This window comes from Thalassophryne amazonica, chromosome 5, assembly GCF_902500255.1.
Source record: "Thalassophryne amazonica chromosome 5, fThaAma1.1, whole genome shotgun sequence".
Classification (NCBI taxonomy): Eukaryota; Metazoa; Chordata; class Actinopteri; order Batrachoidiformes; family Batrachoididae; genus Thalassophryne; species Thalassophryne amazonica.
The window spans coordinates 21366608-21510786 of NC_047107.1; the positions used below are offsets into that span (position 1 = coordinate 21366608).

The 144179-nt window shown below is 41.2% G+C and overlaps 1 long non-coding RNA gene across 1 annotated transcript; it reads right to left on the reverse strand.

Annotated features, from left to right (window-relative positions):
- Positions 1-21180: 21180 nt before the first annotated feature.
- Positions 21181-88529, reverse strand: LOC117510163. Its single transcript, XR_004560637.1, has 4 exons — positions 88408-88529; positions 78670-78725; positions 68825-68884; positions 21181-21316 (listed from the first exon to the last, which is right to left on the reverse strand). It is a non-coding gene; the product is annotated as an uncharacterized LOC117510163 (long non-coding RNA).
- Between the last annotated feature and the right edge of the window lie 55650 nt (positions 88530-144179).

Sequence of the window (144179 nt, forward strand, 5' to 3'; positions counted from 1 at the left end):
AATAACTGAGTGAATGAATTTGTCCTAAAACAAGAAATGAATATAATAAAAATACAGCATAAAAGGATTGCATGTACCTTTGTTACAAATAGACACTAGAACACGTTTGTATTGTTTAACGCAAATTCTCACTGATCTGTTTGAAATGTTTTTGTTTCTTTTCATGTTTTGCAAGATACAGCAGTATGATTCAACCCAGAAAATTAGCTGTTATGATTAAAAGTTTAAAGTGGCAAAGCTCTGGGGGTTGATGATATCCATCCAGAAATGCTGAAGTCTCTGGGTGTGGAGGGGCTGTCTTGTGGAAATGTGGGTTCAGTCCTGGCCGTGGAACAATCGACCATCTTATCATTCTCACAGGGATCCTAGAGGGTGCCTGGGAGTATGCCCATCCAGTCTACATGTGTTTTGTGGACTTGGAGAAGGGGTCTGATCGGGTACCCTGGGAGATATTTGGGAGGTGCTGTGGGAGTATGGAGTGAGCGGGTTCCTTCTTGGGGTCATCCAATCTCTGTACTCACAAAGCGAGAACTGTGCTCGGGTTCTCGGCAGTACATCGGACTCATTTCTGGTGGGGGTTGGCATCTGCCAGGAGTACGCCTTGTCACCAATCCTGTTTGTGATATTCATGGACAGGACATTGAGGCATAGCCGGGGGAGGAGTTTGGAAGGCTCAGGCATCACTTTTTTTGCAGGTGATGTGGTCCTGTTGGCATCATCGGTCCGTGATCTCCAGCATTTACTGGGTCAGTTCACAGCAGAGTGTAGAATGGCTGGGATGAGGATCAGCACCTCTAACTCTGGGGCCATGGTTCTCAGCAGGAAACTGGTGGACCACCTACTCCAGGTAGGGAATGAGATGTTGCCCCAAGTGAAGGAGTTCAAGTATGTCAGGGTTTTGTTCACAAGTGAGGGGACAATGGAGTGTGAGATTGGCTGGAGAATCGGCGCAGCAGGGGCGGTATTGCATTCACTGTACCGTACTGTTGTGACGAAAAGGGAGTTGAGCCAAAAGGCGAATCCCTCAATCTACTGGTCAAACTTTGTTCCTACTCTCACCTATGGTCATAAGGGTTTGGCCATGACCAAATGAATTAGATCGCGGGTGGAAGCGGCTGAAATGGGTTTCCTCAGGAGGGTGTCTGGTGTCTCCCTTAGATATATGGTGAGAAGCTCAGTCATTCGTGAGGAGCTCAGACTATACCCGCTTCTACTTCATGTTGAAAGGAGCCAGCTGAGGTGGTTTGGGCATCTGGTAAGTATGCCTCCTGGGCGCCTCCCTATGGGTCCGGGCATGTCCAGCTGGGTGGAGACCCCTGGGTAGACCCAGGACTAGGTGGAGAGATTACATCTCCACACTGGCCTGGGAATGCCTTGGGATCCACCAGTCAGATGTGATTAATGTGGCCCAGGAAGTTTGGGGCCCCCTAGTGGAGCTGTTGATCCCGGATACACGGTTGAAGATGAGTAAGTGGTGAGTGATGATTAAAAGGCTGTATCTCTGGTATGCCCAACCAGTTGATTCCGATCTGCGGGTTGAGTTCCCATCAATCGCATAAAAAAAAATGCCACTGGACTTATCAAGGGGATTTAGTCTCTACGGACTGATGCAGAAGGCGGTAGCAATATACCAGTAAGAATGCCGGCTGCTGTTAGACACCATATAAGAAGAAGAAGAGTCAGGGAATGGTACAGTGGTGGAGACTTCAAAAATGGAAAACATCATTTTCATTCAGAGTGGGATATGGATTATTTTTCATTTTTTTCATTATTTTTCATTTATTTGAATGGTAAATGCATCTGTCTCATCTGCAATGCAAACACGGCTTTACAGAAGAAAGGGAAATTGGAGTGCCATTTCAAAACGAGCCACAAGAGCTACAATGCAAACTTCCTGACTAAATCACCTCTGCGTGCCCAGAAAGACCAGGAATTGAAAAGTCGGCTAGCAGCACAACAATCCATAAATATGGAAGACGTGATGATGTGGCTAACAAAATTACATGTTCTGTTTGGTCTAGCAGTCTGCAGAGGTGTTTATTCTGTGCACAGCTGGAGGAGACGTGCAAACACGAGGTAAATTTGTGTAAAGTTTTTTCTGAATTGTTGCCCCAAATTAATTAATTTCTAAAACATTCAAAAACATGCTGAATATGCACAGCTAGAAGACAGTCAGTGGCTCTTGGATTGAGCCTTTCTTACCAGTCTGACAGACAAGCTCAAGGACAAACACATCATCAACGTGATCAGCTCCCTGAACACGTTTAAAAGCAAGTTACAACTGCAATCAAGCAGGATGCAAAAGTGTGACCTGTGGAACTTTCCATGTATGGACACAGAACCTAAGTGTCGGGGCAAAGACTGTGCGGAGCTTGAGAGTGCATGTTATGTTGATCAAGTGCAGAACATCTTGTCAAGATTTGACAGGTGATTTACTGACTTTGCATCCATTGAGCCTGTTGTCAGATTTCTCTGTTTTCCATTTGGGGAAAATCTAGATGTGGATTGTATGAAGTCCAAAGTGGCTTCATTCTTCAACCTGGATAGCTGTGCTACTGAGAACAAGATCTTCACAATGAAAAATGACAGTGAGCTCAAATCCAAAGCAACACCTGGGATGAATGTCCAATTCTGAAATATAATGCAGAAAGAGAAGCACCCCAACCCCAGACAAACTGCACAGAATTTCACACTTTTTGGATCAACATATTTGTGTCAGTCTGCCTTTTCACACATGAAAATCATCAAGTCAGCGTACAGATCCACCATGACTGATGACCACATTGCAGCCTGCTTACAGTTGACACTCAGCTCCTACTGTCCAGACTATGAAAGATTAGCTTCCTCCTCTCTGTGCCAAAAGTCCCACTAAGGTAGGGAACAAGTTTTCCAACTTGAATTAGGCATTGCATTATTTGAGTTGTTTGTTGTTGTGTTTTTATGGGCCAGTCCTAGGCCAACTTGTGCTTATTCTATGCACCATGCACATTTATTTCAATCAATATATATATATATATATATATATATATATATATATATATATATATATATATATATATATATATATATATATATATATATATGTGTGTGTATGTATGTATGTATGTAAAGAGCTGATCACAGAGTCCAATATCAGGGTCAAATTATGGCTTTTTTTTAAAGAAATGGTTACCAAATTCATGAAAAATGAGTCAGTTGGCATCACAGTTTTCAAAAAATTTCAAAAACATATTTATGCTCAGCTTGAAATACAGGGTGTTCCAAAAAAATTTGCACTTTTTTTATTTATTTATTTATTTATTTATTTATTTATTTTTGCAGACATCTATATATATGTGAGGGATTTGAGAGATTGATCCAATGAGGATGCTGCTTGCAAGCGAGCAAAAAGGGAAACTGGTGGAATTCTACTTTGAGACCAGATTGATCGGTGCACATATTGAGCACATCATGTCAATGCCAAAACTCTTATAAACTGAGATGAAATTAGAAACGAACACCAGAGGCAAAATTCCCTGAGATATGCTTGAGGATGACATATGACAGATATCAGTATCCAAAGGATTTTCTGTTTTTTTTTTTTTTAGTACTTGACTTTTTTGAGACACGCTGTGTATGCCTAAGTATATTTTTAACAGATACTGCATCTGATACATTTCTGACTGACCACATGAATGCATGTTAATAACAACAGTGAATACAATTTCTATACAATTTTCATTAAAAAAAGCATAACTATGTAGAGTACTTACCCAAACTAAAAACACAAAAATCAACAAAAACTGTTGAAGAAAAAGCAGCCAGCAACACACATTCAGTGTGGTCTGAAGACCTGCAAAGGATGGACCATAAACAATGTGACAGTGATGTGATGTCACAGATCTGCACCTGGTGTATTTGAGGGATCAGCTGAACTTTTATTTTTTTCAAGGTCAAATGATGCATAATGTCATGATGTCATGGACAGAGTACACACTGGATTGACTTGAATATGTTTGCAGTGTGTCCTGTGCAAGAGTATTCCCCAGAAAAAAATGCCAGCATTGGATGAGGACCTGGTATAAGTTGAAACTCAAATTCAGAGTTTGATGACTGGGGCAAGAAAATCTGATCAACACATTCCTACACCTTACATAAAAAAAAAAATCAGAGTTGTGATGCACTCAAAAAAAAAAAAAAAAAAAAAAAAACCTGACTCATTGGATTGGATTTCCATCGACTAAATATATGTAGTCTCAACTACAATAAATTAAATTATCTTGCATGGATGTGCTTTTTTGAGTTGGGGCTACATATATTTATTAGCAGCTACAGCTACAGCTACAACAACAATATACATATTACAGCTACAACAACCCCCTCTTTACATCCTCTTTGGGTGCATAATGTAAATATTTTGCTGTTTCCATTAAAATACCAATGATTATTATAAATATGAAACATGAAAATTCAGTAAGCTATGTCTTCTATAATATATTCCAATTCTAAGGTAGAACTCTACTAGTGTATACTAAGGTATATCTAAATATCTAAAAAGAAGAAGAAGAGTAGAATAGAAGAGTAGAGCCACTTAGGTGCCTGGCCTTGAGAACCAGGGATGGGAGGTTGAAAAGCTTTTTTATCCCATGTAAACTCTCCCTACCCACCTAAGTGGCTCAAGAATATGAACATCATGTATAAGTGATAATTACACATTAAGGGTAATAAAAACATATACAAGAAATACAGTTACTACATACTATTATAGGTGTTAGCGTCTAAAACCTAAATATTCATACAGGAGAAGATTGTAGTATACGTACGAGGTCTATTAGAAAAGTATCCAACCTTATTATTTTTTTCAAAAACCATATGGATTTGAATCACGTGTGATTGCGTCAGACAAGCTTGAACCCTCGTGCGCATGCGTGAGTTTTTCCATGCCTGTCGGTTGCGTCATTCGCCTGTGAGCAGGCTTTGAGTGAGGAGTGGTCCAGCCCCTCGGCGGATTTTCATTGTCAGGAAATGGCGGAATGATTTGGCCTTTTTTTCCATCAGAATTTTTTCAGAAACTGTTAGAGACTGGCAGCTGGAAACCATTAGAAAAATTTATCTGGCTTTCGGTGAAAATTTTACGGGCTTCACAGAGAATAAGGACTGTTACTACAGCTTTAAGGACGGCTTTCAGGACGCTCGGCGGATCATTTCTAAACGGATGGCTCTGTGGAGCCGGGACCATCGTGTGCACTTTCTCTGGTTATCACAAGAGCTGGACATCAGCCATTTTCCGGCAGATTTCACTTTTAACAAGAGATTTTGTTATGGAAAGTCGAGTGGAGGCTTCGCACATCACGACCGATTTGCTGATGGAGTGAGACAAAGGAACACCTCCGTTTTGGTCTCACAGGACAGCTTTGAGATGGCGTTCAGACAGCTGTCGGTGGTTTTTCCATCGAGTGATTATCCGAGAAATTGTGGAAGTGCCTGGACATGCCAGAACATGTCCCGTGAGGCTTCATCACAGCGTTGCTTTGCGCCATGCGGCACCGCCGCGACGTGCGGAATTCCTCCGCACGTCTGTCTCAATGTGCCGAAAAAGTGCTGATGTCCACGTCTTTTCACAATTCCTATGCTAGTCAGACGACGTCCTGGATAAAACACAGCGTCCAGTTTGGAAATGAACGGCACATTCCACTGTTACAGGAGTTTTTGTCATGGAAAGAGGAGCGGAGGTGTTGCGGTGGTGCCGCATGGCGCACAGCAACGCCGTGATGAAGCCTCACGGGACATGTTCTGGCATGTCCAGGCACATCCACAATTTCTCGAATAATCGCTCGATGGAAAAACCACCGACAGCTGTTTGAACGCCATCTCAAAGCCGTCCTGTGAGACCAAAACGGAGGTGTTCCTTTGTCTCGCTCCATCAGCAAATCGGTCGTGACGCGCAAAGCCTCCGCTCGGCTTTCCATGACAAAATCTCTTGTTAAAAGTGAAATCTGCCGGAAAATGGTTGATGTCCAGCTCTTGTGATAACCAGAGAAAGTGCACAAGACAGTCTCGGATCCACAGAGCCATCCATTTAGAAATGATCCAGTGGTTTGTGGCTCTCGATGGCAGCACGGAGCGCGGCGCACCGAGCGTCCTTAAAGCCGTCCTTAAAGCTGTAGTAACAGTCCTTATTCTCTGTGAAGCCCATAAAATTTTCAACGAAAACCAGATAAATTTTTCTAATGGTTTCCAGCTGCCAGTCTCTAACAGTTTCTGAAAAAATTCTGATGGAAAAAAAAGCCCAAATCATTCCGCCATTTCCTGACAATGAAAATCCGCCGAGGGGGCTGGACCACTCCTCACTCAAAGCCTGCTCACAGGCGAATGACGCAACCGACAGGCGTGGAAAAACTCACGCATGCGCACGAGGGTTCAAGCTTGTCTGACGCAATCACACGTGATTGATTCATATCTATATAGTTTTTGAAAAAATAAAAAGGTCGGTTTCTTTTCTAATAGACCTCGTATACCTCGTCTGTAGACTAGTAGTAAAATTTAATTATAGCTAGTAGGCTAAGCTATAAATATGGTTATTTTATTAACAGAAGCTATGATGTAATATGTTTTAGGTATCTATCTAAATTTCACCCTGATACTTACTATAGGAAGACAAAACACATATTCTATATGCTATCTATGGAAACCCCAAACTTAGATACTACAAGTATAAGTTGATATCTATTAAAGAACCCATAAACTGAAGTATAATTAAAAATCTACACCATGTAAAATAAAAATGTAAATCACAAAAATAAGATAACTATAGCTAGATGAGCTACCATTAAATTAGCCGTTAATAAGCCAAGCGTACCTTGCTAGCCGACAAGGTTAAATAAAGCCGGTAACTAGCGTATAAAGTACAATAGCGTAGTATAACCCTACAATAACAGTATTAACAAATACATATAACAACAAAAGTGTTTATTAATGTTAGCTTCCCAAACAGAACAGAACTGACTATATTGTTAGCTATACCTAATATGTTTTAGGTATCTATCTAAAGTTCACCCTGCTAACTTACTATAGGAATACAAAATACATATTCTATATGCTATCTAATGGAAACCCCAAACTTAGATACTATATGTTGATATCTATTAAAGAACCCATAAAATGAAGAATCATTAAAAGTCTATACCATGTAAAATAAAAATGTAATCATGAAAATAAGCTAACTATAGCTAGATGAGCTGCCGTTAATAAGCCAACCGTACCCTGCTAGCCAACAAGGTTAAACAAACTGGTAACTAGTGTATAAAGTACAATAGCGTAGCAGAACCCTACAATAATGGTATTAACAAATACATATAACAACAAAAGTGTGTATTAACGTTAGCTTCCCAAACAGAACAGAACCGACTATATTGTTAGCTATGTCCTTCTTAATGGTTTTATTTGGCATGTGCTGATTAACAGCGGTACATTAGCTACAGTATGTGAACAGCAATGAGTAACATTCGCTCTCCGCCATACAAGGTTCCCCTCATCAGGGTCACGGCAGGCTGGCTGAGCGTATCCCAGCATGCACCGGGTACAAGGCATCACATCAGAAGCCAGGCGGCTATATTTCTTCTTTATCCTTATTAAGAAAAGTACTCGTCTAGTAAGCGCTCGGTGCGGCTCTACATCTTCTGAAGTAACAGCCCTGTCCATGTGCTCCAGCAGTGATTTGCTGCATCACCTGCCTGGTCTGTGCAACGTGGGTCCAGATCTGTTCTGGATGTGGATCTGACAGGCCTCCTGCCTTCACTCCTTCACCTCTCTCTCTCTCTGGTCGACCCAGCTCGGAGGAAACGGGGCTGTCAGAGGGAGAGTGGCAGGCTAAGCCCGTCTTAACACAGCGCCTCAAACCACCTCATAAATACTGGCTTCCTCTTCCAATTTCCAAGCAGCCCATCCACCTCTGTCTACATGCTTCTACACCGCTGCATGTCATGTGCTGGGGTGTGAGTTTAAAAATGACCACGGGACATCTGGCAGGCTCACAGAGGGTGGGGCTTTGATGTGCTCAGCTCAGCTTTAGCGAACCAGATCATCCAAAAACACGGTGGCAGATAGCAAGGGAGCTAAAAAGACACCTTCAGTCGCATGTGCCACATGTGCAAGGTTTATAAATGCACAAAAAAGAAAGAGCTAAAAACTAGAGGTGGGCGGATCCTAATATCGATACTGACGCTGGTATTGATATTGAACGATCCTTGTGTAAAAAGATCGATACTCAAGCTTTTTTTTCTCTCCTGCATGCACTGACTGCTGCGCATGCAGATTCATCAAAATCTACTCTCTGTAAGAGCACCCTTGTATTGTGGTTTATCAGCCCTCTACCTCAGGAGATTTTAAGTTGTGTTGAGTGATATTTTTTTAAACAAAAATGTTGATTGTGATAATAAAGTATTTGTTGTCACGTACAATGTTTGGCAAAATTCTATCCTTGGTCTTTTGGATCCTTTGGATCTATGAAGCTTAAATATGAAAAAGTATCGGTATCAATATCAGCGATACTGGCCTGTATTTACTTGGTATCGGATCAATACCAAAATTCTCGTTATTGCACACCTCTACTAAAAACCACAGCTTCAGTTTCCCTTTTAAAAGGTTAACTCTAAATGGTAACATTATTGTCCTGTCACATGGAGGAGGCTGTCTGATAGGCAGCAGATTGCTTCGTGCCCATCTGGACGCTTTGTTACATCATTAGTGCAAAAGTCCAACCGGCGAGTCGCTTTGATGCACATTTAAACTGCAGAGCAAACATCACAGTGCTTCTGCAGTCCATCGCTCGTAACACAGTGAGTTCTACAAGAAACTAATATCTAGCTCATGATGCACTTTTACTCTCAATTTATCTCATTTTTGTAAAAATTTGTCTTAAATATTGTGATTTAATTTATATAACTGTTGCATTGGAACATTTCCTTATTATAGATTAGATGAGATTAGATGGAACTTTACTCAACCCTTGGGAAGACTCCCTCAGGGAAACTGAGGTTCCAGCAGCATTGTGTAGCAGCACACAGGGGAAGAAGCACACAGCGCATCAAACATGAAAGTAAAAAAGAAACAGCATATATATATATAGTACCAGTAATTTACACTTCAATCAATAACAGTAAAGTCATCAAGAATATAAATCTGAATAACGAAAGTAGTGCATGATGAAATACGTGGAAAAAAAATGCTTATTTTATTCAGTTTACAAAAGCCAAGGTATGTACCTTGTTAAATGTGGTGAACGAATAGATAAATACATAGATAAACGTGCCCATCACATCCAGCTGATTAAAATGAGAATCTAAATATATAATGAGGATAAACTGGTGAACTTTGTTGCACCACATTAATTCAAAAACTGACTTTCTTTTGCTGATGTATAGAAGGTCGTGACAATGAGCGATTTGATGTCATATACTTTCCAAGTAGATCTATAGAAAATACATTTGAAATTATTTACATAATAAGACTTTTAGCAAACTGTTCAATGCAAAAAGTCTGAAAATCTTGCCAGACTCAGTATGTTTGCTGAAATTATCATTGAAAAATTTAAGTAATTTCACTCATGTTTTAAGATCAATTTGTTCTTCCATGGTTTTTCTTTTAATGATGTTGCTTTTGATTGATTGACTGATTTTGGTTGCCTTCTTTTGTGAGTGTTTTGTAATCCATATTTTGTAAATTATGTATGTATATTTTATATAAAATATTTTATGTGTATATATATATATATATATATATATATATATATATATATATATATATATATATATATATATATAGTGTATATTTTGTAAAAAACAGTATTGATCAGTATGTATGGAATTTATATTTATATTTACAAACTTTCTCTTTTTTTTACTTTCACTTTTGATACTGTGTGCTTCTTACCCTGTGTGCAGTACAGTGGCCCTGAAGTGCAAAACACAACACCAAATCACACAGCACAACAGCAAATCGCACCGTCCAATCATTGATGATTCGTGTTGCCCGAAGGTACCTACCTCTTCCGTTTTGGTTAATGTGGTTGCCGTTTCCTTTTGCTGTTGTGTTGTGAGATTTGCTGTTGTGTTTTTTTGATTTGCTGTTGTGTTTTTTTTTTATTTGCTGTTGTGTTTTTTTGATGTGCTGTTGTGTTGTGTGATTTGCTGTTATGTTTTTTTGATTTGCTGTTGTGCTGTGTGATTTGCTGTTGGGTTTTGCACTGCAGGGCCACCACAGAGTGCTATACAAAGCTGCTGGGACCACAGTTTCCCTGAGGGAGTCTAGCTAATCTAACCTAAAGGGTATTTTTTTGTAAACCCGGTTTGTTTGTTTATTCATCACCTGCTCCTGTCTGCTTATTGAACACTAAAAACTGCATAAAAATACAAATGTTAATATATAAATATTAAATGTTTTTACACAGTTTAGACATTTCAGCGGTCCTTGACTGTGTTTATTGAAGGCCAAATGAGTATTTCATTGCAAAGCTCCACTGATAAACACACACAATCACACATTTTAAATACTTCTATGACAGTTGATTCTATACTACGTCCCTTCGGCTGCTCCCTTGTTGCACTCGGGGTTGCCACAGCAAATCCGAAGTGGATCTGTATGTTGAATTGGCACACGTTTTATGCCAGATGCCATTCCTGAAGCAACTCTACATTACATGGAGAAATGTGGCAGGGGTGGGATTTGAACTGGGAACCTGCAGCACTGAAACCAAGTGCACTAACCACTTGGACACCACCTCTACAAAGAAAGTTAATTCTATAAGAAACATAATTAACAGGAGTTTGACTTACATGTGTAGCCGAGCAACAGGGAGAAAAACTCATTACTGATAAACAGAAAAATATTTGATGTTATTTTAAAACATTTTTTAATCTTTTTTGTTCTGGCCTTGGACTGATGAGATTAATCAAGTTTAATTTTTCATTTATTTTTTATGTTACAGACTCAACAATTAACTCGTCTAAATTTATTTTGATATAATTATCACACAAAATCTTAGGGTATCGGGCCACACACTATGTACAAGTTTGAACATGAACTTTCCTTACAGGGACCTAAACTGGATCTTGTTTTCCATCTTGTTCACTTGATGTTATTTTTCTCCTTTCTGTATTTGCACAAAATCTGTTGCTTCTATATCTGATTTTGGATTGATTTTTGCATCCATATGCACAACATCCCGTCAATCAATCTGAAGAGTACATCCATGCACCCAACAACCCACTGCACTGAGATGTGTGCGCTGTGTAGCAGAGGTGGAAAACCCTGACTTCTGAAAGTAGAAGTGCGACCGTGCATCGCTTCTACAAGTACCTGTGCGCATCAAACAGGTGTTTTCACTAATTAGCTCATCTACCTGCCTGAAGACTTGAATTAATTACAATCAGCTGGTTTAGTGGGGCAGCACAGTGGATTAGTGGTTAGCACTGTTGTCTCACAGTCACAGTAAGAAGGTCATGGGTTCGATTTCCACCTGTGACCTTTCTGTGTGGGGTTTGCATGTTCTCCCCGTGTTTATGGGGGTTCTCTCCGGGTGCTCCGGCTTCCTCCCACATCCAAAGACACGCAGGTTAGCTGGACTGGAATCTTTAAATTGTCCGTAGGTGTGCGCGCGGGTTTGTTTGTCTGTGTGTGGCCCTGTGACAGACTGGCGTCCTGTCCAAGGTGTACCCCGCCTCACGCTCTATGACTGCTGGGATAGGTTCCCCGCAACCCTTAATTGGACTACGCGGTTGAAGATGAGTGTGTGGTTTAGTGGGAGGACAGAACAGCATTTTCGACCTCTGATGTGCAGTGTGATCAAGCCGCGGTAAAACATTTATTGGAAACGATAGGGCGCTGGCACACCTTTGACACCAGTCTGTGTTTAAAGATACTTTTATATACCTTAGTCCTGTCTGCCACCTACTGGTTATGTCTGAGCTTGTAACAGGGAATAATCTTGTATCATTTATGTGATAAAATTTAGGAAAAAGTGGAATGGCAAAAGCATCTTGCTTGACATGACCTTGTCTGCCAAAAGTCGCCAATCACTGCATTTGTATTCTTTTTAATAAAAATGACAACAGGTTCACTATTTATATTTGCTAAGAAATAAAGTTGTTGAATTTCTCCATTGCAGTATTTTATATCAAAATTTAGCTACTTTTAATATGTTTCAAAATTTAATTGTACTGTTAGTTTTTAAGATATTAATAGCATTTTTTATTTTACAACAATCTATAATGTTATTTAGCTTCCTATGACAACATAAATGTGTTACTGTTATTTTATAATAATCTTTAATTTCAGTTTTGCAGTCATTTATTATTCATATATAAATATGATATAATACATGAATGTAGATAAATAATGCTGTGCAAAGAGAATCTAATTTAGTGTGAAAAATGTGCCCACAAATGTATACATTTTTTTCTTTTTATTACACTCATGTTCAACCACTTACTCCAATTAAGGGTGACAGGAGGCTGGAGCCTATCCCAGAAATCATAGGGCGTGAGACAAGGTACACCCTAGACAGGATGCCCGTGTAACGCAGGGCCACATATAGACAAACAAACACATTCACACCTGCACACACACCTATGGACAATGTAAAGCAGTGGTCTGCGAAGTCATTCCAGAAAGGGGCCAAGAAGGTGCAGGCTTTCTTTGCAGCCGCCGACTCCAACAGGTGATTTCACTGACGAACTAATCATCTGCTCAAAGTGATGTTAATGTTATTCTGTCGATATCAAATGTCTGATATTAATGTTGTTTTTTAATAGTTTTTTTTAATGCCACAAATCTAAAAAGAAATTCTGAAATAAATTTCAAATTTCAAATTTATTAATTTATAGAGCGTCAATTCACGATGAAATCATCTCAAGGCGCTTCACACAACATAAAACAACAACAACAAAAAACTGAATTAAAAATTTACAACGCAATAAAAAGACAACCATAAAAGAATACAAGAATAAAAGCACATCATAACACTAATGATAAAACAGGGAAAACAAATGAGTCTTTAAACGTGACTTAAAAGTCTCCACAGTATCCAACTGCCGTATGTGTGCCGGGAGATTGTTCCACAGAGCTGGAGCATGGTAGGAGAAAGTTCTGTGACCGGCAGACTTTTTATTCACCCTGGGAACACATAAAAGTCCTGAACCCTGAAAATGCAGGGCCCAAGCTAGTACACAGGGGCTTACCAGGTCAGCCAGATAGGGAGGTGCACGTCCATGAACAATTTTATAAACTAATAACAGTACTTTAAAATCTGATCTTCCAGCAACTGGAAGCCAGTGCAGGGATGCCAAAACGGGCGTAATGTGGTCAAACTTTCTGCTTTGTGTCAAAAGTCTGGCAGCAGCATTTTGAACCAGTTGAAGACCTCTAATCCTGGACTGCGGTAAACCAGAAAATAGAGCATTACAATAGTCCAATCTAGAAGAGACAAATGCATGAATCAAAGTCTCAGCATCAGCCATAGACAGGATGGAATGAATCTTTGCTATATTTCACAAATGGAAGAAAGCAGTCCTCGTAATGTCTCTAATGTGGAGATCAAAGGACAACGTAGGATCAAAAATTACTCCAAGGTTCCTCACTTTATCTGTATGATGTATAACACATGAACCTAAGCTAAGTGCTAGCTGATCAAATTGATGCCAATACCTCACTGGACCAAGAACCATAACTTCAGTCTTATCAGAATTTAAAAGTAGGAAGTTACTAGACATCCAGCTTCTTACTGAAAGAAGGCAATCTTCCAAAGATTTTATGTGAATGAGATTACCAGCAGTTATTGGCATGTACAATTGAGTGTCATCGGCATAGCAATAAAGGGAATCCCAAAGCGCTGCAGTATATTCCCAAGGGGTGCTACATAAAGGTAAAAAACCAGGGGGCCTAAAACAAATCCCTGTGGAACCCCAAACTTCATGTCCCTATGATCAGAGGAGGTGCCGTTACACAATATATAGTAAGAATGACTGGACAGGTTTGACGTCAACCATGCAAGAGCAGTTCCAGTAATCCCAAAGTGATTCTCCAGCCTATTGAGTAAAATATGATGATCCACAGTATCAAACGCAGCAATACTTAATTTCACAACACTGTATCTATGACATTCAACCACCGGTCACAACTGACTCATGAATGACACATTTTTCATTTTTTCATGCTCTCTAAACCATTGCAATATATATATATATACTCCTTGGTTTCAAATATTTATAATATAAAACGTTACATGAATAATTTTACAATTTTGGTATCTACAGTTGCGGAAACTCATCAAGTTTTTTTTCTCTTTTGCAGATTCTTCTTCAAAATTGTAAAATTATTCATCAAATAAATTCACAATCCATCCAAGTATTGAAGTGTATGTTTTGTTTTGTTTTTGCATTTGTATCCCAATGTGATTGATATTTCTGGTTAATTTCAAATTTAGTTTAATTTCCTGTTGGCAGTAAACAATATTTTCAACTTTCTGGAAATACTACAGAAATAGTGTGCAGTGCTTTGACAAAATCTCATTTGTGTACACACAGTTTGTTTTGAATCCTGGCTTCATGATTACTGTTGCGTGTGTTTTGTGTTTATTTATTTGTTTATTTTCTCCAGCCTCCTCTGTGATGTGGTACAGTACTACTTTGGGTGGGGTTGAACTTCCCAGCTTGCACCACATCACAGCTGGATTTCTGAATTAGTTATCCAGTGTTTGTGTAGCAGTTAATTAACCTTGTTTATGGTTGTGCACATTGGACTTTGTGACATTGCACAGACCTCAAGGTGAATCAAGTCAGAAATCTGGCTGTACATTATGTGAGCAATTGAACTTTTGCTGTGTGGATGCTCTGTCTATATAGACACTCACGATATTGATACATTTATATGTTTAATAGGGCTCATATACATTTTCTTTAAATGCATGTATAAATTGCAGTGTATCATGTAATTTATGCATGCATTTTACATAAACACGTTTTTTTCTTTTTAAATAATCCTCATCCATTCCACTTAGTGCAGAACTGTAGTAAACCTAGTGCAAAGGACTGATTAATCATTTTATCTGTTAAGAGTGTATTCTTTATTATTATTATTGTTATTGTTGTACTATTATTATTATTTAAAAATGTCTAAAATGCCTTCAAAAGTGAACATTTACTTGCAAGGGATGGGGCATGTTTTGTTCACATGCCCCTCTGGCTACACCCCTGCACAGTCTGTGTGAGCAGGAAGAAAAACGTTTGCTTTATTTTGAAAGCACCACCTGATCAATAGATAAGGTTTGTGAGTATTTTAGACTTTGTGAGGATTTCAAAGGAAACAATGAGTAAAAATATGTTTTTAAAACTCACCAAGGGTGTGCTGTAGTTTTTCATTACATTAATACAATGCTATGAAATACAGTACGACAACTTGTACTGTTGGTGGAGTATTTAAAAAACCAACAATCCCCCCTCTCACTTGATCTTATGTCTAAAATGCTTCCTACAGAAACTTCTTGCAGGCTTACAATTGATTTCCTTCAGTTTTTACTCTTTAATTGATAAACCATTCAAAAATGACAAGATATAGTTTGTAAAATAAAATATTTTATGTAAAATTAAAGCACTGTGCTAAATACTGTACAGGTATATTCATTGGTTATGATTTTTATTATTTATGCTAGCAAAGTACCCGTCCTTTGGGCAGTGAAGAAAGAGTGTGCAAATCGTGAGTCACTGACCCGGTAAAGCGTGCAGCAGTATACTGAGACAACGTATTAGCTTCCAAAAGAAAGCTTTCAAAGTATTTTGAACACACCGAGCCCTTATTTAAGAAGGATAAACTTCATCGTTTTTTAAGTCCTAATAATTATGAAATGACTGACTCTGTAATGTAATGAAAATGGATGTAACGTTTATTTTTTTTATTATGTTATGAAGGTGTCAATAAAATTTATCTATCTATCACAACACCAGGTGGCAGTAAAAGATATTTGCAGCAGTAACAGCACCACCTAGTGTATACTGAAGTATAATGGGAATGACAGATTATAATAAATTATTAGAATGCATGAAATTCAAGGCAAGACTGGAAAGAAGGTGTAATAAAAACATGCTGACAAATTTGTTTGCAATAATTAAGAAGCAATACTTTCACTTTTATACTTTTTTGGGGGGAGGGTTCCCGAGCGCTATTTTCGGGGTCAAACCGGTGCCTGTAGCGCCCGAACCATAACAGCTGGTGCAAAAGTGATGGCAGATTTGGAATCTGAGGATGATTTTGCTCCAGAAAACATCTTCAGATAATTTTCAATGACCTACCTTGATGAAATATGGACGGAAAAAAGCAGTGCTCAGTGACAATGCATTGAATGTCATACATGGAATATGGATGGATTCATACTCGCAAAAAGGCCATCTGGTGGAAATTGGCGGTATATCACAGATCGGCGGTTCTAATTGACCGCAAAATGTGGGCAATAAATTTGTCTGATGGTGGTATATCAGAATACAAACTTCCTACGGGCACTGCTCTAGTTTATATAAAATTCTGCACATTGTTGCTTTTCATATTTTTGCAGCACCTCCACTATTGTTTTTGTGCATGTTTGTCTTTGTCATTTTAATAATTCATTTTTCTGTTTCCACACTGCTGACATCTGCGTTGTTGTTACAGATGTAATTTTTGGCATTGTTTGTTGCTGTCACGGTTATTGTCACTGTCATTGTTTGTCTAATGATTTGTTTGAGTGTGTGATCCCCTGAATTTAAAGGGGAAAAATGGGCGTAACAATTCACTGCTGCATTATTCAAACTGTATCTGTTCTTACTGGTTTGAGCCAGTTGGGACTTATACAAGAGTGATACATGCAGAAAGTAAAAATTCCAAGTTAAGATTTCCTTTAAATTTAGAATTTGTGAAGCTGAAAATTATTTAAATCAGTTTGATACAAATGGAATATTTGTTGTGCTTGAGCAACTAATCAGTTTGTAGTATAGAATCTTCAACTGATGTGAACCTGTATGATTGAAAATTTGATGCAAAACCATGATCTTTCATAGAAAGTTAACATTTACTTGTCAAAATCTGTTTACATGCCATCATTTAGAGGTAGGCGATACCGGGAATTTTGGTATTGATCCGATACTGAGTAAATACAGGCCTAGTATCGCCAATACCGATACTTTTTCATATTTAAGCTTCATAGATCCAAAGGATCCAAAAGACCTAGAATAGAATTTCGCCAAACATTGTACGTGACAACAAAATATTTTATTATCACAATCAACATTTTTGTTTAAAAAAATATCACTCAACACAACTTAAAACAAAATCTCCTGAGGTAGAGGGCTGATAAACCACAATACAAGGGTGCGCTGCTCTTACAAACAGAGAATAGACTTTGATGAATCCGCGTGCGCAGCAGTCAGTGCTTGCGGGAGAAAAAAAAAAAGCTTGAGTATCGATCTTTTTACACAAGGATCGTTCAGAATCAATACCAGCGTTGGTATCGATATTATCAATATTAGGATCGACCCGCCCACAGACAGCTGTGGGCAACAGCATCCACAGTATCCACAGCTTATACTGCGATAAAGTTTCCAATTCACCTAACCTGCATGTCTTTAAATATGGGAGGAAACCGGAATGAACTCATGCAAACATGCAAACTCCACAGGTGGGAACTGAACCCATGACCTTCTTACTGTGAGGCAATAGTGCTATCCACTAAGCCACCGTGCTAAAATGGAAGACGACAGACCATTGTTCAGCATGAACGAAGGTGGATAGTGCCTCCTAAAGGAGAGGAAGCCAGTTTTTGTTAGATGTGTAGTTTCTCGCTTGTGCTCTCTAAGTTTTCCCAAATATTGCCATTTTGTAATTTCTTTCTTTTAGAGAGTTAATTGATAATGTTTTAAACAGCTATAGTTGTTGTGTCTGTTGTGCACTGTGTGAAGTTGCAACATTACAATGCCAAATTTCTATTATGTCATGCCCCCCCAAAAAATAAATAAATAAATAAATAAATAAATAAATAATCAAATCACCCCTGGAACTGCTGAGGTCTGAAAATGATTTTTAAAGGATGTGGGTGTTTGTTTGTTTTTTGCATTCAAAGGACTCATGCCAACAATTCATTAGACTGGCTCTTTATCCAGGGGACCAAATGGCACTTGAATAAAGTAGGAATGCAGTAGTGAAACTGCACAGCATCCCATTCTTCCTGTGCAATCTGTGAGGGAATACGGATGCATATGGCAGTATGCACTTAATGCACAGCGGCAAGGAGGGCTGAGGCAGACTGTCACTGCATTCCAGGGCATCGCTGACATGAGGAGTGTCATCTTCCTGCAGGAGCGTCAAAGCTGGTCCCTCTACAGAGGATTCCTCAGGCTGTAGCTGTGATTCCAACAGCAGAACAGAAAACTTAATGCACACGAGGGCTGTCATCTGCTGTACGCTTCATTAAACTCCTGTGAATAGCTAAAGTATTTAGGATTTTTGTTTCGGGGGAAAAAAACCTGCACTGATTTCACAAGCCATAAATTCACAAACAGGAATGCAGTCGAACATACATAATAGACATAATGTGTTCTACACAACAGATGTGGATACTGATGCATTTGCATCCATATTAGAATAGAATAGAATAGAATAGAATCGAATAGAGCCTTTATTGTCTTGTACATATATACAACAAAATTTGTTCTCTGTATTTAACCCATCCAAATTACAGTTAGACACAATCCAACCACTAGGAGCAGTGGGAAGCCACACTCTGGTGCCCGGGGACCAACTCCAGATGTAGAGGTGTTGCCTTGGTCAGGGACAAAGAAAGGAGCAGATCCTAAATAAGCATGTTGACAAGCATGCATATATATATATATATATATATATATATATATATATATATATATATTCTGATTGAAAGCTTTAATCTGCCATGCAAAAAAAATAAGGAAAACTTTTGTTGAATACTTTGGATTAAAAACACTGTTTAAGTTTCAAGTTTATATTCACCGTAATTTTTTGCATATATTTAATGTGAAACAATTAAATAAATCTTCAGTCAGCCCTGTAAGTACGTACATAGTTGCAGTTTGATAAATATTTAAATGTATGTTAGAAAATATAAATTGACACACTTATGTGAATAGTTCATAAAATGTTTATTTAAATACTTGTCACACACACACACACACACACACACACACACACACACACACACACACACACACACACACACACACATATATATATGTGTGTGTGTATGTATATGTATATACTCTTCTGTGACATTCTGATTGAAAGCTTTAATCTGCCATGCTAAAAAAAAATAAATAAGGAAAACTTTTGTTGAATACTTTGGATTAAAAACACTGTTTAAGTTTAAAGTTTATATTCACAGGAATTTTTAACATATATTTAATGTGAAACATTTAAATAAATCTTCAGTCAGCCCTGTAAGTACGTACATAGTTGCAGTTTGATAAATATTTAAATGTATGTTAGAAAATATAAATTGACACACTTATGTAAATAGTTCATAAAATGTTTATTTAAATACTTGTTATATATATATATGTGTGTGTATGTGTGTGTATATAAAATGAATAATTACATTTTTCAACTTAAATATTGTGAAACAGGGATCTTGAATCATTAACTGCCATGTGCACAAAAGTGAACCATTAATTTGAAGGTGTATTTTGTGTGCAAACAGTGCTGTCTAAAGTCATCCATTGATCAAACTGGTATTTGGATGTAAACCTTGATGCAGTGGCAGAAATCACAGTGTTTTATGACTGAGACCTGCAAGAATACACAGTCAAATGTACAAAATTCCCAGGAAAACTCTATATTCACCTTTCCTGTTGCTCTCAGTGTATAATACAGCTCACCCGGGGCCTCATTTATAAACGCTGTCTACCCACATACACCTTTCCTAACACGACCTGGTATTTATAGGAATAACATGTGGTGGGAGTGTGCATACTTCACACATACTTCAGCCCATGTGCACTTTTTTTTTTCAAGTAAAGCCATGTTTGATATGGTGATGACATGGAACAAAAACATAAAATGACACAGGATTTAATGTTAAAGAAAAGCTGCCAAAACCATATAGCCATAAAAAATATTATTTCTGTTTTTGCACAATTACCTATATTAATACATACAATTTATTACTCATACACTCTGCTGTATAATAAACAACTTGATCAGCCCACTTATTAATATTATATAGTCATTGATTTGTTTTGTTGATTGTAAGTGTTAAACAGTTGCAGACGTGTGTGAAAGTTGATCACCACTGTGATTTTATCTCCAATGCATAGCTTTTCTATTCATCAGGATTCCATAACCAAGACCACTTAATGAAACAGATTTTCTTTGCTCTGCCTCTCTGACAGCTGTCTCAAGTTCACATTGCGTGAAACTGCACCTTTTTTCCCCCATTGCAACATGCATCTTTAAAACTTCAGACCAAAAATCATTTGAGGGAGTGTCCACATCCATTCATGGCTAAAGATGGGAGTGGAAAGCAGATTTTTTTTTGTGTGTGTGGACATTTTCACTGTGACTGAGGTTTAAAAAGGAGAACCATATGTTTGAATATGCACAGTTTTAATTGTGATACCACATGACTTTTCCCTCTTTTTCTTCTCTACGAAGGACACATTTTTCTGTGCCTTTAAATAAAAAGGGAAGGTGACATAACAAAGCCAATTTACCCCTTAATTTTGTTTATAGACACGCGGAACTTTGAGGATGTTTGGGAAACACAAAGCTTACATACTGTAAATTTAAATCTGATTTTGCACAGTCTGACCCCTTTAAAGTAGCTCTTTATGACAGCAGAGGAGGCGTCTGGAATAAAGGCCTCCACATCTCATTGATGTCTCCTCCTGTCTGGTGCTTGGGATGAATTTTAGGGAGGAAAAACTCCAGAGGAGTCTGTTACTGTTTGTCGCTTCAAGCTCAAACATTCAATCCAACGTAGTACACTTGTAAAAAAACAATCAGTTTGAGGACATGGATTTATTGCACACTAGAGTATTACAAGCGCACTACATGGAAATCAGAGACATTAAAAAATATATATTGTATATTTGCAGCAATTTTCAGAAAGAACAAAACAAATGGTCCAAACAGTTCAAAATTATGTCTTTCTTTCATTTATATAATGGTTTTTATGTATCCTGAGGTTTTGCTTAATGTTGCATAAATACTTGACAAATGTTGTGTTCAGGGGCATTCTGGTCTGTGCGGCTCACAGGGTGATGCTTCGCTCTGCACTGAAGTTGTACTGAAACTGTTTGGGGGACAAAAGAAGAAACATGAATGAATAAAAAAAATATACTCAAAAAATAAAATACACCCTGTGGTAATGGAAAAAAAAATATCAGACTCATTTTAAATTGACCTTGATATTATAAAACATGCTTTACAACACATCAACATTTTCTTTTTCATTTTCCAGCAGAACATTTAATAGGCCACTAAATATGAACAAATACTGCACTCTAGTGGCAGCAGGGAGGGAATGGCCTTTTCAGAACAACAGACACAAATAAAAAACAAAACAAACAAACAAAAAACAAACATCAAATCCTGCTGAAATATTATGAACAGTAAAAAAAGGCAAGAAAAAAAGGGCAAAAAAGTACATTATCAAGGATTGTTTTTACATGAAATCTTTTTGAAAATATTCACTGACACACACACACACACACACACACACACACACACACACACACACACACACACACACACACACACATATATATATATATATATATATATATATATATATATACAGTTTCACAAATATGACAAATGAGTTGCACCTTTTCTGTTTCCTTTTCTTGTTTTTTTTCTTTAAAAACAAGAAAATAATTTTAAAAATTACTTTCAAGGAGGGGTGGTGGGTAAGTGGTTAATGTGCTTGGTTTCAGTTCAGAAGGTTCCGGGTTCAAATCCCACCCCTGCCACATTTCTCCATGTAATGTGGAGTTGTGTCAGGAAGGGCATCCGGCATAAAACCTGTGCCAATTCAACATGCAGATCCACCTTGGATTTGCTGTGGCGACCCCGAGTACAAACAAGGGAGTAGCCGAAGGGACTTACTACTTTCCAGTAAATGGAATATTTTGATGTTATGGACTGCTGAAGAGACAAAACAAATAATATGCAGCTCAAAGTATGCCAGTTTTCCTTACAGGCACATGAAAAATGCTCCATACCTTTCAAAATAAGGAAAGACTACTAAATATCAAATATCTAGATGAATGTATGTGCAGGCAAAGTGTTAGGTGTTAGGTGACAAAACAGCACTTTAACGTTGTCTCCTGCAAGTTATAAGATGGTGAATTAAATTTATTATTAATTAATTAATTAATTTCTATGGCGTCAACTCACGATGAGATCGCCTCAAGGCGCGTTACACAACACAATACCGAAAACAGAAAAAAAAAAAAATAATAATAAAACACAATAAAAGACAAAACCATAAAAGAGCACAAGAATAAGTACACATAATAACACAATAAAACTAATTAAAAAAACAAGGAAAACAAATGGGTTTTCAGTCTCGATTTAAAAGTCTCCACATTATCCGATTGTTGTATGTGTGCCAGGTGATCGTTCCACAGAGCTGGGGCATGGTAGGAGAAAGCTGTGTGACCGGCAGACTTTTTATTCACTGTGGGAACACATAAAAGTCCTGCACCCTGAGAGCACAAGGCCCGAGCCGGTACGTAGGGCTTTGACCAGGTCAGCCAGATAGGGAGGTGCAAGTCCATGAACAATTTTAAAGGCCAATAACAGAACCTTAAAATCATGAATGTTTGGAGATTTCAAATATAGTTTGCAGTTGAACTGCTAATGTAAAATGAAATAAGTACAAAACACACAAACACATTCCACAGCAACACAAAATCAACATCAAAGTTCCATGATACCTGAAACTTTTGCACAGTAATGTGTATCGATGGAGACAAAAAAAAAAAAAACACTAATTATGGATCAGTGGGAAAGAATGAAAAAAAAATAGAAAATCTGAAATCTGACTCCAAATGCAATGATTCTGACCTCAAACCAATTCACTTTGCAAAATGATATCAACATTACAATGCTACAGTACCATTCTATTTATCTACATACATACTACTAAATGGATTGCATTTACGTAGAACTTTTACATCTGCATCAGATGCTCAAAGAACTTTTCAACTGTGCCTCATTTTCCCAATTCACAGGCACACTCACATGTGGATGTCAGGGTGCTGCCATGCAAGGCAGCAACTAGAGGAGCAACTAGGGGATTAAGGACCTCACCCAAAGGCCTTTAGTGATTTGTTGATCTGGCTGGGTTTTGAACCCAGGATCCTCTGGTCTGAAGCAATGCTTAACCACTAGAAGATCAACTCTCTTCCTCCTCCTACTACTACTATTAATAATAATAGTAAGAAAATTGTTAAAACACTGATATGAATTTAAAATAAAACATAATGCTGACACCTTGCTGCAGGAAATAATAGAAAACACAAACAAACAACAAACCCAAAACTTAAATCTCAGTCCAAATGTTATGATTCTGATCTAAAAAAATTAAAATAAAATAATCTTTCCAAAATTCTATCAAAGTTGTAATGAATAATAAAAATAATAAATAATAAAGCAATTCTTATTCACTCTAAAGAAGGAAATTCATTAAAATGTTTATTTGTAAAATAGTACCATCCTATGTGTCTGTCTGTCTATCCAGGTATCTATACATAGTACTACAACTAGTACAACTAATCATAATAATAATAATAATAATAATAATAATAAAATTGTTTAAATAGTGTGATTAGTTAAAAATAAAACATAATCGTGACACCACGTCTTGCTGCAGGAAATAATGAAAAACAAAACAAAACAAAAAAAAACTTAAATGTCACTCCAAATGTTATGATTCTGATCTCAAAAAATAAATACATAAAAAAAAAAAAAAAAAAAAATCTTTCAACAATACTTATTCACTCTAAAGGAGGAAATTCATTAAAAAGTTTATTGGTAAAAATAGTACCATCCTGTCTGTCTGTCTATCTAGCTATCTATACATAGTACAACAACAACAACAACTACTACTACAACTAATCATAATCAAAATAATAATAATAAAAATAATAAAATGGTCTGTCTATCTATACATACATACTATCACAACTACTACTACTACAACAACAACAACTAATAATAATAATAATAATAATAATAATAATAATAATAATAATAAAATTGTTTAAATAGTGTGATTAGTTAAAAATAAAACATAATAGTGACACCACATCTTGCTGCAGGAAATAATGAAAAACAAAACAAAACAAAACAAAAACCAAAATAAAAAAAAAACAAAATAAAAAAAAAACCTTAAATGTCACTCCAAATTGTCTGATCTCAAAATAAATAATTAAAAAAAAAAAAAAAAAAAAATCTTTTATCAATTCTTATTCACTCTAAAGGAGGAAATTCATTAAAAAGTTTATTGGTAAAAATAGTACCATCCTGTCTGTCTGTCTATCTAGCTATCTATACATAGTACAACAACAACAACAACTACTACTACAACTAATCATAATCAAAATAATAATAATAACAATAATAAAATGGTCTGTCTATCTATACATACATACTACCACAACTACTACTACTACTACAACAACTAATAATAATAATAATAATAATAATAATACAATTGTTTAAACAGTGTCATTAATTAAAAATAAAACAGAATAGCGAGCTCACATCTTGCTGATTTTGAGTGTGAATGAAGGAGCAGCACAATGCAGAGCTCAGTCAGGCTGCATTACTGCAGCACAGCGCTAGGTGGTGCTGTATAATCATTGGAATAAGTTTGCAGACGTAATCCAGAAGCCTGGGAGTCACAGTGGCTTAAGCAGGGCTCATGGAACAAAACAGCACCTACCCTGATTCTCCTCCACTTGAAGGAGGCTGTGAGTTACCCCCAAAACCTGTCACATATCACAAGCCTGTTAGTTGTGAAGAAATTCAGCCCCCCCACCACCACTGCCGCACAAAATTCCAGTCTCAACATCTGGCACGGTAAATAAAAAAAGCTGGCGTGTGCATGCATGTGTGCGTGTGGATGATGGATGGGGGAATGGGGTGTTATCAGGGAGAGCATGTATCAATGTCTGCCAGTTTTACACACGGGCTGACAGGACAGTGACACACTGGAACATGGGCGGCAGTCACCCAGACGAGCCCAGCTTCATTTCCTGTCCCTGCTCCGCTGCCAAAAATATGTGACATGTTGTCTTCATTAATTCCACCTCTATTTAGAGCCCTCGCACCTCTCACGTAGGCCTGTGCACCGCCGGCCCCGTCCGTACGCCGGAGCAACGACGCACGCGGAAAATGCTGAAAAGCCGTCGCACGTATAGGTGCTAATGAAAACCTCGACGTGTGCGCGGCACACGCTTCCAGCGCGCTCCCTGTGAACGCCATTAGCCAGGCGCCGACAACAATTTCTTCAGCAAAGCAAACTACATGAAGACATCACTTTAAATGGCGTACTAATTAACACTTAAAAAGACACAAATTAGATATGCGTGGCTAAAAGCAATTATAATATCCGCAACTTTTGTGAGTCATTTGGGAAATGAAAAGAATGCCTAATTGCTGGAACCAGCATCGTCTGAGATGAGGCTTAAGTGATGCCTGTTAGGAAACGCTCTTTTCGACGACTGCATCTGTGATTGCAACGGCTTGCCACAACGGTGCGCGGATGAGTTGGATGCTAGAAGGTACATCTTCACAAATATGGGGATTGGATGGATTTTGAAGTACTGTGTCCACAATAGCGCAGCAGCTAAGAGAATATTTAGAGCAAAATCGTGCAAAAGGTGATACAAGCACCAAAGTTGGCACAAATACTCCTTAGACATTACTCTTTTGAAAAAAACGACTGGCCACTTGAATTTTCAATAGGCGGCCAGGTAGGGGTCAATTGAAGAATTACACAGGGGTCAAAATTTAAATTGCCTAAATCATTTTGAAAACTACACCATGTTATTTGTCTGATTGTAAAGATTCCAGAAAGGTATAGTTTGGACTACCTATGACTAAATGATCAGGAGTTATGGGGTAAAAACTGCAAAAATGGTGACAAAGTTCAGTTTCAGTTTGTACAGGGGTCAAAAGTTAAAGTTGCTCCAATTTTGGTAAAAAAAAAAAAGAAAAAAAAAGATGCAAGTTATTGGTTGAGTTAATAGCATAAAAAAAGGAATAGTTTGCACCATGTGTCATGCTCAGTTGTCACGTTACAGGGTGACATTTGTCACATGTCATAGAATCCAATGTACGTCAACATTGTTTGACATGTACTTTGCAAACCAAACATTCAACACAGTCAAAACTATTCCATTTATTAATCCGATTACCTCAACCAATAATTTGCATCACTTTTTACCAAAATTGAAGGAACTTTAACTTTTGACCCCTGTACAAACTGAAACTGACCTTTGTCACCATTTTTGCTGTTTTTACCGCATAACTCCATAACATTCAGTCATAGATAGTTCAAACTATACCTTTTAGGAATCTTTACGATCAGACAAATAATGTGGTGTAGTTTTCAAAATGATTTGAGCAATTTAAATTTTGACCCCTGTGTAATTCTTCAATTGACCCCTACGTGGCTACCTAAAATTCAAGTGGCCAGTTGCTTTTTTTTTTCAAAAGAGTAATGTCTAAGGAGTATTTGTGCCAACTTTGGTGCTTGTATCACCATTTGCACAATTGTTTCAGTTATCTGCTGCACTACAAAGAGTCCGTCCACAGAGGAGCACTGTGACAGTGACCTCTTCTGGACAAGATAGGGCAAAAAACTAGCAGATCCTTTTAGATCACCCCCCCCCCCACACACACACACACACACACACACTCCCACTATACTGCACTTGTTAAAAATAGCAAACACGTTTCCAAAGATCATTTTAAAAATGTATAAAACTGTATTATATGGATGCCACGTCTGTCCTTAAAGGTCAAGTTTGCCTTTTATTTTTAATAACCTGATTTATACTTTTAATTCTCCTTTTTCACAGACTGCTGAAAACAATACAAGGATGTCAACGGGGGTGGGAAAAAAAACAAAATTAATTCAAAATTCTAACTTCCAAACCTTAAGAACACACCGCGGATAACACATTCCTGCATTTTACGATCGCCCATATCTGACAGCATTCTGCAGAGATAATACACCGTGCATGATATCAGCCGTAAACCAACTGAGGTGTGGGAGCGTCTGCATGTGCCGTGCATCCCACATCCACCACACTACAGACTCGCCTTGGATCCTGGATGGCAACCATACAAACAGACAAGTGGTCCATGTCCACCTCTCAGAAGTAATCATCTACACTCACTGGCCACTTTATTAGGTACACCTGTTCAATTGCGTGTTAAGACAAATAGCTAATCAGTCAATCACATGGCAGCAAATCAATGCATATAGGCATCTAGATGTGGTGAAGAAGACTTGCTGAAGTTCAAACTGGGCATCAGAATGGGAAAAAAGGGGATTCAAGTGACTTTGAACATGGCATGGTTGTTGGTGCCAGATTTATATTTCAGAAACTGTTGATCAGCTGCGATTTTCATGCACAGCCATCTCTAGGGTTTTCAGAGAATGGTCCAAAAAAGAGAAAATATACAGTCAGAGGCAGTTGTGTGGACAGAAATGCCTTGTTGATATCAGAAGTCAGAGGATAATGAGCAGAGTGGTTGAATGGCTGACTGTGTGATGCTGTCGTGTCAATATAGACCAATATCTCTGAGGAATGTTTCCAACACCTTGTTGAATCTATGCCACAAAGAATAGTTCAGAAGGCAAAAGGGGATCCAACTTGGTACTAACAAGGTGTATCTAATAAAGTGGCCAGCGAGTGTATTTCTATCTGCAGCAGCCACGTGAAATCTGAGCATCCCCTTGGTCTTCTCCAGTTGCTGGAGTCCTCAACACTGAGGCCAAATCAAGCGAAGAGACAAAGATGACATTCCCTCACAATGCAGCAGGTCCACCTCATCTCAGTTTCCCAAAATAACAGTTTGTTTGACAGTCATTCCAGTGGTTCTTAAAGGCTAAAATTTGCCGAGGGTGCCTTATTTGACCTGATGTGACCATTATATTGTATTCACAACATGCTCATGCCCTATTAAATTAAATCTATGCATATATGACAGATTTGAGTAATATCAAAAAATGTCACCACTTGTGTTTTAATGATTTCAGTTTGAAAAGGTGGATTTTCAGATCACATTTAGCCAAGTATTTTTCTATCATTTAAATGAAAACTAAGCAAGTTCATTTTATAATCCATTTATATTATAATGTAGACATATTACAAACATGTGTTTTTGCACATATTACTAGTTGTTACCTTGGTCCTCATGTCAAGTTACCTCATATATGTATAGTTGTATGTAAATGTTTGGGCACCCCTGATGATTTCCATGATTTTTCCTTTATAAATTATTGGTTGTTTGGATCAGCAGTTTCAGTTAAATACATCATATAGCAGACAAACAATTTCAATTTCAATTTTTCAATTCATTTTCATTTATATAGAGCCAAATCACAACAGAGCTGCCTCAAGGCGTTTCACACAAGTAAGGTCTAACCTTACTAACCACCAGAGCAGCAGTGTTAAGGAAAAACTCCCTCTGAGGAAGAAACCTCAAGCAGACCAGACTGTAAGGGGTGACCCTCTGCTTGGGCCATGCTACAGACATAAATTACAGAACAATTCACAAAACAAATATACAGGAAATGCTGTTGGTGCACAGGACAGGAGGGTCTCCAGCACAAATACCACACCCATCTCTGGATGGAGCTGCACCTTAAACAGAGCTAAAAAACAGAATCAGGCATCAGAAAGACAAGAAATACAGTATAATTTGTCAGCATTAAACAACAAGAAAAACAGGAAATACTAAGGTAATCGCTGGCCACTAGCCCTAAGCTTCACTAAAAGACCCAGAATTTAGGTAAAGTTAAAAGAGTAAAAAGCGTAGAACTATACTATGCCAGTATTCTAGCCATACAAAAGGAAAAATAAGTGTCTCTTAAGTCTGGACTTGAAAATCTCTACAGAATCTAACTGTTTTATTGATGCAGGGAGACCATTCCACAGAACAGGGGCACGATAAGAGAAAGCTCTATGACCCGCAGACTTCTTAATCATCCTAGGGACACAAAGTAGTCCTGCACACTGAGAACGCAAAGCCAGGGCCAGTACGTAAGGTTTATTTAGGTCAGCTAGGTAGGGAGGTGCCAGTCCGTGAACAATTTTATAGACTAGTAGCAGAACCTTAAAATCTGATCTCACTTGGACAGAAACCCAGTGGAGAGATGCTAAAATGGGTGTAATGTGGTCACAATTTATGCTTTGTGTCAAACGTCTGGCTGCAGCATGTTGAACCAATTGAAGAGCCCTAATTCTGGACTGCAGTAAACCAGAAAATAGAACACTGTAGTAGTTCAATGTAGAAGAGATAAATGCTTGGATCAGGGTCTCAGCATCAGCCATAGACAGGATGGGATGAATCTTTGCTATATTTCGCAAGTGGAAGAAAGCGCAAGTCCTAATATTTCTAATGTGGAGATCAAAAGACAATGTAGGATCAAAAATTACCCCAAAGTTCTTCACTTTGTCAGTGTGATGTATGACACATGAGCCTAGGCTAAGCAGTAGCTGGTGAAATTGATGCCGATGTCTCACTGGACCAAGAACCATCATTTCAGTCTTATCAGAGTTTAAAAGAAGGACGTTTCTAGACATCCGACTTCTCACTGATGCAAGGCAAACTTCTCAGGATTTTATGTGAATGAGATTACCAGCAGTTATCGGCATGTATAACTGAGTATCATCAGCATAGCAGTGAAAAGTAATCCCAAAGTGCCGCAATATGTGCCCAAGGGGTGCTATTTAAAGGGAGAAAAGCAGGGGGCCTAAGACGGACCCCCGTGGAACCCCAAATTTCATGTCACTAAGGTTAGTGGTAGTGTTACTGTACAAAACACAGTGAGAACGCCTGGTCAAGTATGACATCAACCATGCAAGGGCACTCCCAGTAATCCCAAAATGATTGTCCAGTCTATTGAGTAGAATACGATGATCCACGGTATCAGATGCAGCAATGAGATCTAACAGCACCAGAACCATAGTGGTGTCCGAATCCCTTGCAAGCAGAAGATCATTCACCACTTTAGTTAGAGCCGTCTCTGTGTAATAATATTTTGTAAAAGCAGACTGCAGTGGCTCAAAGAGATTATTCTCAGTAAGATAGTCCATGAGTTGCCGTGACACCACTTTTTCCAGAATTTTAGAGCATAATGATTCAATATTGGCCGATACTTTTTCAATACACTAGGGTCAAGATTGGGTTTCTTAAGTAATGGTTTAATCACTGCAGATTTGAAACATTTAGGAACAGATCCAGAAGTTAAAGAAAGATTAATAATTTCCAGCACAGTTGGCCCAAGAGTGGGCCACAGGTCCTTAAACAGTTTTGTTGGTATAGGATCAAATAAACAGGTTGTGCTTTTTGTTGATGTTACAAGTTTTGTCAGCATCCCCAGAGAGATACTCTCAAATTCTCAAATTCAGTGCTAAATCAACTCTATCACAGTGTAAAATAAACTCTTATTGGAGTAGAAACACTTGATTTGACAAGACAGTAGAGCCTATTTCACTCTATAATAGAGTGTATTTTACCCTGTTTAGGCTGGCACCAAATGTTATCCCGGCAGCGTAAATTTTACACTGCAAAATGTACTGTGCAGTGTTTAGATTTGTTAATCAAAGGCCATAACTCTGCCAATATGTGTCAATCTTGTAGGATATGATATGTGTATTACCAACCTATAACAGGGAATTGTACCACATTTCCTAAAATTCCTACTAAAATAATGCAGGCATACACTCATGAAAGTGATGGAGTCAATATTTGTTAATCAAAGGCATTAACTCCGGTAAAATGGGCCCAACTCGAATGATATGATAATATGCATATTACCAACCTATAACAAGGACTTGTAGCAAGTTTCACAAAATTCCTGCAAAAAAAAACAAACAAAAAAAAACACGAAGAGTTGATATCAGAATACAGGCATCCACTCATGAAATTGATGGAGTGTAGATTTGTTAATGAAGAGCCATAACTCTGGTAAAATGCGCCCAACTTGAACTATAATAACTGATAATATGTCTATTACCAACCTATAACAAGGACGTGTACCACGTTTCATGAAATTCCTCCCAAAAAATGGGAGGAGCTGATTTCAGAATGCAGGCACCCACTCATGAAACTGATGGAGTCTATATTTGTTAATCAAGGGCCATAACTCTGGTAAAATGGCCCAACATGAACAACATAATAATATGTATATTACAAACATGGAACAAAAAAAAAAATGTGTGAGGAGTTGATTTATAATGCTTATACCCTTTTTGGGATGGATGGGTGGACGGATGAACGGACAGACAGGCAGATGGACAGAGGGACAGAAACCACCACAACATCATCCCCCTTTGGGCCTTAGGCCAGCGGGGAATAAAAAAAACTGAAGTGTGATAATGCCTATGTCTGGTTCAGGGTTGATATAAAGAAGAAGAAGAAAAACATGTTTTAGCCACATTTCTTCCGAAGTATTTGTACTACTACCCTGCCATCAGTTACAACTTAGTTTTATTGTTTTTAGTGACAGATGGACTTTTACATCTCTGGGGTCCATAGATATGACAGTGTGTTAGATCTTTTTTTTCAACAAATCAATCTAAATAAACAATAGATTATTCAACAACTTCCTGAAACTCCAACTTTTTAGCTGTAGTTTCCATCTTTGCTTGAGATGATCTATCACTCACAGCCAATCGCAGAGGCCAGAGAATATGACATGGTTTTGCAACATCACTGGCTTTCTGTGTTTACAATTGCTGCAGCATGTGTCAGTCTCGGATGTGTCAGTAAACTAGTTTAGCAATGCAGACATCAGAGTTTCAGTCATTGAGGGATTTCATTTATATGGCAAGAATTTCTATGAAAAGACAAGACATCCAATAGATGCTGGTAAGTGATGTTATTTTTCAACTATGTTCATTTGTAGTGTGCCAGCTCTATGTAGTGCACCTCCCAGTGGACAGCGCTGCTATGCTGCATGAGACATATTGTATTTTTAGAAATTTATTATACATTGATGTACAATCTTCCTGTCTATCTTTTGTCTACAGTCTTTCATATATTACACTACTTTTGTGACCCAAAGATGTTGGTAAATCCATTCCTAATGCTGTTTATCCACATGAATGGTGGTGGTCTTTTGGCTGATCCCAAGTGTTCAGGGTCACCACAGCAGATCCATCACAGATCCACATTGGGATTTTGCACTAGCTTTATACCGGATGCCCTTCCAGGCACTACTTCAGTTTTACCTGGAGATACACACACAACTACTGGCCTTCTGTAGAGTTCTCCACTCTAATTACTAACCAGGACTCTCTTTAGCTCCTGAGATTTGACAGGATCAGGCATACATAGAGCAGTTCATCAACAATTAGGTCACCCAGAGGCTACCAGGTCACCCCTCTGTTCTGTTCTGTCAGTTTGATATGTTATTCCTACGACAAAGTTATGGTGAAATGCCAAATATTAGGTCTGTATCTTGCAAACCTTTCAAGTTACAGCCTTTTGAATTTTTTTGTGAATTGTTTGTGTGTTTTCTACCAATTTGCACGTTAATAATGAGCTCCCTATATGCCTCACAGCTTTGAAACTGCTCATGTCAGGCTAACATTTGGTTTAGAGTTTGGAAATGTTGGCAGTTTTGGTGTATCTAGTGTGTTCTGCCTTCCACAAAAGCCTCAGAATGGTAGAAAACCCAAAGTTTTACGTTGTTCGTATCTTGATTAGTTCAAAAACAAATAAATATTCTAGCTATGGCTATAGAACTTTTTGTATGATGGTTTGTTATATAATGGAGCATATTTACACATTTAAATGATACACCAGGTTGTTTTATCAAAATTTAAGCCCTCGTCACACATAGCAAGAATGTGGAGGAACCATTCCGACATAGCAAATACTGCCATAATCTGACGCAGTCTGGAGAAAAAGAGGCATGGTCAGCAGTGGTCCGCACGCATCCGGACTGTCTCGTACACACCTGCAGAATGCAGCCCAAACATATTCCAGACTACAGTCAGATGACCCAGACTGCTGTCAGACGGCACCGACATTAGAGCTGTCACTCACTCACTCACCCACGCAATCAAATCTGTGCTTGTCCTCCCATTCCCTGCGCTAAACTGACCTCTCATCAGTGTGTGTCTCATATGACGGACTGCGCATGTGTGAGTGATGAGCGTGTGTCCACTCAGCTCCACACGTGTTGACAATGGCTGAACGAGCCGCGTGTGCCTGCATGTGTAGAACAGGTGATCAATGCAATGTGCGAGTGTGTGACTGAAATGTTTGCCCAGCTGCGTGTATATGTGTCCATAAACGCTATACCAGCCACACAGCACAGGAGCTGTCCATCCACAGAGCACACATAAAGGGTCACAGCTGTCAGTGAAAAATCCCTTTAGGTGTTTGATCAGTATATAACTGCATTGCTAGATTTTATTCATCCAGCTGGACTCAGTAATGGCTGCTGAACTGTGCTGGCAGTGCGCCAACTTCCCACATGTGCGCAACATTCAGGTGCAGCCAGTGGACTTTCTTTTTTTCTCTTTTTTAAACTCTTTTTGTGGCCATTTCACTTGATACGCATTTTAACACATTGTTCCCAATATCTCATTCTCTTTGAGGTCCCCATGTTCCTTGCTTATAAATGAGTTTGGTTTAGGAGTGAGAAAATAACTAACATAGGAAGTTGTATTACCTTTCAACAAAAATGTTGAGAATCTTAACACGGCACTTCACATGGGATTTATTCATACCAGAGGTGGATTATGTATTTGTCATCTGATCGACGTTGCTAGCACACAGTGCAGCCAGGTGAAAGGGATTTGACCAGCTGTCTGTGCTGCGCTGTGGAACACGGGGTACCGGAGGTGAGTTACATGTTTATTCATGTCGTCATGTGCTGGGCAACATATCCACCTCATACTTTTTACAGACTTAGGAGGTGAACATGTAATAATATGTGCATTACAGCGGTGACATCCTGTTCAGCTGCGTTGCGGTGCTGCACCGAGCCTCTGATGCGCGTACAGTGCCACATACATGTTATTGCATAACATTTCTATTACCCTCCCTAGCCGGGGTCCAGTGCAACTGAGAAAAAAGATAATGAGAAAAAAAATAATAATTTTGAGAAAGTGTCAACATAAGCCAATCTTTGTCACCCCAGATGCCTGCATGCCGGCAAGTCTGTGGACCCCAGAGGGTTAACGCCAAGCAATGTTGACCCATCCACTGTCATCCATCCATCCATCCATCCATCCATCCATCCATCCATCCATCCATCCATCCATCCATCCATCCATCCATCCATCCATCCATCCATCCATCCATCCATCCATCCATCCATCCTTTTTATAAATGCACATATTCCAGTTAAGGGTCACAGGGGAGCTGGGGGCTATCCCAGCAGTCTTTGGCCAAGAGACGTCATACACCCTGGACAACCACCAGTTTATCATAAGGTTGGCACTCATTTTTTCATTACTGATCAAATTCATTTTTCTATTTTTTTTTTCAAACAAAGCCATAGTCTAATGTGGTGAGAGCACTTATAGGCTTTGTATAATACTTTAATAGAAATATGGTTGCAAATAAGTGAAAACAAACAAAACAGTTTCAGGTCAATAAACTACTGGGCTCTGTGCCAGTTATTTTAAATGGATAGGAATAACTGATGGCCACGACGTATCTCAGCTTTCCCACAGACAGACCATCTGGACATGCCACACAGAACATAGACCACCTCACTGGACATGACTCACAGAGTATCCAAGTGTGCACATATGGAATTCTGTAGCATACGTCACAGAAGTCTAAAGCTAGCAATTTCAGGCCTAAATTCTGGTTATAGGAGGGATAATTGTGGGAGCTGTGGGTCTTTAACATGATCCCTCAACCATAATTGCAAAAGTTAGCTAAAAACAGAATATGAACAATATAAACCCTTGCGGATTGGCTTGTTCTGTAAGATCCTCCTCGCCAGTGGACTTCTAATCACTGAGTGGACAACCGTGCTGACCAGCAGCTATAAGGTAAGCAGCTAATGGCATAATAGGCATCTTAAAATGTTTATTTGCATTTAGTAATAAAAAAAAATGTTAGAACTGCAGGGTCCATGCTGCCAGACAGTTATAATGACATTTTCACTTGCTCATCGGTGTTTTTGATTGTTTGTGTTTTGCAGATAGACCCAATTACAATGAAAGGCATCAGAGGGCTGATGCAAATCCCGTGCATTGTGCACACTGTGATATATCCATGTATGATAGTTCATGTTCATAGTACTTGCGGTTTGCATGTGCACAGTGCTTTGATGACATAAACTGTTGAAAATTTGTTTCTTTGAATTCTTGAAATTTTTGTTGAAAGGTAACACAACTTCCTATGTTAGTTATTTTCTCACTTCTAAACCAAACTCATTTATAAGCAAGGAACATGGGAACCTCAAAGAGAATAAGATATTGGGAACAATGTATATTTGAACAAATCTTAGTTCTTTTTATGACTTCCTTGTGACTTCATCATTATAACCAATCATTGATAAATATTTTGCTGATCAGTATAAACTTTAGGTCATCTCTGCACCCCTATTGGTTGTAGAGATAGACCAGAAAATGTTGTTCACATCAAATTTTTGTTGACCGTGACCTTTGTCCTGCCCTCTCCCAAAGATAACCATCTTGAGATAACTGCCCAAGTAATATTTCCACTAATTTTGGTGGAAATTCGTCAAGCCTTTTTTTGTTCATTGACAGCCACTCACACACACGATCAATTACAATACTTCACAACGCTACAATGCTTCACCACAGTGATTTTATTTATTGTTTCTGGCAATGAAACAGAAGTTTTTTTGTTAAAAAGACAACTTGAAATTTCAGCTATATGCCAGAGAGCACGTAGGAGGCGGAGCCTATATTTGATTGTGTTTAACTTTTTCTCTGTTCCACTCACCCTCGAAGCTAAGTCGTAATGCAACAGACAAACTTTGCACAATGCACAGTTTTTACAATCACATTCACAGAAGCCTATAACTATTTCAAAATATTCGGGTACAAAATGTAGAGTTTTTTTGTTTGTTTATTTTTTTATTGGAATGCTTTTTTAATGCCTTTTTGTCAACAGGTTATAACCTCAAATGAAAAAAAAAAGACCTCTTCACAGCGTTTAACCTGTGTTGTGTTCTGTTGTGTTTTATTGGCTCAAAAATCACAGGTTGTGGGTTTTATTGGAATATATATATATATATATATATATATATATATATATATATATATATATATATATATATATATATATATGTGTGTGTGTGTGCTGACTAGAGACACAAATGATGGCTCAGTACACACGACATGCCACATTACAAACACAGAGACCACAGCCAGGACAGGTATATTAATAAGTACTACAGTACCTACATGCACAATCACAAAACAAATAACTAAAAAATAATGATCAAATAACAGAGAGTGACACAGTGGTGTGTACGCTGCACTGACAGGGAGCGTGTCCGCTGACAGCAGCTGCTTTTGAGATCTGTGGTTCTGGATGTCCCAGCTGGGGAACACGTACCATATTTGGATGGACATGACCTAACAACTGTCCACTGTAACGCGCGTGTGTCTGCTTGCTGTCTTCATGTGGACATACATAAAAACATATAGCTCTGTTGTGACAGGGCTGAAGCAAGCGAGTGCACAGCGCACACATTGACAGGCTGCCACCGCTGAAACAGACTGTCAGATCATAAAATGCAGTGGGTGATCTGAATGTCATGTCACCCACGTCAGGTCTGTTCCACATGACGTGGTGTCTGTCAGACACCACCACAGACACCGCCACAGACACCGCCACATCTGCTGGCCATCTGCTGATCGATAAGGGGGATTCAATAAAATGCATTGTTTTTATGATGTTGTTTTATCTTTTTTAAATACACTGATAAAAGAGAATGTTTGAACCAACTTTAAAAAATGTGTTACAATTTGTGAAAACCTGAATGAATGTTGTTTGAACTTATGTTTATAAGTTAGAGTTGATTTAACTTTCAAACTTAAGTTCAAGCAACTTCATTCATTCATAAGTTAGAGTTGATTTATCTTTCAAACCTAAGTTCAATATATATATATATATATATATATATATATATATATGTGTGTGTGTGTGTATATATATATGTGTGTGTATATATATATATATATATATATATATATATATAGGGAGGACGAGCAACAGGAAGACAGGGACCAGAAAGGAGAGCAGGAACAGATGTAGCCAGTAAAGTAGTAGTGAGTAGTATGTCTAGTATTTATATTTGTGTATTTATATTTGCAAACTGTTTGTTGTTGTTGTTTTTTTTTTACTTTCACTTTTGAATCACTGTGTGCTGCTATACAATGCAACTGGGACCTGCTTCTTTCTATAATCTAATCATGTGTGTGTGTGTATATATATATATATATATATATATATATATATATATATATATATATATATATATATATATATATATATATATATACACACACACTGAAGATTATTGAATAAAATGACCATACGTTAAGTTCAGGCTTGCCAAGAACACTGAGTGGGAATGTAACATGGCATTTTATGGTATATCATGTACAGAATGCAACACACTTTGTTCCCCAGAACACATGTGCACAAAACATTTATTGCACACTAACAACAAATTATAGACAAGGAAAAAAAAAGTTTTTTTTTTTTTAAGGATCTTGCAAACATTCATCATTTCCTGTGATGTCAAGCATGTTTGTGAGAATATCACTGACTGTATTCCCCTGTTGTTCTGCAGATATCATTGTAGGATGATAATAAGAGGAGAAAAATTTTTAAAAAGCACAATGGTGAAGGATGTTTCCACTTGGAAACTAATTATCAAGCTAAGCTGTGACTTCATCCTCATCAGCCTGGCCCCACCATTAATCTTGTGCTGTCGTCCACTTCACTAAATCCTGTGTTACACTATCTCACATTTACTTCATCAGCTCCAGCGCGGCTGTAATTAATGATTTCTCATGCCCTTCCCCAGCTCAGCTCACCATGTGTCCTCCTGCTAATCACACTCTGCAAGGAAAAAAAGGGAGCAGGAGAGGATAGGAGGCAAGGAAAGGAAAGGATTGGCGAGAGAAAGCAGCGTGTACACACCTTTAATACCTGAGCTGACAATGAGCTTCGTTCAGATGACCATGTGACAAGATGGCGACTGTGTGTGTGTGTGTGTGTGCATGTGATTTGGATGGTATGTGACAGAAGACAGAGGCAGAGTGCAGAACAGACACTCGGTTTGATGAGGGAGTGTTTGCTCTGTAACACATCTCAAACCCAACAGCACCTGTTCTTTTTACAGTGGTCTGTCACTTCCTGGCAGTTCTGATACCAAGATACCGTGCTAATGAGAGAGAAGGGGGGGTTGTCACTCTCTTTAAAGCACACACACACACGTTCTTTCTGTTGCTCGCACAAACACATGGACTCCGTTTGCTACAGAAGCAGGCGATGATTTTCATGGACGCCTGCAGGCTACAGTGTTTCATCACAAACAGGAGAACGTGTTTACTGCGGCGACGCAAAGCAGTCTTAGTGATAAAACTTCAACTTTACCAATAGTGCAGCAGATAACTGAAACAATCCTTCACTTGGTGATACAAGCATCAGATTTGGCATGAATGTTCTTCATAAATCAGTGTTATTTAATATGGCGGACAGGTAGGGGTTAATGAAGAATTACACAGGGGTCAAAATTTAAAAATGCTCCAATTATACTGAAAGCTATACCACATTATGTGTCTGATCACAAAGATTCCAAAAAGGTATAGTTTGGACTATCTATGACTGAATGTTATGGAGTTATGGGGTAAAAAGAGCAAAAATGGTGACAAAGGTCAGTTTCAGTTTTTACGGTGGGCAAAAGTTAAAGTTCCTTCAATTTTGGTAAAACGTGATGCAAATTATTGGTTGAGCTAATAGGATTAATAAGTGGAATAGTTTTGACTGTGATAAATGCTTGGTTTGCAAAGTACATGTCAAATAATGTCGACCTACATTGAATTCTATGGCATGTGAAATATGTTACCCTGTAATATAACAACTGAGCATGACACATGGTGCAAACAATTCCTTTTTAAAAAACAATTAACTCAACCAATAATTTGCATCACATTTTACAAAAATTGGAGCAACTTTAACTTTTGACCCCTGTACAAACTGAAATTGACCTTTGTCACCATTCTTGCTGTTTTTATCCCATAACTCCTGATCATTCAGTCATAGATAGGCCAAACTATATATTTTTGGAATCTTTGTGATCAGACACATAATGTGGTATATCTTTCAATATGATTGGAGGATTTTTCAATTTTGATCCCTGTGTAATTTTTCATTGACCCCTACCTGGCCGCCATATTGGATTTTCAAGTGCCCCACACTTTTTCTCAAACATTGATTTATGAAGAACATTCATGCCAAATGTGATGCTTGTATCACAACAATTCTGGCCAAAAATCAAACTTATCTTCTCCACTACAAGTTAAATGTGTAAAATGTAGTCCGGCACTGGAAGAGGCAACCACTGTGGCAGCAAAACTTTGGTTTCATTGCAACAGTGGCCAACAGGGGCCACAACACTCCCAAATGAAAGGGATCAAAAGGCTGTGAGGGAGGTTTAGCATTATTATTATTATTATTATTATTATTATTATTATTATTATTATTATTATTATTATTATTATTATTATTACCATCAATGTCTTCATATATAAATTTCTCCCAAAATTCCAAATATTTTTCTGATCAGTGTAAGCAGTTGATCAAATCTCTGGCCACACTGGTAGTGGAGATATTATGGTCAACATGTTTTGGGTTTGTCTGAAGACACAAACCCAAGCAACATTCCATTTTTGTTGTAGGTACCATATTTGTTACAGAGTGCACGTCGTGTTTTTCTTTTTGTTGTTTTATTCATTTATTTATTTTTTTTTGTAGTTTGGTATTTCCTGTGACTTATACTCTGATGCAGATGACACATTTGTTAATAACAGTGGCGGCTAGTGAAAAAATAATCTTGGTGGGGCTGGTGTGCCAATAGATTTGCCTGCCTAGTCCAGTACAAAAGAACAGTCAGAAAATGACTAGAATTCCACAATATTCAATGGTACAAATATTTCACGAGGTCAAATTAAATTAAATAAAACAAAATAAATATTCATTCCATTGAAAGAATGTAAAAACATTCATTATTTGTTTTACATAATAGCTTGTCATTTGATATTTTAGTAATTTATAAACAACAGAAAAGGGACTTACATTTTGGTGTTCCACTGCTGCTAAAGTTCAAATTATGAAGTCCGTTGATGCTGTGCACTGATTTGGACTTCCATAAAAAAAAAAAAAACTTTGTGTCATTCCTTCGTCCAGCCAAAAATCATATCAGCTTTTCATCTGAACAGCTCTTCATGCATCCAGACGGCTTACACCGGAGTCCCAAGGTTCTTTAACTTACTCCAGCAGAACACACGGAGACAAATAATAAATACAACCCAAACATCGGTGGGGTTTCTGTTTCCACCAAAAACTGTAGCACTTTGATAAAACCACAGGCAACCCAAGCCATTAAATTTGGCAATGCCAATTGGCCAAATATTTATTATCTTCCTTAGCAACATACACAATTGGTCATTTCATGGCACTTCAAGGGGCAGATTAGTGAGCGCCCAAGAAGAGAAATGATATGTTCTGTGCTTCTGTCAGTGGAAATGCACTGTCAAATGAGTGTCACTTGGTGGAAATGTTTTAATAATTTAAAGTCTATGTAGGCACATACTATTATGTGCGGCTTCGCCTCGTTGAATAGTTTGTTCCAGCTTTCGCCTCATGAAATATTTGTACCATTGAAATCATAAAGATTCATTATTTCTATAATGTATATACGAGTATATATATATATAAAGGTCAATCTATGTGTGTATATATGTGACAGACACACACAGTTACCCTTATATATGAGATCATGACTCACTCACTGGAGTCCTTATTTTCACAGTTCACATAGTACTCAGGTCAGGTAACAAGCATCACACTTTACTTACTATGTAGTAGCAGCTGGTGAGGGTGGGCTTTAATTAGGATCCGAACGGGCCAGTGCGCACTGCATACGAGTTAAGGTGTGCATTTTTGACTTAAAATGTACCTGATGTATACAGCATGCAGACTGTCGAGATGCCTCCCAAGAAGCAAGGGGCGTAAAACCCAAGTGCTAAACGGATGAAATGTAATAGAAGTGGGAAACATCTGCAGAGACATTAAAAACATTATATATCTCACAGCATTGCCATGATATGACATGCTATCACCTTTTTATCATTGTTCACTTGAGTCTCATGAATGTCACAAATTGCTCTATGAAAATTAATGATGACAACATACACACAATGCAGTGCAACTTACTACACCTCAACTCTCCCTCTATATATATATATATATATATATATATATATGTCACGGCGGAGCTGCATGGCGCAAAGAAACGCCGTGATGAAGCCTTCCAGGACATGTTTGGGCATGTCCAGCTCATGCACAATCACAATCGGATATTCACACGACTGGAAAGCAACCAGAATCCGTCTGAAATCCCCCTGAAAGCCGTCCTGTGAGACCAACAAGGAGGTGGTTTTGTGCCGCGTAATGAACGGCTCCGTGGCACGTCCCTCTGCTTCTTTTTCAATGAAAAAAACTCTTGTATTGGTGGAATGTGCCGAAAAAGTACTGATGTCCACGTCTTCTGCCTTTTTGTGAAAGTCAGACGAGGTCCCAGATCAACAAAGCCTTCACGTTGAAAATGATCTGGTTGTTTCAGCGGGGTGTCAGCCTGTCGATGGGGGCTGGGAGCGCGCCGCGCTCTCAGGAGTTGTGGGCAGTCCTTAAAGCGGCAGTAACACTCCGTAATCTGTTTAATCCCCATAAAATTGTCCCTGAAAGCCATATTAATTTTTCGAACGGTGTCCACCTGGAAGTCTCTCACAGTTTCTGGAAAAAAATTGATGCAGCAAAGCGCCAAATCGTTCAGACATTTATTCGCAATAAAAAATATATGAGAGGGGTGGACCACACCTCACTCAAAGCCTGCTCACAGGCGAATGACGCAACCGACAGGCATGAAAACTCATGCATGCCACGAGGGTTCAAGCTTGTCTGACGCAATCACACATGATTCAAATCCATATGCTTTTTAAAAAAAATAATAAGGTCGGATACTTTTCTAATAGACCTTGTATATATATATATATATATATATATATATATATATATATATATATATATATATATATATATATATATATATATATAAACAAAAAGTTAGCTTCAATAACAGTCAGCAAACTGAAAAATTATCTTTTATAAAGCTAAAGTGATAAACCACCCAAAAATGATCAGAAGCTACAGCTAACCGATAACTTCTAGCATTGTCTACGACCACTTCTGGTAGCATCAAAGGTGTCCAGAGATCCAAACAATGAGTCAACACTTCAGTCTTTGAGCGACTTGCAAACTACTGGAAGCTCCTGTTTACTACATAGCTTCCAGCAGTGAAGCTCAACTCTCTACTCAGTAACAGTGTTGCCGTGAGGCGGCGGTCTTGGAAAATAAAGCAGTGCTGACTTATGGTTTTGATTTAAAAATAAAATTAATACTGATAGAATAACTCCATTAATGTCAATTCTGTCATTTGTACAAAGTTAAAATATAACATATATCTTTTAATTTTAAATAATTTTTATCTGATTTTGATTTGATTTATAAATAAAATTTGATTTATAAATAAAATTAATACCGATAGAATAACTCCATTAATGTCAATTCTGTCATTTGTACAAAGTTAAAATATAACATATATATCTTTTAATTTTAAATAATGCACTAATTCTGAAGTTCTGTAACAAAACACAGACAGATGCCAAAGGCATTATGGGTAAAATGTGCCTCTTCTAACACTGATTAGTTGACTCATTCATTCTATGTAAAAACAAACACGTTAATGTGAGGTGTGTGTGTTGGTGTTTACATATACGTAAATGTGCTTTTGTAAAATATGCCTTTTTTTGTTTGTGATAAAAAAGCCATTTGTCAAGTTGTTATTTGACAACTGTCTGATATAACCGGGGTCAAAATAAATAGAACACTGCCATCTACTGGCGTCCAGATGCTCATATTGCCGTGAACACTAATGGCAGTAGAGACCGTGAAAACTTGCCAAAACAAAATTCCAGATAATCCGTGTCTGCTACATTTAAAATGTATGGAATTTAATAAATGCAAACTGAATTTCAGACATTTTATATATATTACTCTGGAAAAAAGATGACAGACTGTTTTACATAAGCAGGACTCTAAAGAGCAAACAGGAATCGATTGCAATGATTCCATCCATCCACCCATTTTCTTCCGCTTTATCCGGAGTCGGGTCGCGGGGACAGCAGCTCAAGCAAAGCCGCCCAGACCTCCCGATTCACACACACCTCCTCCAGCTCCTCCGGGGGAACCCCAAGGCGTTCCCAAGCCAGCTGAGAGATGTAGTCCCTCCAGCGTGTCCTGGGTCTTCCCCGGGGCCTCCTCCCAGTGGGACGTGCTCGGAACGCCTCTCCATCGAGGCATCCAGGGGGCATCCGGAAAAGATGCCCGAGCCACCTCAACTGACTCCTTTCGACGTGGAGGAGCAGCGGCTCAACTCCGAGCTCCTCCCGAGTGACCGAGCTCCTCACCCTATCTCTAAGGGAGTGCCCAGCCACCCTGCGGAGGAAACTCACCTCGGCCGCTTGTACTCGCAATCTCGTTCTTTCGGTCATGAGCCAAACCTCATGACCATAGGTGAGGATCGGAACGCAGATCGATCGGTAAATCGAGAGCTTTGCCCCCCCTACTCAGCTCTCTCTTCACCACGACGGTCCGATACAGCGACCGCATCACTGCAGATGCTGCACCAAACCGTCTATCGATCTCACGCCCCATCCGTCCCTCACTCGTGAACAAGACCCCGAGATACTTAAACTCCTCCACTTGAGGCAAGGACACTCCACCGACCTGAAGAGGGCAAAGCACCTTTTTCCGGTCGAGAACCATGGCCTCGGATTTGGAGGTGCTGATTTTCATCCTGGACGCTTCACACTCGGCTGCAAACCGCCCCAGTGCACGCTGAAGGTCCTGATTTGACGAAGCCAACAGAACCACATTGTCCGCAAACAGCAGAGACGAGATTCTGTGGTTCCCAAACCAGACCCCCTCTACACCCTGGCTTTGCCTAGAAATTCTGTCCATAAAAATAATGAACAGAACCGGTGACAAAGGGCAGCCCTGGCGGAGGCCAACGTGCACTGGAAACAGGTTTGGCTTACTACCGGCAATGCGAACCAAGCTCCTGCTGCGGTCGTACAGGGACTGGATAGCCCTTAGCAAAGGACCCCGGACCCTGTACTCCCGGAGCACTCCCCAAAGGGTACGCCGAGGGACACGGTCGAATGCCTTCTCCAGATCCACAAAACACATGTGGACTGGTTGGGCAAACTCCCATGAACCCTCGAGCACCCGATGGAGCGTGTAGAGCTGGTCCAGTGTGCCGCGACCAGGACGAAAACCACACTGCTCCTCCTGAATCCGAGGTTCAACCATCGGTCGAATTCTCCTCTCCAGTACTCTGGAATAGACCTTACGGGTAGGCTGAGGAGTGTGATCCCCCTATAGCTGGAACACACCCTCCGGTCCTCCTTCTTAAACAGAGGGACCACCACCCCGGTCTGCCAATCCAGAGGCACTGTCCCCGATCGCCACGCGATGTTGCAGAGGCATGTCAACCAAGACAGCCCCACAACATCCAGAGACTTAAGGTACTCAGGACGGATTTCATCCACCCCAGGAGCCTTGCCACCGAGGAGCTTTCTAACCACCTCAGTGACTTCAGCCTGGGTAATGGATGAGTCCGCCTCTGAGTCCCCAGTCTGTGCTTCCTCTTCGGAAGACATGACGATGGGATTGAGGAGATCCTCGAAGTACTCCTTTCACCGCCCAACAACATCCCCAGTCAGGGTCAACAGCTCCCCACCCGCACCGTAAACAGTGCTGGTGGAGAGCTGCTTCCGCCTCCCAAGGCGTCGGACGGTTTGCCAGAATCTCTTCGAGGCCGACCGATAGTCCTCCTCCATAGCCTCCCTGAACTCCTCCCAGACCCGAGTTTTTGCCTCTGCGACCGCACGGGCTGTGGCATGCATGGCCTGCCGGTACCTGTCAGCTGCCTCTGGGGTCCCACCTACCAACAAAGATAAGTAGGACTCCTTCTTCAGCTTGATGGCATCCCTTACTTCCGGTGTCCACCACCGGGTTCAGGGATTGCCGCCGTGACAGGTACCAGAGACCTTGCAACCACAGCTACGAGCAGCCGCATCGACAATGGAGGTGGAGAACATGGTCCACTCGGACTCCATGTCTCCAACCTCCCCCGGGATCTGGGAGAAGCTCTCCCGGAGGTGGGAGTTGAAGACCTCGCTGACAGAGGGTTCTGCCAGTCGTTCCCAGCAGACCCTCACGATATGTTTGGGCCTGCCAGGTCTTACCAGCTTCCTACCCTCCCAGTGGATCCAACTCACCACCAGGTGGTGATCAGTCGACAGCTCTGCCCCTCTCTTCACTCGAGTGTCTGAGACACGTGGCCGAAGGTCAGATGATACGACTACAAAGTCGATCATCGACCTCCGGCTCAGGGTGTCCTGGTGCCACGTGCACTTATGGACACCCTTGTGCTCGAACATGGTGCTCGTGATGGACAAACTGTGACTAGCACAGAAGTCCAACAACTGAACACCACTCGGGTTCAGATCGGGGAGGCCGTGCTTCCCGATCACCCCCCTCCAGGTCTCACTGTCGCCGCCCACGTGGACGTTGAAATACCCCAGGAGAACAATGGAGTCCCCAGTCGGAGCGCTATCTAGTATCCCTCCCAGGGACTCCAGGAAGGTTGGGTACTCCGCACTGCTGCTCGGCCCGTAGGCCGAGACAACGGTGAGACCTGTCCCCGACCCGAAGGCGTAGGGACGCGACCCTCTCGTTCACCGGAGTGAACTCCGACACTTGACGACTGAGCTGGGGAGCAATAAGCAATGCGACCCCAGCTCTCCGCCTCTCCCCGTGGGCGACGCCAGAAAAATGAACCCCTCTCCAGGAGTTGGGTACCAGAGCCCAAGCTGTGCGTGGAGGTGAGCCCGACTATCTCTAGTCGGTATCTCTCAACCTCCCGCACAAGCTCAGGCTCCTTCCCCCCTAGCGAGGTGACATTCCACGTCCCAACAGCCAGGGGCTGTGAGCATGGACCGGGCCGCCGGGCCACCCGCCCTCGATTGCCACCCAATCCTCTCTGCACCCGACCCCCATGGCCCCCTCTGCAAGTGGTGAACGCACAGGAGGGCGGGCCCACGTCACTCTTTCGGGCTGAGCCCGGCCGGGCCCCATGGGCTAAGGCCCAACCACCAGGTGCTCGCGCGCAAGCCCCAACCCCAGGCCTGGCTCCAGGGTGGGACCCCGGCTCCGCCATACCGGGCGACGTCACGGTCCTTGATCTTTTACTGGTCATGGAGGTTCTGAACTGCCCTTAGTCTGACCCGTCACCTAGGACCTGTTTGCCTTGGGAGACCCTACAGGGAGCACAAAGCCCCCGACAACATAGCTCTTAGGATCATCCGGGTACGCAAACTCCCCCACCACGATAAGGTGGCAGCTAGAGGGGGAGTGCAATGATTCCAATTGAATATAATGGAGAAGCAACCTGGGCTTCTTCTGGCATTTTTCACATAAACAAACACAATAACATCTATAAACCCAGAGAATATATTCATGAGAGGTTTAGGCACAATATACAAAGGGTTTAATGCTGCTGTCCATGTGGAGCCTGATCAGAGGGTTTCAAATGCATTTCTCCTGTCGTGAATGTACTGAGATTACCCATAATGCACCTGGACACAGCATGTCCACACTAAAACCTTCAAAATTAGTGCGTTATTTTAAAACAAAAACTCCCCTGTGCAACTCAGCTAATAATAATAATAATAATAATAATAATAATAACTGTTTATTTTGGGGTTTCCCAGGAATCAACACACAAAACAAAATAAACTCCAATAACAAAAGCATAAAATGCAATAATAAATGTACACTACAAAAATTCCTTATTTAAACTCACTTTATATTGTGTTTCCAACACTGTGAACCAGCAATCCATGTTCATCTTATAATTTATTTTGTCCCAACAGAATCAAATAACATCCAATGTATTGTCCATGGCATGTTTAGTTGTCAATCTTGGTTATATTTGGAATTTAACACTCCTTGTTGCGCACACCACAAGCTGAGGGCTTCTTGCACAAATCCACTGTTCACTTCTCTGTCCATGTACATTTGATGATTTATTTTGTCTAAACTGTCAACTCACATCCAATATGTTGTCCAGTGCATGCTGTCCATCTTGCTTATTTTTGGAACTCAACAGTCTTAATGGATAGACACAACAAGCTCTGGGCTTCCTGCACAAATCCACCACTGACTTCTCCGTCTGTGTCCATCGATCTATCCATTTTCTATACCTGCTTACTGCAGTTAAGGGTCACAGGAGGCTGGAGCCTATCCCAGTAGTCATAGGACATGGGGGGGGGGGGGGTAGACCCTCGACAGAACGCCAGTCTATCGCAGGGCCATTTGTGTCCATCTGATGATTTATTTTGTCTAAACAGGTGATTTTGCTGATTAGCTCATCTACCTGATGAGATGAACTAATTAGAATCAGCTGGTTGTGTGGGTGGATGGACAAATCTGTGGGAGGACTTTTACCCTCTGAAGCTGGGGTTTTCCACCTCTACATTTTGTGATTTTGTGACAGGTGTGACTTTGTATTCTGCGAAATACAGTACTTCAGTTGTGTTGTGAAAGTTTGTAAAACATTTCTGCGCTTGCATGTGTGATCTGAATTTGAAGCAGACATGATATCAACTTAATTTTATATGTGGTTATGTTAGTATTCTCGACATTTGCTGGCATTATTAAGTTTTTGTCTTGTCATACAACTACCAGTTGCTGAATTGACGCAGGTGTTTTTTGTATTTGTCAATGTTTTCTGCACCTGCTCGTGTTGGACCCCTTTCTCACCTGACTTAAACCGAAAGGAGAACTTGTGGGCTGTACTGAAATATGAGATTTACAACGAGGGAAGCAACACACATGTTCCAACAGTATTTTAGAGGCTGTTGTTGATGTTGTATGAAAAATTGATCATCAGCAGATAAAGAAACTGACAAGACTCCATGGATAAAGGCTCGTGGGAGTTACTGAAAAGAAGGGTGGCTGTACTGGTCACATAATATTCTTGAAATATCAGAAGTGTTTATTTGCTAATTTTGAGTTGTTTAATTGTTATAGTTACTGTAATACATGAAAATAAGTGAGATGTGAATATTGTAGTTTTTTTCATTTAGTTGCCTAATAACTGAGTAGACACATATTCATTCATTCATTTTTCAAAACCCACTAATTCCAATTAAGGCTATCCTAGCAGTCATTGGGCGAGAGGGACAGTACACCCTGGAGTACCCCCCCCCCCCCAACACACACACACCAACAATTTACAGTTTCCAGTTCACAAAACTTGCATGTTTTTGAAAGTAGGAGGAAGCCGAAGCACCCAGAAGGAGCCCATGAATACATGCAAACTCCACACAGAAATTCATCCTCGGGAATACAAATTGCCTAATAATTGTACACGAAGTGTATGACAAGTATTCTTTCTCTCATGTGCTCACATATTATTTCAGGGACCAACTCTGACCATATCAAGTGAAACAAAATGGCATAAGAAGCATTTATTATTACCACTGTAATACACAGGTAGTTTTTGCTTTTCATTTTTTTGTGGAGGATGTCACTCTCCACACGTGTCCTATTTGGACACTTCTGACACTGATGGGTTGGGTGCATAGCTGGCAAGTTATTTACGCTACAAAAATTACACTATAAAAAATTTGACCAATGGTTACCAAAAAAAAAAAAAAAAAAAAAAAAAAAAAAAAAATTGGCAACAAAGTGACACATAATATAATTCAATAGATTTTAATTTGTACAATATATATATATATATATATATATATATATATATATAAAACAAAAATATAAACGCAACACTTTTGGTTTTGCTCCCATTTTGTATGAGATGAACTCAAAGATCTAAAACGTTTTCCACATATACAATATCACCATTTCTCTCAAATATTGTTCACAAACCAGTCTGAATCTGTGATAGTGAGCACTTCTCCTTTGTTGAGATAATCCATCCCACCTCACAGGTGTGCCATATCAAGATGCTGATTAGACACCATGATTAGTGCACAGGTGTGCCTTAGACTGCCCACAATAAAAGGCCACTCTGAAAGGTGCAGTTTTATCACACAGCACAATGCCACAGATGTCGCAAGATTTGAGGGAGCGTGCAATTGGCATGCTGACAGCAGGAATGTCAACCAGAGCTGTTGCTCATGTATTGAATGTTCATTTCTCTACCATAAGCCGTCTCCAAAGGCGTTTCAGAGAATTTGGCAGTACATCCAACCAGCCTCACAACCGCAGACCACGTGTAACCACACCAGCCCAGGACCTCCACATCCAGCATGTTCACCTCCAAGATCATCTGAGACCAGCCACTAAGACAGCTGCTGGAACAATCGGTTTGCATAACCAAAGAATTTCTGCACAAACTGTCAGAAACCGTCTCAGGGAAGCTCATCTGCATGCTCGTTGTCTTCATCGGGGTCTCGACCTGACTCCAGTTCGTCGTCGTAACCGACTTGAGTGGGCAAATGCTCACATTCGCTGCCGTTTGGCACGTTGGAGAGGTGTTCTCTTCACGGATGATGCAAAGGAGATGTGTTGCACTGCATGAGGCAAATGGTGGTCACACCAGATACTGACTGGTATCCCCCCCCAATAAAACAAAACTGCACCTTTCAGAGTGGCCTTTTATTGTGGGCAGTCTAAGGCACACCTGTGCACTAATCATGGTGTCTAATCAGCATCTTGATATGGCACACCTGTGAGGTGGGATGGATTATCTCAGCAAAGGAGAAGTGCTCACTATCACAGATTTAGACTGGTTTGTGCACAGTATTTGACGGAAATGGTGATATTGTGTATGTGGAAAAAGTTTTAGATCGTTGAGTTAATCTCATACAAAATGGGAGCAAAACCAAAAGTGTTGCGTTTATATTTTTGTTGAGTATATATAGGGTGTCCCAAAAGTATACAACATTTAAAACACTCGGTTTAACCCTTAAACGCTACAAACTTAATCACTTACATTTCTTTTTTACTTGCAGAGACCCTGAAGTTTATGTTGATGCCAAGCAAGACTCAGGAAAATGCCAAGATTAACCATACTACAGCGAACAAAAATATTTGAGTTTTGGCACCAGACCAAGCGTGTCAAACAGGTGCAGTGACTTTATGCTAGACTGACAAAATGCAGGGCCAATATTGACATTGGTATGAAAAACTTTAACCTTTCAGCTTTCTATCCAGCCATAAATTTATTTCCTAGACATATGCTTTGACCATTTTCTTTGCTGATAAATATATATATATATACACGAGGTCTGTTAGAAAAGTATCAGACCTCCACAATTTCTCTGATACTTACTGGACTGGTAAGCATTGAAAGCCGAGATAGGCATGTCCAAACTTGTCCTCTGAGACTCCGAAACGGAGGTGTTCCTTTGTCTCACTTCCATAGCGAATCGGTCATTATGCACAAAGCCTCCGCACGGCTTTCCATGACAAAATCTCTTGTTAAAAGTGAAATCTGCCGGAAAATGGCTGATGTCCAGCTCTTGTGATAACCAGAGAAAGAGCACACGAGGGTCTCGTATCCACAGAGCCATCCGTTTAGAAATGATCCGGTGGTTTGTGCCTCGTCGTCGCAGCAGAGTTTATGAAAAAAATAAAAAGGACCGTTACTTTATTGACAGACCTCATGTATATATATATATATATATATATATACGGCTTTCCTTGTGAAATTGAATAGGATTTGCAAAAATCCTTTGCCGATATGACTCATCATTTGGCATGTTATTACGAAATCCAACACATTTCAACTGTTGCTTTTATGAAGATGTACTTAATTTTGTTTGTTTGTTTAGGTTTAGTTAATGTATTCAATACTTTTTAATCAAAACTGTAGAACTTAAAATCTATTCAATTATATTATCTGTCACTTTGTTGCCACTATTTTTTTTAAGTAACCTTTGGTCAAATTTTTTTGCAGTGTAATTCACTAGCTGTGTTAACCCACCCGGAAACTGAACATTCTTTGAATGGTCATTGAACGTTTGCAAACATGGCATGAACATTGGATGAACATCATATGAACAAAGAATGAGGACAGGTAATGTTTGCATGCAAACATTCACTGAACATTATACAAATGTTCCCAAATGTTCACAAACATCATATGAACAGTTGAACCAGAACATTAAATGAACATTTGTAGAATGTTCGAATGCTAACATTACCTGTCCTCATTTTTTGTTCATATGATGTTCGTGCAATGTTCCTGCTCAATATATCTACAATTCTTTTGTGATTTTTCCTATTGAGAACTAAAAATGATGTAAAACAAACTTTATAAATGTTTTAAAATTCAACAGGTTTTATTCAAATAGTAACTTGCAATGTATTTATGGAATTCACATATAAAATCAATAATGCAGAAACTTTTGAAATGATGGAAAAAACATAATGATAGAATTTATCTTTACAGAATTAAACATCATGCTCAAAAAAAAAAAAAAAAAAGAGTGGTCTCTTAATCATAGTATAGAGACTGAACAGGCAAATTAACTTGTGGAACACAAACTTCTATTTGCTAAAACAGAACGGAGTTGAATGCTGTAACTCAGCTAAGTCTTCTTCTTCTGCTCTGTTAAACAGCAGGTTTTAACCCAACCCGGTGCACTACTGCCACCAACTGGTTCATGAGTAGCACTGCAAGCAACTGTGAAGCAGCAAGTATATTGTTAACAAAATAATTTAATAGTAAATAGATCTATGTACACAAACTACTTTAAATAAAATGAATTCATTTGAATTGTATCCTCTGATAATGTTGGTCAAACCTGTTTTAAAATAAAGCACTATAGTGCTTCAGACGTTCTGTCCCAATTATTACAGTAGTTTTGTGAGACAGCATTTCTCTGAGCTGATAAACCTGCTCTGGCTTTACCTTTAACCACGAAGGAACCAAACACTTATGCTAGAAATTTAACTTAATTGGCAATACTTGAATGTATAATGTGATTACAGGAAATTATACACAATGATCACTGATGCTTTTTAATTAATTTATTTATTTTTTACCAGAATGAGTATGTTGCATTTTACATACAGAAATGATTGTATCCAGGTCTTACAATTATATTGTGTACAATGTACATGTTTTACCCTGGATAATTATAATATCATGCCTCACTGCAAACATGAATTAAGCAGATGATATTAAAGGAATCAGAAAGCAAGAAATATGTTGTAACAATTATGTGGTAACAATTCCCACCAAACACTGTTCGACTGTGACATGAAGTCATCCTCAAATGAAGCCTGAGTGAAACACTAAACTCTGGACAAATGTTCATTCTGGAAATGTGAAATCGAGTTGATTTCTGCCACTGTAATGTGTGTGACTGTTATATTCATCTCATGTTCAGCATGTTTGTTTAAAAACATGTTTGAACTGCAAGTTGTGAAGTGACCAGTAAAAAATATTATTTGTCTGTGAGCTGTTTTATTTAAATGTCAATGCTTCCTGCTCATGCATGTAGAAAACATTATTTTGTAAATCAATTTTTAATAACTTTAATGTATTTTTCCATATTTACAAAAATGCTAAAGAAGTATGTAATGTATGTAACTCAGGTCTGTGGGACGTCTGGATAATAAGATGCCATTGCAATCTGTTTCCATAAAAAACATATTTTGGTAGCTGACAATCACAGTCTGTAGTGATGTAAATTATTTTGCAAAAATTAATTCCAATTAACAGAGTGCATGTTTATGCAAGTTGCACCAAGACATGTTTCGGAGTTAGCTCTGTCAGTTTATTAGAGTAATCTTGAAATTATACAGTATATTCAGTAGGCCTGAATAAATCATAAATCGACAAATTCTTGGTTATGGTAGAGTGCTTAAATTATTTCCTTTTGTTCATTCTACCTATGTTTGCACACATAATTTAAGTGGAGTCCAACATTAACTTTCTGTATGCTGCAAATTATATTTAATGTTTTCCTATAATGTGAAATTATATATATATATATATATATATATATATATATATATATATATATATATATATATATATATATATATATATATACACACACACACACTTTTATTTAGAGGCAAGCTTTACACATACAACATGAACATTATGTAATGTTGAACATTAAGCATACATTCTATGAACACTTGATTGATTTTTGCAAATGTTTCCTTACATGTTTGTCTAATGTTTGCTTCCATGCAAACATTAGACAAACATCACAAACATTATATGAATGTTCGTAAACTTGCTGAACAATAAATGGCCATTCTATGAACGTTCAGTTGATGTTCGCAAATTTTCGCCTCCATGCAAACATTAGACAAACATCACAAACATTACATGAACGTTCACAAACTTGCTGAACAGTAAACAAACATTCTATGAACATTTGTTTGATGTTTGCAAATGTTCGCTTCCGGGTGGGAAGGCACCTCAGGTTTCTCCATAAACAAGTGGTCTTCAACAACTACACACACAGTTCATTTATAAAATAATCTGGAGTACACAAGCGAGTCCCGACTGCTGTGTGGCATGTTCCCACAAATTGATTGTACTATGAGTAAAAAGTGAAATGTAAATTGTTTCACAGACAGAATGTTGTAATTTGCAGTCAAAAACACAGTAAGGTAAGAACTTATCACAGAAATCTATTCAAGGAGTGTGTTCACATAATAGTGGTGATGCTTCACCTAATATAGTCATGTGGAAAATAATCTGCTAAAGGTATAAGATGAAGCATTCAAAATTTAAAAAAGTTGAAAGTGTTGTAACAGGTTGTAACAGGTTGTAACATTAAAAGGTTGTAAAAAGGTTGTAACATTAAAACAGTACATAAGTATTAAAACCAAAACTACCTGTTAGGCAGGACAATGGCCCATTGTTGATACCACTAGAACACCTAGTACTACAATACATAAGTGGGTACATTCATTTTCTACACCCACTTACTCCAATTAAGGATCATGGGGGCTGTAACCTATCCTAGCAGGCATAGGGCATGACACAGGGTACACCCTGGACAGGATGTCAGTCTGACACAGGGCCACACATTCACACCTGCATGCCCTCCTACGGACAATTTAAAGTTTCCAGTCCACCGAACCTGCATGTCTTTGGATGTGGGAGGAAGCCAGAGCACCCAGAGGGAGCCCACAGGCTAGCCACTAAGCCACCATGCCGCCCATAAGTGGGTACAGTGTTTCACAATGTTTTTTTCACAATACTCAACCTGGTGTGTGCAATATCACCCGTTATAGTATACACTTGTACTGTTGTGGCACCCTTCAACGTACTGTCTTGTATACCATGTCACCACCATTATCACTTTGGCACAAAGGATACCATGATTATATCTTAGATAATGTGGCTTGTACCATGGTTATGTCTATGTTTACATGACAATATCGACTGTACAACTGTATGTACCATGGTTATCTGAGGTACAATTGAATGTATCATAGTGATATGCAAAGTACCTAATAACAGCCTCCCGTGTACTTATGTACTATCGCAATATTACTGGTAAACTGTATGTATGTAGTTACAACGGTATAATAGTTTATGTGCACTAACTTAACTCAGTACCAACTGATGTGGTCACAGTCTTAGTAAGCCATGTCTACATATCCAGATGTTCCTAATAAGTAGCACTGGCAATTCAATTTCAATTCAATTTATTTAATTTATATTGCGCCAAATCACAACAAAGCAGCCTCAAGGCACTTCACTCAAGTAAGGTCTAACCTTACTAACCCCAAGAGGAAGCACACAGGCGACAGTGCAATCAAGTAGAATATGGTGATCCATGGTATCAAATGCAGCACTAACATCTAACAGCACCAGAACCGTAGTGGTGTCTGAATCCATTGCAAGCAGAAGATCATTCACCACTTTAGTGAGAGCTGTCTCAATAGAATGATATTTTCTAAAAGCAGACTGCAGTGGCTCAAAAAGTTTATTCTCAGTAAGGTGGGCCACGAGCTGCTCTGAAACCATGTTTTCCAGAATTTTAGAGCAAAATGATAGATTTGATATTGGCCTGTAGTTTTAAAATATACTAGGGTCAAGATTAGATTTCTTAAGTAATAGTTTAATTACTGCAGATTTGAAACATTCAGGAATAGATCCAGAGGTTAATGACACATTAAGAATTTTCAGCACAGTTGGCCCAAGAGTGGGCCACAGGTACTTAAACAGTTTTGTTGGTATCAGATCAAATAAGCAGGTTGTGCTATTTGTAGATGTTAAAAGTTTTGTCAGCACGCCTAGTGAGATACTATCAAATTCTGTAAATCTAGGTATTGAGGTAGGCACCCACCTCAACAGCAGGGTGTAGTGGCCGGGTTAGGGCATGCTGGGATATGGTTAACCTAATATCATCTATTTTCTTCTCAAAGTAATCCAAGAATTCTTGTGCTGTAAAAGGAGAGCGACTTACAGGTGGTTGTCCATGAATAAGTGTTGCCACCGTGTAGAACAAGAACTTTGAGTAAAGCTTGTTTTTGTTGATCAAATCAGAGTAATAGGCCCACTTCATAGCCAGTAGTGCATGCTTATAGTCTAAAATACCATCATGCCATGTGAGGTGGAATACTTCTAATTTTGAACTATGCCATTTCCATTCTAGACCTCAACCCTTATATTGAGATCACGCAAGTAGTCATTGAACCAAGGTGACTGGGTTTTTGGGGTGGCGCGGTTTTAATATAGGTGGTGCAATAATGTTGAGTATAGCTTTGAGCGCAGAGTTTAAACTATCCACAAGACTATCTACTGATTGGGCATCTTCCAAATGTGAAGCTAAGATATCAGGCAGTCTGGTTTCAAATTCAGTTATAGTTGAGGAGTTGATGAGTCACTGCAATGATAAATAAGGTTGTTGTTCCACTAAACACAGCAGCAAAACTGTAAACCTAATAAGTGAGTGCAAAGACACCACTGATGAAAGAGTTATGATGTCAATATTTGTAACAGCAATACCACATGTGAGAACCACATCCAGGGTATTTCCACTAATGTGCATCGAATCCTGAATGCATTACTGGAATCCTAAAACAGCCATAATTTCCATAAATGATTTGCAGAGGGGATCAGAAAGCTTATCAAGTAACCAATAATCAGAATGTTATCTGCACTAGTTGACAAGTTAGAGATGAATTCACCAAATTCATCTAATAATTCAGAGTACGGGCCAGGGAGCCTATATATAGTGACAAAGTAATACGGCTGATTTTTATTCTTGTGACCTTGGCAATACGTAGCATTGTGGGCAGAGCGGAGAATCAGATGTTCAAACTAATTATATTTGTGACCCCCAAACAGACTAAGCCTAAATTTATAAATAACAGCCACACCCCCATCTTGCTTTGCATCATGAGGGACATGAATAAATGTATATGCTGGTGGGCAGGCCTCATTTAAGGGGAGGACAGCTGTAGGATTAAGCCAGATTTCACATAGCCCAATCATATCTAAGTGATGATCCATAATTAGATCATTAATCAGCAATGATTTTGAGGATGGTGATCTTATGTTAATGAGACCCAGACTACGGACCTCAGTGGGGTTGAGAGTTGGAATGTTTGGATTTAGGGGTGGATCCAGAGTAGCATATGTAAGATGCCTGGAAGTAGGTTTAGGTTTGAGACATCCCATGTGAGCAATGAAGGGTTTATCTCTGATATCAAAACAACAAAATCTTCATGACTGATAGATGAGTGGGTGAATTTAGTCCATCCCAGGCAGCAATAATATTCATTCATTTTCAATAACCGCTTGCCCCATTCAAGGTTCATGGAGGGGGCTGGAGCCTATCCCAGTAGTCACTGGGTGGAAGCTGGGGTGCACTGTGGACACAACGCCAGTCTACCGTAGGGCCACATGTAGATAGACAAACTCATTCACACTCACGCACATGTAGGGCCAATTTAAAGTTTCCAATTCACCTAAAGTTGAGAGTAGGAGGAAGCCAGAGCACATGGAGGGAACCCACATGAACACAGGGAGAACATGCAAACTCCACACAGAAATGACCAGATGGGAAGTGATCCCAAGGCCTTCTTGCTGTGAGGTAACAGTGCTCACCACTAAGCCACCGTGCCACTGCAACCAGTGTCAAAAGCCAGTAAATGCTGTCATTTGTATGTCTCCAACTTAAAATGGCAATGTGGGGAAAAGTTCAAAATGTTGTGAACATTTAATGCACCACATTAAATATAAAAAGCTAGCACCCATAAGAAACAGTGTCCAAGAAAGTAAAACCACAATTAAACAATGTGGAGAATAAGTGAAAGTAGATAAAACATTTTGTCAGTGTAGCAACTTACTCATGGAAAACTCAAGACACTGTTCTGAACATATTGAAACCTTTGAGATACTGGTCTCTTGAACATTGCTCCCGAGCCTGAATTTTTAAAAAGAACCCATCATATATTATACTGACTACAGATGCCTACTGGACAGTTCAGGAATATGCATTCACATCAAGCTATAAATCTCATTGTTAAAGGCTACAGGCAGTACAGGGTCTGAATCACACTGTCATATAATTTGTTTGTTCGTAATATGGTCCAACATTACTTATTGATGAATAAAATAAACAAGTGAACATATACGAGGGCTGTCCATAAAGTATAGGTCCTTTTTATTTTTTTCAAAAACTATATGGATTTCATTCATATGTTTTTACGTCAGACATGCTTGAACCCTTGTGCGCATGCGTGAGTTTTTCCACGCCTGTCGGTGACGTCATTCGCCTGTGAGCACTCCTTGTGGGAGGAGTCGTCCAGCCCCTCGTCGGAATTCCTTTGTCTGAGAAGTTGCTGAGAGACTGGCGCTTTGTTTGATCAAAATTTTTTCTAATCCTGTGAGACACATCGAAGTGGACAGAGTTCGAAAAATTAAGCTGGTTTTCGGTGAAAATTTTAATGGCTGATGAGAGATTTTGAGGTGATACTGTCACTTTAAGGACTTCCCACAGAGCGAGACGTCGTGCAGCGCTCCCAGGCACCGTCGTCAGCCTGTTTCAAGCTGAAAACCTCCACATTTCAGGCTCTATTGATCAAGGATGTCGTGAGAGAACAGAGAAGTTTCAGAAGAAGTCGGTTTCAGCATTTTATCCGGATATTCCACTGTTAAAGGAGATTTTTTTAATGAAAGACGTGCGGGCGGATTGCAGCGTCGGCTCGCAGCCGCTACGACGCTCCGCCACAGGAAAAACACCTTCGGTGGAAGCCTTAAAGACAAGTTGGAACATGTCCAGCTGTTAAACAATTTCTCATATACTCACTCCACTGAAAGCCATCAAAAGCCGCCTGGATTTTACAAATTGTTATCAACACGGAGGTGTTTTTCCTGTGCCGCCGCACCGCGCCGGCTGCGTCCCGATGCGCGGACCTGTCCGCACGTCTTTCATTAAAAAAATCTCCTTCTTCCTTCTTCTGAAACTTCTCTGTTCTCTCACAACGTCCTGGATCAATAGAGCCTGAAATGTGGAGGTTTTCAGCTTGAAACAGGCTGACGACGGCGCCTGGGAGTGCTGCACGACGTCTCACTCCATGGGAAGTCCTTAAAGCGACAGTATCACCTCAAAATCTCTCATCAGCCGTTAAAATTTTCACCGAAAACCAGCTTAATTTTTCGAACCATGTCCACTTCGATGTGTCTCACAGGTTTAGAAAAATTTTGATCAAACAAAGCGCCAGTCTCTCAGCAACGTCTCAGACAAAGGAATTCCAACGAGGGGCTGGACGACTCCTCCCACAAGGAGTGCTCACAGGTGAATGACGTCACCGACAGGCGTGGAAAAACTCACGCATGCGCACGAGGGTTCAAGCATGTCTGACGTAAAAAAATATGAATGAAATCCATATAGTTTTTGAAAAAATAAAAAAGGACCTATACTTTATGGACAGCCCTCGTACTTTCTAATATTTTCTGGTTAAATTCACAGCTGTAGATGACAGCTTTGTAGCTAGCTTGCTTAGTAACTGTAAACTACAGCTGGCTTGAAAACAGACTTCACCTTTGGGGACGACAGCCCGAAATTAGAAAAAGTTGAGACAAAACTGAAAAATGCAAAAAACAAACAAAAAAACAACAAAAAATAAAAACAAACAAAAAATGTATTTTCATTGACTTTTATTTTCAATTGTCATTGTATGAGCCCAAGCTATAACGTGTATTTTTAATGTGAATTTTATTTGATTAGTTAATATATATTCCTGCATTTAAAGTCTGCAATACATTCAAAACAAAGTTGATATAAGGCCAAGTTATTCTAAATATAAGGATTACATTGTCACTTTTACATCCAGGTTTCTTAAAAGAAGTCAGGGGATTGATACATAAACATTTTCAAGTCACTAAATGTGTCTCAGACTTCATTTCAGTCAATCATTAAGAAAGAAAACAGTGTGGTACTGGTGGTAAAAGTGTGTCAAGAAGGCAGTTCTCAAAAACTATATATATATATATATATATATATATATATATATATATATATATATATATATATATATATATACGAGGTCTCTTAGATAATAAACCGACCCTTTTATTTTTTTTTTTAACTATATGGATTTGAATGACATGCGATTACACCAATCATGCTTGAACCCTCGTGCGCATGCGTGAGTTTTTTCACGCGTGTCGGTGACATCATTTCCCTGTGGGCAGGCCTTGAGTGAGATGTGGTCCCGCCCTCTCGGCTGAATTCCTTTGTTTCACACGCTGCTCGAGACGGCGCGCGTTGCTTTATCAAAATTTTTTCTGGACCTGTGAGGAATATCCGAGTGGACACTATTCGAGAAATTAAGCTGGTTTTCTGTGAAAAATTTAACGGCTGATGAGAGATTATGGGGTGTTTCTGTCGGTGTAAGGACTTCCCACGGAGCGGGATGTCCTGCAGCGCTTCCAGGCGCTGTTGTCGGCCTGTTTCGAGCTTAAAACATCCTAATTTAAGGCTTAATTCACCCAGGACATCGTGAGAGAACAGAGAAGATTCAGAAGAGGCCGGCATGAGGAATTTATGTGGACATTCCACTGTTTAAGGACATTTTTTTAATGAAAGACGTACGCGCAAATTCGCCGAGTCGTTTCCGTGACGACTCGGCAAATCTGTGTGCGCCGCGACAGGAAAAACACCTCCGTGTTGAAAACCATTTGTAGAATTCAGGCGGCTTTTAATGGCTTTCAACAAGTGAGTAACTGAGAAATTGCTTAACAGCTTGGGCATGTTCCAACTTGCCCGTTAAGATTTCCAACGGAGGTGTTTTTCCTGCCGCGACCCCCCGCGGTCGGGTCCAGCCCGACAAGCGACTCTGCCCGCACGTTCTTTCATTACAAAATGACCGTTAACAATGGAATGTCCGAATAAACTCCTCATGCCGACTTCTTCTGAAAGTTCTCTGTTCTCTGACGACTTACTAACAGAGCCTGAAATGTGGAAGTTTTCAACTTGAAACGGCGAGACGCTGCCGCCTCGAAGCGCAGATCGCCGTCAGGCGCCGTGGACCGTCCTTAAAGCGACACTACCAGACCAAAATCTCTCATCAGCCGTTAAAATTTTTACCGAAAACCAGCTGAATTTATTGAATGGTGTCCACTCAGTTGTGCCTTACAGTTTTGAAAAAAATTTTATCAAACAAAGCAACAGTCTCTGAGCCATTCCTAAACAATGAAAAAAATCGACGAGCAGGTGGACGACTCCTCACTCAAAGACTGCCCACAGGCGAATGACGTAACCGACAGGCGTGAAAAAACTCTTGCATGCCCACGAGGGTTCAAGCATGTCTGATGTAATCACACGTGATTCAAATCCATATGGTTTTTGAAAAAATAATAAGGTCGGATACTTTTCTAATAGACCTCGTATATATATATATATATATATATATATATATATATATATATATATATATATATATATATATATATATATATATATATATATATATATATATAATACAAATAATGAATGTTGAGAGAATGAGTTGAATGAATATTATGAATATTATGAGGTGAAGGCTGGACCATACCTGTTGTGTGGGCCGCTGAAGAGGAGGTTCTGCTGGCCCACCACCACCAGATGGCGCCCTGCTTGGAGTGCGGGCTCCAAGCACAAGAGGGCGTTGGAGCCGCTGGAGGTGACAGCTGTCACCTATCAACACCAGCTGTCACCCATCACCACCACTACAAAGGCCGGACTGCAACTCCACCTCCTCGCCGAGAAATCTTCTACCATACAGGTAATTTACCTGTATGGTAGAAGACCATAACCCGAGCATTAGTCTGATCTCTTTTGCAGCCGTTTTCCTGGGACAGATACCCTGTCTGCTGAGTTGGCGTTTGGTGTGGACTGCGACGGCTTCGCCTCCCACCCCACCCAGATAAGTGGTTATCTCGGGAGCTGCACGAGTGTGTGATTCGGAGGTGGAGGTTCTCCCTCCTAACTGTATACAGACTGTGGGATTACTGAGTGTGCAAACTCACACTCATTTAGAACTGTTTCTGTTTTCTGCCAGCAGTACCGGGTCTGACTGCTGAAGACAGTGGCCACCTGGGGCGCAGGGCGTGGCGGCTCCGGTGTTCTTCAGATCCGTTGGTGGTGGAAGCTGTGTGGGATCCGGCTCTTCTCGCACCGGACGTCTCCTATCTTCGAGCCTGCCACACGTCACCTTGTGTCAGATTGATATAATGCCTATTTGTATCTGTCTGTACTACGTTGTGCACCTTCACAACATTAAATTGTTACTTTTTGGCTATTCCATTGTTCCTTCATTAACGCCCCCTGTTGTGGGTCCGTGTCACGACACATCCCCAACAGGATTTCTCGGCCAGCGTCATGGATCCCGAGGGGCATCAACTCGAGCCTGAATGGCCAATGGAAGAGCAAGGTGCACAGGCGCCAGCAGGAGGCGTGTTAGGGGAGCTGCAGCAAATACTAACCGCTTTCACTGCTCGGTTGGATCTGGTAACCGAGCAGAACGTTATCCTCAATCGGAGGATGGAGGCTCTCACCGCCAGGGTGGAGGCGTGCGATCAAGGCGCTACTGCAGCACCTCCCCCTGCTGGTCCCTTGTCAGACACAGACGTTCCACTGGTCGTTCAACGACCCCCACCACCGTCCCCTGAAGCATACATAAGCCCTCCGGAGCCGTACGGAGGTTGTGTCGAGACGTGCGCGGACTTCCTAATGCAGTGCTCGCTCGTCTTTGCACAGCGTCCCGTCATGTACGCGTCAGACGCTAGCCGGGTGGCTTATGTTGTTAATTTGCTTCGAGGAGAGGCACGCACCTGGGCTACAGCGCTCTGGGAGCAGAATTCACGGCTCCTAACATCATACGCTGGGTTTGTAAGGGAGTTCAAACAGGTTTTTGATCATCCCAACAGAGGCGAGACCGCTTCGAGCGTGCTACTGTCAATGCGACAGGGGCGCTGGAGTGCAGCCGAGTATGCAGTCGACTTCTGCATCGCGGCTGCGAGGTCCTGCTGGAATACCGTTGCACTCCGCGCCGCCTTCATAAACGGACTGTCTCCGGTCCTGAAGGAGCACCTGCTGGCTAAGGAGGAACCCCGGGATTTTGATGGGCTTGTCGACCTGGTTATACGCTTAGACAACCGGTTAGAGGAACACCGTCGGGAGCAGGGCGGGGGGCGTGACCGGGCACGGGCCGTCTCTCTTCCTTCCGGGTCCAAAAGGGTGCCGTCGTCCCCACGCTCCACAGCCAGAGGGCCCTGTGTGGCTACAGCTCCCCCTGCTGACGAAGCTATGGACACGAGCAGGGCCAAAATGAAATCAAATGACAGACAAAGAAGGCTGGCCCGCGGGGAGTGTTTTTTCTGTGGATCTAGTGGTCACACACAGAGGAACTGTCCCAAACGGTCAAACTACAACGCCCGTCCTTAGAAACTGGGCTAAGGGTGGGCCATAACACGCACGCGGGGGAACCTCGCAAATCAGCACGAATCCCAGTCACAATCCTTAGTGAGGATTTAACCCTTCATGCCCCAGCACTTGTAGACACGGGGTCGGAAGGGAATCTGCTGGACAGCAGATTGGCAAAGGAAGTAGGGCTCCCTCTGGTGGCTCTGCCTTCCCCTGTGAAGGTACGAGCACTAGATGGCACTCTTCTTCCATTAATCACACACCAGACACAGCCAGTGACTTTGGTGGTGTCTGGGAATCACAGGGAGAAGATTGTGTTTTATGTAACACCTTCTACCTCCCGAGTGATTTTGGGTTTTCCTTGGGTGTTGAAACACAATCTCCGGATTGATTGGCCGTCTGGGGTTGTGACGCAGTGGAGCGAAACCTGCCACCGGGAGTGTTTAGGATCCTCGGTTCCACCCGGTGAGACAGCTAAGGAGGAGGTCAAAGTCCCCCCCAATCTGACGGCGGTGCCAAGTGAGTACCACGATCTTGCTGACGTCTTCAGCAAAGATCTGGCACTCGCCCTTCCCCCGCACCGACCGTACGATTGCGCCATCGATTTGATTCCGGGCGCTGAGTATCCGTCCAGCAGGCTGTACAACCTCTCACGTCCGGAACGCAAATCAATGGAGACCTACATCCAGGACTCCTTAGCTGCCGGGTTGATCCGGAACTCCACCTCCCCGATGGGCGCAGGTTTCTTTTTTGTGGGTAAGAAGGACGGCGGACTCCGTCCATGCATCGATTACAGAGGGCTGGACGAGATCACGGTTCGCAACCGATACCCGTTACCTCTGTTGGATTCGGTGTTCACGCCCCTGCATGGAGCCCAAATATTTACTATTGATCTTAGGAATACGTACCACCTGGTTCGGATCCGGAAGGGAGACGAGTGGAAGACGGCATTTAACACCCCCTTAGGTCACTTTGAGTACCTGGTCATGCCGTTCGGCCTCACAAACGCCCCCGCAATGTTCCAAGCATTGGTTAATGACGTCTTGCGGGACTTCCTGCACCGGTTTGTCTTCGTGTATCTAGACGACATACTCATCTTTTCTCCGGACCCTGAGACTCATGTTCAGCATGTACATCAGGTCCTACAGCGGTTGTTGGAGAACCGGCTGTTTGTGAAGGGCGAGAAGTGCGAGTTCCACCGCACTTCTTTGTCCTTCCTGGGGTTCATCATCTCCTCTAACTCCGTCGCCCCTGATCCGGCCAAGGTTGCGGCGGTGAGAGATTGGCCCCACCCAACAAGTCGTAGGAAGCTGCAACAGTTCCTTGGTTTTGCGAACTTCTACAGGAGGTTCATTAAGGGCTACAGTGAGGTAGCTAGCCCCCTGACAGCCCTGACCTCCACAAAAGTCCCCTTCACCTGGTCGGATCGGTGCGAAGCCGCGTTTAGGGAGTTGAAATGCCGGTTCTCGACTGCACCAGTTCTGGTGCAGCCCGATCCTACTCGCGAGTTCACAGTGGATGTGGATGCCTCTGACTCAGGGATAGGAGCCGTGTTGTCCCAGAGCGGGGAGTCCGATAAGGTCCTCCACCCTTGTGCCTATTTTTCCCGCAGGTTGACCCTGGCTGAGAGGAATTATGACGTCGGCAATCGGGAACTCTTGGTGGTGAAGGAGGCTCTTGAGGAGCGGAGACACCTATTGGAGGGAGCGACGGTGCCCTTCACGGTTTTCACGGACCATCGGAACCTGGAGTACATCCGGACCGCCAAGCGGTTGAACCCCAGGCAAGCCCGCTGGTCACTGTTCTTCGGGCGCTTTGACTTCCAGATTACATACCGCCCCGGGACCAAGAACCAATGGTCGGATGCACTGTCCCGGGTGCATGAAGAGGAAGCCAAGGCCGAGCTGTCAGACCCCCCAGAGACCATCATCCCCGAGTCCACTGTCATGGCCACTCTCACCTGGGACGTGGAGAAGACCATCCGGGAGGCCCTGACACGGAACCCGGACCCGGGAACCGGCCCGAAGAACAAAATGTACATCCCACCAGAGGCCAGAGCTGCGGTTTTGGACTTCTGTCATGGGTCCAAACTCTCCTGTCATCCCGGAGTGCGCAGGACCATGGCAGTAGTCCAGCAGCGCTTCTGGTGGGCGTCTATGGAAGCCGACGTCCGGGACTACGTCCAGGCCTGCACCACCTGTGCCAGGGGCAAGGCGGACCACAAGAGAACCTCAGGACTCCTCCGACCCCTACCGGTGCCTCATTGCCCCTGGTCACACATCGGCCTGGACTTTGTCACGGGCCTGCCGCCGTCCCAGGGCAACACCACCATCTTAACGATAGTGGACCGGTTCTCCAAGGCGGCCCACTTCGTGGCCCTCCCGAAGCTCCCTACGGCCCAGGAGACAGCAGACCTCCTGGTCCACCACGTGGTGCGTCTGCATGGGATACCAGCAGACATCGCCTCAGACCGTGGCCCTCAGTTCTCCTCTCAGGTCTGGAGGAGTTTCTGCAAGGAACTGGGGGCCACCGTAAGTCTCTCGTCTGGTTATCACCCTCAGACAAACGGACAGGCAGATCGGGCCAACCAGGAGCTGGAGCAGGCCCTCCGTTGTGTTACCTCTGTGCACCCGACGGCCTGGAGCACCCATCTGGCCTGGATCGAGTATGCCCACAACAGCCAAGTGTCGTCTGCCACCGGCCTCTCCCCGTTTGAGGTGTGTTTGGGGTACCAGCCCACATTGTTTCCGCTTGTGGAGGGAGAGGTCGGTGTGCCCTCGGTCCAGGCCCACCTCAGGAGGTGCCGCCGGGTGTGGTGGACCGCCCGTTCTGCTCTGTTGAAGGCCCGGACGAGGGCCAAGGCCCCTGCAGACCGCCGGCGTTCCCCGGCCCCTGCATACCAGCCCGGGCAGGAGGTATGGTTGTCAACAAAGGACATCCCGCTCCAAGTGGACTCCCAAAAACTGAAAGACAGGTATATCGGACCATTTCCCATCACCAAGGTCCTCAGTCCGGCCGCAGTGAAGCTACGGCTGCCAGCTTCACTGCGGATCCATCCTGTTTTTCGCGTGTCACGGATCAAGCCATACCACACCTCACCGCTCTGCACCCCTGGACCTGCACCGCCTCCTGCCCGGATCATCGACGGGGAGCCGGCATGGACCGTGCGTCGGCTTCTGGACGTCCGTCGCAAGGGTCGGGGCTTCCAGTATCTGGTGGACTGGGAGGGGTATGGCCCCGAGGAACACTCCTGGGTGAAACGGAGCTTCATCCTGGACCCGGCCCTCCTGGCCGACTTCTATGCCCGGCACCCGGATAAACCTGGTCAGGCGCCGCCAGGAGGCGCCCGTTGAGGGGGGGGGGGGGGGTCCTGTTGTGTGGGCCGCTGAAGAGGAGGTACTGCTGGCCCACCACCACCAGATGGCGCCCTGCTTGGAGTGCGGGCTCCAAGCACGAGAGGGCATCAGAGCCGCTGGAGGTGACAGCTGTCATCTATCAACACCAGCTGTCACCCATCACCACCACTACAAAGGCCGGACTGCAACTCCACCTCCTCACCGAGAAATCTTCTATCATACAGGTAATTACTTCTCTGCTGAACCTTAACCCGAGCATTAGTCTGATCTCTTTTGCAGCCGTTTTCCTGGGACGGATACCCTGTCTGCTGAGTTGGCGTTTGGTGTGGACTGCGACGGCTTCGCCTCCCACCCCACCCAGATCAGTGGTTATCTCGGGAGCTGCACGAGTGTGTGATTCGAAGGTGGAGGTTCTCCCTCCTAACTGTATACAGACTGTGGGATTACTGAGTGTGCGAACTCACACTCATCCAGAACTGTTTCTGTTTTCTGCCAGCAGTACCGGGTCTGCTGAAGACAGTGGCCACCTGGGGCGCAGGGCTTGGCGGCTCCGGTGTTCTTCAGATGCGTTGGTGGTGGAAGCTGTGTGGGATCCGGCTCTTCTCGCACCGGACGTCTCCTATCTTCGAGCCTGCCACACGTCACCTTGTGTCAGATTGATATAACGCCTATTTGTATCTGTCTGTACTACGTTGTGCACCTTCACAACATTAAATTGTTACTTTTTGGCTATTCCATTGTCCCTTTATTAACGCCCTCTGTTGTGGGTCCGTGTCACGACACTTCCCCAACAATACCATTGGTAATGTTCCATGGTATATTCCAAACAGTATCCTGTCTCGGAATTCCTCTGACTTCATGCTTGGTTTGTGTTCTGACATGCGCTGTCAACTGTGGGACCTTATATGGAGACAGGTGTGTGCCTTTCCAAATCCTGTCGATTCAACTGAATTTACCTCAGGTGGACTCCAATTAAGCTGTTGAACCAACTCAAGGATGATCAGTAGAAACAAGATGCACCTAAGTTCTATTCTGAGCTGTGAATACTTATGAACATGTGATTTCTTGTTTTTTTTTTATTATTTTAATACATTTACAATAATCTAAAAAAAAGCAACACAAAATAACTTTTTTTTTACATTGTCATTATGGGGTATTGTGTGAATAATCTTGGGGAAAAAAAATGAATTTTGTCCATTTTGCAATAACGCAGTAACATTAAAAAAGTAATAATAATACTGTGAATACTTGATTGAATGAATATTGTGTTAATACTTTCTGGATGCGTTGTATATTAATTAACAAGTCAGTTGAAGTTGACCACATCAAAGATGATATAGCTTGAGTTCATATCATCTGCAATGAAAGAGAACGTAAGGATCGCTGCATTTTTTGTTTGTTTGTTTTTTATTAGCATTTTCCATATCATCCCATCTTCTTATGATTTTGGGTTGCATATTATCCTTTTATCCGATTAGCATTTTTACATTTCTGTTGTGATGTTGTATCTTTGTGCATGATTGCTGGATCCACTCTGACAAACACAACAGCTGTGGCAGGAGCCACTTCTCCAAGCTTCCAAGTCCATCCATTTTGTTCAAACGTACAAATAAAATTTGTGTTGCCAATTTGTCTTGTGACCAACCACTGAAGCTGCTCAGTACTCAGAGATATGTACGATTGAGCTGTTTCAGGGAAGAATTGGGGAATAAAAGTCAAGTGTTTTGGAACAGGAGATGAAGCTTTTAAGAGAGTGCCCAGCCTGCATGCTTTTATTCAATTGAGGCTTAGTGGAGCCAACAGGGTTTTGCTGTCTCAAACACTTAATTACAACCCTAAGACCATTTGCTTTGCATTCTGGGCCAGCGGCATCAGTGGCAGCAGAGCGCTGCAGCCTCTACTCACTTCCTCCTCGATCTCTGCCAGGGATTTGATCGTAATGCCCATTAAATTGACTTGCTGCATCTGAAATCAAAAGCACGGAGAGGAGGAGGTGGAGGGGGAGGAGGGGACACAAAAAACATGGCGGTTAGACTCATGGCTAAGTAAGCATGCTAAAAATCTTTAATCCTCTCTCTCTCTCTCTGTGTGTCAATATAAACGGGGCTATAGTGACAACCGCTGCCAGCCAGCCAAATGGACTGCACTGAGCCAGCTCTGCCTGACTGCACGCATTCATCACTCTGTCTGCACCGAAGGAGAGAAGGTATGACCTGGAGAGAACTACAAGCTCTTTGCTAGAAGTAAAGAGATGACCAACTGTCGCTTGATCATGAGGGTAATGTGCTACAGATTTGATACAGTGTTCTGTATCATATCTGAAGGTACGTCATTGATGTCTGTGGAAAAAAGTAATATCAACCCTGATTTTAAGGACAAGGATAGCAAGAGAATTTGAAACCCTTACAAGAAACATTTTCCTACAACCCGAACAAGAGAGGAAATGTAATTTTCAGCCTGCATCCTCTCAATGACAACCACATCAGGATGCAAAGCTGGTGCATTCCTGTCACCCATCACAAGAAATTGCTTGCAAGTATTGTCACTTTAGATCACCAAAAATCTGGTCTCAAGTCAAAGGCAGTGTGTTTGTGGTATTTACACAGCCCAATACTCAGATGTGCCTTACATAAACAGGTTCAAAACCCATATGCACTCTGCACACAGTGCAATAGCACACAACAGAAACATGAAACATGAATTACCCTTGCACACGGACACACAAAATAAGAATGGAATAAAAGCAATAACTAATGGGAAAATGTGTTTAATAACACCGGTTTGTACCATACTTTTATAAATGTCTTTCTTCTCCATCTTTGCGGTTGGGTGGATGAATGACAGTGGATTCAGATTCCACAGGGGTCTAAATCTTCAACACTGGAACAGAAACATGTCTTTCTAATAACACATCATGAAGATGTTCAGGAACCTGACATATAAATAATTTTCAAACACTAATCACACATTCCAACCTTATACAACCCCTGGCAAAAATTATGGAATCACCGGCCTCGGAGGATGTTCATTCAGTTGTTTAATTTTGTAGAAAAAAGCAGATCACAGACATGACACAAAACTAAAGTCATTTCAAATGGCAACTTTCTGGCTTTAAGAAACACTATAAGAAATCAAGAAAAAAAGATTGTGGCAGTCAATAACGGTTACTTTTTTAGACCAAGCAGAGGAAAAAAATATGGAATCACTCAATTCTGAGGAAAAAATTATGGAATCACCATGTAAATTTTCATCCCCAAAACTAACACCTGCATCATATCAGATCTGCTCGTTAGTCTGCATCTAAAAAGGAGTGAACACACCTTGGAGAGCTGTTGCACCAAGTGGACTGACATGAATCATGGCTCCAACATGAGAGATGTCAATTGAAACAAAGGAGAGGATTATCAAACTCTTAAAAGAGAGTAAATCATCACGCAATGTTGCAAAAGATGTTGGTTGTTCACAGTCAGTTGTGTCTAAACTCTGGACCAAATACAAACAACATGGGAAGGTTGTTAAAGGCAAACATACTGGTAGACCAAGGAAGACAAAGCGTCAAGACAGAAAACTTAAAGCAATATGTCTCAAAAATCAAAAAATGTACAACAAAACAAATGAAGAACGAATGGGAGGAAACTGGAGTCAACGTCTGTGACCGAACTGTAAGAAACCACCTAAAGGAAATGGGATTTACATACAGAAAAGCTAAACAAAAGGCATCATTAACACCTAAACAGAAAAAAACAAGGTTACAATGGGCTAAGGAAAAGCAATCGTGGACTGTGGATGACTGGATGAAAGTCATATTCAGTGATGAATCTCGAATCTGCATTGGGCAAGGTGATGATGCTGGAACTTTTGTTTGGTGCCTTTCCAATGAGATTTATAAAGATGACTGCCTGAAGAGAACATGTAAATTTCCACAGTCATTGATGATATGGGGCTGCATGTCAGGTAAAGGCACCGGGGAGATGGCTGTCATTACATCATCAATAAATGCACAAGTTTATGTTGATATTTTGGACAATTGAAAGGATGTTTGGGGATGATGAAATCATTTTTCAAGATGATAATGCATCTTGCCATAGAGCAAAAACTGCAAAAACATTCCTTGCAAAAAGACACATAGGGTCAATGTCATGGCGTAGGGTCACTGTCAATGAGCAGATCTGATTTGATGCAGGTGTTAATTTGGGGGATGAAAATTTACAGGGTGATTCCATAATTTTTTCCTCAGAATTGAGTGATTCCATATTTTTTTCCTCTGCTTTGTCTAAAAAAGTAACCGTTACTGACTGCCACAATCTTTTTTCTTGATTTCTTATAGTGTTTCTTAAAGCCAGAAAGTTGCCATTTGAAATGACTTTAGTTTTGTGTCATGTCTGTGATCTGCTTTTTTTCTACAAAATTAAACAACTGAATGAATATCCTCTGAGGCCGGTGATTCCATAATTTTTGCCAGGGGTTGTAACAGAAAATGAAAGCTGCAGGACAGCACACAGACAGAGTGCACAACAGTGTGCACAATGCATAAAGACAAATGGCATATCTAAAATGACCTTTAAAAGTACACCAGGCAGTGGATATCTGTATGTACGTTTTAGTCTATTTTTGTATACGTTGCAGAAACAGCTGCAACTTATGTACATGATGCACACTGGTGAGTGAACATTCTTTAGGGCCCCTTCACACACAGTGCAAAGTTTGCCCATCAGCGTGATGTTTTGTGGTGTGCTAATTCGAACTGTTTTGTGCTGTTTTGCCATATTTGACCAAACTCCGCACTATGTCTGAAGGGACCTTTACACATTGCAGCTCCAACAGGATGCAATTTCTTATGTGTTAATCAAACTGTTACAGCAGCTTTCATCCATTGAACACCACAGCACTTTGCACCTTGACAGGTACTATTCTGTTTAAATTCATGATATCCTCATAAACTACCCATGAGTGAACCAGGGAAACCCAACCACTCTATGCTGCACCCACCTTTTTGCTCATTTCATTTCATTTTCATGTATATATATAGTGCCAAATCACAGCAAAACTGCCTCAAGGCGCTTCACACAAGTAAAGTCTAACCTTACCAACCCTTAGAGTTCAGTTTATGCACCTGCAAAATAGCAACAACAACTTGGACATGCCCCAAATGGACTTGCATTCTGCATTTTACACTGTGTGCCATAGATACGGAAGATATGGTTCAAAATCTGTCTTTGCTGCCCATGCACACACATATGGTTATTATTAGCAGCTAGCAGTCTATTAACATGAAGCAACAGTGACAGCAACAGTTACAGTATGGACTACTGTGTATATGAAGTTTGTTTTCTCACAAAAGCCATTTGACCAAAACATTGATGCAGAGTGCCTTTTCTTTGCCAATTGGCATAGCATAGATGTAGCATTGCTAGTGTTGAGGCAGTGTGGATGTCCTTATAAAACACACCATCCTGTGGATGTTTGCGGATACAGCAGAAATGTTTAGCACTAACAGCACAGGCTCAGGCCCAACATTCACTGCTCTGATATATGTCAGTTGTTTTAAAAACTGGGGAGAGGTGACATTTGCTGTTTGGTATGCTTATGTATTTTGGGTCAAAGATGAATGCTGCAAAAACAGAAAGTTGACAGGACAAATATTTTTGGAGAAATTAGCAATAATAGCTAACCAGTGAACAATGGACATTGTGCTGCAATTCACCGTGGGAGTTTGAGGTTTGGGGGTTTTAAATGCTGTTATTGTGGTTCATTTCAGTTTAACAGTGTTGTTAATGTTATTGATTTATTGTGTTTTTGTCATTCAATTGGTTTAGTCAGTTTAATTAAGTGTCATGTTGCCGTTACCATGAGTGAAAAGTGTCCTGCATTCGTTGTCGTCCACCAAGTCTCTGTATGTGGGTGTGTCAAAATGAAAGCACTTGCTCGTAGCAGGATGGTAAAAGACAAAAAGTTCTGTGTGCATGTGTGCATATAACTTTTATCACAGACAAACTGTGGAGAGCTGACATTTGATATGCTTATGTATTTTGGGTCAAGGATGAACACTGCCAAATTGGAAAGTTGATAAGACTATTTTTGGAGAAACTACAGATATTAGCTAAAAAACATTGAACAATGTGATAATTACATTCTGAACTCACACTCCATTCCAGCAGGGGGTGGTAAATCATCTATATGTTAAAAATGCGCATGCATATGTGTGTGTGTGTGTGTGTGTTATTTCATTTAGTAAGTTCAATGTAAATACATAATATAATTGTAAATACATGAATGACAACAAAGTGAAAACACTTGTGGTCCATTTAAAATCAAATAACAAAATAGAAGTAATAATAAAATATAATAACAATAGTAATAATAATAAAAATAATAATAATAGGAAGAAGAAGAAGAAGCTATTTTATTAACAATAACCAATCTAGAGCCCATGGATCTCCATGGGCAATGTGCAAGTAAGGACTTATTTACAAAAATAAAACTTTTTTCATCCCAGAACTGCAGGTGAAAGACTCCTATTTTATTTACAGTGAAACACAAAAAGTGGAAAAGAGAGGGGAAAAAAAATGCTTCTTCAATTTCAAAAATGTCTTTATGATCAAAAAGAAGTCCAATTGATGAAGAGCAGCCTTTCTCAAAGAGCGGTCTGCCAGTGGACCATGAGTTTATTGGTAAAATATCCCATTTTCAAAATCCATGTTCATTCATTTCAAATTAATGTCATATTCAAACTTAAAATTGTTTCTCAAACAGTTTAAGAACAGCTCCAGAGTCTATTAGACAGTAGCATACGTGTATCATTGTACACAAAGCTATTTGTTAAGCTGCCACTTTGCTTGAAAAGGTTGGAGAAAAAATGTTGTAGTTAAACTTCTACACATTTTTTATCTGGATGACCTGAAAACCTTAATCAAAAGAAAAGCATGGTACTGCACATTTTATTAGATTTTGCTACCAGTTAGATCTGGTGGGCCTCGCCCCTATGCACAGCCTCGGCTCTGGATCCACTCTCCTTGACTGGTGTGGGACCTTATTCTTCTCTGGAGTTGACCAGGGGGTGAGGCTTCAGGCAGGTGTGGGGATACTCAGGAGTACCCGGCTGACCATTGTTACATTGGCGTTTACCCTGGTAGATGAGAATGCCGCCTCCCTGTGCCTTTGGGTGGCGGGGAGGTGGGGAGGAGTGACTCTAACTGCTGTTTGTGCATATGCACCAAACAGCAGTTCAGAGTATTCAGTTTTCTTGGAGTGCCTGAATAGAGTCCTGGATGGAGCTCTAGTGGGGGAATCCATTGTTCTTCTGGGGCACTTCACTGCACACATGGGCAATGGCAGAGACACCTGGAGAGGCATGATTGGGAGGAACAGCCTCTCTGATCTAATCCAGAGCGGTCATTTGTTGTTGGACGTCTGTGCTAGTCATGGACTGTCCACAACAAATAGCATGTTCAAACATAAGGATGTTCATAAGTGTACATGGTACCAGAGCACCCTAGCCCATAGGTCGATGATCGATTTGGTGATCACATCATCTGATCTGAGGCTGCATGTTCTGGACACTCGGGTAAAGAGAGGGGCAGAGATGAACTGATCATCATCTGGTGGTGAGTTGGATCAGAGGGTGGGGGAGGACTTTGGACAGACCTGGTAAGCCCAAATGGATAGTGCTGGTGAACTGGGAAGGTCTGGAGGAGCCCACTGTCTGACAGATCTTCAATTTTCGCCTTCAGCTGAGCTTTTCTGGCATCCTGTGGAGGTTGGGGGCATTGAATCAGAATGGGAAATGTTTAAAGCTTCCATTGCCGATGCTGCAGTGGGGAGCTGTACCCTGAGGTCTTAGGTGCCTCAAGGGGCGGAAACCCTCGAACACTGTGGTGGACACTGGTGGTCAGGGAAGCCATCCAAATGCAGAAAGAGTCCTTAAAGGATATGTTATCTTGGGGGTCTCTGGAGGCAGTTGCACGGTACTGACAGGCCCAAAGGGTGGCAGGAGTTTGGAGTAACCATAGAGAAAAATTTTTGGTTGGCACCAGAGTGCTTGTGGTAGACCGTGAGGCACCTCAGGAGAGGAAAATGGTGAACCATCCAAGCTGTCTACAGTAAGGATGGGACCCTGATGACCTCAACCGAGGAGGTAATCAGGTGCTGGAAGGAACACTTTGAGTAACCCCTGTATCAGACTGGAGTGCCCTCTATAGTAGGTGCAGAGCTGGAAGCTGATGGGAGATCATCATCAATTTCTCTAGTGGAAGTCACTGAGGTAGTCAAACAATTCCACAGTAGCAAAGCCCCAGGGGTTGATGAGAGCTGTCCAGAAATGCTGATGGCTCTGGGTGTGGAGGGATTGTCCTGGATGAGACATCTCTTCAAAATTGTGCTGATATCTGGCACAATGAATAAGGAGTGGCAAACTGGGGTGGTGGTTCCCATATTTTAAAAAAAGGGGACCAGAGAGTGTGTGCCAATTACAGGGGCATCACAGTACTCAGCCTCCCTGGAAAAGTCTACTCCAGGGTGCTAAAAAGGAGAGTTAGGCCGATAGCCGTACCTCAGATTGAAGAGGAACAGTGCAGGTTTCATCCAGGCTGTGGAACAACTGACCAGCTCTTCACTCTCATAAGGATCCTGGAGGGGACCAGGGAGTATGCCCATCCAGTCCACATGTGTTTTGTGTATTTGGAAAAGGCATATGATCGGACACCCCGGGAGATACTGTGAGACGTGGTGCAGGAATACGGAGTGAGGGGGATCCCTTCTCAGGGCCATCCAATCTCTGTACTGGGGGATGGTCTCTGCCAGGGCTACACCTTGTCACCAATCCTGTTTGTGATATTCATGGACAGGATATCAAGGCATAGTTGGGGGGAGTAGGGTTTTCAGTTTGGTGGGCTCAGGGTCTCATCACCGCTTTTTGCTGATGATGTCATCCTGTTGGCTTCATTGGCCTGTAACTTCCAACACTCACTGGATCAGTTCACAGCCGAGTGTGAAATGGCCAGGATGAGGATCAGCACCTCTAAATCTGAGGCCATGGCTCAGAACAGGAAATTGATGGATTACATACTCTGGGTAGGGAATGAGGTCTTGCCCCAAGTCAAGGAGTTCAAGTACCTCAGGGTCTTGTTCACAAGTGAGGGGACAATGGAGCATGAGATTGGCTGGAGAATTGGCACAGCAGGGATAGTGTTGCATTTGCACTACCATGCTATTGTGACAAAAAGGGAGCTGAGCCAAAAGGGGAAGGTCTCAATTTAGTGGCCAATCTTTTTTCCTAATCTCCCTTTAGGTCATGAGGGTTAGGTCATGACCGAAAGAGCTAGATCGTGGGTACAACTGGCCAAAATGGATTTCCTCATGAGGGTGGCTGGTGTCTCCCTCAGAGATAACGTGAGAAGCTCTGCTTTCTGTGAGGAGCTCGGAGTACACCCACAGCTCATTCGCGTTGAAAGAAGACAGCTAAGGTGGTTCAGGCATCTGCTAAGAAAGCCCCCTTGGTGCCTCCCAAGGAACATGTTCCAGGCATGACCAGCTGAGAGGAAACCCCGGGGAAGACCCAGTACTAGGTGGAGAGATTATATCTCCACACTGGCCTGGGAATGCCTCGGGATCCCAAGGTCAAGAGGTAGTTATTGTGGCCCAGGAAATGGAAGTTTGGGGTCTCCTTGAGTCTCCTTGAGATTTTTGCAAATTTATTAAAAAAAAAACAAAAAACTAAGAAATCACATGTATACAAGTATTCACAGCCTTTGCCATGAAGCTCAAAATTGAGCTCAGGTGCATCCTGAATTTACTGATCATCCTAGAAATGTTTCTACAGCTTAATTAGAGTCCACCTGGGGTAAATTCAGCTGATTGGACATTATTTGGAAAGGCACACATGTGTCTACATATAAGGTTCCACAGTTGACAGTGCATGTCAGAGCACAAACTAAGCATGAAGTCAAAGGAATTGTCTGTAGACCTCCAGCACAGGATTGTCACAAGACACAAATCTGGGGAAGGGTACAGAAACATTTCTGCTGCTTTGAAGGTCCCACTGAGCACATTAGCCTCCAACATTCATGAATGGAAGAAGTTCAGATCCACAAGGAATCGTCCTAGAGCTGGCCACCCATTCAAACTGATCCATCGGGAGAGAAGTGCCCTTGTCAGGGAGGTGACCAAGAAGCCAATGATCACTCTGTCAGAGCTCCAGCATTCTTCTGTGTTGAGAGGATAACCTCCAAGAAGGACAACCATCTCTGCAACAATCCACCAATCAGTCCAGTGTGTACAGTGGCCAGATGGAAGCCACTCCTTAGCAAAAAAAGGCACATGCCAGCCCACCTGGAGTTTGCCACAAGGCACCTGAAGGACTGTCAGACCATGAGAAACAAATTCCTTGGTCTGATGAGATAAAGATTGAACTCTTTGGCGTGAATGCCAGGTGTCAGTGAAGCATGGTGGTGGCATCATCATGCTGTGGGAGGGAAAAATGAATGCAGCAATGTACAGAGACATCCTGAATGAAAACCTGCTCCAGAGCACTCTGGACCTCAGACTGGGGTGACAGTTCATCTTTCAGCAAGACAATGACCCTAAGCACACAGCCAAGACATGAAAGGATTGGCTTCAGGACAACTCTGTGAATGTCCTTGAGTGGTCCAGTCAGAACCCAGACCTGAATCTGATTGAACATCTCTGGAAAGATCTGAAAATGGCTGTGCACCGACGCTTGCCATTCAACCTGATGGAATTCGAGAGGTGCTGCAACGAGGAATGGACAACATTGCTCAAAGATAGGTGCACCAAACTTGTGGCATCATATTTAAGAAGAGTTGAGGCTGTAATTGCTGCCAAAGGTGCATCAACAAATTACTGAGCAAAGCTATGAATACTTATGTACATGAGATTTCTTAGTTTTTTTATTTTTCATAAATTTGCAAAAATTCAACAAATGTTTTTCATGTTGTCATTATGGGGTGTTGTGAGTAGATGTTTGAGGGAAAAAAATGAATTTACTCCAATTTGGAATAAGGATGTAACATAAGATGTGGAAAAAGTGAAGCGCTGTGAATACTTTCTGGATTCACTGTAAGTATTGCCACTTACATGATGGTCATCTATGACATTTTTGGTCTAAACTGGAACATAAAAGTAAGTGCTTTTGGCTTCTGTCTTTTTCACTTTGTGTCATCAAGGCAGATCTGGTATGGATCTCCATGTTGATTTGGCACAGTGTTTACAGATGCCCTTCCTTATACATCATGGCGAAAGGGCATGGGTCATTCTGAAATGGCAACCTACTATACTGGATGTAAATGCACCAACCACTCAGCCACCACACTATCAATGTCAGACATAAATGTAGAAAAATGTCACAAGGAGCTGCAAAACAGGGACAGACAAGCCAGAGTTTTTTTTTTTGTTTTGTTTTTTTCCCAGAATGACTGTGATAGGATTTGATAATAGACCTAATTTTCATGAAATGTTATATAATTTTGGCACAAATTCATGTAAGTGTGATTCCAGGCAATTTTCAAAGAAACATTGCAGAATAGGGGTTTTACAAATGGAAAATTTTGTTTTATTAAATCTGTTGAAAATTTTGTACCTGGCATGGTACATATGCATAAAATTCCTTTTCCAGCTGGATTTGGATATTTTTTGGCAATTTGGTCAGGTATGCTGAGGTATAAACAGCACCACTCTTTCTGCATTTTCCATTTGAAAAGGTTTAGAGTGTTTTTTTTTTTGTTTGTTTTTTTTACCTTTTGAGGGACTTCATAAAACTTCTCTGAGATCACAAACGGCACATCATCCAGGGCTGCAAAAAGGTAAGAAAAACAATGTTGAATAAGATTGACTTTTATGCAAAAATATATACGTTTCTCCTGTTTCTTGATCCTGAGTATTTCAAGAAGGCTAAATGTGGGATTATAAAACAGCAAAGCTATCAACATCCCTAGCCACCGCGACACCTCCCCTTCTTCTAACTATGAAGAGATGAAAGGCTTTTTTATTCTCTGCTGTATCGGAGCACCTCCACTCGCTCCTCCACCTCCACCCAGCCCTTCCCATCTCTCTTCCAGTTTAATTACTCTTGATTATTCCTGATTCAGTCTTGTCTCGGTGATGTTCACCTCCAAAACAAAGACACGCTTGCACAGAAATGCAGAAAGAAGAGAGACAAAACATTCACCACATATCAAATTTGCATGAAAATGCGCCGCACTGTTCGGCAGGAAAAAAGTGGATTGAAATGAGGACTTGCCAAGAGCGTGGTGGTATAATTAGCATTTGACCAAACAAACGAGCTTCAACAGAGCTATAATTAAGCAGGCCTGTAATTAAGTGTATGCCCTTTATCATAATGATCGTGGTTAAAATGGTGTGATGGCTGCCAGTTGATTATTAATGGTGTAACCCCGTACTGCATGCATCCTGCACTGGAATCAAGGTGTCAAGACTGTCAGGCTAGAGAGCAGCCCTTTGTTTATAAAATACATTAGGGCCCAAATTAACACGAGGTGACAAGGGACACAAAGACCCTCGTTTCCAGGCTTGAAGGGAAACTGCAGCAGCTGCTCGCCTTCATTACGAAACTCCAAATCCGGAGGCGCTAAACTTGCTGCCATTGGCTCAGACCAGAGCCCCAAATATCAAAAGGCCAAATTTCCAACTGGTGCACTTTTACCCACAGTCCATCAGGGCGCTGGCGCAGAAAAAAAGAACCTCATAAAAGCTGCTCATGAGTCACTATTTTGGAACCAACCTGCTTGCAGTCTTTCCTGTTTGCAACAATATTTGAAAGTCTGAAATTTTCACATATCCCTCATTTTGACACTTGCTTTCCTTTCTCTGTTATTATACAGATCCATGGTTTGGCACTTTCCACGCTATGCGATCTCTGTAATCAAAATGTGGCAATTACAGCCCTTACCACAGGAAAACCTGTGTCGTGTCTTGGCTTCATGTGCCTCCTTCATCTCCCGAGAAAAAGTGCAAAGATGGACAGTTTTTCATGCGGTCGAGTGCAAACGTGCAGAGCAGGCAGCGCCCCGGCTCTGACACCCATCTCATCACATTTTATGTGAGGCTATCTGCTATTTGATTGGGTGAGCATGATGACTTGTTTTAGGCCATAAAAACAAGTGAATAAACATGTGGTACCGCGTGGCTCTGCGCGCCAACACCAGCCAGAGGTAGGCAGGGGGAACACATTAGAATCAATACCCAGCCACAGGAAGCAGAGAGTGTGGCTGCTGCCGCTGCTGCTGCTCCAGCATCCGTGTGGCACAGACAGATGAACGCAGAGAGCTGAAGGCCAGAGAGTTTCTTTATTGCTCAAGGATTACATTTAAAACCAGATCTCACTTTGTATTCCTCCACCATCTGTACTCGGGAGGCTATCTCGCACCCAGACAAATGGAGAGGTGTGCGTGATGACTCGGTGCACTCTGAGGTAAGGAATAATACCATGGAAAACTGCAAGGGTGCAAAGGCCAAAAATAATGTAAATCTAATCTTCTGACCAGGAATCTCCTATGAAGCATTTTGTTGTGGCTCACATGGCCCGGATACAGTCCATTAACTCATGAGTGCAGCGCGGCACGGGGAAAGCGATTTGGCACTGGGGAAGCATGTGAGTGCAGTCAATATTAAAACATCTGGCAGATATTTTGGTACAGTGACTGTGTAGATGATGATGATGGTGAGCGTGGTGTTAAGTAAGGGGGACCCTGTGGCTTGAGTGATTGTAGTGTAAAGAACAGAGTCAGCACCGGCCCCGTGTGGATCATTGCCTTATTAATGGCTCCGTCAGGTGCGATGAGCAATGGCTGCATTGTCATCTCCAGCCCCCGGGCACAGATGAATGGCTGTTTCAGGGCGGGAAGGGCTCCCTCGTACGCCGGGCTGAGCACTAATCCCTCACTCTTCCATTGTTGGATGCACTGTCACCCAGGACTTCAGCTACCCTCATACATTGCATTTCCACCACTATAACAAACACGGCCGTGAACACAGGCGTGCACGTACACAAACCGCACACGCGGAGCGCGCCGATTTGTGCTCAGACACTGACTGATGGAAAAATATGCGCGGCTGATCGAGCGTACCCCATATTACCTGAACCGCAACTTAAGAGGAACACTTTAGGAATGTTGATGAACTTTTATTTTACACTTCACTAATTCAGCAGGATTGCATTGATCTCTGTCTGGTGCCATTACTGAGGTGAATCTGTCTCCTGCCTGAATTAAGTGAGAAAGTCAGAGCAATAAGCTGTAAGTATGAGTCAGCATCTACTTTCACAACTTTAACTCATTCATTCGTATTAGTGTGAAAGATTGAATAACTTGGCACCAGTATAGCACTCAGAGTGTCAACTTCTGACAACACTCAAAATACTCCATCCTGCACTGTTCCAGAAAACAGTTAAACATGCATTTATTCTGTCCTTTTTTGTTGATTTGACCTCAACTTTAATTATTATAATCCAGGTTATAAATAGGTTTTTCAACAGATTTTGTAAAATGTGCTTTATGATTAACATACACAATCTTACAAATAGCCTCATTAATTTACAAGCACAAGATCATTTATGTAGCTGTTTTTCAGAAATCCTTTTCAGAGCAGGCCAAAAACTGCAGCTGATTATTTTTATTTATTTATTTATGGGGTGGGGGGGCGTGTATTTTATCATCTTAAAAATATGAAGTGACTTTAGTCATTTTATAGGGCTTTGCCAAGATCCCAATGTAGAATGTAAAGCTATATGAAAAAGAATCAAAGTAAAAACAAAATAGCCTTTTAAAAAATCCTCAGGTACTTCCCATTTTGGAAGATATATGCCAATATGGTACTTTCAGCACATTTTGTGAAAATGCTCACAATTCTGTGTTAAGCAAGATTGAAATAAAAATAAATTAAAAAAAAAATCCTCCAAACTGTCATGTGTGGAATATACTTTTTTTTGTTATTACACATATTTCATTATCAGAGAAATTCTATGTTACTATTACTGTAGTGTCACAATTCAATTGGATACATCCACTCTATTTTATCTGAAACTACCCCAAATAAAAATACTTAAAATATGTAGTTTAATACATTTGTTCAATTATTGAAGTATATAAAATCTCCCAAATAACATAGTAAACCATTTTAGGAGGTTTTCATAGTAAGAGTAACATATAAGCTGAAGTGATAAATGAAGATTTGAGTTGATAAATACAATACACTTTACTGATCACAGCCAATTAATTTGCCTGTCCATTTCACGATGCCATTATGAAAAGTGATGTAATGTATTAGTTTGTGATAGCATCATGAAATGTAGTAGATTTTTGTGATGATATCACAAAGTAATTTTGTGATGGTATCAAAAAAATAAAAGATCAGGAGCTGGGGGGCTTTACGGACCAGCCATGTGGCATGTTGGTAACAGTTATGGGTAGTTTTAGGGTTAGGGCTAGACAGGTGTACTGATTGTATAATTGGCTTGGTACTAGCTTGCCGTTAGGTGTGACGTCAAAGCACTGACATTTCATGGAATATTAGCATGAGTGAAGTGCCCCCATTGTGAGCAATGAGATTTACTGTTGTTGTTTTTTGGATGCCCTGTTTCTTCTCTACAGCAGAGCCGCATTGGGATTTGGCACAATTTTTATGCTGGATTTCTTTCCTGAAACAACTTCAGTCTATAATGTACTAAAAAAATACATGTGGTGACTGAGGACCTGAGAGTAAGATTCATAATAGATTTCACTGTTCACATTTGGAGAACTCACTAGCATCACATAACTTTATGCTAATGTGCTAGCATTAGCATGGGTTTAATGCATTGATTGGAAGCAACGGATTTATAATGTGCAAAAAGAACATAGTTACAGTTGTGCTTAAAAAATACTGCACATCCTCAGGTAATTTTACATATTGCTTGAAAAAACACATCTAATGATGTGTGGTTTTTGAGTTTTTGCTGGACACACTAATTTATATAACAGACACCCAGAGAATTATATTGAAGATAGGCACAAGAGTTGAACCAAAAAGCATGAAACTTGGTTATATTAGTATGTGCTACATAAATAAAGGGATGCATGTAAAAATGAATGAAACTCCTTTTTTTCTGTCCCTTTTTGTAAATTGTCCTCAAAAGTTTATTTTAGATTACGTAGGTAATTGTCACAAAGTTGGGTAGTTTATCTACAGTGCAACCACAAAGTATTCACAGCACTTCACTTCTTTCAAGTTTTATGTTACAGCCTTATTCTGAAATGGATAAAATTATTTTTTTTCCTCAAAATTCTGCATGCAATACCCCACAACGGTAATGTGAAAAAGTTGTTTATTTATTTATTTATTTTTGTGGGATTTTTACAAATTTATTGAATATAAAAAATTAAGAAATCACATATAAGTATTAACAGCCATGAAGCTCAAAACTCAGCTCCCGTGCATCCTGTTTCCACTGAGCATCCGTGAGGTGTTTCTGCAGCTTAATTGGCATCCATATGGGGTAAATTCAGTTGATTGGACATGATTTGGAAAGGCACACATCTGTCTAAGGTCCCACAGTTGACAGTGCATGTCAGACCACAAACCAAGTATGAAGTCAAAGGAATTGTCTGTAGACCTCCAAGACAGTATTGTCTTCAGGCACAAATCTGGGGAAGGATAGAGAAACATTTCTGCTGCTTTGTAAAGTCCCAATGAGCACAGTAGCCTCCATCATCCGTAAATGGAAGAAGTTCAGATCCACCAGGACTCTTCCTAGAGCTGGCTGCCCATCTATACTGAGCGATCGGGGGAGAAGGACCATAGTCAGGGAGGTAACCAAGAACCAGATGATCACCCTGTAAGAGCTCCAGCATTCCTCTGTCGAGAGAGGAGAACCTTTCAGAAGGACAACCATCTCTGCAACAATCCACCAATCAGGCCTGTATGGTGGAGCTGCCAGACAGAAGCCACTCCTTAGTAAAAGGCAAATGACAGCCCACCTTGAGGTTGTCAAAAGGCACCTGAAGGACTCTCAGACCATGAGAAACAAAATTAGCCGGGGGCGATGGTAAATCTTTCAGCAGCACAATGACCCTAAACACACAGCCAAGACATGAAAGGATACATGCATCTTCAGGACAACTTTGTGAATGTGCTTGAGTGGCCCAGCCAGAGCCCAGACCTGAATCCGATTGAACATCTTTGGAGAGATCTGAAAATGGCTGTGCACCGACTCTCCCCATCCAACCTGATAGAGCTTGAGAGGTGCTGCAAAGACGAATGGGCAAAACCACCCAAAGATAGGTGCACCAAGCTTGTGGCATCATATTCAAGAAGACTTGTGGCTGTTAATGCTGTCAAAGGTGCATCAACAAAGTATTGAGCAAAGGGTGTGAATACTTACGTACATGCGATTTCTTTGTTTTTTTTTATATAAATTTGCAAAAATTTCAGAAGAATTTTTTCATGTTGTCATTATGGGGTGTTGTGTGTAGAATTTTGTGGGGAAAAAAACCCCCAAAAACATTTACTCCATTTTGGAATAAGGATGTAACATATAATGTGGAAAAAGTGAAGCGAAGTGAATACTTTCCGAATCAAACATACTGCAACAAATAACACACCTCATGTTCTCATTCCACTCTTAAATTGAAATTTGAAATTGTGTGTGTGTTTTTTAGGCATTGGCTCAATTTTCCCCTAAGTTATCTGTAAATCAGTAATATTGACATGCTGCATATCACGATAATAAAAAGAAGTTTTAAATGTGCTGTCCATTTTTATGGAGTTATCCAAAAGAAATCTAACAATTTATATTTCAGGCTAAATTCAACTTTCCCACAAAGTTTTGTGAAAATTGGCTCATTACTATTTGAGTAAACCTGCTAACAATCTAAACAGATAGTCATAATAAGAAAAGCTACAAAAAAAAAGTGGAGCTTCACCTTGACGTTGATGCACTTCATATTTCAAACAATTGGATGTTGCCTCTCCACTGTGTAGCCAGGCTAGACATTGCAATACGTTTGCTGTCGGAGTGACTCTCAGTCTGAGACAGATTCTTTATGCAGACCATGGAAATGCTATTCTAGCTGCAGACCGCGCTCTCTGTCACCTCTGCAGATAATGGTGAGTAGATGAACAGAGCTGGAGGAGGACCCCCTATGCCCACTCACAGCCCTTAGCCCCACTCTGACATGAGAAATAGTGCCCAGGCCTGACAGCATCTCCGAGACATATTGTAGTTTATTTTGTCGCCTGGGCACGCCATCTGTGCCATTCCAAACCAGGGTGTGTGTTCAGGCTGCTGCAGGAGAGAGGGCGCGAGGCTCCGGGTCCCTCAGTAGCTCTGCAGCCGCGGCAGGTCATTAGTCAAATTGCCTAATGAGAGGGAATACAAATGGCCCCCTACCCTGACAGGAGGAATTTTGGAGGTGTCAGAGCTCCTGACCCGTGCTATGAGAACAGATGATAGCAAGTTGCTATTTTCAGATTCTTTTAATGACTGTGGCTCTGTGAAAGCCATTCTTTTACTTTTATCTTTTCAGCCTTTTTCAAAGCTTCTCCACAGAACAGCAGCAACAATACTATACATAAAAACTTAAAGTGGAAATTTAGGATTTTAATTTTATAAATGTTTACTGGGATTTAAATTAAGATCAGCTATAGAAGTGACATAACATCATAGACTGAGATAATGACTATGTTATTTTTTTGTTGTTTTTGTTTGCTGTATGTGCATCTTTTTCCCCAGTAACTTTTCGACAGAGAATACCAACGTGCCACACTGCAACCAATAATTTATTATCTGTTTGCATGACAGATGGGTGTGCTTACAGTTAGAGATACAGTGCACGGAGCTACAAAAAATGTAAAAGCTGGAAAGGGAAATCGCAGGGGCGACAAGGTGGACTATTCTATGTATGTTTTGTTTTATTTAACATTTTTGATGAATGTATTTGTCATGAGCTTCATGCATGTTACAGGTGGTGTTTGTGCAGTCATTTTACAGAACGCTAGATGTAACACTGAAATGCAGATACCTTATAATTCATAAAATTACCCTTTTATCTTCAGTAAACAAACAAGGAGAAAGCATTATGATCATGTACTTTTTTAATTGTAAATGGTAAATTGATAAATGAGGATCTGAAAGAACAAGTTCAATTTTTACCACCTCAGTCAAATTGAAATTGATAGTAATTGAGTGTGTGAGTGCTATGCTCAGGTATGACATATGTATTGTACCCAGTAAGCTTTGTTTTAATGAGAACAACTTTAAATTTGTCCTAAAACCACTGCCTTTAACATTGTGTGTGTGTGTGTGTGTGTGTGTGTGTGTGTGTGTGTGTGTGTGTGTGTGTGTGTGTGTGTGTGTGTGTGTGTGTGTGTGTGTGTGTGTGTGTGTGTGCAAAAAAAGTAAATCCCTTCATGTAGCGCATGGGGATCCATGGTAGCTGGCATTTTTCAAGGGTGGTAATTAATTGTGCAAAGTTTTTATAATGAAACTTTGTGCATGCACACACGCCTGTGTGCATGTGTACATGTGTGCACACATGCACACACAGGCAGAGCTTTGTGTCTCTTCTGCATTCTGCAGCAGCCAGGTGCGCTTAATTTTAACAACCACAAACAGAGACAGTGGCGGAAGACATCAAAACCACTGCACTTTTCACTCATGGTAATGGCAACATGACACTTAACTGACTAAACCAACTGAACTACAGAAACACAATAAATCAATAACACTAAAAACACTGTGGAACTAACATGAACTACAATAACAACATTTAAAACCCCCAACCCTGAACTCCCATAGTGCATTGCAGCACAATGTCCATTGTTCAGGGCCCCTTCACACATCGTGCGAATTTGGTCAATTTGCACATAAAGTACGCATGAAGCAGGAATCGTATGCAAAACGTGTGGAATCGTAGCTGCTTCTAACACCTCATACACCTGTTGCTACTACTATTTGCACACACCAGCGGCTGAAAGATAGAGTGTGCGCTGTGCAAGCCCATCAAACCCTCTCATGGCAGGTGTCGGCCAAATTCCAGGTGACACGCACGTACATCCAACACCGCTCGCATGGCACTGAGAAAATGTGTGGCCATTCGCACTATTAACACAACAACAGTCAACAGACAATTACTGTTGTGCTGACAGTGAAATTTACCTAAGTGCCAGCATGAGTGTGGCTTTGGTCTGTGCGCTGAACTGACAGGAAGTGTGTCCACGGCTGTGGAGATGTGTTGTTCTGGACATCCCAGCTGGTCAACACGTACTGTGTTTGGACAGACACGGACTAACAACTGCCCACTGTGACACGCGTTTGCTGTTATCACATGGACATAAATAAAAATATATATCGCTGAGGCAACTGGCTGCAGCAAGCGAGCGCGTGCATGCCGCACACACTGACAGGCTGCCCCCAGGTTGAAACAGACCATCAGATCATAACACGCAGTGAGTGATCTGACTGTCACGTCACCCACATGAGCTCTGTTCTACATGACACGGTGTCAGTCCTGTGGCGTGCCATCCACAAGACATGCGTGTCGGGCAGGACACACGCGTGGGCTGGCTGGACACCAACCAGCAGATGTGGACATGATGAGAGCGAACTGCTTCTCATTCATGTCATTTCATGACTGTACATCTGTGACCATGGGTCATCTACAGAGGAACAGACGGATCACATTTGTATGGCCTGTTTGATAAGAGGGATTCAATTTATTGCAGTGTTTTTTATGGTGTGTGGTATTATTATTATTTTTTTTTAATACATCCATGTCCTTCCTGATATCAGGCACTTTCCTACACCTTTCACAGGACAGTGATGGTAGCTCAGTGGTATAGTTTCTGATTGGCAATCAGAGTTTTTAGAAAGTGTGGGTTCAAGTCCTGTGGGTGACATGCATTTATTTATTTTTTTTATTTTCACAGCAGCTGTGCGATGTGGTTACACATCGCACTGCTGCTCACACTGTGTTCCAGTGTGCACAAAACCATTGCAGCATGTATTTCTTTATTTTTTTCTTCACAGCTGGCACTGTGTTCCCGAATGCATGAACCATCGTACCGGCATCGTGCATGCCTGCCCATCGGTGCGATGTTTCGTGGTGCACTCATACGAGCTGTTCTGACGGGAGTTGCCCTGAGTTGTACATATTCGCACTATGTGTGAAGGGGCCTTCACTGTTGTTAGCTAAAATTGCCAATTTCTCCTAAAATTGTAGTCCTATCAACTTTTTGCTTTCACAGTGTTCATCCTTGACCTAACATATAAACGGCAAATGTCAGCTCTTCCCGGTTCTCCATTATCAAAGCCATACTCACATGCTCTTGCACACAGGGGCCGCTTGGCTATTATAATACAGCTATTTAGATTTAGATAGATACATTAGATTTATACATGACATATAGAGATTGAAAAAAAACAAAACAACTTAGACTGTCGTAATGCAGAAAGGTAAGCTTATGTAGAATGACCTACTCACTTTTCCATCTGTGACAAGTGATCCTTGAAATCTAGGCGGGTACAGAGCCAGGAGGCAATTCCATTTGGGCACGGGTCCATCACTCTTCCAGAAAGTGGGCAGCTCCAGTGACACCTACAGTGAGCTGGCCACAGACGCTACTGAATAACAGAATGCTCTGAAGAGGCGGGTGCATGTGTGATAATACCTCTAACACAAGCACATGTACAGTGCATACACTACAGTAATGTCTCATATGAGTATGGGAACAGGTTAGTAGTTTGGCTGCAGCCAGTACTGTATCATTACTGGGAGAGCAATTCATGCTGGCTTGCTATTAAGAGCTCTCATGAAATTAAATGGACAATCACACTTTAATCAGCAGCACAGTGTCTTTGAAGACATTGCCATGGCCTGCCATTGATCCCCAGCTGTGGCTGCTGGTAAATAAGCGGCAGAATGTGTGTATAAATGAGGTATGCCTCTCTGGACAAGTGTAAGAGTTGGCAGAGGGCTGACAGTAAATTGCATGCACCGGATGGGACACAGCAGAAGGCACAATTACACAAATCCCCTCTTAATTAGCGGTTCTGTAGGCAAACTAACCCATAATGATGTGAGGGATGCTGCGAGCCTGTGAAATCCTAACAAGAAGCACTCAGCAGTGCTGGAGTCTGGGTCACATGGCCCCCGCATCACCTATACTGGTGAATAATGTGTTGATCTGTTTTGATCAATGCTGCACTGCCTGACTCCCATATTGCCCTGATCCCACCAACCTTGAGCAGTCACTTGCCCTCTGGACTGTGGGTAAAGCAGCAGGTCCTGTGTGGGAGAGGGTGACATTATTAAGTTCTCCGTGCTCACAGTAACAGGCAATGTAAAGTGGCATCTCACACGGTGAGTAATGAACTGTGCCAGGGCTGAAGCGGGGGAGATGACAGCCAAAGAGGCCTCCTTGGCAGCCACTAAACTGGGTATCCACCAATTTATCATTCCCCAGAACCAATCCACCAATGCTGTGCTGCTATTTGTTATTAATTATGCTAATAAGAACACATCAATCTCCTGATGAAACAGGCAACTGTTACAAGTGCAATACCTTTACACAACAGACGTACTGTACAATATATGAATTTCTGGCCTTTGGAATGAGATATTATCTCATGTTTGAATGAAACAGCCCCACAGAGTTGTTGTAAATAACTGTCTTTCAAATGACAAGTTTTTCTGCAAAGGAACTAGTCTACTAGCACTTTTGGAGCATAATATCTCTTGAAATTTCAATTAATTTCAGGGTTTGATTCATGCATTTATTTGCCAAAGAAGGCAATTTGCTGTAGTAATCTCCATGAAATGCATTTAATACTGGCCAAGCCTCTAATGAAGCCCATGTGGAAGTGAAGAAAAATGTCTGCACTTCCTTGAATGACCACTTGAGGCTGGATCTCAACGTAAGTAACTCCCCATTGACCTGCACGGTGGTAAAATTCCCAGTGACAAACATGTTTACAGGCACAAAAAAATGGTTCTGTCTTTACAGCTAGTTTCACCGTTCATGACAGTCTTATGGGGGATCCTTTATTTTTCTAAATCATCAGTTTCAGATATTGTAAGCCATAAAATTATTAATAACTAGAAGCTCTCAGTGAGTGTAAACCTCCGCCAAGGCCATGGGGTCACTGACGCCATAACATCTACACGCTGTGGAATCATTGAACCTAAAAAAGTCTAACAAAGATGTTTGCTCAGTAGTAAATAAAAGTTTCATCTGCTGTGACTGGACAGCATGTATCCTTAGCGCTTGGCATCACAGTTTATTGCAACTTGCACCTTTCCCAGAAGCTACTGTCATCTGAGCACTGATATTGATATTGCATGTGCTTATAGACAAAAACAAATAAGAGACAAAATTCAATTTATTATTCAACTAAACTGCAAATATATGAATTTTTTTAACATTTATGAAACACTTCTCTGAACAAGGCCATAGGGTCACTGACCCTAGATTCCCTCCTTGGCACAGTGATCTATTCAACAATTCAGTGTTACAACCAAAACTATGATACATACACTTTTCTTTCCTTTATATTTGACATCCTTGACTATGAAAACATACCACTTTTTTCAAGCCTTTCTGCCTTGTTTTTGTGGAGTTAGAAACTAGAATGTCAAAATTCCCCCTATCCCGCAATGGTGAAGAATCTTTTAAAAAATTCCTGGATCCGGATCGTGATCCGGATCACCACTAAAATTTAATCACTTGTTCTTCTTGTCATTAACCTGACCTAACCTAACCTGCACATATTTGGAAGTGAGAGAAAACATGACTAGAACATCCAAACTCCACGCAAAAAAGGAACAGGTGGGAAGTGAACCCAGGACCTTCTTGCTTTGAAGCAACATTGGTCACCACTAAACCTTTGTGCCACCCATGTTTTGCTTTCAAGACCATAAAGACCACACTTTGTCTTGAAAGTGTTGATGGATGCAGCAGGGATGTGGTCAGAATCTGAAAAATGCGTAGTTTTCAAGTTCAAACTACATTGCAACCAGGTTCTCACTGCCTCTAACATGTTAGAAATTAATTTCTTACCACACATATCATCACATGTGCACCATATGAAATGCAGTCTTACTACTTTCTCACTACAAACAATAAGATCACCATGTTCTTATTTTTCATTTATTCTGCAAGTTTTCTTGTGTCTTCAGCAATCAACTACAGTGTATAACTATAAGCATGTTTTCATGAGCTGTCCATTGTGCTGATCAGATACTGGATCATCAACACCATACAGAGCTCACGGTCAGGATACAGCGGGTAAAATAATTATTGAACACGTCGCCATTTTTTCTCAGTAAATATATTTCTAATGGTGCTATTGACATGGCATTTTCACCAGATGTTGATAACAACCCAAGTAATCCACACATACAAAGAAATCAAACTAGATGTCCATAAAATATGTTATGTGTGATAATGTGAAATGACACAGGGATAAAGTATTGAAGACCTGAAGAAATTGAGGTGCAACAAGGCATGGGAAGCCAACACACCAGCTGAAATCCTGCCCTTTTTTGGTTCAAATTAATATCAGCTGGTTCAGTCCCAACTGATGACCTATAAAAAGTTGTCACACAAGAAGCATCTCGTGATGGGCAAAAGCAAAGAGCTCTCTCAAGATTTTTGCAACCTTATTGCTGCAAAGATGAAATAAGGGTGGACATTTCAACAATACAATGATCCCAAACACACATGAAAACTCTCAGCTGGTTTCAGAGAATGAAAATAAAGCTGCTAGAATGGCCCAGCCAATCACCTGACTTGAATGCAATAGAATATCTATGAAAAGAACTAAAGATCAGAGTTCACAGAAGAGGTCCACAGAACCTTCAAGATTTGAAGACTATTTGTGTGGAAGAATGGGCCAAAATCAAACCTGAGCAATGCATGTGACTAGTTCTCCATACAGGAGGTGTCTTGACGCCATCATTACCAACAAAGGCTTTTGTACAAAGTATTAAATAGGTTTCAGTAAGTGTGTTCAATACTTTTTCCCCTGTGTTATTCCATTTTATTACCCCAAACTTAATATCTATACTTGCTTGTTTTGGTTTCTTTGCATATGTGGATTATGTCCTTCGTTACTGACATATGGTGGAAATTGCATGCCAATAGTGCCTTTAGAAATACATTTACTGAGAAAAAATGGTTACATGTTCAATAGTTATTCTGCTTGTGAACACTTTCAGGTTCACAAGTTGCTTGGGGAAATGTACATGAAAATGTAAATGTTTGCATTTAAAGTATGCTTGCATAACACACTGTACTTGTATAGATAGTTATTAGTGGAAACAGAAGTGATGGTGTGAGGAGTTGAAGCCAGTATTCATACAAATTACTTTGAATGTGACATAGAGGTGGTGAGAACCTGTTGCAAACATGTTGTTAATGTGGTAAGATCAGACAGAATGCATTAACGACATCGTGTGATCTTGTATGGATGTACCATGGTCATAGCACAAGCTGGGAGAGGGTGTAGTTGGAACTCCAGCGATGTAGCAAGAATGTAATGACAACCCAGCAGTGGTGGGCACAGCTAACCGAAAACTTAACTTTGATAACCATTAAACTGCTAACTGAAAAGTTAACTTTTATAAAGCTAAACCTATAAACCGATATATTTTGCGGAAGTTAGTGCTAACGTTTAGGGCTCCTTCACACATTTGTGAAGGGCGAATTTGGTCGAATTACAAATTAGCGCATCATGAAACATTGCACCGACGGGCAGGCGTGCACAAGCCCGGTGCGATGGTTCGACAACACAAATTTTGATCATGTTGATCATGTTTACAAGACTCTCACTGGGCTGTTTCTGACTTATTTATCCAATTTATTTCGGAGATCTGACAGCCATTATGTTTTGCGCTCGAATGGCATGCTGTGCTTTCGTGTACCTCGTGTTCACACTGAAATGGGTAAGAAAGTTTTTAGTTTCTCTGCTCCCTCTGATTGGAATGTCCTCCAATCTGAATTGAACTGAACTGTCTGGGTTGATTTCTTTGAACACCTTCCACTCTATTTTAAGAGACTGCAGACAGAATTCTTTTGCAGTGTCCATGTTTCTAAATCTTAACTTGTTTTATCTTATATACTGTTACAATGACCAAACTGTGCTGTGTGTGATCAGACTTCGCTGTCTGGCCCCCATGTGATCAGATCTGTACATACATATAAGCATTTTATGCAAGTGTGCTCCCCCTGCCCCCCGCGGGCACGCAAGATGTGTTGGGGGGAGCGGTCGGGGGGGGGGGGGCACATGCACCACGTGTGTGGCTTTTTGCATCTCTACAGTCGTGGGGCACTTAGACAAATTTCACATCCAGCTCGACAGTGTTTGTCTGCTGACTGTTGTCGTGTTAACAGTGTGAAAGGCCACACATTTTATAAGTGCCAAGTGAGCGGTGTTAGATGTTCATGCATGTTACCTGCAATTTGTCTGACACCTGCCGCGAGAGGGTTTGATTGGCTCGCACAGTGCACACTGTCTTTCAGCTTCTGGTGTGTGCAAATAGTTGTTGCAACAGGTATACGAGGGGTTCAAGGCTACGATTTTAGACATTTTGCATACAATTCCTGCTTCATGCACAATGTGTGAAGGAGCCCTAAAAGAGGTTTCAATCTCAATGGGCTTTTTAGCCGGCTAAAAAAAGGTGGTATCAGGTCTAGTCAATGGATAAGGCAGGACGCAAATGCAGGACTCAGACAAAGGGCTCTGTAGGTTAAAACAGTTTACTGAAGCAGTAAAGCGGGGTCTGGGGAGAAGGCACTTGGCGCATCAATCTGGTGATGGATAAAGCAAACCGGGGAGCTATTGAGAGCAGGTGTGTGTGGAACGCACCAGAATGAGGGCGTGGCCAGAGAGAGGGAGACGTCCAACACCAAGAACCAAGAGAGAGAGATAAGAGCGACAGAGACAGACAGACCCAAGCAGGAAAAACCCAACAAGCAAACAGGAAAGCAACAAAACCAAGAAAATCTAACAGAATGTACAAAACAAACCACACACACACACACACACACACACACACACACACACACACACACACACTCATTTTCAACCGCTTAGTCAAATCAAGGGTCGCTGGAGCCTATCCCAGCAGTCATAGAGCGCAAGGCGGGGTACACCGAGGACAGGACACCAGGCTGTCGCAGGGCCACAAACAGACAAACAAACACATTCACACCCACTCGCACACTTATGGACAAATTAAAGATTCCAATCCACCTAACCCGCATGTCTTAGGATGTGAGAGGAAACCCAGAGGAAACCCACGAAAACACGGGGAGAACATGCAAACTCCACACAGAAAGGTCAGAGGTGGGAATTGAACCCATGACCTTCTCACTGTAAGGCAACAGTGCTAACCACTAAGCCATCATGCTGCCCCTAAAACCAAACCAAAGCAAGAAAATAAAAACAGACAAAAACTCACATCCTGACAGTATTATTATTACTATTATTATGATGAATCCATATTAAAGACCAATAAATGAAATCATCATGGTGCCAAGGAAAATTCTTCATGCCTTAAATTTTGAAAAACTTTGTGGCAGTATACCTTTAAGTCTTATTGCATCCTGATTCAGCCACATTCTCACTATGATTTTGCTGAACATGTCCAAAGTTCAATCACGTCCTCCATGTCCATGGAGGCCATACTGTGTTTGTACAATGTTCTTTGTGCATTCACCCAGTTATTTTTTTTTTCTTGTCAGGTGGGAACTATGGAGGTCGGACATACTGTCTTTCCTCAAGATTTCTCGAGAAAAAAAAAATGCAAGCACCTTAAATTCAAGTATTACATTCTAAACAAGAGAGTGTGTTCATCAGGTTAACAACGCCTCAGGGATGTCACAAAATAATACACTGTCACACTCAAAGATTAGTGTATGATTATTGCTGCCACAATGACAACGCAAAAGAAAACATTAGCCAGCGTCAGTCCTTCCTATTCAACCCACAAAACCACAAGTGTAAAATCTGTGTTTCCGATCAGCAGTGTGTCTGCAGCCGAGCACAGAAAATGGCCTCGTCCAAGCGAAGAAGCTGATTTGTTTGAAGTTTTTCACAGCAGACTTCATGGCTCTAAGCAAACCAGTGTGAGTAAAAGTATTTAATATAGCTTCTGGGAGCCCCAGATGCCCTTTTCCAAAACGACTTAATTCTCAGAATCTCATTGTGCTTTCTAAATCACACCACAGTATGTATTAGAAGATCATTAATTACAAACTTAACAAGTCAGCAGAGCCATTAAAAGATCTTTAAGGCATATTTGACCATAAATCTCCTTAAACTATATTTAATGACTAGATTTTTGTGAAATATTTTTTATCAAGTTCTAATTAGATGTGTGATAACAAACCCTGCTGTACACGGGGTAAATGAAGGAGCCGTGACAGGCCCATCCATTGAGGCTGTCCACGTCTGGACATTGAAACTAATGGAGCACTGCTTCTATCTCAGGGATGGATAGAACGCAATGAGGGATGAGACTCCAGAGTCCAGTCTGGCCTGCAAATGCAAAGCCATTTAAAGTCTCTTATTCAAATGTAATAAGGGTCCAAAAAACGCCTAAGGGCCTCAAAGCTCCAGTCAAAAATTCCATTATGATTCATGCAGGATTGATCCCTTAATACCAGATGGCACAATCACACATGGATCAATCACGTTTTGCCACAAACCTGAAAAGTCCAATAGGGATTTATAATATATTAGCGTATCAACAGGATTTCTTCAAAAAGTGTGTTTGAGTTCAGAAGGGCTTTATGTTGGATAGGGTGAAAACAGTACAACATGAAAATGATGCTCTTACAGCGGGTTTGAAACCAAAGCGCTGCTTTCAGTTATGCGTGATGTGTATTTGGTCATGTTTGATTGACTTGAGCCTGCACTGCTTCATGTGTTCATGAGTGTTTTCAAGTTTTATCCTACAGACATCTGTAACTTTTCAGCAATTGACAGCAATTGGTGGGAGTGATGGAGGTGGGGGCTTGTATTTTTTTTTCTTGCTGTATGATTCAAAAGCCAGTTAACTGTCATGAATCACTCAATCCATAAAATGAAATGAAATTATGATGATAATAATAATAATAATGATCATCATCATTATTAATAATAATAATAATAATAATAATAATAATAATTATTATTATTATTATTATTATTATATTAATAATAGCAATAATGAACATTATTGTTATTATTGATATAATAATAATAATAATAATAATAATAATAATAATAATAATAATAATAATAATAATAATAATTGTTATTATTATTATTATTATTGGTAGTAGTAGTAGTAGTAGCAATTAGTAAAATTAATAGTTTCACTACTAGTAGCAGTTTTAGAAGTAGTTACTACTACAGCTACTACTACTAATAGCCATTGTAGTCATAGAGGTAGCAACCCCAATTCCAGTGAAGTTGGGACACTGTGTAAAATGTAAATAAAAACAGAATACAATGATTTGCAAATCATCTTCAACCTATATTCAATTGAATACACCACAAAGACGACAAGCACAAAATACGACAACGGAGACCCCAGACTGTTGAACAACTGAAGTCATACATCAAGCAAGAATGGGAAAGAATTCAGCAATTAGTATCCTCAGTTCCCAAACACTTAATGAGTGTTGTTAGAAGGAAAGGTGATGTAACACAGTGGGAAACATACCACTGTCCCAGCTTTTTTGAAACATGTTGCAGGCATCCATTTCAAAATGAGCAAATATTTGCACAAAACAATAAAGTTTATCAGTGTGAACATTAAATATCTTGTATTTGTGGTGTATTCAATTGAATATAGGTTGAAGAAGATTTGCAAATCATTGTATTCTGTTTTTATTTACATTTCACACAATGTCCCAACTTCACTGGAATTGAGGTTGTAAATCTTGGCTTGATAGAAATTCTAGGTTGTATGGGGAGCTAAAGTGGGCATGGATGGTCCTTACAATGGACAAGGAGATGTTTGTTAGAGGAATCTGCGATCACATGACAAACCATCTGTGGTCTACTGATCCAGTGATTGACATTTTGGCTATGTGGTGCATTTCTATTTGCTGGAAAAGGCCAAGGGGCTGCCCAAGTTCCACTTAGCTGTGTCAGATATATGGCTATTTTAGAGATGTGGGCATGGATCAGATGTCTGCCTCTGTGTGACTGCCATCTTGGACCCAAGGCAGTTTTGTGGCATCATGGATACAGCAAAGCACAGCACCGGTGCATGATCCCACACTTGACTTTAAATTTCACCTTCTCGAATGTGAATATTTGGGGGGTTTCTTTCCCACTTGCTGATAATAACCTGAATATCTTTGGGTTGAGGACAAAACAAAACATTTGAGGACATAATATTGAACTTTGGGAAACACTGATCATTTTTTCACCATAAATGGACTGCATTTATATAGCACTTTTCCATCTGCATCAGACGCTCAAAGCGCTTTACACATCAATGACTCACATTCACCCCAATGTCAGGCTGCTGCCATGCAAGGTGCCCACTACACACCGGAAGCAACTAGGGGATTAAGGACCTTGCCCAAGGGCCCTTAGGGCCATGTCCCACTGGCGTTTAGGAGGATTTGCGCATGAAATGAGGAGACAAAAGCTGAGCGTCCACAACAAAGGTGGGTGGAAATGACAACTGTCACGGGGTGGATCAGCGAATACATGAGGAAGAAAAGCAGATATAACAAGGAACAGAAGTGAAGGCGACCGCGGAGGTGCCCCCATGAGGGGCACAGTGGCTGTGATGCACTCGCTTCATCCTTGCCCACTCTGTCTGCATGTGTGACATACCATTTGTGACCGTGATGTGGCCGTGCTGGGCACGCGTCATATCTGTTTTGCACGCTGTCCCAGTCCGCCGCCAAGCCGCGCCAACCCGTCGGTTGCGGATATCAGTGGATGACAGGGGATATGCGGCGCGTTGGTTGTGTATGTCCTGCGTATGTCTTCAGTATGTGTTCAGGCAGTGATGCGGATCTCATCCGCAGCAGGATTTTTGAGCCGCTCAAAAATCCTGGCTGCAGACATGCGTGCCTCTGCGGATGATCACGGACGTGTTCGGATGGCGGCCGACTCATACAGGAATGTTACACGGTTACTGCGGTTGTTTGGCGGATGTGGGTCACTTTTGTGCGCATTCCATCCGCAAATCCTCCTAAACGCCAGTGGGACAGGGCCCTTAGTGATTTTCTAGTCAGGCTGTGATTTAAACGGAGGATCCTCTGGTCTCAAGCCCAACGCTTTAACCACTAGACCATCACCTTCCCATTTTCTGACATTTTAACAATGCCAAAAGCATTGCCTACAGATGAGATCAGGCTCACATTAAGAAAACGAGCAAGAGCATTTCGGAAAGCAATTCTGTAAAAATGTAAGTAGGGCTGACAGACATTCCGATGTATACATTAAGTTATTTATTTTAACACTTTGTCTTCTTTTTCCACTTCAGACAATATAGTTAATTGTTTCAGAGTCTGAATTAATGTAATAACATGTTACTTGTAATTGTGATCTTTGCTACTCCTTGATATTTGACATAGGGAGAATTTGTGTGCATCGCCTTACAGATCTAACCCAAACTTTATATGTACAGAGAGCTCTGTACTTCACTCACCCTCCTGACATAACTCTTGACTCTTGGCTGGAGAAGTAACCTCTGTTACACTGGTGTTCCATACAGGGGGTAGTTGTAGACTCTTTACCTCTCTGTGCTGCAAACTGTCGTGAAAAGCACCTGTCCCAAAGGGCCTCAGGGCATAAACAGAAATTTATTTTTTTCTCTGTGATAGCTGAACATACCTGTGTTCTTAATGAGATAGCATTGATTTGCCAAAGACACACAGCTATTTGCAATCAAGCTTTTTTTTTTAAGGTTTCCCAGTTTAACAGCAAACATTTTACGCTTTTTTACAATGATTCCGTGGTTGCATCGAGCTGGCAAAAAGACTGTTCTGCATTGACTTCATGAAGGTGGCAAATCAGTGTATCCAAACACTATGGCCACTGACAGCCATCACTCTAATTAATTATCAAACTAATTTGCCAAATTTGGTATTGTACTGTATTGTTTCATATTGTACGCAACTGATTGCCTTAATTTTATGGTTGAACTCAAAAACAAATTTTTAGAATTTAAATATTTATTTAGTTAGCATTACATAAATTGTAATTGCTTTGTAGTCTTACACACCTCTCTGCAGCTTCTCTCCCCCTGCCATCCCCTCATTACCCCATCCCCGTAGAGACGGTGCCTGCTCCCAGACTACCAATAACCAGCAAAAATCTATTTAAGCATAAAAATTCAAAAAGAAAAAATAATATAGCACCTTCAACTGCACCACAGACTAAAACAGTTAAATGTGGTCTATTAAACATTAGGTCTCTCTCTTCTAAGTCCCTGTTGGTAAATGATATAATAATTGATCAACATATTGATTTATTCTGCCTAACAGAAACCTGGTTACAGCAGGATGAATATGTTAGTTTAAATGAGTCAACACCCCCGAGTCACACTAACTGTCAGAATGCTCGTAGCACGGGCCGGGGCGGAGGATTAGCAGCAATCTTCCATTCCAGCTTATTAATTAATCAAAAACCCAGACAGAGCTTTAATTCATTTGAAAGCTTGTCTCTTAGTCTTGTCCATCCAAATTGGAAGTCCCAAAAACCAGTTTTATTTGTTGTTATCTATCGTCCACCTGGTCGTTACTGTGAGTTTCTCTGTGAATTTTCAGACCTTTTGTCTGACTTAGTGCTTAGCTCAGATAAGATAATTATAGTGGGCGATTTTAACATCCACACAGATGCTGAGAATGACAGCCTCAACACTGCATTTAATCTATTATTAGACTCTATTGGCTTTGCTCAAAAAGTAAATGAGTCCACCCACCACTTTAATCATATCTTAGATCTTGTTCTGACTTATGGTATGGAAATAGAAGACTTAACAGTATTCCCTGAAAACTCCCTTCTGTCTGATCATTTCTTAATAACATTTACATTTACTCTGATGGACTACCCAGCAGTGGGGAATAAGTTTCATTACACTAGAAGTCTTTCAGAAAGTGCTGTAACTAGGTTTAAGGATATGATTCCTTCTTTATGTTCTCTAATGCCATATACCAAGACAGTGCAGAGTAGCTACCTAAACTCTGTAAGGGAGATAGAGTATCTCGTCAATAGTTTTACATCCTCATTGAAGACAACTTTGGATGCTGTAGCTCCTCTGAAAAAGAGAGCTTTAAATCAGAAGTGTCTGACTCCGTGGTATAACTCACAAACTCGTAGCTTAAATCAGATAACCCGTAAGTTGGAGAGGAAATGGCGTCTCACTAATTTAGAAGATCTTCACTTAGCCTGGAAAAAGAGTATGTTGCTCTATAAAAAAGCCCTCCGTAAAGCTAGGACATCTTTCTACTCATCACTAATTGAAGAAAATAAGAACAACCCCAGGTTTCTTTTCAGCACTGTAGCCAGGCTGACAAAGAGTCAGAGCTCTATTGAACTGAGTATTCCATTAACTTTAACTAGTAATGACTTCATGACTTTCTTTGCTAACAAAATTTTAACTATTAGAGAAAAAATTACTCATAACCATCCCAAAGACATATCGTTATCTTTGGCTGCTTTCAGTGATGCCGGTATTTGGTTAGACTCTTTCTCTCCGATTGTTCTGTCTGAGTTATTTTCATTAGTTACTTCATCCAAACCATCAACATGTTTATTAGACTCCATTCCTACCAGGCTGCTCAAGGAAGCCCTGCCATTATTTAATGCTTCGATCTTAAATATGATCAATCTATCTTTGTTAGTTGGCTATGTACCACAGGCTTTTAAGGTGGCAGTAATTAAACCATTACTTAAAAAGCCATCACTTGACCCAGCTATCTTAGCTAATTATAGGCCAATCTCCAACCTTCCTTTTCTCTCAAAAATTCTTGAAAGGGTAGTTGTCAAACAGCTAACTGATCATCTGCAGAGGAATGGTCTATTTGAAGAGTTTCAGTCAGGTTTTAGAATTCATCATAGTACAGAAACAGCATTAGTGAAGGTTACAAATGATCTTCTTATGGCCTCGGACAGTGGACTCATCTCTGTGCTTGTTCTGTTAGACCTCAGTGCTGCTTTTGATACTGTTGACCATAAAATTTTATTACAGAGATTAGAGCATGCCATAGGTATTAAAGGCACTGCGCTGCGGTGGTTTGAATCATATTTGTCTAATAGATTACAATTTGTTCATGTAAATGGGGAATCTTCTTCACAGACTAAAGTTAATTATGGAGTTCCACAAGGGTCTGTGCTAGGACCAATTTTATTCACTTTATACATGCTTCCCTTAGGCAGTATTATTAGACGGTATTGCTTAAATTTTCATTGTTACGCAGATGATACCCAGCTTTATCTATCCATGAAGCCAGAGGATACACACCAATTAGCTAAACTGCAGGATTGTCTTACAGACATAAAGACATGGATGACCTCTAATTTCCTGCTTTTAAACTCAGATAAAACTGAAGTTATTGTACTTGGCCCCACAAATCTTAGAAACATGGTGTCTAACCAGATCCTTACTCTGGATGGCATTACCCTGACCTCTAGTAATACTGTGAGTAATCTTGGAGTCATTTTTGATCAGGATATGTCATTCAAAGCGCATATTAAACAAATATGTAGGACTGCTTTTTTGCATTTACGCAATATCTCTAAAATCAGAAAGGTCTTGTCTCAGAGTGATGCTGAAAAACTAATTCATGCATTTATTTCCTCTAGGCTGGACTATTGTAATTCATTATTATCAGGTTGTCCTAAAAGTTCCCTAAAAAGCCTTCAGTTAATTCAAAATGCTGCAGCTAGAGTACTGACGGGGACTAGAAGGAGAGAGCATATCTCACCCATATTGGCCTCTCTTCATTGGCTTCCTGTTAATTCTAGAATAGAATTTAAAATTCTTCTTCTTACTTATAAGGTTTTGAATAATCAGGTCCCATCTTATCTTAGGGACCTCGTAGTACCATATCACCCCAATAGAGCGCTTCCCTCTCAGACTGCAGGCTTACTTGTAGTTCCTAGGGTTTGTAAGAGTAGAATGGGAGGCAGAGCCTTCAGCTTTCAGGCTCCTCTCCTGTGGAACCAGCTCCCAATTCAGATCAGGGAGACAGACACCCTCTCTACTTTTAAGATTAGGCTTAAAACTTTCCTTTTTGCTAAAACTTATAGTTAGGGCTGGATCAGGTGACCCTGAACCATCCCTTAGTTATGCTGCTATAGACGTAGACTGCTGGGGGGTTCCCATGATGCACTGTTTCTTTCTCTTTTTGCTCTGTATGCACCACTCTGCATTTAATCATTAGTGATCGATCCCTGCTCCCCTCCACAGCATGTCTTTTTCCTGGTTCTCTCCCTCAGCCCCAGCCAGTCCCAGCAGAAGACTGCCCCTCCCTGAGCCTGGTTCTGCTGGAGGTTTCTTCCTGTTAAAAGGGAGTTTTTCCTTCCCACTGTAGCCAAGTGCTTGCTCACAGGGGGTCGTTTTGACCATTGGGGTTTTACATAATTATTGTATGGCCTTGCCTTACAATATAAAGCGCCTTGGGGCAACTGTTTGTTGTGATTTGGCGCTATATAAAAAATTGATTGATTGATTGATTGATTGATTTTGTCAAACAATACTCAATGTGGAGATGCAGAACCAACATTGATTACACAATTCCTTGAGCAGGTTTAATGTCTATAGATTAAATATTAAACTTGAGAACAAAAGTTCTCAGGGAGCGATCCAACAAATTTACAGTTTCAGAAAACAACATATTCTTTCATCTACACCATTATTACAGGAGTGTGTGCTCTTTACACAAATGCATATAAATACACTTTTTTTAGTTTTTACATATTCAGATTGAGTCTGATTCAATAAAAGAAAAGAAAGAAAGAAAATAGCATTTAATGACCTTGCAGATTGAGTTAGTCTCAGACATTTTGTGGCTACTGGACCCAACCACTTTCATCTGTCATACTACACTATGCAGAAACTCTTAATATATATATATATATTATAGAACATTATATTACTGTATAAGCTGATTTAACTCAAATGAGCCAATTTAATTTTATTTAAAAATACATTTTATTGGTTGAATTGTTTAGATAACTACACCTGCTGAGGTCACCTACCTCATTTTTTTTGAATTCTGCTACTATATTTGGATTTATACATGAAGGCATATTGCAATTTTGATATTGCAGTAACTCATTGCAAAGTTAATTTATTGCAAGAGAGGATGATTTGGGATATGAACAAAGTATGTGATCTAATTACCTCCATCAAGGAGATACTGTTTTCATGGTTGTTTGTTTGTCAGCAGGATATCACAGATATATCATAAACCCACAAGAATATTTCACTCAAAATTACTGGAATAGTATTTCTTGGATCAAGGAATAACTCATTAAATTTTGATGTGTATCCCAAACAAAGGTTCTTGCTTTTGCTCTTTCATCTCTTTCAACCAAATACTTTTCATCTTTTTTTACAGAAAATATCTTCCGGATCAAACTCAAAATAAAATAGCCGTCTTCTAAGACATTATCCAACTGCTCATCAAATTTTGTCAATATGCTTTGATGTAAATGTTGCTGTATACCAAAAATTATTCTGTCTTAGTCAGTGGTGGGCACAGTTAACCAAAAACGTAGCTTGAATAACTGCAAAACCGATACACTGCTAAAAAATTAAGCAAAAGTTACAGCTAGCTTTTAGTATTGACTCAGTACACAATCAGCTAAGCCAGTGTTGCAGAGTAAATTCAAAGACCACCACAAACCGAAAACAAGCCAGCGCTTCTGTCTTTGTACCCTACTCCACCACTACAAACAAATAAATAAACAACATGCATTCACTCAGACAGTGGGCAGGAGACATGAAGCACAAAGCACCTTTCACTTATGGTTTCATTTAAAACCAACTCATTCTGGACAGTTTATCAGAATTAACAGCAACTCTGTCATTTTTACAAAGTGAAAATATGATATTGCCTATATTTTTTTTAAAAGTGATGCACTAATTCTGAAGTTTTGAGCATTAAACAGACACATGTGCCAAAAAGCATTATGGGAAATTCAAATGAGCTGCTCTCATTACTCCCCCCTAGAGTGCCTTAACCACTGAACTATACAGAGTTCAGTGGCCTTAACTGAGAAAGTGGTGTCAACTCAGAACATGGTACATTTTGGTTCCAATTGCGCTGAACTACTGAATGAACCTTTCATGTTTTCAACATTTTTCTTATCATTTAACCACATACAGCAACACATCCAGCTACAGATGCTATCAAAATAAACATAAAAATAGCTACTCTATCAAAGTTACACAAATTTACAATTTATGATGATTTATTTAATTAATTTAAAGCCTGATTTATGCTTCTGCACCTCTGTAGCTACATGTCATGCAATGACGTGTGTGACAATTTTAAAGTTCTCTGTCTCTGTATTATGCTTTTTTATGGACTAATTTGACCCTCAATAAGCTTTTCTTTCTACAATCATCACCTCCAATTCAAAGGTAAGTTGTACATTTTAATTTTTTCCGACTTCGTGTTTTAAATTTGCTGACTTTTCTGATCCATTTGAAGAGTTCACATGCAAAACCCAGTAAGTGTTTTTCTCTTTAAATGGAGAAAAATGCAGTTGAAAATGGAGATTTAAAGGAAACCCTATTCTGCTCGGCTCTGAAGGGAACTGTACATACTGTACATCTTGAAGCCCTTGTTGTGTCTATTTGTGTATCCAAATATGCAGCAAACCATCATTTTCAGCAAATAAATAAATAAAATATCTGGATTTCCATGTAGACTGATAAACAGTGAATGCTATATTGAACCCAAGATGGCACCATGAGTCACATGACCTTTTTTTTTGACACGTCATGTCGCCACTCTCTCAATTAAGGCACTCTACACCCCCCCCCCCCCTGTCAAAATTCAGAGAACACTGCCATCTACTGGATGTTAGTGTGAATAGATCAACTGCAATTTGTGTGTGGTATTGACATTTCAAATCCAGCAAAATTTCACAAAATTTCAGAGTTTGCATCTGATCAGGCTGCAATTTAACCGCTGCACTGCACACTGAACAACAGCATTAAAATCCCCCCCAAAAAACTCTTGTATACTGTGCCTAAAACTCTCATGAATATATGATCTGGGTTTATCGACGTTGTTATTGTGTTTGTTTTATGTAAACCTGCAAGAAGCTCAGGTTGTTTCACCGATATTTACAGTGGGGAATCGCTGTGAGCGCTTCATATTCACTTCATTCTGGAGGAAACTGAAGTTTACTCTTTAGCATCCTGCTTATTCTCCTTTACAGCACTGTTCCAGAATAATATATATAAAATGTATGAAATTTGTTTTGGGTTTGTTAAATTCCACATAGGTTAAATGTAGCAAACATTTGTTTTAGCAAGTTTTCAGGGTCTCATGCAAGTCTCTTAAAAAAAATGTTATGAAAGCCATAAAAATTATATTTTAGTTGTATAACGTTTCTCAGTGTTATTTTGACTGCAGCAACTCTGGTGCACAGGGGATTATGGGAAATCTCAATGGGGGTGAAGTGTGGTACTTTAAAATGAAATACTGTCATGAAACTGAAATAAACAAACAAACAAACAAAAAAACATGCCAATTTTGACACCTCCTGTACAGTTACTGTAACTTGTGTGTTGGTTTTTATAATGCCTGTGATCCGTGATCCACTTATATTGAGATGATCTAAGTGTAAAACTGTGTTTGAGGTTCACATATATGTTGGTCTATTCACACTCCCATCCAGTAGAGGGCAGTGTTCTTTGCATTTTGATGGGGGGGGGGGCGTGAGAGCAGATCATTTGTCTGTTTAGCACTCAAACCTTCAGCATTAGTGCATTGCTTTAAAAATATGTGCAATATCATATTTTCACTTTGTAAAATTCACAGAGTTGCCGTTAATTTTGATAAACTGTCCGGAATTAGTTGGTTTTAAATGATACCATGAGTGAAAGGTACTTTGCGCTTCATGTCTTCTGCCCACTGTCTGAGTATGGGCATGTTGAAAATAAATGACTTTTTTTTTCTTCTTCTTCTTCTATGTAATAGCAGCTGGTAGCTGGTCTGCATCCTTCTACTGGGGGAGGATGGAACTTCTCACAGTGGTCTAACTGCAAAACACATGATAGGAATTATCATGTAGGATTTTAGGTTTTACAAACTGTTGGGTTTGCACCCTGTTTTTAAAGAAATGAGAGGCACAGACACTGTAAAGAAACCAGTCAGAGAGAGACAAATATATATATATTTTTTGCTCTGCGCAGAGGAGGAGAACAAGAAGCAGCTTGTAATTGCTCAGCTTCACAGCTCTCCCAAAATCCCCTCCTCTGGCCCAGCCTTTTATTTAGTTCATCAACATGAGAAAAAACAAACAAGGACAGTCGGGAGAGGTTACACATGAGTCATGTCTGCAAGAGGGTGGTAGCAAAGCAAGGTAATGGCTGAAACCTTCCATTCCTGTGACATGAGCCTTGTGGCTCGTCAAAGCAGGATAAGGCACTTATGCAAAATTAAAAATAGTTTGCTCAATCATGAAGAATGCAGACAACAAGTCTTTCTTTCTAAAACCTCCTCTTCTCACTAAGAGGAAAAATAATATAAGCATAAACTAAAGAAAATAAATGATAATAATATAAGCATAAACTAAAAGAAAATAAATGATAATATGAGCATGAACTATATAAAATCCTTGACACAAACCTATAGCCTTTCTCACTGTACCAGCAAAAAAATGTTAGCGGACTGAAAGTAAGCAGAATTAAATTTTGCAGAAGCTAATTGGTCCACTGATAGTTTTCAAAGTTAGCTGAAAAGAAAATGAAAATGTTAGCTTCGTAAATTTGCGGTTAGCGGATTAATGGAACTGTGTTGATCTTAGTTCCAGAACATATTCTGAAAAAACATATTCCGAGTCATCTCCAAAATTGAATCACATATTTTCTGGAACATTATCACCAAATTTCATTGAGTTATGTTTGGCAAAAACATTAACTCCTTGGTGACGGTAACAATCAGGATCCACATTCAGTGATAAGCATCAAAGGTTATCAATCAGAGTTAAAGGTCAGTGATCATGATTACAGGTTAAGGTTAAAATTGAGGGAACAGAATTGCAGATCATTACAGTGGTCAGCAATTTTTTTTTTTGCATGGACTTTGAGAAGTGATATGGGGTAATTTTGGGGTGCTGAATCTGAATCTGACCTCAGATTTCCTGTGTCACATCACATTTTTTTGTAATCTGCATGTTCTGTATTGATGGATTACACAAAAGTTGCTCATTCACTCACATGTTTGACACCACTAATCGTGCCCAAAAGCAGCTTCAAAAGCATAGTTTTTAAAACCAGGTTCGCGCAATGTGAACAAAGAGCTGTAATATTGTTTCTGGTGCCAAAGAGGTGTGTGAGACTGCAGCTTTTGAACTCAATTGTAGAAACTAAGAAGAACTGTAGGGAATGTGTAATGCACTACAGCACTTTATAAATTACTGTTTTTAAAGTTATGGTTTTTAAAATATATAGATGTATGAAATTAGACTTGCAGTTTTAATTAACTTATTCTAATTGAATTGTACATGTAGTTTTTTTTTTTTTTTTTTTAACTGTGTGTCCTCCTTTGATTGAATTTGTGTAAGCTAACCTTCATGCTCAGATCATGTCAGTGTCCTTTTGTTTCCTGTCTTTTGTCTAGTCAGTGTCTTGGTGTAGTAGTTGGTGACCCCTTTGTAATGTAGTCTGTTGTATTGTAAGCTCCTGTGATGTTTGTGTGTTTTTACTGTAAATTGTTTAATTCTTATTGTCTGTCAGGGACTACAGATGGAAATTAGCCCATGGCTATAATCTGACATATTTACACTTTATGTGTTCATTAATATGTGTTGTCCCTTTTAAATAAATGAAATGAAATGAAATGAAAAACTCCATGTAAGAAAAATCATGTTGGCCAGTGTCAAAAATTAGCAATCAGGTTCAAAGCTTAATGATCAAGATCAAAGGTTAACAATGAGGATTAAAGAAATTTATAGGAGAGATCAGAAGAATGCAAAAGAAATGTTAAATATCTCTAGAGACGCTGTTGGACCTTGGTGGAGGTATGTACTCTCCTACAGCTCCTCCAAAGAGTATTTGAGAATATATGAGGTCTGTCAATAAAGTATAGGTCCTTTTTATTTTTTTCAAAAACTATATGGATTTCATTCATATGTTTTTACGTCAGACATGCTTGAACCCTCGTGCGCATGCGTGAGTTTTTCCACGCCTGTCGGTGACGTCATTCGCCTGTGAGCACTCCTTGTGGGAGGAGTCGTCCAGCCCCTCGTTGGAATTTCTTTGTCTGAGAAGTTGCTGAGAGACTGGCGCTTTGTTTGATCAAAATTTTTTCTAAACCTGTGAGACACATCGAAGTGGACACGGTTCGAAAAATTAAGCTGGTTTTCGGTGAAAATTTTAACGGCTGATGATTGATTTTGAGGTGATACTGTCGCTTTAAGGACTTCCCACGGAGCGAGACGTCGTGCAGCGCTCTCAGGCGCCGTCGTTAGCCTGTTTCAAGCTGAAAACCTCCACATTTCAGGCTCTATTGATCCAGGATGTCGTGAGAGAACAGAGAAGTTTCAGAAGAAGTCAGTTTCAGCATTTTATCCTGATATTCCACTGTTAAAGGAGATTTTATTAATGAAAGACGTGCGGACGGGTCCGCGCGTCGGGACGCAGCCGGCCCGGTGCAGCAGCACAGGAAAAACACCTCCGTGTTGATAACCATTTGTAAACTCCAGGCGGCTTTTGATGGCTTTCAGTGGAGTGAGTATATGAGAAATTGTTTAACCGCTGGACATGTTCCAACTTGTCCTTAAGGCTTCCAACAGAGGTGTTTTTCCTGTGGCAGAGCGTCGCGGCGGCTGCGAGCCGACGCTGCAATCCGCCCGCACGTCTTTCATTAAAAAAATCTCCTTTAACAGTGGAATATCCGGATAAAATGCTGTATGACGTAAAAACATGAATGAAATTCATATAGTTTTTGAAAAAAATACAAAGGACCTATACTTTATTGACAGACCTCGTATATCAGTTTTACTGCATTACCCACAAAAGTCAAAGCACAACCCCTTAAAAAGAATCATATTTTTGTTCATGATCCCATCTTAAGTATGATTCAATGCTGCATAAATTACCGATTCTGAAATGATTAAGGAGAAGCTGTTTGGAGTAGGAAACAGTTTTGTTGCTCGTACTGTACTGCTGAAAGTCTGCGTCGTTCCCTTTTTTGCTGACGGGGGAAATTAAGCAAAATGTAGGTTTTAAGAGCGTCGCTTTCATGTCCTGATGTAAGCTTTGGCATTACTTCAGACATCAAGATCTGTTTCACAGAAATCCCATTCCATCTAAAGTAAAAGCTCGGCAGTAAATCTGCCCATACCTCCCCCATAACACTTCCATAAATGATTCATTCAGCCCAGTTTAGCTGATGCAAAACAGAATGCTGGATGGAGCTCAGGCTGCAAGCGAAGGACCAACCCCGCTGCTTAGTAACTTCATCAATCTCGGGGTGAGAAAAAAGAGAAAGAGAGGACGGCGCACCCTAATAATAACTTCTGTGCCACCATCCAGAGGTCGTGTTTTTTAATCCCTCAGCCTAAAGAATTGTGTTATTCTAAAATATAACCCTGGTGGTGCAGAAGCAGTTGAGATCCATCATGGTTTGAGATAAGCGCCAGCTGATCTCCTCCCGCCGCACGGCCTCGCCCAGAACTACACGGGGAGATAAGATGGAACTTTTGTTTGAAACCTGATGAGAACCCTCTTAATGAAAGTGCTGCACCAAAAAAATAATCTTTTTTCTCCGTGTTAGTCAATCAAGAAATGGTGTAGTTGGGAGGGTGAGAGAAGAGAAAGAAAGTAATTTTGCATAATCAGTGAGCACCATCTGGAACAATTAACCAAATTCCACAGAACTCAGAGGATCAGTCATATTGGCTTATTAAAGATCCAGAATTATACAAGTAATAAATCCTTGGAAAAACGAAGCATACCCCTGCCTGTCACGACTATTTTAACTTCAAATACAGTGGAATACTTGATAAGGCTGAAAAGAGGAGATTAATATATGCAAATTGTGTCGAGCATTTAAAAGCACCCCCCCCAACAACTGTCTCGGTTTTTCTTTTTTCTGTCTCTTATTAACATGGCTTTATGTTTTATTCATACACCAACTCACCTGTCATTTCATAAGCTATAATATTATGAGGGTATTATTAAACAGCATAAAGTGGAGCTTTAATTGGAAAGCCCTGTCGCATTCTCCAATTATTCGCAGCAAATTTAAAGCAGATGCACGCGGTTTAATAAGAATTCCAATATTGTTTCTTGAAAATCAAAAAAATCACTGTCATCCTGACAAGATATTTTGCAAACCCAAGTTAATTTTGAGTCTCTTATTTTCCTCTCGTCCGTTGTAAAGGATGAACTGTCTCCTGTTAATTGAAGTTCTTCTAATGGATAGGGAAATAATTGCTCTCCACATTAGGCAAGATCAGGGTCGGTGTCTGCATTTATTTTTGATTAATGCAGCAGATATGTAAATGCACTGTTTTATCAGGTGTATACGTTGCTGTGTAGGTTAATCGAGAGCAATGACAGTAAGGCAATTTAAGGAAGAAAATAATTTTTTTTCTATTGTTATTACAATATGGTTCAAAGTCAGAAAAAATTTCCGGCACCTTTATTTTTCTGGAAAACATTGCTTTTTAGACACAATGCAAGTTTCACTCTCTCTCTCTCTCTGTCTCCCTCCCTCTTTCTTTTTAACTGTCAAAATATGAATAACAGACCTAATTGGCAAAGGGACTTGGCATGGATCAAAGCAGCGCTGTTGAAGAAAAAGGGGGGGAGAAAAAAAAAAGGTTGAAGCTGCAGTGAAAACTTGATAACTTTTTAAATGAGCTTGAACTGTCAAGTGAAAGAGGGCTGCAAAATAAATGTGAATTAGTTTTTAATATTCTGGTAATAAATGTCAAAGCACCTGCACATCACATCTGTACATGATGTGACTGCAGATGACAGATTTCACAGACGTTACCTCTCCTCCCCTTTGCTCAGTCTGCGTGTGCGTGTGCATGTGTGTATTGGTTTTTTTTTTGTTTTGTTGGGAAGTGACGGAGGGTTTAATCAAGAAAGCAGGCAATTCATCAATCCTAAAGAAGGCGCTTGTACAGCCCTGACAGAGCGCACATGGTTTTAGACCAACTCGAACCTGGCCAGCTGTCAGCCCACACACGTGCACACGCCGAAACCCACGCACATACAGCCTATCTCCGCCACACTTGCAATTAACACAGATAGGCTGGTGGCTGCGACCTCACACTCGGTCTGCAGGCTATCACGCTGCTAATGAATCGTCTTAAACAATAAACACGTCTGCTGCTGCTATCAAGTCACGACAAGACACGTAAAGGTGGATTTTGTGCGTGTGCAGAGGGCAGATCAGTAAATGATGACTACTTGGTGTCAATCAAAGCGTGTCCCAGCGGAAGAAACAGCAGCACACTAAAAACCATTCAGCTGTGTGTTCATTTCTGCTTTGCACTTTGCACTTTTGTCTACAGTAACTCCTAATGTGACTCCCATGCGGGCAGAATGCTTTGTGAATCATATTTTTACAATCAATTGCTTGCTGTTCTTTGAGTTGGAGCATACAGGGAATAAAAACGGATGCTCAGATGAACAAAATTATTTGTCACGCTACCTGACACGGAGTAGATTGTGGTATTAAAAAGTCAGAGGCACACACCCATGCAGCATGTGTGTGTGTGTGTGTGTGTGTGTGTGTGCCTCCTTTCAGAAAGCAGGAGGGATCCTCGCCACATGGGGTCTCTCTCCAGCCAGATAAAACCCGCCTGCCTCAGTGTGGATCTCCAAAAAGGAGGGGAGCACCTTAGACGGCGCTGACTCTGTGGCTCACTGTCACAGAGTCAGCTTTGCTTCCCAAACCGATGACTTTTTCTTCTCTTTTGGTCACAGAGCATTGTGCTGCAGTAAGAATCTCTCCTGGACAAAGAGAAGGGGGGGGGGGGGGGGATTTGTCCTCGTGCACGCACAGTACACGTGTGAGTATGGCATGTGACAGATCATCTTTGACAGCTGCTAAATGTTCTCTTGAGTGTGATGCCGCGCTCCTCTGGGAAGTCGTGTTCACTCATATAAGGGTGATTCTATGGTAACGGAATTACGACGACGGGAAAATCTGGCCATATTTTAGCTCCCCATTAAAAATGTGCTCCGATTATAATTCCGTTACCATATAATCGCCCATAAGCAAAGCTCGGTACAGTTGTGATGAGTGAGATCGAGACACGGAGCACTCAGATTACAGCATGGGAAGGAAAACCAGAAAGCATCATTCCCAAAATGGATAAGCTGAATAAATAAATGGTAATACCTAAATAAATACACAATTTATAACACAATAAAATCCATATTTTTTAAAGAATAAATAAGACAACTAGGGTTGTCCTCACCCAGGGTTTTTTTTAGCATGATCCCGATCCCAGTCATGTAATATTGAGTATCTGCCAACACATAGTTGTGATTTGATACTTTGATACTATTTTCCTAGATGTTACACTTTAAGACACTTTTCAATTTCAATTTCAGTTTCAATTTATTTTCATTTATATAGTGCCAAATCACAACAGAGTTGCCTCAAGGCGCTTCACACAAGTAAGGTCTAACCTTAATAACCCCCAGAGCAACAGTGGTAAGGAAAAACTCCCTCTGAGGAAGAAACCTCAAGCAGACCAGACTCAAAGGGGTGACCCTCTGCTTGGGCTATGCTACAGACATAAATTACAAAACAATTCACAGAGAAATTCACAAAACGAATATACAGGAAATGCTGTATATATGCTGTGTACAGCAAGCACATTAATTAAATTCAATCCAAGCTGCTCCTTAAAGTTTTGATTTATTTATTTAAAAAAAAAATCAGCAATCAGCAATGTCTATATGTCCCATCAATTCCAGTTAGTGCAGAAATGTAGTAGTAAAACTAGGACATGTCAGATTAATTAGTTGTTAAATGCAACTATATTTATTATTATTATTATTATTATTATTATTATAAAACTAGGATATGTCAGAATAATATTAACTGAACAACTTTTTAGTTGTTAAATTACCTATATTTATTATTATTATTATTATTATTATTATTGTTATTATTGTTGTTGTTATTATTATTATAAAACTAGGACATGTCAGATTAATAATATTTGAACAACTTTTTAGTTGTTAAATGCAACTATATTTATTATTATTATTATTATTATTATTATTATTATTTGAACTCCTACCCTTCGCCCCTCTGGCTATGTACCGATTCAGTCTCTGTACACAAGAAGAATGCAATCACAATGATGACAAAACTTGTTTATTTATGTGGTAAATGTTACCTTTTTGGTTGGGAAGAAGGTTTTTATCACATGTGCTATCTGTCAGAAACACAGTTGTTGTGTATTTGAACCAAAGGAGAGTAAAATGTGTTTGAAAACCCACATACGTAGTAGCAGCATGATAGGGAAGCACTGACTGATGGAGCACTGCAGTTGGCACTGAGCTTCTGAAACAGTGAGACTGTTGATGATCTATGTGAATAATACAGACTTGCTGTGTATTTAAAGCAGAGTGTTAATGTGCTTTTCGAAAGTGCACCACAGCTCTGTTGTAAAGTGGCTGTTCACTCCACTGGCACCGTTCATGTGTCAGAGAGTTGTTTCCATACTTATCGCATAAGTCTAAAATGTCACATTTACAGTAGTGTTCAGAATAATAGTAGTGCTATGTGACTAAAAAGATTAATCCAGGTTTTGAGTATATTTCTTATTGTTACATGGGAAGGTACAAGGTACCAGTAGATTCAGTAGATTCTCACAAATCCAACAAGACCAAGCATTCATGATATGCACACTCTTAAGGCTATGAAATTGGGCTATTAGTAAAAAAAAAAAAGTAGAAAAGGGGGTGTTCACAATAATAGCAGCATCTGCTGTTGACAAACTCAAAACTATTATGTTCAAACTGCTTTTTTAGTAATCCTGTGAATCACTAAACTAGTATTTAGTTGTATAACCACAGTTTTTCATGATTTCTTCACATCTGTGAGGCGTTAATTGTGTTGGTTTGGAAGCAAGTTTTTGCTCGGTTACTAGTGTGCTTGGGGCCATTGTCTTGTTGAAACACCCATTTCAAGGGCATGTCCTCTTCAGCATAAGGCAACATGACCTCTTCAAGTATTTTGACATATCCAAACTGATCCATGATACCTGGTATGCGATATATAGGCCCAACACCATAGTAGGAGCAACATGCTCATATCATGATGCTTGCACCACCATGCTTCACTGTCTTGACTGTGAACTGTGGCGTGAATTCAGAGTTTGGGGGTCGTCTCACAAACTGTCTGTGGTCCTTGGACTCAAAAAGAACACTTTTCCTCTCATTAGTCCACAAAATATTCCTCCATTTCTCTTTAGGCCAGTTGATGTGTTCTTTGGCAAATTGTAACCTCTTCTGCACATGTCTTTTATTTAACAGAGAGACTTTGCAGGGGATTCTTGCTAATAAATTAGCTTCACACAGGCGTCTTCTAACTGTCACAGCACTTACAGGTAACTCCAGACTGTCTTTGATCATTCTGGAGCTGATCAATGGGTGAGCCTTTGCCATTCTGGTTATTTTTCTATCTATTTTGATGGTTGTTTTCTGTTTTCTTCCATGCGTCTCTGGCTTTTTTGTCCATTTTAAATCAATCAATCAATCAATCAATCAATTTTATTTATATAGCGCCAAATCACAACAAACAGTTGCCCCAAGGCGCTTTATATTGTAAGGCAAGGCTATACAATAATTACGTAAAAACCCCAACGGTCAAAACGACCCCCTGTGAGCAAGCACTGGGCGACAGTGGGAAGGAAAAACTCCCTTTTAACAGGAAGAAACCTCCAGCAGAACCAGGCTCAGGGAGGGGCAGTCTTCTGCTGGGACTGGTTGGGGCTGAGGGAGAGAACCAGGAAAAAGACATGCTGTGAGGGGAGCAGAGATCAATCACTAATGATTAAATGCAGAGGTGCATACAGAGCAAAAAGAGAAAGAAACACTCAGTGCATCATGGGAACCCCCCAGCAGTCTAAGTCTATAGCAACATAACTAAGGGATGGTTCAGGGTCACCTGATCCAGCCCTAACTATAAGCTTTAGCAAAAAGGAAAGTTTTAAGCCTAATCTTAAAAGTAGAGAGGGTGTCTGTCTCCCTGATCCGAATTGGGAGCTGGTTCCACAGGAGAGGAGCCTGAAAGCTGAAAGCTCTGCCTCCCATTCTACTCTTACAAACCCTAGGAACTACAAGTAAGCCTGCAGTCTGAGAGCGAAGCGCTCTATTGGGGTGATATGGTACTCTGAGGTCCCTAAGATAAGATGGGACCTGATTATTCAAAACCTTATAAGTAAGAAGAAGAATTTTAAATTCTATTCTAGAATTAACAGGAAGCCAATGAAGAGAGGCCAATATGGGTGAGATATGCTCTCTCCTTCTAGTCCCCGTTAGTACTCTAGCTGCAGCATTTTGAATTAACTGAAGGCAACAATGAAAAACAAGGTAACAATGAAAATTTAAGCAATGCCATCTAATAATACTGCCTAAGGGAAGCATGTATAAAGTGAATAAAATTGGTCCTAGCACAGAACCTTGTGGAACTCCATAATTAACCTTAGTCTGTGAAGAAGATTCCCCATTTACATGAACAAATTGTAATCTATTAGATAAATATGATTCAAACCACCGCAGCGCAGTGCCTTTAATACCTATGGCATGCTCTAATCTCTGTAATAAAATTTTATTGTCAACAGTATCAAAAGCAGCACTGAGGTCTAACAGAACAAGCACAGAGATGAGTCCACTGTCTGAGGCCATAAGAAGATCATTTGTATCCTTCACTAATGCTGTTTCTGTACTATGATGAATTCTAAAACCTGACTGAAACTCTTCAAATAGACCATTCCTCTGCAGATGATCAGTTAGCTGTTTTACAACTACCCTTTCAAGAATTTCTGAGAGAAAAGGAAGGTTGGAGATTGGCCTATAATTAGCTAAGATAGCTGGGTCAAGTGATGGCTTTTTAAGTAATGGTTTAATTACTGCCACCTTAAAAGCCTGTGGTACATAGCCAACTAATAAAGATAGATTGATCATATTTAAGATCGAAGCATTAAATAATGGTAGGGCTTCCTTGAGTAGCCTGGTAGGAATGGGGTCTAATAGACATGTTGATGGTTTGGATGAAGTAACTAATGAAAATAACTCAGACAGAACAATCTGAGAGAAAGAGTCTAACCAAATACCGGCATCACTGAAAGCAGGCAAAGATAACGATACGTCTTTGAGATGGTTATGAGTAATTTTTTCTCTAATAGTTAAAATTTTATTAGCAAAGAAAGTCATGAAGTCATTACTAGTTAAAGTTAAAGGAATACTCGGCTCAATAGAGCTCTGACTCTTTGTCAGCCTGGCTACAGTGCTGAAAAGAAACCTGGGGTTGTTCTTATTTTCTTCAATTAGTGTTGAGTAGTAAGATGTCTTAGCTTTATGGAGGGCTTTTTTATAGAGCAACAGACTCTTTTTCCAGGCTAAGTGAAGATCTTCTAAATTAGTGAGACGCCATTTCCTCTCCAACTTACGGGTTATCTGCTTTAAGCTGCGAGTTTGTGAGTTATACCACGGAGTCAGGCACTTCTGATTTAAAGCTCTCTTTTTCAGAGGAGCTACAGCATCCAAAGTTGTCTTCAATGAGGATGTAAAACTATTGACGAGATACTCTATCTCACTTACAGAGTTTAGGTAGCTACTCTGCACTGTGTTGGTATATGGCATTAGAGAACATAAAGAAGGAATCATATCCTTAAACCTAGTTACATTGAGTCTAATAATAGATTAAATGCAGTGTTGAGGCTGTCATTCTCAGCATCTGTGTGGATGTTAAAATCGCCCACTATAATTATCTGAGCTAAGCACTAAGTCAGACAAAAGGTCTGAAAATTCACAAAGAAACTCACAGTAACGACCAGGAGGACGATAGATAACAACAAATAAAACTGGTTTTAAAAACTGGACTTCCAATTTGGATGGACAAGACTAAGAGTCAAGCTTTCAAATGAATTAAAGCTCTGTCTGGGTTTTTGATTAATTAATAAGCTGGAATGGAAGATTGCTGCTAATCCTCCGCCTCGGCCCGTGCTACGAGCGTTCTGGCAGTTAGTGTGACTCGGGGGTGTTGACTCATTTAAACTAACATATTCATCCTGCTGTAGCCAGGTTTCTGTAAGGCAGAATAAATCAATATTTTGATCAATTATTATATCATTTACTAACAGGGACTTAGAAGAGAGAGACCTAATGTTTAATAGACCACATTTAACTGTTTTAGTCTGTGGTGCAGTTGAAGGTGCTATATTATTTTTTCTTTTTGAATTTTTATGCTTAAATAGATTTTTACTGGTTATTGGTGGTCTGGGAGCAGGCACCGTCTCTACGGGGATGGGGTAATGAGGGGATGGCAGGGGGAGAGAAGCTGCAGAGAGGTGTGTAAGACTACAACTCTGCTTCCTGGTCCCAACCCTGGATAGTCACGGTTTGGAGGATTTAAGAAAATTGGCCAGATTTCTAGAAATGAGAGCTGCTCCATCCAAAGTGGGATGGATGCCGTCTCTCCTAACAAGACCAGGTTTTCCCCAGAAGCTTTGCCAATTATCTATGAAGCCCACCTCATTTTTTGGACACCACTCAGACAGCCAGCAATTCAAGGAGAACATGCGGCTAAACATGTCACTCCCGGTCCGATTGGGGAGGGGCCCAGAGAAAACTACAGAGTCCGACATTGTTTTTGCAAAGTTACACACAGATTCAATGTTAATTTTAGTGACCTCCGATTGGCGTAACCGGGTGTCATTACTGCCGGGTGTCATTACTGCCGGGTGTCATTACTGCCAACGTGAATTACAATCATCGGCATTATTTAAAGCATTGGAGATCATTGTAGATGATCAGCCTATAATTTTTTGCACCTGCGTATAAGTTTTCCCCTCTCCAATCAACTTTTTAATCAAACTACGCTGTTCTTCTGAACAATGTCTTGAACGTCCCATTTTCCTCAGGCTTTCAAAGAGAAAAGCATGTTCAACAGGTGCTGGCTTCATCCTTAAATAGGGGACACCTGATTCACACCTGTTTGTTCCACAAAATTGAATGAATGCCACACTACTATTATTGTGAACACCCCCTTTACTACATTTTTTTTTACTAATAGCCCAATTTCATAGCCTTAAGAGTGTGCATATCATGAATGCTTGGTCTTGTTGAATTTGTGAGAATCTACTGAATCTACTGGTACCTTGCTTCCCATGTAACAATAAGAAATATACTCAAAACCTGGATTCATTTTTTTAGTCACATAGCACTACTATTATTCTGAACACTACTGTAAGTTCTAAACTTGGTTTATAGCAGGAAATTTTCTGCATTTACTGTCAGAGAAATGTGGAATTGTGTGGATGTTTAACATGAAATGCTGAACATATTTTACTCTAAAAAATGGACCAAACCAAGATTGCACAACAAGAGCCATTTAAAAGGCTGTAGAGACTCCGAAGTTGGCCAGTGATGCCTCAGGAATTTGATTGTCAACCTTCCCTTCCTGTCCTTTGTTTATGCCTCACGGACAAAAAAATGCACATCATATTTGTTCTGTCTTTACAGAAAGCACTCAGAGTACTTTCCTGCCCAAGGTGGCAGGAAAGTTATTTACACAGAATGTTTCAAAAGGAAGCTTCACCCTCCCTGATAGTTTGACATGTACCAGACTCCCCCAGGTATAAAATTGTGGTGCTGCCTGTGCATGAACCAAAACTCTCTTCTGTTCACATTCTGATGCTACAAGAAGGTCCTATGCAAAGTTATTATGGACTTCAGGAAAATAATTTTGCTCCAAAATACAAGGTACATACTTGGCTTTCATATGTGTATACATAACAAAATAATAATAAAATAAATAAACAAACAAACAAAAAAAACCTGTTCATAAGTTGTCCATAATTTTTTACTAGAATTTTCCTTTCAGCTGTTCATGGTCCCTCTGCAAGTCCATAGGGCTGTGCCTGCAGTTTTGGGGCTATGTGGCATGGATGCAACTCCTCACAATCATTCATGACTCACTATATCACACACTAAGCATACTGTGCATCTTTTCTACACACTTACTCACACATGCATTAAAGAAACTCATGTTTACTCAATAGACTCTGTAGCTCATGTAAAATTCTACATATTCTTATTTTTGGTGCCCTCAACATGAGCATCTCCCCAAGAAAATATTCTTCCATTTTCATCTGTTTTGTTTTGGTTTTGAATTAATAATATCCATTTGTGTTTCCACAGTTTTTGTCATTATTTGTCACCGTTACTGTTATTTTCAATGTCATTGTCTTTGCTATTGTCACTGTTTGTCTAATGAGGGAATAATGACCCTGTTGTGTCTGATGATTTGCAGACGTTTCTCAATACTTTCGTATGCTATCTTAAATTCACCCATTTCGGCGGCGGTGGCACGCGACATTCTCTTGCTGTCAGCTAACAGCACTAACAGCTAACAGTATGCGGCCAGTGTTCTGTCGAATTGTGCGTCTCGTTGCATAAATCGACAGTTCCGCGTCCCAATAATACTGCGCATGCGCAGTTGCACGGAGGACAGGAATGACATCTCATCAGAACACCGGTCAGGGCGCAGAGTAATACATCCAAATGTGAAATGGTCAAATATTTTGCCAGAGTTTCCCCGATATTATATGGTCTGAAATCTCACACGATTAACCAATCAGATTTGCGGAATAAATGTCATTGGATTTGAATGTTTGTTATTTATGCAGGAAGAAGAGGGCAGTAAATTATTTCTACAATAATAAACTTGAACATATTCGTAATAGTATGATGCAATTGTGACTCATACTAGAGTAATCTATACAGACAAGGGTACTACTACTACTGCTGCTACTACTACTAATGTTGTCGTTTTGACTGTTCCCGTTTGTTCAGGGTCACCACTGTGGATGCAGCCAGATCAGCATTGGTATTTGGCACAAGTTTAACGCCAGATGTCCTTCCTGATGCAACTCAAGTTCTACCCTGAGAAACACACACAGCCCCTGGTGTTCCAAAGAGGTCTCCCATCCAAGTACTAACCACTACTACTACTAATAATAATTTTTTAATTTTCTTCAGGCATCAAGAATTTTTGATGACTCTAACTTGATGACATGCTACATTCCCCTTTACAGCAGTGTAACACCTGACTGCCAAATGTTGAAAGCGATGGGTCATTTGTGTTTTTTAAGGGAGCTGAAGTAAAACTATAATATGGAGATGTGCTGCTTCTTTTGTTCAAACCGCAATTGCATGCATTCCTGAACACTTTGTTAACACTTTAGGCACTCTGCTCACATACAGTTAGCAGAATGGGATCTCATGCAGATCTGCATAGTAACTGCTTTGGTACGTGCTGATCTGCATGCAGTGACACTGAGAAATAACTCACCTGTCATGGTGTAGCTTCCTCTGCTCTGGTTCTCATCTGTTCTACTGGTGGTCCTTCTCCTGGGTTTTAAAGCAGAAGCAAAGCAATAAAACACTCTCAATTCCCAAGTATGAAGAACAATGTCATAGAGCATTAGCAGTGTATTCAGGGCACCGAATCTGGCCCATAGGGGTGGAACAATACACTAGCTCCACCATACAATACATATCGCAATCATGAACCAATCCATATCATGATACTCAATTACATCGCTGTCCACACTGATTATGTAGAAAGTAATGTAGTAAGTAAATCAACAAATTATTCTGAAATCTATATTGTAATCCATGATATTATTTGTTTCCTCCTTGTATGCTTTTTTTTTTTTTAAATCACTCATGCTTCTTCTTCAAGAGATGATTATTTCTCTCATGTAGTAGTTAACATTTCATGTCAAAAAAATGATTTAATTCAACCTCACGATACAATTAACACCTATACATGATGTACTGTTCCATCCCTAGTGGCCCAGCAGTGTCAGTTCTGTCTTGGCCTCAAGTCAATGAAATGTTGACATGCCTAGCCCATGAATGCATAGCTGGATTATGGAATGTTTTTATTTGGTCACAATGTATTTGCAATTTGGTGAAACAGCACCTCCACAGGCATTTCAGCATATTGAATGAGAATCGAGTATACATCCACATTGTGATATTAGCAGTGCCGTTGTTCCACACACGCTAATCACACACTGCGCATAGGGCACCATGGTGCCTGGGGGGCACAAAAAAAATCAAGCTCCTGAAAAATCATCATAATAGGCTACTAGTAATGATATATCTAAAATTTGTGTAAAGCATGTTAATAGGTATAAGCAATACAAAAGTAATAGGAGGAGGAGGCATGCAGGCAGGACACGGCGTGGGCAGCCTCTGTGTGTGTGGCACCGCCTGTGTGACAGCAGACAGGAGGGAGGAGCTCAGTTTCCTTGCACACAGTGTGCATGCGGGCTGTGCAGGGCTCCTCTTGCCTTCTCCGAGCCCGGGAGAACCGCGAGCATGGACTGATTGATCGTGCGGGTAACAATCCGGACTGTGCACCAGGATCACTGTTGCCACATCGGAATGTTTCTAGTTAACCAAGCATAAAACCACACTGAAAAAAGAGAATGTTTGAAGCAACTTAAAAAAGTGTTACAATTTGTAAAAACCTGAATGAATTAAGTTGTTTGAACTTAAGTTATTAAGTTAGAGTTGATTTAACTTTCAAACTTAAGTTCAAACAACTTAATTCATTCAGGTTTTTACAAATTGTAACACTTTTTTAAGTTGCTTCAAACATTCTCTTTTTTCAGCGCATGCTGTTCTCGACTTTAACATTTCAGGAGAGCGAAAGTATAATGACTTGGAAGATTAGTGCGGGTTTTTTCTGCTATTTTTCATGTAAGAACTTGAATCTTCTTGATCCAGACTGTATATTTTTTTTAAGCCACTGCATTACTTTAATATTCTCTAGTGCGACCTCACCTGAATAATTTTTGGAATCATGTTTTCTGGAATTAGGCTACAGAGAGCTGAATGATACTTTGTTTGCAGCCAGGGCTCTGTAACACTTGATTATGCTCACTGATAGTAAATAAGCCTTAACTGCCGTATAATTTAACATTTTGTTTCAAAATAATGATTTAGATCCTGCTAAATGTTTTAATTCTGAATGCCATGTTTAATGCTGCAGCTGCTGATTCTTGTCATTATTACTATGATTATTTTCAGAATTAATTTAGTGTGTAAAATGTCAGATATTTGTGAAAATTTACATTGACTTTATGATGTTTTGTCCATGAAATGGTCCAAAAATATGAAGATAATTGAATTGACAATGATATAAATGGTAGACAAACATGAAATCCTGTGTTAAAAGCTGAAACATGAAAAAAGTTTAACTTTTTTTTCTGAGATGAGTTTAATTAACTACAGAATGTAGTTATTAATTATTTTTCTTTTAAATAATGGTGATATTTATTTCTTGCCATGTTTGGTGGCATTGTTAATGCTAAATTATTTATTTGCAGCTGTTTTCAAAACATGAAAAAATTATTATTAAAATAATAATTCAATATTAATTTAATATAGAGTATTATAAGTTACTTTGGAAATAAAGAGAACCGTAATGAAAAATTCTGAATTACTGTTCATTTTGGGTGTGGAGGCAGGGCGGGGGGGGGGGGGGGGGGGGGCACCACAAAGCATTTGTGCTTAGGGCACCCAAATGGCTAGCACCAGCCCTGGATATTAGTTGATGGGCCAAGCAGGTTTTCGATACCACTTAACAGGACAAAACGACAATTAGAATCCAGTCTTAGTCTACCATGGCTGACATAAAAATGTATGATAACCATCCCAGGGTAACTGAATGTCATGGAGTTATTAGGAAAAACAGCGACAAAGGTGACAAAGGTCAGTTTCAGTTTGTACAGCGGTCAAAAGTTAAATTTGCTCCAAATGTGGTAAGAAGTCAATCAGTCAATCAACATTTATTTATAAAGTGCTTTACAGCACCGACTGGTGTCCAAAGTGCTTAACATTAAAAACACAAATTCACAAAAATAAAACACATATAGAATAAAATTTTAAAACAGCACATAAAAAAACAGAACATGTCACCTCCCCACTAAGTGTTAAAAGCCAGTTTAAATAAATAAGTCTTTAACTTAGATTTAAAAAGTGCTAGTTCAGGAATAGTACGTAACTCAAGAGGTAGCTCATTCCACAGTCTGGGGCCAGCTACCACAAAAGCATGGTCACCCCAGCATTTATATCTTGACCTTGGAACATCTAAGTAAAGCTGGCCAGACGCCTTGTAGGTGCACAAAGTTAAAATTTCAGACAAGTAGGAAGGTGCAAGACCATAAATAGCTTTAAAAACAAACATTAAAATTTTAAAATCAATTCTAAAATGAACTGGAAGCCAGTGGAGTGAGTACAGGATGGGCGTAATATGCTCAGGTCTAAAAGTGTTTGTTAAAGACGAGCAGCAGCATCCTGCACCAATTGGAGACATGCAAGAGAAGACTGATTAATGCCAGAATAAAGTGCATTACAATAATCAAGTCTGGAGCTGATGAAAGCATGAATGCCTGTCTCAAGATCACGTCTACTGAGGAAGTGCTTTATTTTAGCCAAAAGGCGAAGTTGGAAAAAACTAGCTTTGACAACAGAGTTTATCTGTTGATTGAACCTCAAACAGCTGTCAAATATCACTCCCAAATTATTGACAGCTGGTTTTACATAGTTAGCCAAAGCACCAAAATTTGGTGTTACCACATTTGGTATGCCAGAGCGCTCAAACACCATGATTTCTGTTTTACCATCATTCAGGTAAAGGAAGTTTTGGGACAGCCACTGCTTTACATTGTGAATACAATTAAATAATGATGACAAAGCATCACTCCCATTAGTCCTCACAGGCAGATAGATTTGCAGATCATCTGCATAACAATGAAAGGACAGGTTGTGCTGGGTTATAATTGACCCCAATGGCAGAATGTACAAAGAAAATAGAATCGACCCAAGGACAGAACCCTGCGGCACTCCACAAGACAGATGAGCAGTTGATGAGGAGAGGTCCCCAATCATGACAGAAAAGCTCCTTTCAGCCAAATATGATCTAAACCACTTAAGTGCAGTACGCTGAATGCCAATAAAATGTTCTAACTGGGAAACAAGTACTGTGTAATCCACAATATCAAAGGCTGCTGTGAGGTCCAACAAAATCAGCACAGCAGGATTCCCTGCATCCACCGACAAAGTGATGTCATTATGAACTTTTAAAAGTGCCGACTCAGTGCTGTGTCGTGATGTAAACCCGGATTGGTATTTTTCAAGGATGTGATTGTCTTCTAAAAATTATTGCAACTGTAAAAAGACAACCTTTTCTAAAACCTTAGACAGAAATGGCAGCTGAGGCACAGGTCTAAAATTGGATAAAACTGACGAGTCCAGGTGAGGAAGAAGTGACACAAATTATTGGTTGAGTTAATAAGATTTTAAAAATAAATAGTTTTCACTATTTGTCATGCTTAGTTTTTACGTTATAAGGTAACATACAGGGTCATATGTCAAAGAATCCAGTGGTGTTCAACCTTAGTTGACTTTTACTTTGGAGACCAAGCATCATTCATCGCAATCAAAACTATTCCATTTATTAATGCTTTTATTTCAACCAATAATTTGTCAAAGAATCCAGTGGTGTTCAACCTTAGTTGACTTTTACTTTGGAGACCAAGCATCGTTCATTGCAATCAAAACTATTCCATTTATTAATGCTTTGCTTGTTTGGGTTTTTTTTTTTTTTTTACTTAAATTGGAGCAACTTTAATCATCCAGTTATGTTTCGGGTCAAGGTGACCAATTTTAAAGTTTGAAGATTTAGGAAAAGTAGTTAAAAGTATTTTTTCAGTATCAAACTTCTTCTGCTTGCCTTAATTAATGTAATCAACATATAATATGAAAATGGTTCATCTCACATATTTGCAACCACCCCCTGCACGTTTATATCACATAGATAATGTTGGGGTCAATTTGACCCAGCAGTCAAACCGGAGGCAAAAAGGCATCAGAAATGTCAGACTATTTCTTTATTTGCAACTGTGAGACATATTTCACCCTATTCACACACACACACACACACACACACACACACACACAACACACACACACACACACACACACACACACACACACACACACACACACACACACATACACACACACACACACACAGGTGCAGGTGTTATGACTTTTGACGGGCACGGGTACACTGGACGGGCTGGTAGACAGGAGAGAGATAAGCTGGCAGCTATTAGGACAGTGTGGGACAAGGGGGTAGAGCAACTTCCACTACTCTATAACCCAAGCCCTAATATCACAGTGGATGAAAGGCTGGTGGCATTCAGAGGTCGCTGCCCATTTAGGCATTGCATGCCTTCCAAACCAGCTAAATATGGATAAAATTCTGGGCAGCATGTGATGCAAACACCAACTATGCATTGAACATGCAGGTTTACACTGGAAAGCCGGCTGGAGGAGCCCCAGAGAAGAATCAGGGCACAAGGGTCGTGCTCGACATGGCACAGGGTCTCAGGGGGCACAACATGACCTGTGACAATTTTTTCACAAGCTACAGTTTGGGTCAGGAGCTTCTAAAGAGAAAGCTCACAATGGTCGGAACTGTCTGAAAGAACAGAGCTGAACTCCCGGCTGAGCTGCTGGTGATCAAGAACAGGGCCCCTCAATCTTCCATGTTTGTCTTCACAGACACAACAGCCCTGGTGTCTTACTGCCACAAAAAAGGAAAAAAAAAATGTTGTGCTCATGAGCACTCTGCACAAAAATGCTGAAATCAGCACAAGAGAGGACCAGAAACCAAGAATGATCCTTGATTACAATGCCACCAAAGGGGGGGGGGGGGGGTGAGAACTTGGACAAAGTAACAGGGTCCTACAAACGGATGACTTGGCGCTGGCCATTGGTCATCTTTTATAACATGATAGATGTATTGGCCTACAGTGCATTTGTCATCTGGACTGTGATCTTTCCTGACTGGAATGTGTCAAAGCTGGACAAGAGGCGCATCTTTCTCAAGGAGCTGGGGAAGGCGAATGTGACACCGCACATCCAACGGAGGCAGCACCTCCCAAGGACCCCAGCAGCACGGTGAGGGAGATTCAGGAGAGGACTGCACCAAGTACTACACCAGTGCATGAGGTAGGTAGGTAAGTATGTGTGTGTGTGTGTGTGTGTGTGGGCGTGCATGTGTGTGTATAAGTGTACGAGAGTGTGTTGTGTGTGTCTTGGTATCAGCAAAAAGACACCATAGTAAAGTAATCATGGTCCACTTGTTTCTAGGTTGCTGCTGAGGGAAAAAGGAAGAGGAAGAGGTTCCAGGTCTGCAAGCCATCTGACCATGTCAAGACAACCATGACCTGTGCAAAATGTGCAAAATTAATTTCCACAAAGCACAGTGTGATGACATGTCACTCGTGTGCTGCATAGATGTTCACAAATACACACACACACACACACACACACACACACGCTCATATTGTGATTGCTTGTTTGTTGTTTTGTTGTATTGCAATTTTGTTCATTTCTGGTTCACAACTGTGCATGTATGTAAAACAAAATTTAAATGTTAGGTTTCAATGTTCAAACCTATTGTGATTTATATGTTGGCCTTTCAAAAGTAATAAAGTGGTGAAACATTAAAAAAAGCTTGAACATATAGTTTTTTTATGAAAAACAAGTGAATTATCCTAATTGCACTAAATATTGCTAGAATAGTTAGTAATGGAGTTAGTAATGAAATATTCACACTGCTTGTTAGGATTTTTTTGGGTTTCAGACATCTTTTGGATAATTAAACATGCACCGGGTCAGAGTGACCTGGGAACACCATTGCTGTTCCTGACAAATGAACATAACAGGAGGAGGGTTAACTTTTGACCCCTGTACAAACTGAAACTGACCTTTGTCACAATTTTTGCTGTTTTTATCCCATAACTCTAGAACATTCAGTCATAGTTAGTCCAAATTATACCTTTTTAGAATTGTTATGATCAGCTAAATAATGTGGTATATTTTTCAACAAGATTGGAGCATTTTTATAGTTTGACCTCTGTGTAGCCTTTCATTGGCCCCTACCTGGCTACAGCTACCTCCCTGGGATGGCTATAATACATTTTTGTGTCAGCCATGGTACACTGAGGCTGGATTCTAAGTGTTGTTTAGCCCCCTTAAGTGGTACCGATTAGGTAAAAATTGATGACTGGCTCATGGACTATATGGGACATGTTTTATACCAGATGCAATTCAGTACAAATTAAACAGACAAAATTCACATCAATACATAAATTGTGCAACAGTAAAATCAATTATTACTTAATATTAAACATAAACATGGCACATCTGTAAGGAAAGGGGGAGGCTGTAAGTTTCAGAAGAATTTTAGGAGCCCCACATTAACCCCAAAAGACCTCATATTTGCTGTGCATTCAGATGCAATTTCACACCGCTACCATTCTCTTACTGATCTGCTTCTGATTCTGGTTTTTTTTTGTCCTTATCAAAAAACTCCATCCAGAAACAAGAATCTTGTGAAATTTGTGAAATGGGATGGCCACTGTCCAACATGTACAAATAGTGGAGAATTGCATCACCTATAGGAGAGCAATTTTCCAATTCCATCAATACTTGTTTGCTGTGTATTTTTATTTTTTTCTGTTGTTCTGTCTGTAAGTTTTCCCAAATTTGTATACAGTGAGGAAAATAAGTATTTGAACACCCTGCAATTTTGCAAGTTCTCCCACTTAGAAATCATGGAGGTGTCTGAAATTTTCATCTTAGCTGCATGTCCACTGTGAGAGACATAATCTAAAAAAAAAATAAAATCAGGAAATCACAATGTATGGTTTTTGTTTTTTTAATAATTTATTTGTATGTTACTGCTGCAAATAAGTATTTAATCCCCTACCAACCAGCAAGAATTCTGGCTCACACAGACCTGTACCTGTTAATTTTTCTTTAAGAAGCCCTTTTATTGATTGATTATGATTTTTTAATAATTTATTTGTTTGTTACTGCTGCAAATAAGTATTTCAACACCTATGAAAATCAGTGTTAATATATGTTACAGTAGCCTTTGTTTGCAATTACAGAGGTCAAACCTTTCCTGTAGTTTTTCACCAGGTTTGCACACACTGCAGCAGGGATTTTGGTCCACTCCTCCATACAGATCTTCTCCAGATCTTTCAGGTTTGGAGTTTCAGCTCCCTCCAAAGATTTTCTATTGAATTCAGGTCTGGAGACTGGCCGGGCCACTCCAGGACCTTGAAATGCTTCTTACGGAGCCCCTCCTTAATTGCCCTGGCTGTGTGTTTGGGGTCATTGTCATGCTGGCAGACCCAGCCATGACCCATCTTCAATGCTCTTACTGAGGGAAGGAGGTTGTTTGCCAAAATCTCACAATACATGACCCCATCCATCCTCCCTTCAATACGGTGCAGTCATGCTGTCCCCTTTCCAGAAGAGCACCCCCAGAGTATGATGTTTCCACCCCAAAGCTTCACGGTTGGGATGGTTTTCTTGGGGTTGTTCTCATCCTCTAAACATGGTAAGTGGCGTTGATTCCAAAAAGCTCTATTCTGGTTTCATCTGACCACATGACCTTCTCCCATGCCTCCTCTGGATCATCCAGATGGTCAATGGTGAACTTCAAACGGGCCTGGACATGTGCTGGCTTGAGCAGGGGGACCTTGCTGCCCTGCAGGATTTTAAACCATGACAGCATCATGTGTTACTAATCTAATCTTTGTGACTGTGGTCTCAGCTCTCTTCAGGTCATTGACCAGGTCCTCCTGGTGTAGTTCTGAGCTTTCTCAGATTCATCCTTACCCCACAAAGTGAGATCTTGCATGGAATCCCAGACCGAGGGAGATTGACAGTCATCTTGTGTTTCTTCCACTTTCTAATAAATAATCCTAAAAGTTGTTGTCTTCTACCAAGCTGCTTCCCTGTTGTCCTGTAGTCCATCCCAGCCTTGTGCAGGTCTACAGTTTTGTCCCTGGTGTCCTTAGACAGCTCTTTGGTCTTGGCTATGGTGGACCGGTTGGAGTGTGATTGATTGAGTGTGTGAACAGGTGTCTTTTATACAGGTAACAAGTTCAAACAGGTGCAATTAATACAGGTAAAGAGTGCAGAATAGGATGGCTTCTTAAAGAAAAATTAACAGGTCTGTGTGAGCCAGAATTCTTGCTGGTTGGTAGGGGATCAAATACTTATTTGCAGCAGTAACATACAAATAAATAAATAAGTAAAAAAATCATACATTGTGATGTCTGGATTTTTTTTTTTTTTTTTTTTTTTTTTTTTTTAGATTATGTCTCTCACAGTGGACATGCACCTAAGATGAAAATTTCAGAACCCTCCATGATTTCTAAGTGGGAGAACTTGCAAAATCGCAGGGTCTTCAAATACTTATTTTCCTCAACGTATATAATTGTATAATTATCTGGAGCCTAACCTAGCAGTCATAGGGAGGGCGTGGGGGGATAGACAATTCATATGATTTTAAAATTAATCTTATTATTGTAAGGCTGCAACGCTATGTGCGCTCTAATTGACTGATTTCCAATCTGATATTTTCCCATATCAGACCGGTTGCCATGACAATCGGTCCGGATCACATATCACATTCATTACAAAGCAGAAAGCTAATAACATGATTAGAAAAAAACAAAGTCAGACATGACATGATTAGAAAACCTAGTTGGACATAAGCATACTCCATAAATATCTAAACAGTATCTGAAACCCCCCCCCCCCCCCCCCCCAAAAAAAACAAAAAAAAAAAACAGATTGAAAGCTTACCAGCTAACGACCGGACCATCTGTTAGCAAGTTCTTCATGCAAGTGAAGCAAACAGGTCTGACTATGAGCCGTCAGCAGCTTCCATATTCGGGTGACACTGTAAGCTTGCACGTTTATATATATATATATATATATATATATATATATATATATATATATAAAATAGCCATATAATAAACAAAATTATTAACCTCACTTGCTTGGTGTGTACGGGTATATCAGACCTAGATGTTTTTGCACGGACCTCGCTAACGCTCTGTCCATATTTACACCTCATTCTGATATTTTCCCTTACAGACCTTGCACTCAGTTAATAATCCTTTATTATTAGTTCTATCTGTTGTGCAATTTATGATTTATCAACATGTACATAGTAGGCACTGGACTTCATTTTAAAATAAACATTTGCTGTATTTGTTTAAATTAAAGAAGGTACAAAATAAGATTTTATATTATTATCACTTACTGAGGCATTGCTTGGCCGGTAGCATAGATTTACATTTATGCTACCTGGCTATACCTGTCCGCAGTAGCAGGCGGGTATCCCAATACCCACCTGCTGTGTATAAACTGATGACATCATAGCGCGCAGCCCAACAACTGTCCGCAGAGGAAAAGATGAAAAGGCGAGAAGTGTGTGTTGGTCCCAAAATGGATATTCCGGATGATTTTATCATGGATAGTACGACAATGAACAGCAGCCAAAGCAGCCAGCTTGATGAGGACACCCTGTCAAATTTGGAGAGCAGCGTGGTACCACAGCCAACACGACAAAAGTTAAAGTGAGCCAACTTTTTATGTATGCATTTGCTGGGTGCCGTGCGTTTTGAAATTACATTAAATCTTGTTAATGTGATTCCACGTGTTGTGTTTCTCAGTAAGTGATAATAATGCAAATAACATGCAGTTGTCGTGCGGGTGTCATTTTCTGAGCCCCTCCGTCCATGCCCAGTTGCCCGCAATGACAGATATTCGCCCGAGTTAGACGAGGGCAAATATCGGTCATTTTGGGCGACTGGACATGGACATCGGGCCTCTGCAGCTGCATACTGCCCTCCAAGAGCATGTTATTGTATTAATATGGCTCTTAAAAACTGCCAATATCCAACACTGGTGGGCAGATGTACCATACTGCTATTACCCTCCAAACAGGTGTATTTGACAAATGACCAATTTTAACATACACAGTCTTGCTAACTTAGCAATTGACACAAACATCAATTAATGGTAAGTAGTTTGGGACATTGTAGCAATTATGTGAAATAATAGTGTGTTTTATGGTGAAAACACCAACTTTTGCACATGCATTCTTCAATATACAATAATTTAAAATCAATATCTTGCTTAATTTGGATAATAAGTAAGTAAATATAGTATAGCCGCCATTCCATTGTGGAATATCTTCAGAATGCTGCATATTTATTACTATAAATCATACAGACACATTATTGCTTTCTGTGTTTTCTTACATGCCAAATCCAATGTGGTACATTAGTACCATAGTGAAGCTTGCCATGTTAACAGACCAGTTAGATATGAATTGTAGTGGTTGCCACATTCTGTAATTCCTGGAAAAATTTAAACTCTGCACATGAAAATTCAATATATATCTCTGAAAGATGGAAGACAGAACGATATACCAAATGCTGTTACAACAGACATTTTGTTCAAGATACACTTTCCTCACCTCATCCAAAATTGTGTGAGTATATTGAAAGATATTGTGAGCTGAGTGTTTCGTCACACCTTTATTCCTCAGACAATAAAATATATTGCAAAGGCAGTGTAGAAGCCTCCTCTTATTCAAAAGGCAGCGTGACTTGATGGGCTGAATCCGAAGACGGGAAATACGGTAAAAGTTAAACCATGCATCAGCTGCCCGGGGGCTTGGATAGACCTTTAACAGGGGCTTGCAGCGGGATCCTGTTAATTCTGGAGGAAGCAAGAAATTCCATTATTCAGGGGAAGTCCGTTTTTACCATTTCATGGCCTTGTATTACAGAAAACAGCACAGAATGCACTTTGTGGGCAGTTGAAGTTAACAAAGCATATAAGATTGAAATCCTCATCAATCAAGCTATCATGAATTACACCCTGCGACTCACCCCTATGGATCGATAAATCCACAGCAAGCAGGAGAGAAAAAAAAAATCACAGTTTTAGGAGAGCTGCATAACATGACACGCTCAGAGAGTAAAATGAGCTTCAGAATGGGACTATAAAACAAACGCTCTTATAATGATAAAGCAAAGTACTGGCCCATATTATTGGAGCAGGAGCCTGCACAGATGTTATAGGAAAAAAAAGATCAAGGCAGAAGGAATTCTGATGAAAAAGACTATTGAATTATATATATATTTAAAAGAAAGACAGATTTTTGGGTGTGAGCAGGTGTGAAGTTGCCAATAACGAGGCAAGTTTATGTGTCCATATTCTGTATTTGGTGTGTTTACGGCCAGCATAATTAATCTCATCTTGAAACTGATATTGTTGAAATTGAAGACAGAGCTGCACCTTCTGACGGAACTGTGCATGAGTTGTGGCTTTCAAAGCTTTATCTCTTCGTATGAGATAAATAAATGCAATAATTTCCATCAAGAGCAATAAAACAAGACTTCTGACAGGCTGTGGTATTTATGAGCTGAAGCCTGCAACTCAGATTTATTTGCAATGAAAGGGTCGACTTTTCTCTTCCTCATTTACATCAGCATTTGGCCATGTTAAATCCAGGCCAGTGGTGCATTTTTAAAAGGTTGGCATCAATCTTGTGGGAGTGTTTGCCATATTCAGTGCAGACTTCTACCTTGCAAAGGTTGATGTCACTGCTGAGAAAGAAAGGCACGCATCTTTCACACAGACGCCTAAGTGGAGGCAACCACACTGTTTGAAAGAGTTTGAAAAGTAGGAAAATTAGGACCAAATTTGATCAGATGAGATGACATATACTTTATTGATCTCACAGTGGAGAAATTATGTTTACACTCCAGTTACCACGGACAGCAATTAGTCCACAATTATTACTTGTTTACCGTAATAATAGCACACATCAGAATTAAAGACAGCACATACACATTTGACATTGTTTATGTGCACTAAGTTTGAAGAAGTCCGTTATCTGAATTGAGGCAAGTGGGTGAAGGCCCCGCAGCAACCCTGAGATGCGCCGCCGTCGGCTTGGGGGGAGTAATGGGGGCTGGGGAAAGGAGTGACATGAGCAGATGCCAGAGTGGGGAGTTTTGATGGGGGATAGAAGGGGGGTGGGGGGGGGGGGAAATGGAGCATGCTTCAGTCCTGTGAAAAGCAATTTATTGTCTTTGTGAGTTGAGATAAGGAACAGCCAAATGTTCCCCAGGCTGAACAAATTCCTCTGGAGGGAAAACAGTCGGGCAATTTGACCTTCAAGCTTGATAAGCCTGTAGTGTTATGGTTTGAGCAGTGAAAAACACTTTTAACAGTTCCACTTGCACAACCAAATCCCAATTATGAATTAAGAATATTCACCGACCTCTGAAATCTTCAGCTTCAACTGCAAGGCATGCATCTGCTCCAAGATGTCATCCAATTTGCGTCTTAGTTCAAGAGTCATCGCAGTCTGAGAATGCACTGCCTTGCCAACCCCGTTAATCATGACGGACAAGTGAAGGGCCGTGGTTTTTGATGCCGCCGTCTTGCCAATTTTCCGGTAGATCAGGGCAGCACATAAGCCAAAACGTACCAGCCCTGCTACCATAAGACCAAAAATGAATAAATCCTCGATGTCCTCAATGGAGAAAGGCGCCAAGCATGCCACACACCACATAACCCATTTGAAACCAAAAGGAGCACGCAGAGACTCCAACAGCCTGGTCTTACATATCTGACATGATTCATAAAAATGAAATGCTTGTTATTCATTGACAAAGATTTGGCTTGGATTTAAACAGTGAAGACTTTAAATTTGACTTTTCAAGGCTACACAAGGTCAGAGGATATGTGATCAGCAAAAATGTTACTTATGACTTTTTATATAATGGCTAAGTGGATCCTTGTCATTTGATTGGTGGCTTGTATGTCACGTGACATGGATTCTTCATACCATTTGTCATTTTGTTTAATTAACGGTGCAATAGTTCTTTTTAGCGTGCAATTTTGTTGTATATGAAATGTGCTATTGTACGCCCCAACCACCAGGCATGCTCACACTACCAGGGGTGGCATTTAGCTAAACATGGCGAAGTTTGTTTTGCTGGTGGATGACGATCTGAAGGAGCTAATTGACGCTGCTAATAATTCTAACACAAAAACCCCAAAATCCACCATCTCGTAAGCCGTCTGGAGGCATGAAGAGCTGCTAGGATGAAGTTAGGATGAAAAGCTCGACAAATTTCAAACGCAATTTTTCACTGGAGTGAGGAAAGCAGACGTCAGTCTGTACACAAAGTCAGTGGACGGCATCACGGACAACTTAGAACAACTTTGGACTCCTATTTAAAATTTGTGTTGCACTGTTAAGCACCAGTGATGAACACCAAAAGGTAAGTTCCTTTTCTGTTGGTTATAATTTAATAAAATATCAAATGACAAGGATCTATTTTCGCCATGATATAAAACAAATAACGAATGCTTTTCTATTCTTTGAATGGAACGAATATTTAATTCGGTGAAAGCTGGAACGAAGCCTCAAAGCCTCAGCTTTCACCTCATGAAACATTCGTACCATTGAACTCATAAACATTCTTTATTCATAGTTCATAGTTTAATAGTGACTATAGTTATATCTTTAACAAATTCCTGAAAATAGTCGATGTAACTAGCATTAGGCCAAAATATTGACTTAGAAATATATATTTTTTTCTCAAATTGAAATAACTTTGTATTTGGCTGTCACCCATTTATTCCACCAAATTTGGTCCAAATAAACTCATTTGGCACCACTGACAATCACCCACAAGTTATCCCACACAGGTGTAATGAGACAACCACTATAGTGAAAACCACTTCACACTGGTGGCACAGTGGCTTAGTGGTTAGCACTGGTGCCTCACAAAAAGAAGGTCATGTGACCATTTCCTGCTCTTTCTGTGTGGAGTTTACATGTTCTCCCCGTGTCTGCATGGGTTTCCTCTAGGTACTCCAGTTTCCTCCCACAATTAAGAACATGCTTATTTAGGGTCAGCTCCTTTGTCTGCCCCTGACCAAAGCAGCATCTCTACATCTGGATTTGGTCCCCTGGCGCCAGACTGTGGCTGCTCACTGCTCCTAGTGGTTGAATTGTGTCTAACTATAACTACGATGTGTTAAATACAGAGGACAAATTTCATTGTACGTACCTATATACTGTACAATGACAATAAATCCTCTATTCTATTCAGCGTCTTGGTGATTTGGAGGCGTGTTAGGCAAATCCTCTGCAGTATTAGTTACTTTGTTTTAACTTTGTTCAGTGTCAGTACATATATGTGATGCAGTGAACTAAGCCTGTTCATGTTTGTGAGAAATTCAAGTGCAAAGAAAAGTGATTGCTTCAGGAGACACCGCTACAAAGATCAATCACACAAGCAAACACTACACACAAGTGTTAGACACATTTAACAAGTTGAGAAGCTTTACAAAATAATGAAATGCTTATAAAATTGAACATCTATACAGTACATAAAATGTGGAATGTATCTGCTCTGCTTTTAAAAATACATAATTCCTTTTGGAAAGGAATTTTGTCAGTTCATATTTCTTGTTGAGTAGGGGGAAGTATCATGTTTGAGTTTTATTGGAATGGAACTATTTGGACATTTCAAATGTGATAATGTCATTCTACCCACACGCAGGTCAAGTGGCAGGCTGTGCATTTTCCGACTACACTTTCAGAGCTATTCTCCAAAATTATGCACAGCATCACATGTAACACAAAATATCTTATATATATATATATATATATATATATATATATATATATATATATATATATGTTACATGCTACTCTTGTAAGAGTACCATGGTTCCTTTAGGAGAGAGGGCTCTTTGTGTATGGAATGGGTGGATGTGTGAAGAAGAGAGAGAGAGAGAGAGAGAGAGGGGGGAACAAAAAGAGAAAAGCTTTGTGAGTATCTTCAAGGAGCTGAAGTGGAAACATGAAAAGAAAGAAATACGAGGTCTGTGAGAAAAGTATCCGACCTTTTTATTTTATGCAAAAACTATATGGATTTGATTCATATGTTTTTACGTCAGCCAAGCTTGAACCTTCGTGCGCATGCGTGAGTTTTTCCACGCCTGTCGGTTGCATCATTCACCTGTGGGCAGGCTTTGAGTGAGCACTGGTCCACCCCTCTCGTCGTTGTTTCATTGCGAGGAAATGGCGGAATGATTTGGGCTTATTTTCCATCAGAATTGTTTCAGAAACTGTTAGAGACAGGCAGCTGGAAACCATTTGAAAAATTTATCTGGCTTTTGATGAAAATTTTACGGGCTTCACAGAGAATAAGGAGTGTTACTACAGCTTTAAGGACTGCCCACAATGGCGCACGGCGCGCCACGCTCAGAGCCGCCATTGAGAGGCAGAAACCACCACATCATTTCTAAATGGATGGCTGTGTGGAGCCGGGTCCGTCGTGTGCAATTTCTCTTGTTATCACAAGAGCTGGACATCAGCCATTTTCCGGCAGATTTCACTTTGAACAGGAGATTTTGTCATGGAAAGCCGCGCGGAGGCGTCGCGCGTCACGACCGATTCGTTGATGGAGCGAGACAAAGGAACACCTCCGTTTCGGAGTGTTAAAGGACAAGTTGGGACATGCCTATCTCGGCTTTCAGTGCTTACCAGTCGAGTGAGTATAAGAGAAATTGTGGAGAGCTGGGCATGTCCCAACTTGTCCTCTAACACTCCAGAACGGAGGTGTTCCTTTGTCTCGCTTCATCAGGGAATCAGTCGTGACGCGCGAAGCCTCCGCGCGGCTTTCCATGACAAAATCTCTTGTTAAAAGTGAAATCTGACGGAAAATGGCTGATGTCCAGCTCTTGTGATAACCAGAGAAATTGTACACGACGGTCCTGGCTCCACACAGCCACCGGTTTAGAAATGATGTGGTGGTTTCTGCCTCTCGATGGCTGCTCAGAGTGCGGCACGCCGTGCGCCATTGTGGGTAGTCCTTAAAGCTGTAGTAACACTCCTTATTCTCTGTGAAGCCCGTAAAATTTTCACCAAAAGCCAAATAAATTTTTCGAATGGTTTCCAGCTGCCTTTCTCTAACAGTTTCTGAAAAAAATTCTGATGGAAAAAAGCCCAGATCATTCCGCCATTTCCTCGCAATGAAACAACGACGAGAGGGGTGGACCAGTGCTCACTCGAAGCCTGCCCACAGGCGAATGACGCAACTGACAGGCGTGGAAAAACTCATGCATGCGCACGAAGGTTCAAGCTTGGCTGACGTAAAAGCATATGAATCAAATCCATATATTTTTTGCATAAAATAAAAAGGTCGGCTACTTTTCTCACAGACCTCGTATAGTACGTCCAGAAAGTATTCACAGCACTTCACTTTTTCCACATTTTGTTATGTTACAGCCTTATACCAAAATGAAATAAACTGATTTTCCCTCAGAATTCTACTCACAACACCTCCTAACAACTACAATATTTTTTTTTTATTAATTTTTGCAAACTTATTAAAGATTAAAAAAGAAATTACGTGTACATAAGTATTCACACCCTTTGCACAATACATTTTTGATGGACCTTTGGCAGTATTTACAACCTCAAGTCTTCTTGAACATGATGTCACAAGCTTGGCACAACTATATTTGGGCAGTTTTGCCCATTCCTCTTTGCAGAACTTCTCAAACTCCATCAGGTTGGATGGGGAGTGTTGGTGCACAGCCATTTTCAGATCTCTCCAGAGATGTTTGGTCAGATTCAGGTCTGATCTATGGTTGGGCCACTCAAGAACATTCACAGAGTTGTCCTGAAGCCTCTTCTTTGATATCTTGGCTGTGTGCTTAGGGTCATTGTCCTGCTGAAAGATGAACCGTCGCCCCAGTCTGAGGGCAAGAGCACTCTGGAGCAGGTTATCATCCAGAATGTTTCTGTACATTGCTGCATTCATCTTTCCCTCAATCCTGACTAGTCTCCCAGTTCCTGCTGCAGAAAAACATCCCCACAGCATGATGCTGTCACCATCATGCTTCATTGTAGGGATGGTGCCTGGTTTTCTCCAAACATGATTCCTGGTATTCACACCAAAGAGTTCAATCTTTGTCTCATCACACCAGAGAATGTTGTTTGTCATGGTCTGAGTGTCCATGTGCCTTTTACTAAGGAGTGGCTTCCATCTGGCCACTCTACCATACAGGCCTGATTGGTGGATTGCTGCAGAGATGGTTGTCCTTCTGGAAGGTTCTTCTCTCTCCACAAAGGAAAGCTGGAGCTCTGACAGAGTGACCACTGTGTTCTCGGTCACCTCCATGAGTACCTCCATCTCACCTCGATTGCTCAGTTAGATGGGTAGCCAGCTCTAGGAAGAGTCCTGATGATCCAAACATCTTTGATTTACAGATGATGGATGTCCCTGTGCTAACAGGGACCTTCAAAGCAGCAGAAATGGGGAAGATGTCTTCGAAATGCAGAGGGCTTTACTTTGGAATTAATGTCACTGGAAAAAGTTAACGAGATTCCAAGCTATGGCTAACAGAAAAACACGGCACTAAAAGAAACAATGGATAAAAGCCACGAGAAAACACTAAGGACAAAGAAAATGGTGGGTCAAGAAAAGTTAAGAGCTGGAGAGTCCAGACATTTGAATTGTCCTTGGAAGAGAAAATGGAAGAGCTGAAGAGTCCAGGGAAAAAGACTGTTTTTGTTTCGAGGGCTTCTGTTGTGTGGGCCGCTGAAGAGGAGGTACTGCTGGCCCACCACCACCAGAGGGCGCCCTGCCTGGAGTGCGGGCTCCAGGCACCAGAGGGCGCCGCCGCCTCACGTGAGCAGCTACGGTGACAGCTGTCACCCATCACCTGAGACAGCTGACGGCAATCATCTGTGGGGTATATCAGCAGGACGGCACCTCCACCTCATTGCCGAGATATCGTTTCTACCAGAGAGGTAACGTATCGAAGCTACGGAGTGTATCTTTTTGGATTTGTGCTTAGTTTGTGGATTACTGTTCCAACGAGAGGTGGAGGTAACTTCCCTGCTGTTCGGAGTCCTGGGTGCAAACGCGCCCCCATCTAACTGTCCTTTGTTCCTCGCCAGCAGTACCAGGTCCGACACGCGGAGGCAGTGGCCACCTGGGAGTTCGGGACTTGGCGGCTCCAGTATTCCCGGGGTCCTGTGGCGGAGGAAGCCGTGTGGTTCCGGTCTTACCTTGGAGAGGCGTCTCCTATCTTCGAGCCTGCCCACACGACACTTTTGTGAATTGACTGTTGTCCATTGCTGTGATTGGTTGTATTCGTTGTGCACATTCACAACAGTAAAGCTTGTTATTTTGACTTACTCCATTGTCCGTTCATTTGCGCCCCCTGTTGTGGGTCCGTGTTCCTACACTTTCCCAACAGGATATCTCGGCCAGCGTCATGGATCCCGAGGGGCGTCAACCGGCTGTTGAACGGCCAATGGAAGAACAGGACGCGCAGGCGTCCGCGGGAGGGGTAATCGGTGAGTTGCAGCGGATCCTCACCGCTTTCACGACTCGGTTGGATTTCATGACCGAGCAGAACGTCCTCCTGAACCGCAGGGTGGAGGCTCTCGCCGCGCAGGTGGAAGCGCGCCCTCCGGGCGCCGCTGCGGCTCTCCCTCCCGTAGATCCTGTGCGTAACGTTGACGTTCCACTGGTTGTTCAACGACCTCTCCCTCCTTCCCCGGAAGCATACATAAGCCCTCCAGAGCCGTACGGAGGCTGTGTGGAGACGTGCGCGGATTTTCTGATGCAGTGTTCGCTCGTCTTCGCACAGCGTCCCGTTATGTACGCGACCGATGCTAGTAAAGTAGCTTATGTCATAAACCTGCTTCGCAGTGAGGCACGCGCTTGGGCTACAGCGCTCTGGGAGCAGAATTCACGGCTCCTTCTGACATACGATGGGTTTGTGAGGGGGCTCAGAACCGTGTTCGATCACCCTAATAGGGGCGAGACCGCTTCAACCGTGCTACTGTCAATGAGACAGGGGCGCCGGAGCGCAGCTGTTTATGCAGTCGACTTCCGCATCGCGGCTGCGAGATCCGGCTGGAATAACGCTGCCCTCCGCGCCGCCTTTGTAAACGGACTGTCTTTGGTTCTCAAGGAGCACCTGGTGGCTAAGGACGAACCGCGGGATTTAGACGGGCTTATCGATCTTGTCATACGGTTGGACAACCGGTTAGAAGAACGTCGGCGGGAACGAGACGAAGGGCGTGGCCGGGCACGCGCCGTCCCTCTCCCTTCCGGTTCCGACCGCGCTCCGCCTTCCCCACGCTCCACGGCCCCTGCGCTCCGTGAGGCCACAGCTCCCCCTACTGACGAAGCTATGGACACGAGTAGGGCAACATTTAGGGCACCAGCTGCACAGAGGAGACGGGCCCATGGAGCTTGTTTTGTTTGTGGTGCACTAGAGCACCATGTGAGAGACTGCCCCGAGCGGTTACAACACCAACGCCCGCCCCTAGAGACTGGGCTAGGGGTGGGTCGAGACATTCACGTGGGACACACCCACATTGCTACACGACTCCCAGTCACGATCCTGTATGAGGATTTAACCCTGAAGGCCCCAGCACTGGTGGACACGGGCTCTGAGGGGAATCTGTTGGACTGCAGATGGGCCAGGGAGATAGGGCTCCCTCTGGTGGCGCTTACCTCGCCTGTGCAGGTTCGAGCGCTAGATGGCTCCCTGCTCCCTCCGATCACACATAAGACACCACCTGTAACGCTGGTGGTGTCAGGAAACCACCGGGAGGTGATCGAGTTTTTTGTGACTCAGGCCACTTCCCGTGTGGTTTTAGGCTTTCCCTGGATGTTGAAGCACAATCCCCGGATTGATTGGCCGTCCGGGGTAGTGGTTCAGTGGAGCGAGACCTGCCATCGGGTGTGTCTAGGTTCCTCGGTTCCTCCCGGCTCCCAAGCTAAGGAGGAGGTCAGAGTCCCGCCCAATCTGGGGACGGTGCCGGTGGAGTACCACGACCTTGTCGACGTGTTCAGCAAGGATCTGGCGCTCACACTCCCCCCCCCACCGTCCGTACGATTGTGCCATCGATTTGGTTCCAGGCAGTGGGTTCCCGTCCAGTAGACTGTACAACCTCTCACGGCCTGAGCGCGAATCAATGGAGACCTACATCCGGGACTCGTTAGCTGCCGGGTTGATCCGAAATTCCACCTCCCCGATGGGCGCAGGTTTCTTTTTTGTGGGTAAAAAAGATGGCGGACTTCGTCCATGCATCGATTATAGGGGGCTGAACGAAATCACGGTTCGCAACCGATACCCGTTACCCCTGTTGGATTCGGTGTTCACGCCCCTGCATGGAGCCAAGATTTTTACCAAGCTTGATCTTAGAAACGCGTATCATCTGGTTCGGATCCGGAAGGGAGACGAGTGGAAGACGGCATTCAACACCCCCTTAGGTCACTTTGAGTACCTGGTCATGCCGTTCGGCCTCACAAACGCCCCCGCGACGTTCCAAGCCTTGGTTAACGACGTATTGCGGGACTTCCTGCACCGGTTCGTCTTCGTATATCTAGACGATATACTCATCTTTTCTCCGGATCCTGAGACTCATGTCCGGCATGTACGTCAGGTCCTGCAGCGGTTATTGGAGAACCGGCTGTTTGTTAAGGGCGAGAAGTGTGAGTTTCACCGCACCTCTTTGTCCTTCCTGGGGTTCATCATCTCCCCCAACTCCGTTGCACCTGATCCGGCCAAGGTTGCAGCGGTGAGAGACTGGCCCCAACCCACAAGCCGTAGGAAGCTGCAACAGTTCCTCGGCTTTGCGAATTTCTACAGGAGGTTCATTAAGGGCTACAGTCAGGTTGTTAGCCCCCTGACAGCCCTGACCTCACCAAAAGTCCCCTTCACCTGGTCGGATCGTTGCGAGGCCGCGTTCAAGGAGTTGAAACGGCGCTTCTCGTCTGCACCCGTTCTGGTGCAGCCCGATCCTAGTCGCCAGTTAGTGGTTGAAGTGGACGCCTCGGACTCAGGGATAGGAGCTGTGCTGTCCCAGAGTGGGAAGACCGATAAGGTCCTTCGTCCGTGTGCCTATTTTTCCCGCAGGTTGACCCCGGCTGAACGGAACTATGACGTCGGCAACCGAGAACTCCTTGCGGTGAAAGAGGCTCTTGAAGAGTGGAGACACCTGTTGGAGGGAACGTCCGTGCCATTCACGGTTTTCACTGACCACCGGAACCTGGAGTATATCAGGACCGCCAAGCGGCTGAATCCCAGGCAAGCCCGCTGGTCACTGTTCTTCGGCCGTTTTGACTTCCGCATCACCTACCGGCCCGGGACCAAGAACCAGAAATCGGATGCCTTGTCCCGGGTACACGAAGACAAGGTCAAAGCGGAGTTGTCGGATCCACCGGAACCCATCATCCCGGAGTCCACTATCGTGGCCACCCTCACCTGGGACGTAGAGAGAACCGTCCGGGAGGCCCTGGCACGAAGCCCGGACCCCGGGACTGGGCCAAAGAACAGACTTTACGTCCCACCAGAGGCAAGGGCTGCAGTTCTGGACTTCTGTCACGGCTCTAAGCTCTCCTGTCATCCAGGGGTGCGAAGAACCGTGGCAGTTGTCCGGCAGCGCTTCTGGTGGGCGTCCCTGGAGGCCGACGTCCGGGACTATATCCAGGCCTGTACCACCTGCGCCAGGGGCAAGGCCGACCATCGCAAGGCTCCGGGACTGCTACAGCCGCTGCCCGTGCCTCATCGCCCCTGGTCCCACATCGGCCTGGATTTTGTCACGGGCCTCCCGCCGTCCCAGGGAAACACCGTGATCCTCACGATAGTGGACCGATTCTCCAAGGCGGCCCACTTCGTGGCCCTCCCGAAGCTCCCAACGGCCCAGGAGACAGCGGACCTCCTGGTCCACCATGTCGTCCGCCTGCATGGGATACCATCGGACATCGTCTCCGATCGCGGTCCCCAGTTCTCCTCGCATGTCTGGAGGAGCTTTTGCCAGGAACTGGGGGCCACGGTCAGTCTCTCGTCCGGGTATCACCCCCAGACCAACGGGCAAGCAGAGCGGGCCAATCAAGAAATGGAGCAAACACTGCGTTGTGTGACAGCCGCGCACCCGGCGGCCTGGAGTACTCATCTGGCCTGGATCGAGTACGCCCACAACAGTCAAGTGTCATCAGCCACCGGCCTCTCCCCCTTTGAAGTGTGTTTGGGGTATCAGCCCCCATTGTTCCCGGTGGTTGAGGGAGAGGTCGGTGTGCCCTCGGTCCAGGCCCACCTGCGGAAGTGCCGTCGGGTGTGGCGTGCCGCCCGTTCTGCTTTGTTGAAGGCCCGGATGAGGGCGAAGACCCATGCAGACCGGCGGCGGACCCCGGCCCCTACGTATCGCCCCGGGCAGGAAGTGTGGTTGTCCACAAAGGACATCCCGCTACAAGTGGCCTCCCCTAAACTGCAGGACAGATACATAGGACCGTTTAAAATTCTCAAGGTCATCAATCCCGCCGCAGTGAGGCTTCGGCTTCCAGCCTCATTGCGGATCCATCCAGTATTTCATGTGTCAAAGCTCAAGCCCCATCACACCTCGCCCCTCTGTACACCCGGTCCGGCACCACCTCCTGCCCGGATCATCGATGGCGAGCCGGCTTGGACAGTGCGCCGGTTGATGGACGTCTGACGGATGGGCCGGGGCTTTCAATATCTGGTGGACTGGGAGGGGTATGGTCCCGAAGAACGCTCCTGGGTGAAGAAGAGCTTCATCCTGGACCCGGCCCTCCTGGCCAACTTCTACCGTCGCCACCCGGGCAAGCCCGGTCGGGCGCCAGGAGGCGCCCGTTGAGGGGGGGGTCCTGTTGTGTGGGCCGCTGAAGAGGAGGTACTGCTGGCCCACCACCACCAGAGGGCGCCCTGCCTGGAGTGCGGGCTCCAGGCACCAGAGGGCGCCGCCGCCTCACGTGAGCAGCTACGGTGACAGCTGTCACCCATCACCT